Source organism: Xiphias gladius, chromosome 6, assembly GCF_016859285.1.
Source record: "Xiphias gladius isolate SHS-SW01 ecotype Sanya breed wild chromosome 6, ASM1685928v1, whole genome shotgun sequence".
Lineage (NCBI taxonomy): Eukaryota > Metazoa > Chordata > Actinopteri > Istiophoriformes > Xiphiidae > Xiphias > Xiphias gladius.
Window position 1 is genome coordinate 20,700,134 of NC_053405.1, and position 144,179 is coordinate 20,844,312.

A 144,179-nucleotide genomic window follows, 5' to 3' on the forward strand; every position below is an offset into this window, starting at 1 on the left:
GAGGCATAATGTGTTTTTTCCAGAACAGCCATATGTTTACAGGCTATGCTGGATTCAGGAAATATTACTTGCAGTACCAAAAAGGAAGAAAATACAGTTTGTATGTGGCAGTAGGTTTACACCTGGTTCAAAGAAAATTTTAGGGTCTGTAGTTTGAAGGCAAGAGTGTTAAATGCTATTGGCAGTATACAAATGTATCTGTAATCTGTAAATCCTGAGGGCAATGGATTAAAGAAGTCTTATTAGAAATAAGGAGCTGCAGGGGTGGTCTGTAAATGGGCTAGTGCTGGGATGCTATTGTAAAATTACTTACCAATTAAAAGACAAGGTAGCATACTGAATCTGGCACCTGGGAGAGACGGGTGTTTGTTGGTGGGAAGCCAATGAGGGATCGTGCTCTTGTTGCGTCACTAGCAAGTCCTATAAATTGGTCAGGTCTTTGTTTAGTTTAGTTGGAGCCAGCATGGAATAGCTTGAAAGTCACTGTGACTTAAGGTCTGTTTTGTTACTTATTGTGCATAATTACACTTTCAAAGGTGCAAATAATAGCATACAGAAACTGACTTGACACTGTATTGTTCCTGTGCGTCGCCAGTGACAAGCTATTGTATGGTGCTTTTTTGAAAAAAAGTTGCCAAATGGGTTTGAAAAGTCAATAAATCTAGCAACAAAGGTGCTAAGTTAGCAACACTGCCTGTAAACGACCCCCTGATAATACAAAAGAAACCATTTGTGCCAGTTCATTTCAAAGTACAACGGCCAATGGGGACACTCCGACACTTGGCCGGCTCACCAATGGTGTAACTTCATCACTCAGTCACACGTCATTCGGCTGACCAGTAGTGTAAATTTATCACACATTCACTCAATCAGTCAGTTACAGACATTTGCGTTTATGGGGCTAGCCCTGCTGTGGTGGTCCAGCCAAAAAAACATCCAGTACTGCTGTAAGAGTACTGCAGAAGTGACAACCACTAAGTTGCTAGGATGTAACCATATTGTTGAAAGTTTTATTTTTTGACATTTAGATGTTTTTGAGATGGCTAATAGATTTCAGCTTGAATTTGCTATACACCAGCTTCACATCTTGAGACTAAAATTACAATTTGAATTTAGAAAATATTGAGCATTTGTTGAACAGATTAAAATAATTAGTGAGAAATCATTGTCTGCATATTAGCTTTGGTAACATTTTAGTTTCCTGGAAAGAACTTGGTAAAGCAATTTGCTGCTATACATAGGAAGAAATCAGAACTTCACTGATAGAACAGCGCCATTTAAACCCAAGTAAATAATGAACCATTATTCATGAATTATGGGAAACTTATTCCTTTATGTTGATTTGTATGCTTATATGTTGTTTTTGCATGTTCAGCAGACCAGCTGTGCACTGACTTAGACTCTGTTCACACTAGCAATGAATTTGAATGAACTAATTAGGAGTGTACCAAATGAATACTGTCTCCACTTTCCCTATAATTAGTACCAAAATTACGCACTTCTTTCCAGAAAACTTCCCAGGAAATTATTTGGAAAATATTAGAAAATTACAGACCCATAAAAGAACTTTTGAATTTTTAAATAGTTAGAGAGAGCACTTTGTTAAATGTACTCAGTAATGTAAGAACTTTGTTTTGTTACAGTGTGACCTGCTACAACATGAAATAGTGTGTGATGCTGTACAGGATGACACTGTAGTTGTGTCAGCAGCTATGGCCTGAAGAGGCATTTGCAGGCTGACTAACAGAAGGTGCTAGCAGCGCTCAATATGTCATTGTCTCTTGTTTGGCTAATTGCAGCATGGTGCCGGTGTCAGCCCTCTAGCAAGCCAACACATACACAAACACACACACACACACACACACACACACACACACACACACACACACACACACACACACACACACACACTTAAGTGTGCATTCACATGCAGACATCCACATGTACACACACAATTAGACTGATCATTCGGACTGAATGCAGAATCAAAATGCATGTTCTTACATTGATTTGTGTGGGCTATTTCATCAATGGAGATTAAATCACTTCCAGTAACAGTAAAATGTAGTATTATCATTTGCATAGTTTGTGCAAGCTTCAACACAACAATATAACAATTCTGTGTAAGGTTTAGATTTAATTATATGCAAATTCTTGTTAGAAATCTTAGTATAGCAGCATTATCAGTAAGCCCTTCTTTACTGCAATGGATTTTCAGTATTTTCAGTATTTTTATACTTAGTTTTGTTGTGGCTAAGTAGCAGATTTGCCTCTTGTTCATTCTTATTAAACAACTTTTTTCTTCTTGCCACTCTTATTGCACTGACGTCTTGGTGAGTCAAACAAGGTGACAAAAGGGCACAGTGTAGCAGCCTCTTTGGAGCCTCTTTGGAGCTGTTTATAATCAAGCCTCCCCAATCACAGACTGTCAGCGTGGTCCTGTGGCACACAGTTGGATGTTTTTATTTTCTGTTATTACATGTTTGTCTGACTGCTGTACAGTATGCAGTCTACTTCTTGTGAAGTCAGAACTGTCTCTGGGGTCTCTGGGGAAATGATGTCTTTTTATTTATTAGCCTATCTTATTTTATTGTATTAGTCTTTGAATTGGAACATTTATTTTTCCATAGTGTAGCTTAATGAGCTGCCTGGAACTGTGGCTGTGTCCACAAAGGATCCAATTAAATTAAACATGAGGACCATCATTTTTCTCTCCCCTCGCTGATGTGTTTTGTGATTCTCTCACCTCCAGAACGGTAGGACGTGGAGAGGGGAATGGTCTGATGGTCTAATTTTCTGTTCCCAGTTAATTGTGGGGTAAAGTCAGACCAGACCTGTTTGTGCGTGGTGGGAAGTTAGATTACTTACTCTTCCATCGGAACTGAGAACACAACATACACAAATTATTTGTGTGTGTGTGTGTGTGTGGTGGGGGGGGGTTATGTATTTTTTCTTTTTGCTGAGGGCAGGGCAGAATGACTTTCTTGGGAGAACAGAGAAATGTCTTTTTATTTTTTAACACTGAAGGTTTATATTTCAGCATGGTCTTGTGAGATTAATAAACTAAACAACTAGTCATAAATGCTTTCTGTGTGCACAATAGTGAACTTTGAAATTAACCACCTTGCCTAAAATCAGATTTTAAAAAGCTTAAAAAAAAGCATTTCTGAACTGTAACACTAATTTCCCTTCAGGATTAATAAAGTATTTAATCGATTTAGTGCCCTTACTTTGAATTTTTTGTTTTTACTAGGTGCTGTAATAGGTAATAGTTACTAGTACTAGTTTTTAGAGACTGATTATAAACGGATAGTAGCTGTCATGAGGTGGCTGCTGTATGTTATTGCAGCCCAGGACCAAGAGATGTCTCTGGCGCCATTTGCATACTATATAAAGCTGTGACCCTCTCTTGCTTAGGAATCAAATGTATGATGTGGAATGAAATGAGTTTTAGGTGAATACTTTCAGTCCTGGTGTTTATTGCTGTTGTGGTTCATTTCTAATATCTTTTGGCTGCTATATTTTATAGCCAAGCTCCTATCAGACAACTCCTATGCTGCAGAGATGCTGTGGAAATGTTCAGGCTAAGGGACGTGTGTCTGACTGTGTGACTGTGTGTCGGGGTGGGAGGGGGACAACAGGTGTTCATGAATGCCGCTGTTTTGAGTGAAAGATGCGTTCAATGAGAGAGAGACAGTCAGAGAGACACTCAAGGAACTTTATTGGAGTCGATAATTCGGTGATAGATGTTGGTGAATACTGATTTTTTGGTATGGCCATAGTTGACGTATTAGTACCTGCCGACTTCTGTTGGTTGCTAAATGCCCTACCTGTCTCTTCCCTGTCTGGTTGGTGCATTTTAGCGTCCTGTCCGTGTGGCAGAGTGATGCATCAGACAGCTTGTTACATCCCGCAGCTAATTTGCATTGTTTTACCTCGTTTTACCTGCGCAAGGCCTCGACGCTAAACGAATAGGCTAAAAGGAGAAGCTAACTGACTTAGCTAATAGGAAAAGGAAATGCAGCGTGGAAATGGAAAATGCAAAGGAAATTGCCTTCTTAAATGCATAACTAAAATCTGTATTCTTAATTCAATTTGTGAATCCAGTTATTTATTTCTCTTTTTAAACTACATTTTCAAATGAGTTTTTAAATGCCATTATTTATTTATAACGATGTACTTACCGACTGTTATTGTTCTTTTTGTAAACCCCTTTTTAATTTGAACTATTTATTGATGGATTAATTTTTCATTTGTAAATTCTTTTTATAATTCCTCTTTTTATTGTCCATTAAAATATATAATAATTATTTTGTAATTTAGTCTATTAATTCATAGATTAATACATTAATTTGTCAACAAATTAATTGATGCATATTTTTATTGCACATTATTTATTAATTAATGAAATGCTTTATTACTACTCCCATGACAGTTGTGGTCCTCCTTGCTTAACCAGTATAAAGTTTAAATAAGATAATACCACCTTAACCCCCCCCATAGCTCAAAATATAGAGCTATGTAGAGGGGTGTTACAACTTTTTCCTAAGCCAAGGGTAGGGCCCAAATAAAATATTAACTTTCAACGATCTTGCAATTTAAAAAACTGAAACATAAGACTGAATGGCCCTCCCAGCTCTAATAAATTTTTTTTACAGTCCCTTAACTCAGCAGTTCTGCTGTCTGTGATGACAGAAGTACATCTTCTGTTCAGTATTTATTATTATCATTACTTCTCTATTCACTATTCTATTATTTTTTACTAAGATGGGGGAGTTTATGACATCCTCAAATTATTTTTACCATCAGTTAAGTGAGAAAGGTTTTTCATTATTTTGCGGCATTTGCACTAATACATTATTGAAAAAAAAAGACTGGAAATGTATCATAGGTTGTTACATATCACCGGAAGACCATATGAGTAACCGGGAAAACTAAAACTTGAGCTTACAATGAATTCTAAAGAGGATTTTAGTTTTGTGGTGGGAGGCCAGACTTTATCCTACATGGCTTTTACTTACCAAGGGCATTTGAGTTTGACACCCACACGCACTAGTCCGCTGTAGTGGAGAAGGAGAAGCCGCTGGTTTTCATACCGCAGTGCTGAGAGAGAGAGACACACACACACACACGGGGGGAGAGAGAGAGAGAGGGAGAGAGAGGTGGTTGTGGCGGAGCATTTTCTCTTTGTTTTTGTTAATACCTCTTGCTTTTTTGATATAGAGGCTTTTATGCTCGCCGTGTGCGCCCAAGCGCTGCCACCCCGCAACCCCCGTTCCCTCGGTGACTTCCGGAAGTGTACGTTTTCTCCCCGCCAGGTCCACCAACAGTTGAAATTGCACATTAGGGGACAGGGTGTCTTTAGGTTGCCATAGCAACAGGGTGAGTCATTCTGCTGCAGTCGGTTTAATCACACTCGCACTGACTGTATGTTTCCTTCTCTTCCCTTTTTTTTTTTCCAATCTCACTGTCCCTCTGCCTTCCCACCCTCCACGGACACACACACACACACACTCACACACGCGCACGCACACGTACAGTTCTGTCTCTCAGTTATCGTTATTCAAACGCAACGTAAAGAGGGGGTAGGAGCTGATCTAAGGAAGGTGGCGTGTGTATGTGCATTCGTGATGCGTGTGAGCGATGGAGCAGATTGATAATATGGGCGCGCCGAACGTCGCCGCGCTCGCCTTGATTACTTATTTATGGATCAGGCTAATCAGTAAACCCGCAGCTGAGAGGCACACTGTGAAGGGTGGCGTGATAAGAGATGAGGGAGGCAAAGAGAGGAAGGGGGCACCTCATACTCATTTTCTTCCTCAAAACACTTGTTAGCTCTGATTAAAAGAGCACAGTTTGCAGGAAGTTGATTTTTTTTATTTATTTTTTTTTGTTTTGTTTGATCACCATTATGGGAAGTTTTTCCCTGTTTTCTTATAATAAGACTTTGCAAGTGTGTAGCTGCGTCTCCCAACATTAGCGACTCGCCCCGCTTCTGAAATGAATCATCAAAAGCCTCATTGTCTAGTAATACGAAAGTGTCTGAAAACCAAACAAATATGGACGCCTCACATTGGCCAAAGATTGTACTTCAAAGTAATTAAACCCTATTGAATGGATATGGTGTTATACTGTCAATGCACAGTATTTTAATCTTCTCACGACCAACCATGCAATTATACAAAGTTGTTGACGATGTGAATGCGTCACGAAGTTGTTAACACGGGAATCTCTTCCCATCTCTACCATTTATCTCGCTCCCAACTAAGACCCGTGTTTTCATGGTAACAATCAGTGACACCCACTGACCAGGGGAACGGACAAAAGGACGAGATGATGTAATATGTGACTTGCTGACAGTGTTGTAGATTGGGCACTGAGGAGGGAAAGAGTGAGCCGTCGTAAATGTACAGCAGTTTGGACATCCTGCTAAAACCGCCCTTGGTGGGATATGATATGTTAGCAGAGGCACTGAGCCATGCCCAATTAAGAAGCCACAGCCTCTCAGCTCTTCTCTGTCTGAAATGAGTTGAGATTGTATGCAACTGGATTTTTTTTGGTATTGTTAAGGGCTAAATTTATACAGTAAGATGTCCTTGTAACCGTTGAATTTTTCCAGAGGTCTGAGTATTAGTTTGATCTAAGCCATAGACGGAGTCTGTCTTTGTGAAACTGACCCCTGGTGTTTTGAACTGAATGCTAATGTCAGCATGCTAACATGCTGATGTTTAGCAGGTTCAGTGTTTACTATTTTCACCATCTTAGTTTAGCGTGCTAACATGCTAACATTTGCTATTCAGAACTTAACACAAACTACAGCTGAGGCTGATGGGAATGTCATTAGCTTTGCAGGTATTTGATCGTGAACCGAAGTATATGGTGGAGTGAAAATTTGACCTTATAATGGGGTAGATGAAAAGTTAAATGTTTACCAAAGTTAGTACAGTCCACCCTGAGGGGGGCATTCGCCGCAATGCATCCGCTAGTTGTTAAGAAACCAAAGTGCTGGGCTGATTGACCAACTAGCTGCCCTTTGTCCATATCGGCTGCTGTTTGTTTGCTTGTATTTCACGCACATGAACCTGATCTCCAGGTCTATTTGAGCACAGTTCACACCCATGTACAATACTTCTTAAAACAGCTCTCAGGTCTCAGCCATTTCACCATGTTTTTCCTGCGTCTTAGTTGTTAACCTTCTCTGCTTCAGTTTCGGTCTTGCATTGTTTCTATCAGCCCTGCGAGGACCAATGGAATGTACATTAGAGTAGAAAAAAAGTTCATTTCTAGTCATCTGATTTCTTCAGCCACTGTCTCCTTCAGTTCCTAAAGCCCTGCGTGACCTGCACAAGTATTGATATTTTGGTGAGGAGGATAATTTTAGTCATAACCCTCCAGTCACGTCCCTGTGGTAGCGCTGACATCAGTGTTGATGTTTTGGATTGCATATCTCAAGATGCAGTGAGTCACTCTTGTCTTTAATTTACGTCAGCGTTGACCCACATCTCTCCCCAGGTTGTCTTAAGGAGGATTTGAGAGATCAGCGCAGTCACCAGGGCTGGCTAAAAGAAGGCTGGTCGCTCAGGAGTCTGTGTGGTTAACAAGGGGGAGACAGAGAATCTCTCCATCTGCATGATCATAGAAAGGTCTGGAAAAAGGAGTTTCTACCTGTGGTTAATGTGTGCACAGTAACCACGCACTGGACAGGTGAGGAAACCCCCAACAACACATTCATACTGTTTTATACAAATATGTTCACATGTATCACTCCTTAAATATTTTTTCTTGTCATCAACTGGCCGTTAAATGCATTTAACACAAAAATGAAAACTAAATCCTTGAGTATCTAAAAATCTGCATGGGATCTCTCACCAAGCTTTCATAACCACATCACTGCAGTTAAAATGGGGTTTTGTAGGCTGGTTGACAAATAAACAACAACTCTCTGGTGTGTGGAATAATGTCTGCATATGTGTGGGTGTGTTTTTGTCCATCAACCTATCATGAAGCGTAGCCACTGTAACAAATACTCCATGTAATAACAAAGCTAAGCGGTAGAGAGTTCTCCTCCGTCCCCAGAGAGGCGGGAGGGGGGAGGGGGTACACGCACAATGAAGAGCTGGATGACGCAGCTGAGAAAGGCAAGGCAGGGAGGGATGAATGGATAGAGCAGAATCCTGAACAAGGAGAAGAGGAAGAGGTGGAGGAGGAGGAGGAGGTGGAGAGAGGGAGCGTAGGCAGACTGCGTGGGAAGGACATGCTGCATAAGCAGCTTTCTAGGGTTTTCTCCTGCTCTCTTTTTCCTTTTACCTTCTTTTTTTACCATTCATCTCTGTCAGCCCTATATGCCTGTCTTAATCTGTCTTAATTTTCACTCTTCTTTCTTTCTCTCCTTTCTCTATGACTCATTTAGCAGCATAAGTTAAGGTGCTTTAATAGACTCTCCCTTTGCTTGATTTGTTTGGTAAAAGAATGAAAAACCATCTTATCTCTATGGCTATCTGCACTCAAACACTACATGTGTAATAAGGGGGACTGGTGGTATTGTCATCATTGTTTAAATGAAATTGAACTGCCTTTTGCTTCTGTTTTGCACATCAAGAGTAGACAAATACAAAAAAATGACAATATTTTGGCTAATTTTCCTATGCAGTTCACAAAACAACACTGTAGTGGTGAAGCCCTTTTTAGCTTTATGGTTGTCTAATACACAGCCAAGGTCAGCTGAGTCAACATTGTGTCACACTTATCAGCTTTTAGCATCACATTTATTTAGTCCCATATTGCAAGTGAGAAACAGAAGAACTGTCAAATCGTGATCAAAGAGGAACCCAGTGAGTCATCGGCATCTCTCGCAAGTTCGAACGGCACCTCGAGAGAGAGAGAGAGAGGCGAGGGAGGAGGGGAATGCGTGGGTAGAGGGGGATCAGAAGCAGGTGGTGGTGGTGGTGGTGAAGGGAGGAAGGGATGGGGTTTTCCTCTCAGAAACATCTCTGAATACTGAGCACCTCCCTGACAGTCGTCTTATGTTGGAGGCAGAGCAGGGAGGGGAGGTTGAGGAGAGGTGCAGGGGATTGCGGAGGCAAAAATATGTGTTCATTCACGTGTGTAAGGTAGACCTTATATGTGCAATATGTGGGTGGGTGTGTGAAGAAATGGCACAAAACAGGGAACACCATCGCCATCCACTATTTGTGGTATGAGTAACAGTTAAGTTGTGAATGGAGTAGCCTGAATTAGTTAGTGTCTACTTAGTGGAGTGAAGTGACTGTGCCAAACTGTAAAAAAACCATGGAGGCATGGAGAGAACTGAAGTCCTGATGTTGCATCCGGGCAAGCCTCTGTTCCCCTAGCTTTCTCTCTCATTCATTGTTACTTTCATCTGTCTTTCTGAAAAAATATCAAACATGTGCCTAAGATTTACTTTCCATATTGTAAGTGAAACTTTGACTCAACTACAGCATTCAGTATTAGAAGTTGAAACCTTCATCACTTCAACAAAGAAAAAACACTTAATTTGTCAGCATATAAAAAATTACAGCTCTCATGTCATTGCCCCATCTTTGTAGCAGTAATGTCTGCTGTCTGGCACTGCTCTTATTACAGACACGTCTGAACATGCCGCAGTATCTCGACTCCTCCATGGACCTCTTTTGTCAAGCCGTGACATTTAACCCAAAATGTAACCCAACATTAGATTGTTGGTTTTTTTTAAATAAATGACCACATTAATAAAACACAAGAGTATTTAGGAAAATGCAAAATGTAAACAGAATTTGAGACTAGATTTTGACAAAGAGACCCTCTACGGGTCAGGACCAAGATTACGTAATAATGCAGGATCTAGTTGATATTGAACTTTTATGGTGCAAATTCCCAAACAAACTTCCAGTCAATCACATTAACACAAAGCAGCTGACACACTGTGAACCTGGTGCTTTTGGGAGCCCTGGAGGTCTAGCGTTGGTAAGAGCATCTGCAAAATGTAAATGAGACCTTTATCTTCATGTAATATCTCAAAGGATGCGTGGAGGTTTTCATTTGCCTCTACATTGGTATTTTGACAGAGACTTGGACATGGATATGTAAACAGCCTTAAAGGATGTTTTCGCTGGATTTGCCACACTGCACAGACGATGACGTAGCTTCACATACTGCAGGAAACCCCCACTACAGTCTCCCAACTGGCTGTCTGTCGAGGTGTCTGGCTCAGTGATTGGCTGACAGACCATAACGGGTGATAGGGGGTAAGGCTCAGGATGATGCAAAAGAGTGAAACACAGTAGGGAGAGAGGCAGTCTGAAACCGTGGCTTGCCCCCTCTCTATCAGAAAACCTCAGTGTCAGATTCCCCAAAGCCCCCACCTTACACTGAATAAATGTAGCTTGTTCAGACCACATTGTTCACCCTGCTATTCATCAGTATTAAGTGCAAAGCTATGTGTATTAAATCAGTAGACTGACAGTTATCTCATAGAGCATAATACATTTACTATCATGAAAATTGCATTTTTTTCCAAGTGAATAAATGACATGAAATGGCACAGCTTCAGGCAGGCAAACATGCACTGCAACTCTGAAGTCTGTTGAATGTCTCAATTTGTTTTTATATAAGCCTTTTTCTAATCACTTTTCTGGTTAGTTTATTCTTCATTGATTTTAAGGAATATTTAATTATCAATCATTGACTATTCAAATTACTAACTCTTTTTAATCTATAACTACTATAATATTTTGGTCACAAGAATATGATTATAATTCACTTCATGTAGCTCTGACATATTTTCACTTCCGTCTTGTTCGTAACTTTCTTCTCTGCATCAGGAGCAGCAGTCCTTGCCACACACCCTGCAGTCTCATCCATTTCATCCACCAGCACTCTGCAGTTTGCCTCACCTTGACTTTGATGTATCGTTTTGATTGGTGGGTTGGCTTTATCTCTGACTTTGATTAGGCGATCTGTGGCTTCTGATGTGACAAGTCTGTTCCTGTACAGGAAGAGTGAGGTTTTGCATTAATCTTGATTTTTTTTTTTCATCACTTCCTGTCCATCTCACTTAGATCGAGATGTGTTTTAGATTGATGCAAACAAATCTTCTTTTAATGTACACGGTGCTCAAACCCACACAGTTATTCACAGCCATGCCTCCAGTAGTTCTTGCATTAGTTGTTGCACCCTTTGTTAGGTGTAACATCTTGCTGATTAAAAGTCAGAATTAAATTCTTCTTTTTTTCTTGTTGAGAAATGCCCAAGATTTATCTAAAGTAGTTTAACAAGAGTTAAGTCATTATAGGTTGTTGCCCAGAGAGCACTGGCAAGATTTTTGGCTGGGCTGCCACAGCAGGGCTAGCCCTATAAATGTGAATGTCGCTGACTGATTTACTGTCCGACTGAGTTACACTGTTGGTCAGCCGAGTACCATGTGACTAAGTGATGAAGTAACACCATTGGTCAGTTTGCCGAGTGTTGGAGTTTCCCCCTTTGGCCGTTGCTCTTTCAAATTGAATTGGTTCTAACAGTAGCTATTGCATCATCAGGGAGTAATTTACAGGCAGTGTTGCTAACTTAGTACCTTTTGTAGCTAGATTTACCGACTTTTCACATCCATTTAGTGGCTGTTTTTTTTTTTTTTTTTTTTTAAAAAGCACCTACTGACAAATCTAGCAGCTTTTGGGACAAACCTTAGCTACTTTCCTTAGAAGAGAGTCGCCAGTACTGCCCCACAGGCCCAAGGTGGGCTTTCCCTCCACAGGCACACCTCTCTACGCGTCTCATTCAACTAATCGCATGGCAGCTGCATAGACGTAAATGAGCTTCTAACTTTCTCTCTGAATGATCATTTTACAGGTAAATACAGCAGAATTCACACCTTTAACTTATGTGAATGGTGATTTTGTCAGACGACGTCGTGGTTATAAAATCAGGATTTTAGCAGTGCAGAGCCGCAGCTTGGAAATGGCTTGAAAGTAACTGCTGGTTAACATGTGGTCTTAATGGGCTGCGTTTCAGTCACTTCTATAATCATTCCACTGTCTGACAACAGAAACAGAATAACATGTACATGAGAACAGCCTGGGAATTGGGAATTCAGCTGTATTAAATTACTGTATATGTGGGCACAGAGAGTGCCCTTAATGATAACCACACAGTGTTAATCCATTTAACTTTCTAGTTCCAATAGTTGTAAGGAATTTATGTCCCCCACTATGATTAATGTCAAAACAAGAATCTAGACGGCTAAAGTAGTGACGGGGTATGGTTGTATTTCCGTGTTGGCTGTTTTCTAAACTTTGACCCTCCCGTTTAAGGTGTAGACCATGGGAATAGATTATCAAGTGTGAAGAGGAAGGCAGACATTTGAGATGTTCCCTTTCTGGATCAAGGGCTGGATTTGGCTTTTCTCGCCAATTAATTTGGAGGTTGTGATAAGGGGAGGCAAGAAATCAATATGAGCCTAAGCAACAGAGAAAAAAATGAAATGAGATTCATGAGAGGGAACCTTACCTGCACTCCGTTCCCACGCCTTGATTAACAACCATTCCTTTGGAATAAGGCAAATTAGAACCATTTTTTGCTTCATTCATTTATTCACAGATTGAAAAACAACCCTAAAATAACACTTTTTTAAGATTTGGTCCCTCAAGGCTCTATAGATTTGGATCAACAAAAGCAAAGTTGTTAAGAAAGCTCGTCTTTTTTTCTTTGAGAAATTAAGCTGTTTACTAACAGTAAGTAAGGAATACAGAAATACTTCTACTTTCAAAGAGATAAATCTCACAAAATCTCATCAGTTAAAGCATCCCATGACTCTTAAAAGTGGATTCCATAAAATACAAAATCTCTAGTCAAACAAATGGGCGTTTACTATGGACTTGATAATTTTGTACTGTAAGTCTGAGGAAACATGAAGCTTTGTACTAAAATCTTAACTTTCATGCAGACCTACAAACAGCTATTCATCAATGCATTTGACAGGCTACTGGTTAGTATACAAACACCATTTACCACAGTGTCCCCAGTTATACAGTATCCGTCTAAACCTAATAAAGGACATCGATTTAGTCTAGCTCCTGTGACGTTGTGCTTTTATACACAGCAAAGTTTAATCTTTGTACAAATGTACCGATTGATAATCAATCTTCTTGGCCTTTTTCTTTGAATTGTTTTGGTTTCTGTACTGTTGTCATCTCTTACTGACTAAAACACGAGACATTTTGCCTTTTGATCCATGGGAAATGCAGCTGTCTTCCTTGTTTCCCAGAACTGTCAGAATCTGCTGAGTAATTATCAAGGAAGCATCAATGCCATCATGACTGAGAGGGGAATTACTGATTTATTATTTCCTTCCTGCTGATTAGCACCATCATAAAAAATAATCTGATTGCAAAAAATTGTGTCAGTGTACATTGTGTTTGTTCATGGTGACAAAATGCTTCAGTATGTGTCTGATGGGGACTATAAGAGAGAATAGAGAGGGCAAAAAAAAAAAAAAACCCCAAAAAACAAACTGTCTTCTTCACTCCTCATTTCAGTTCACCTCTTTTCATCTCAATCATTGTTCCCCTAACGAGTCATGCAGCTTCTGCCTCAGAGTCTACTCAGCCACAAGAGGAAACTACTGCCACACAGCAGAGAAAGATCTAATCTGGGCAGGCTGGAAAGGAGCATCACCATCGCATCCAAACAAAAAGAGGAGGATAATCTTTTTTTACCCCTTGATTTTCTATTCACTCACACTTTCATTTTACTGCAGGGTAACAGCCTCAAAGAACGAGGAAAGAGAGACGTGATGAATAGACTTCCCTTCTGTTGTTGCATTTAGTAATTCAACATCATCTTCTGCAGTGGCTCCCTGCATTGCACAAGGGAGAGATGGAAAAGCCTGACAGCCCTCTGAGAATAAGATTTCATGAGCGAAACTGGGTTACAGTCAACCTCCTGCCGCTGCTGAGGATGTTCTTCCCCCCACTGGACATCTGCTGATGTGGTTGCATTTGAATGGCAGTACCGGTTTGTCTTAATTGCACAGAGGAAGCTAAAGAAGAGAAGAAATAAAGTGGACTTAGCAACAAATCATGTCTTTGTTCGGTTAGGTTTCATAAGCTGACAGGAAGTGAAGTCCTCTGCACCCAGGGGAGGCATCTACTGCACAGTCAGCTTTCTCAGGAGAAGAGAGGAAGAGGAGGGAAAAACAAGAATGTCAGATGTGGACAAATAAAGCCTGTTCTGGGGGCCCCATGCACTAGAAAGCATGCCTTTCTTATAAATTAAATAAACAGCAGAGGTTTCTGAGGGCAGCTATCCTGTCTAATAGCTTTAATGTAACTACCCACCCCATGGCTGTAGACTCGGACTGAGCTTGTTCTAGTGATAGTGATGCAGAGAGCTACTCTTAGAGTATGAGTACTCTAAGAGTAGCTTATGGAGATGTAGATTATTGTCATATCTGTGACTGATAAAGAGTCATCATACCAGAGTGTTACTGGCTCTCCGGCTTGCCGGTTCTGTCTGTTGGCAAAGAAACCTGTACTTTGCAAACCTGCCACACTGCCAGTTTTCATTGTGATTCAAGCAATGCAGACGTACCAAAATACATAACAACTCATTAAACAAACTCATAAAAAATAAACAGGACATTTGTCACATAGCTGAGAAGCAGAGTCAGTCAAAAACAACAATCATCATGACCAGTCACACACACACAAGTAAGGAGATCGAAAGATATCTTCGATTTCAAAATAAGGGATTCTGGGAGAAACTTTTCTGCCTTCCCTTATTCTTGTCCACATAGCTAGATACCTAGCTACATCCATGAAAAATTGTGACAGAAAAATGGCCAAAAATAGGCAACAATCATGGATGACACTAATGTAGCAGTAAAGCTAAACAGAAATAACAATCTTCTATTGACATATTTCATCAATTAATGCAAAAAAAGTTAACTGCTCCTAGCAACCGCTACAGTAGCTTCCATGTTGATTGAAAATAACGTTGACGGGACAGGTATGTCACTTACTCCTGATCAGTTAAGACTGAACCAAACAAAATTTAAAAAAAAATTATTTTCTGTCAAAGAAATACATAATAAATAATTATTTTTCTGTCTTATTCCTTTAATCAAAGACAAATCTTTGCGACACTCCAGGTCTTTCCTGCGACCCCTTGGGGGTTTCCGACCCACAGGTTTGGAACCACTGAACTAAATAACCAGTCTGAACAACTCTATGTAAGTAACCTCTTCTATATTTGGGAATTTAGCCTCAGTCACACATTTGAAGAAGGTCGAGATAATCCCGGAAAAGGTCTACATCAAGGGAAAGTATGCCTCATTTGGCTTTGATTAACTATGATACTCTAACTAATCTTTTGGCTCATAAGTATGATAAAACTACTTCTTTTCCATTTTTTAACATATGATCACAGGACTGGCAGGTACCAGTTGTGTCCAGATCTGTAGCTTTCTTCATGTCTAATAGCACCTGGTTTCACAGTGGATCAGCAAGTACAAAGTACTGTCCGGTACAGGCCAAACCGGCCATCAGCTCCACTTACTCTTACTAGAGATCAGAGACAGGTATGACAGCAGTAAAGACATGAAAACACAGACTAAATAGACTACAGACAGAAAAAAAAACAATGGACAAACAGTTATTACTAAAACCATTATTTTTGATACCTTAGCTCTGTTAATCTTATTTTGATTTATATCATTGCTGTTAAATGAACTGTAAAATGGCAACATTGAACAGTTTTGTAATGCTAACAGGCATAAAGAGAGACTGGATGCATTCCTAACGGATTAACTATCTAACATTGTCTGAGAATAAGTGTGTGATTATGGACTGATTTAAAGCATACTTTCCATCGTTTCTTTATGGGTCTGGATCACACCATTCAAGCTGTATACAGAGAGACATTTAAACTGAGGCAAGACAAATAAAAAGAAAAGTGTGTATCAGCAGGAGTGAGGCTGACAAGGAGGACGACTGGAGCCCTGCTACACTGGGCTGTGGTCTGGAGAAGCGTGTGTGACCGTCACTGTCACACGCTCAGTGGCTGTGTCCCTTGTCCTGCGAAGGCCCATGTACAGCCTCTCATCCAGGTTAGCAGTCAGTTTGTCAGTGAGCTCTGCTGTGATGGTTTGCGGGCCGTAGCCTGAGGAGTTGGGCAACTGAGGGGGCAAGTGCTCGTCTGGAGGCTCGGGGGGGAGGCCTGTCTGTTTGCTGTCCTCCTGACGGTCAGGGTGCTCACTCAGCCCTTCATCTTTCTCTGACATGGGGGGCTGAGAAGGTGGAGGAGAAGAGGCGGTGTGGTTCTCAGTGTCTCTGACAGTGATTCCCTGCTCCCTGTCCTTGCCACCATCCTCAATAGTCGCAGACTCTAGCTTTGGAGTGTCAGGAGTGCTGCCGGTCCCATCGCTGGTCTCCTCGTCAGGAGCACTGACAATGCGGGGCAAGGTGCTGTGGTAGCTTGTGTCCAGTGGGTAGTTTACACTGTCACCCCTCCGTAGCGGGGTCCGCTGTCTATCAAATGAGGACTGGAAGTGTCTGACACCAGGGTCGCTCCACTGCTTGTGCCGCTGCCACTGCTTGCGGAGGTGGATACGGGACCGGTGTTTCCTTAGCGGCGACTCCTGCTGATCAAACTGAGGGTCATGGCGGAGAAACTCGTGGAATAGTGCGTCTGTCTTTTCATCAATGCTGTAGTCTCGTCGGTGCAGGGTTGGTGGTTGAGGTGAGGGTTGCGCAGCCTCTCGAGGTGTGAGCATCTGACCATATGGGAACCAGCTAAGTGAGCCAGCACCTGTTTCTATGGCAACTCCTCCACTGGCACCCAGCAATAACTCGTCTTCTGGTTCCTCCTCAAAGAGATGAGACTCAAAGCTGTCACCAATAGTGCCAGTGCGCCCTGCGTTGGTGAAGTGGTACCTTTTCTCATGGGCTGTCCTGTCCTTAGGGCTGCCACTGATGCTGCTGCTCCCAAACAGTCGTAGGTCTTCTGGACCTCGAGATGGAGCCTCTATTGATGCATAGCCGCTGTCCATCTGCAGCAGTTTACGAGTCCCTGTTTCTCCGTCGCTGCCCCCTCGCTCTGATTCTGTGCTTTCCTGTTTCCTCTTTCTTCCCTCCTTCATCCCCAAACTCTCCTCCGTGAACATCAAAAAGCACTTGTCTTCCTCTCCACCCTCTGCCTCATCCCCTAAATCCTGCGACGGGTAGCTGGGGAGCCCTCCCCTTTCTGTCTCTGTGCGTCCGCTCAGCGAACACACACTGTCAGCATCACTGCAGACGGAGTTCCTGTCATTGTTGCTGCTCTGATCAGAGGCGGCGTACTGTTCCAGTGTTGCACGAAGGGTCCAGATGTCTTTGTAAAGTGACTGGGGGTCCTGAGGATCTAGGGGGTCCATGGGGTCAGCACATTCCCTTCTTGCCAGGTTCAGTGCTTCATCTTGGGTATCAGGGGATAGGCCAATCACCCCTGGTCCTCCATGGCTGCAGTGGGGCTCCACCATCACCTCTACCTCTACCCTGTAGTGTGCACACAGGGATGGATGGACGAGATAAAATGAAAGAAATAAGGAGAGAACGAAGGGGGGAAACAGAGACATGCAAAACAAGTGTCATTTTACCTAAATAACACAAATATCTGAGACATGGCTGTGTTCACAGGGCACAGAATGATTTTCATGACTGGCAATGGCTGCTGTTGCATGTCCTTAAACTGAACTCAGCTGAATAGTGAAACCAGGTGTGTTTAAATATGCCCTGCTTTAACTTGGGACAGCAAATTTAAAGAATGTTTACTGCATGGAACATCACTGGAGAGAGATCAGTAGCAATAAACTGTGAATAAGCGCAAGCTTATTGCTTTTCTTTTCAACAACAAATATCTGCAAACATGCACAGGAAGTACTGATTTTATGTAAATTTAATATATTCAGAGAAAAAAAAAGTTATATAAGATAGTTATATAAGGGAAGTTATTTTTGTTGCTTAACCTAATATTCTGCAAATTCTGAATTACTATGATTGCAAACTCAAAATAATGAAATCACAGTGACCTTTGTACTTATGCGGACATCATGACATTATCGGACGATGTCAGCGATGGAATGGTTTCCTATGCCAGATATAAACTCTGTGTCCCAATTCTCCACTCCACTCTCCTAAAAAAAAGTGCACTCTGGGAATCCCCTATATCTGGCTTCGTATCATGAAATTGCTTTTGAAAGAACTCTTGTTTATAGGAATTTTGTTACATACAAATATGGTTGTCGTTAAATGGTATTTACAGCTAGTCAACATTGGGTGTTTTAATCTAATTAAATATAGAAAAACAGTTACTCTAAAAACAATGAGGATTGTTTTCAAACATAATTTTTTAGATTTTTCACTGACATTTCTCATTTGAATGACCTGTATCCCTGCTCAGCTGGCATGGTAAAACAATCACTTTTTTGCAATGCAGTTTCACCCAGGTTATAAAAGCACACTTTTATGTATAGGCAACACAGTGGAGAATTGTATCCTACTTGTATATCATTATTATATGTTTTCTAGCTGTAAAGGAATGAGTGCAAGGCAGCAAAGCAGTGGACAGGATGAATGGCAAGGGAATTAAAGATACCTGCCGAGGGAGGGGGGAGGTGTAGAAGGAGGTGAGAGGAGGCGTGTAGTGGGCTGGCTGGGACAGTAGGTGATGTCCTGGGTGCGGGCAATGTACTGGATAAGGTCTATGTGGTGTGCGTCATTGTCATCGTGGTCCATGCTCTCACTGGCAGCTCGCTGGCGCTGGAACTGTCTCCTCTTTGGAGAGCCTGGCTCGCACAAAAACATGGTGAGAGCAGTGAGTTATACAGGTTGTGTAACAGCAGGCAGGAGTGAAGTGACACTTAATTCAGGGGAAAGCTTCCATCAACTGTTGAGGTCTCTGAGGGGGATTTTGTGATCTCTTTTTGGTCCGTTTGCATGATAGAAGACTTGAGCCTGGGGAAGAGCAGGGAAAAATGTGTGTATATAGGATGAAGGGGATCGGCAGGGAGGATTCATTCAGGGGCTCAAATTGACTTGGAAAGACAAATCTTTGCGTCACTGAGCCATCTGCCTTGTACGTGTGTGTGTATATCCAACTCTTTGCAGCCAAGAGGCATCTCACAGTTGGTTGCTGGATCCCTCTGCTTAACCATTGTCTATTTACCACGAAACAATATTGCCAAAAATACTAAACACACAAAAAAATTGAAAAAATACACCTAAGAAAGAAATTCCAAAAAATATAACTTTATTTTCCCAATTGTCATTATGACAAAGAACCACAAAGAATTGTCTCACTTCTTTGCTCCATTGCCACAGATTGTTTCTAAAAATAATACAACAGAAATATACAACACCATCAAGGATCCATTACCTCTGGTGTCCAGACTCGAGGCCCTCTGGCTGCTATCCAGCTTCCATTTCTTGATCTTGAAGTAGGGACTGGCCCCCTCCAAACTAGCGTGGCGCCGCAGTTTAGTGAAGAACTGCAGCACGGGTCCCTGGCATACTGCACCGCTGCCAGCAGGAGGGGCACTGCTGCACACCGCAGCCCCTTCTCCAACACTGACACTGCTGCCTGTGCCCCGGGGCCCAGCTCCCATCATCTCGATCTGAGCAGAGAGAGAAACATGGTCATGTTTGTAACCCTCTCTGACAGTGATTTTCCACACGGGCTTCCTTGTTTAACCATCAGCCATCACTCTTGTTGGTCCTCCCTCTAGCTCCGAGATCCTCTTATCTCCATGTGGATGGCTCACTGATTGGCTGCCTGGTTGGTGTACTGACTGACTGACTTAAGAAAATGTATCATTTTACAAATGATTCATTCCACAAACTTCATATTGACCTAGATACTACTCTTGTGCACTAGAACCTAGGTCAACATGAAGCTCTTACAGGTCATTTGTATGCACTCTCACTACTTGTGAGGTATTAGCACTCATGTTTTTTTTAATTTGCAGCTTTTTAGCAAGAAGATCATGGTGTAACATGCCAGAATTTCTTCACCATGATCGTGAAAATTTGTTATTACCTGATGTGACACAGTGTTTATTTTACAGTAACTGGAGGCAACTTACAGAGCTGGAGCTAGGCTCGTTAGTGCTGAGTGCTATAGTGTTCTCGCTGAAGCTGGTGTCCACCACAGAGTTGAGAGCATCTCCAGGGAGGGCACAGCTGGGATTGACACTCAGGCTGGTCAACGCTGTTTGTGGAAGGGGGCACAGCATTGGCTGTAGGAAAGAACACACAAAGATACAGTTTTACCTCTTTTGAATCATTTTTGATCAAGCATGTTTTCTGCAAAGCCCTGTTAATAAATCTAGTTATGTACAATCATGCAACCACAGTCTACTGTACTGCAACTAAGTTTCTACACTTGCTACACGAAAGTATGTTTTCATATTTAGGTAAAGTATGATGGTAATTTTTCCAGTCCAGATTCCTTTCCAAGCTGACAGCCCAGTACCAGTGATTGAACAGCCTCACCTAAATGGGAAATCAATGTGCAGGGCCTGTTGAAATGAGCAGGCAAACAGATCCCTGTGATCGCTGTGCTTAGGTACATTAGGCAGATACATTTTCTTTCCCTGACCCGAGTGATTGATGTTGTGATTGGCCCCGGTCAAAACTAATGATGCATCAAGACTAATAGCAGGTCACGGCTGTCACCTGGAAGATGGAAAGTGCTGACTTAGCGACAGGGCGTGTTGTCATGGTGATGGTGTTCTCAGCCGAGTCGCACTCGTGGATGGTGACTATCTTGAGGGCCGGGGGTGGAATGTGGAGGTGTGTGAGGCGGGCGTTCTTCAGGTGGTGAAAGTCACCCTCGGTCAGAGTGTACCTGGATTGCAAAACACAAAATCCAATAAAAAGCTATAAAATCTGTGCAAGATGAGACATAGGTTGCATACACTCTTGATAGCTTATCCTTGCACAAGAGTCAAAAAACGCCAAAGGGAAATGTCCCACTTCAAACCCATCAAAGCTACTCTGGATTCTGCATTTAGCCCTATAGAATAATTACTTTTGAAGAATTTTGATATCAGTCATATACACCCTTTGATCTCAGAAAGCAGAAAAGTTGGAGTGTATGGACATTAATGAGAGTGGAACACTGAATAAAAAACAAAGATTTGTAAATGTGGGCTTCTGGGTATGAGTTGGCTTTCTGACCTGCGGCCCTTCTCCTGAGCCTTCTTGCCATGATCAAAGAGTGCAGCCTCATTGAAGGAGACACGACGGCCTGTGGTGCCCGTGGAGAGGAAGCGCTCCGTCTCTTGGTCGTGAGAGCTGGCCATTGATAGGCAGTCTGACTCATCCACCCTGATTGTGATTTCTACCCAGAGAAACAACGGGAAAAAAAACAGAAGAGATGAACAATTAAGTTGATGGATGAAAGAAGAGCAAGAGGTGATGGCAAAGAAAGATTGAAGCGCACAGTTAATTTGTTGTTCACTGGTAATAATTAATTCAAAGTAAGTCAGTGTGTTCAGAGTGTTTAGCTAAGCTAACTCCAAGCTCTAGGGATGTCAAAATTAGTCTGTGGGTTGGTTTGTCTTGAAATGTCTCAACAACATTCATAGTCCCCAGAGGATGAATCCTACTGACTTTGTTGATGTTTTTTAACAAGCGTCACCAGTAGGTCAAAATTCTCACTTATCCAAGGTTGAGGTGAAATATCTCAACATCTACATATGTAGTTCCCAGATGATGAATCCTACTGATTTTGGTGGTCCCCTGACTTTTTTTCTTCCACGAATGAGGTTGCCATTTGTGGTTTTGCGTGAAATATCTCAAAAACTATTAGATGGATTAACTTTGGCAATACACATTCATGTTCTCCTTGGAATTAAATGTAATAACTTTGGTGATCTTCTGACTTCTTTTATTTTATCTCGCAAGTACTTTGGTTTTTGACCAAATATCCACAAAACTAATGAAATTCCAATCAGCCTCAGCTTTACTTTTTGTTTAGCATTAATTAACCAGTTACCATACTAACATGCTTAAGTAAGGTGGTGAACATGGTTATCATAATAGCTGCTAAACGTTAGCATGTTAGTATTGTCACTTTGAGTGGGGTAGCATGCTAATGTTAGCATTTAGCTCAAAGTCCCACTAAACTTAAGTACAGAGCTGTTGTGTTTCATCTAATATATTACAGGATTATTATAGCTCTGGCAGAGGTCTGTCATAAGTGGGAGTGCCCCGGTGACCTAGGGGCTCAGGGTACTATCCCCAGCTCAAGTCTGCCCGGGACCTTAATGGCATATCACTCCCTGTCTCTTTCCATTCATTTCCTGTAATCTTTCAACTGTCAAATGTGTACTAAAGACATAGAATACCCAAAAAATATTTTTCAGAAATGTCTGTTTGAAGTCAAGTCTGCTATACCCTATAACTGAAGTCAAACGTCCAAAATTCAGACACCTTTGTGGAGGATGAGTATGGCAATATGGTAAACTGCTGACTGGAAATTTTAAAACAAAAAGTCTTACTAAAGTAGTTGGATGCCAAACTGAACTGATATTTTTCATTGGGGACAGAGTGCATTCACTGGTCCCAAAGTGTCAAAATGTGTTCCAGGAATTAATCAAGAGTCGAGATCACAATATTTTAATGGAATGGACATTACACATTTGTGCTGATGCTTTAAAAATATCACTGCGTCCATCAATCCAATCCCTCTACCTCCCAGCCTTCTTGTCTCCATTACTCCCCCCCAGCTGAGTTACTGGCCTCTTTATCTGTTCCTCTATCCATACATCTCTTTCTATTTGTCCATTTTTCTCTTACCATGGGTGGGCTGAGACTCCTCCATGTAGGTGGTGTTGGTTTTCTCAGCATCATCGCTGGGCCTGGGGCACACAGAAACATTCAGATCAATGCAGTGACATGATAACCCCTGAAGTCTGTCTTTCATCTGTCAGATCCAGCTGATGTGGGCAGCCACACAGGCAACCATGTGGCTGCACTATTGTTTGACCTTTCTGTTGGATGGGAGTTTACATACACATACAGGTCAACAGTTTCAAATTAAAGCTACTGGACAACTAAAAAGAGAAGGCCATACGACTGAATGTTCACTATGCTGTTTGTCTAAATAGTTGCCTGCCTGGCTGTATAATCAGTGAGGCCCTAAATCATTGCCAGTAATCTGATAACCTTCAGGGTCAGGGGATCTTTTGAACTGATAAAGCATGGTGCTTTATTGGATTGAATGTTTCCACTCATCTTCAAGGGCGCAGAAAAAATACAACAATAAAGGTCATATTGTTTAGGGGATACAGTGTATATTATTCTTTTAGTATATATTTTCTGTAAACCCTTCTGTTTTAACATGTTTAATAACTTTTGAGCCTCCACAGTTATTCTTAAATCCCATGCCCAGGATTTACTTGATGAAGCAGAAAAAGAAACTGAAAGCTCTTTCCAGTCATTTTTCTTCATCTGATTTCTCTCTGCAGAGATATGAGTTTTATGTGTGTGTGCGTGTGTGTGTGTGTGTGTTGGTTTGAAGTGACTTGAGGGATTTCTCCGAGATCTTTGATTCTTCTTGTCTTTTATTTCCTCTGTGGCTCTCGCTTCCCCATACCTTGTATTTGAGTTTCAGTGTGTTTGTGTGTGTGTGTGTGTGTGTGTGTGTGTATTCGCCGTGAGCACACAGGGCTGGGTTGAGACGCGAGATTAATCACCGCCGATGGCTGCTATGAAATCTCATTACACTCATCATTTGTACCAGTCTGCCCAATTCTCCTCCTGCTCTCCCCTGGCAGGCCTCGCCTTTTCACGGCTCAGCCTCTGTGCTCTCTGTTTATCTGTATCTATGGTGCGCTCTCATACATTCAAGTGTATTTGCTGATCGGGCTGCTGTAGAGAGGGACAAAGCGACTTGAGGGTAGCCATGTTACTGCTGAATGAAAGAGATGAATCACAAATAAATGAGCATGAATACTGAATGTGCTTCCACCAAGATGTTTTCATAACAGCCCCACAAGGGGTCCTGACACTCACACTGAATGAATGCACTGTGGTGTGCTGCTTTGACATGCTAACACGAGTAGGGTATAATTTTTTTTTTCAAACATTTAGTGCAATACAGCTTTCTTTCATTTTAAAGATGCTTTAATTTGATTAATGGATCACTGGTTTGTCTAGCAGTGAAATCATACTGAGGATTGGTTTGGGGTTCACTTGGGTGGAGTAAACAGGAAATAGCTTAATTTGCAATTGCAATGAGCCTTATCAATTATGTAAGTATACACATTCAATATCAGTAACGGTCTGTCTTTAAATAGCAGTTGCAAGTGAGCTCAGAAAGCGTAGTCTCTGTCTGTCAACAAACTTTGTGTGTATGTGCACACTTTCATGCAACAAATGTGCACTTAGGAGTGGTGTTAATTTAAGTTTGTGGGAATTTTCAAGGATGTAGAGGGATTTTTTTATTGTGTTGGACTGCATCATTGGAGGTATGGGGAGATTAAATAACAGGCTCACCAGGCAATATAATGCAGCATGCTATGATGAAAAACAATACAACATCGCCATATTCTATATCCTCAAAATTACCAAAGAGTTGAATGAACAACTCTGTGGCACAGTGACAGCAAATCCTGAACATTACAAATTTCCTAAAGTTAGAATTTATTACAGGGCTCTCGTTATTAAACCGTACAACCCTTATATTGGTCCTAACAGTTGGTTCCTTATAGTGTTTTGGAGTTTATGCACTGCTGGGCTCTTTATAAGTCACTCTGGAAGAAGGTGTCAGGTGAAGTGCTAAACCGCTAAATGTAGTACATAATTTCTTTATCGCACCTGTCACAGCATTGCCCTCCTCGACAGCAGCGACGGCAGGCGATGAGGAGGACAGAAATGAAGATCAGCGTTCCTACCAGGAAGATGGAGAGGATCACCAGGAGGAGCACATAGCCATCTTGCTGCTCCTTGGCCTCGAATGGGATCTCCTGATGTAAAAAAGCGGGAAAAATAAATCATAAATTAGATAGATAGATAGATAGATAGATAGATAGGTGGATAGATAGATAGATAGATAGATTATACTTCTAAATTTGTGAGTAGGCAGTGAGGGTAAGTAAAGGAGATAACGGAGAGAGGCTGAGTTTGGTCAATACTTAGGCTGGTTTAAGAGTGAGAGAGCACAAAAAAATATGCTTCCCACACAAACATCAAAGCACTGAAACCTCTCACTGATGGTTAATGCAGCACCTGCCTGAGCTCACTGATAGTCAACATATTTTCGCATGTTACTCTTCTTCTTGCCACAAGTGAGGTATGAAATATGGAAGGTTTTATATAAGTTTAGAACCAGAGGTAAAAATTTTGTAATAACAGTGACATACCATCACTACACCTTTCACATAAAACATAAATTGTGGTGAAAACTGCACCAAAAATGCAACATTGTACAGAAGAGTGCACTTTGCACGGTCAGTGCAAGTGTTCCACAGACATTTGGTTGGCAAAATGAAATGCTGGACACCTCAACAGTAAACTGGATTTGTTGCTGTTTTACCTTCCCAGTAACAGCAAGCATCTTAAAAGACTGCTTCAGCCCCACTGGTTGGTTGACTTGTCTGAAATGAATCTATAAATGCAATACTGCAATTAATCAACAAGCACCAGGGGTGTTAACCTGTCTACAGTGTACCTTAAGCTATGGGAAAGCTCTCACAGGGGAGGACTGCAGCTGAGTGAATTAACCACAAACATTAGTCATTTATGTCTAAATTTGCAGTGTTTTGAGTCCACAATTATTCCTTAAAACAAATAACAGTCCAGTAGTCACACTTAGCAGTTAGCTAGGAATGTGGGTAGTAGCTAAGAATCTCATTTTACTGTGGAAAAACAAACTTGATTTTTTTAGGAAATAAAATCAGTGAATGACTAAATAAATGACTATTAAAATGGTCAAATCAATTCATAAATTATGCTTATATATAGGTATGTAATAAAATGGGGTGATATACTGTATGTATTTTAGTTTCTACTGTCACCAATTAATTTTATTATTTTAGTTAGCAATATTTATGTTTAGCAGGATTTATTTATGTTGAAGTCAACACATTTATTTTCTCCTTGGAGTATAAATATGTGGAATTAATTCATCACCTCAGATTATTATTGCTTTGTTTATTTTATAGATTGAAATTGATAAAATATCTTGAATTGTGTGTTAAATCGTGTTTTAACTTTTCCATTGACAAACAGTTGAATTATGCTTATTACTCCATTTTTCATGGCAAAATAGTATTTTCCAAGTAGGTTTGAAATTGTATCAATAAAAAGATAGATGGCAACATGAGTTGGGAGAATAGAGAAGGTTATGTAAAGATAACAGACTTTGGATATCAGAATGATGATCTTACAGGTGGAGTGTTATACTGAACTCTATGAGGAAGGACGCACATCAAGTGTTAATGAGTGCTGGACTCTGACGTCAGAGTAATTTTTCTGCAAGGGGAAATTAAAGCTGAGATTAGATCAGAGATTTAATTATTTCAGGTCCAGGTCAGGATGTTCTCTATTAGCCAGTCAATCGGCTGGAAGAGAATTTCAGGCGAAGTATGGTTCTGGTGGTGAGCTGAATACAACAAACACACGCACACACAGGAAGTTTGAGAATGAGCCAGTGGTGAAAGCAGACTCACTGTGGAGTTTTCTGGTAGGATGTTCCAGACGGTAGACTCATTGCTCATGGTCCAGGCCAGCTAAAGAGTCCCCCTGAGAGATAACACATGCACACACACAAACACACAGAGGAAATGACTGTTACTGGAGCTGTTCATCAAATCACAAAGTCCGCCACCAAAGATGCAGTTGATCTGCCTTAAAAAATCCTGACACACTGTGCACGTAAAGATAGAACAAAACTTCTCTGAATACAGAGTATAATGAATGTTAATGCCGTCCACTATTACAGACTGATGTCTGCTAACATAGCAAATTGAGATTTGTATCACTCGCTCTATAATGTGAAAGAAAATGCCCATTGCAGCAGAAAAATCTTGTTGCATCTTAAACAGCCATGAAAGACTTGCAAGAAGAAGCAGAAACCAAATGTATGTGTGTACGGCGCGTGCTTGTACACATGCGCTGAATCACACAGAAGACGCAAATGTTAGCATCTTGCCTGTAAATCATCACCCATTATTCCTTATCAGCCCAAAGACTCTCCATCTACCTCCCACACACACAAGGTACACACACACACACACACAAAAGAAACAAACACCAGCTCTTACTAAACACTGGCTCCAGCAGCAGAGTTCCACCACTGCTGCTGGTGTGATGCTTTCGTTCTTACAGATCATAGCCATTAATACTGATGCTGCTGCACCAAACGCCTACACACACACACACACACACACACACCCTTGATAGATCTACTCACCCAGCAGGAGAGAAGCAACATGCCAGCAGAACTCAGCACTGCTTGCTCGCCTGCCAGCCACTGCAGGACTCAACTTCGGCACCACAACCTGTAAGCTATAGCCAAGCTCTTTGCTGCCAGCCTGTCTAATTCCCTGCTTCTAGCATCCAAGCCTGAAAACTGTTACAGGAAACACATCGGGCTGTGACCAGAATGCTTTCCTTTGCAACTCTGTACCCACATCCTGGTTTCTTCCAGCCCAGTAGTCTTACCCTGATGGAGGGCAGTGCGCAGCAGCAGCTCTGGATGTGTGTGTCAGCCTGTGGCTCGGGAGTCTCCTCCTCAGCTCCCGTGCTGCATCCTCAGCACCTTAGCCCACCGAGCCGACTGAGCCTTAGCAGCAGCAGTGTTCCCCCTTCAGGGCTGGCCCACTGGCCTTGGAGCAACAGGAAGGCAGTGATGCATGGCTAATAAACATGCACACAGAAGAATGATTGTTTAATTAATCGGTCGTTTGTGTGTTTTACATTACATTAGTGCCTACATTCACCAAATGCCCATCAAAGACAGGCTTCCGTATACAGTTTCAGTTTCAGTAGTGATGAGCAAAAATGCTAACACAGTTTCACATGGAATGAGACCAAACTTCAGAACATAATCTTTATTGAATCATTAAACACATTAAAGAAAACTAGATCTGCCTCACTATATTCATTAAATGAAATAACACGCTTTAAATGACAGGTTACCTTATAACACATGGCTGTCTTTGTTAAGCACAAAGAAATAGAAGAATTAAAAAAAAAAAAACAACAAAAAAACATTGTGTAAACATTCTCCACTGCTGTGCTGTTGCAACCCCTGACGATTGCTGTATTGATTAGTTGGCTGGGCAGATGGTGAGACATGGGTGTCCCAGCAATGCCATATCCCGTCATGCTTAATCAAATTTCGGTTTAAACCAGCTGCATTACTGGTATCATACAGTGTATCGTTGTCTATTCCAGTAGCCGTTTTGAGCTTCGCTTTGCCCCAAACAATAATTACCTCAATAACCCCCCCCCACACACACACACACACACACCATAATAGAAGCGTAAAGCTTCATTTTGGACCTTGTAATAACTTGTTTATATTGAGAAATGGTTGCACACAAGAAAGCAGCCAGCTTCCACCGCCGGTACACAATAATGAGCATCGGCTCTGCTACTGGCAGCTGTTTCCTTAAGGAGGTTTAGCTGATAAAAAATCTTGAGAATGTAAAATCACATCACATTACGTGACGGCATGGATCCGACTGCGAACTTAAAAACTGCATGAAAAGCAGCTGCGCTCCGATCAGCGCGGCGAGGTTAGTAGATACCTAGGTCTTGATATTTCACAGGCGCTTGTGATTTTCATCAGTCCGGTGACACCGACGGAGAGGGTAGCTCACGCTTTGAATTGGCTGTACCGACAGACGGGCAAGGCATGCAGCGAAGGAAGCACTCACCTACTCAACTAGCCTGGTCCATGCAGGGGTGGAGGGGCGAAGCCGATAACATCAAACTCTTCCGCGAACACTTTAATGTGGATTTTAAAGCTAAAAGTATTTATGAATGAAACCCCGCTGTTTAAGACACGCCCACCACCCAGTCAGAGGCGCACACACGTGACGCAGAGAGCGAGGCAGAGCTGAGTGACTGAAGGGTTTCTCAGGGCGACCCTGCTGCCGTAAGCCCTCGCGGTGTCCTCGCAGTGCCAGTGCAAGTGAACGTGTCTCCGTGTATGTAAACTATAATGTGTCACTCGTTTCGAATACATTTCAGCAAGTGTAGCGCTTTTCCTTGGTGCCCTCTACTTGATTTATTCTGCAGTCATCCTCTCGCTGGTGTGGGGAAACAGTGAAGCGGCGCAGGCTCAGAGGTCTGTTTGTCAGTAGGCGGGGGTTCTATAGCGCAATACAAGTGGCATACAAAAGAGCAACAAAAACTTGGTCCCAGACTAGACTGGTGAGTCCCTACCTGCTGTGGTCTATGTAACATATGAATTTGGCGCCATCTAGTGGCGGCGTGTGCTCAATGGCCTCCTACTCGAACAAACCGTAAATGTGTGCAGGAAACCTTTCGTTAAATGGGCTACCCGTTCCTTAATGTTATTCTTTAACTGTTTTTCTGATGTAAACCTAGCAAGAATGAGAATTGAAAGTTGTTTCCAACTCAACGGACACAGTTTCAGCTGCTACAAAATTCTGATACTTACTTGGGTTCAATATGTTGCTAACGAGATGAGAAATTACCGCCTAAATTCACAATTAATACACCATATACAATAATGGACCTCAGCCTCGCTGTATTGTTGACTGCACGACTCTTTTGCTCAAAAGACTACACTACTCAGCATCCTTTGCGTCACCGTAAAGCCTTATGGGTAGGTTACCAACGTCCTTGTCCTACCAAGCGCACACCGACTGCCTTCACGCAAGGGTTTGGGGATCTCTGCTATTCACTTGTACTTGAATAAAAACTGATTTCCCAGACATGATGGCAGCTAGATTTCTCCGCCGTGCTCTCCCCGCGCTCAGACAAGCTCGCTCCTACGCCGAGGCCGCCTCCAGTGCCCCGCAGATGTCCTTCACTTTCGCCTCCCCAACACAGGTAGCTAGCAAACGTTAACGTTACTGGCGGGGCTTCTCGGGCCCAGCTAGCTATTCCGCTAACTGAGTTTTTTTTTTCTGCCTCCTGGGTCATTTAGCAGTTTTGTACTAATGTGTGATTTTGCTATCAATGCTACACATACTATTGTAGGTAACACACGTATGCAGTTTGACATAGTCAGAGCTTGCGGTGTCAGTAAGGAGGTTAGCTTAGCTAGCTAACGGTAGCCAACCTAGCTGTCATTCACTGTCTTTGACCAGTAGTGTGTCAGTGTGTACTTTGCGAAAACAGCACCATTAAAGCAGTGCTGTTTTTTTTTTAGGTCAGTAAAAATATATATATATATTTATATGTATAATATATCTCCACATCAAACAATGTTAAAAATGTGCGCTATTGTGAAACCGTCACTGAGCAAGAGTGTGTTTAATGCAGAGCTCTCTAACCTTGAGGTTCATGTCAGTGACTATATCTCGTCCCACTAACGGGTTTTAGTAAATTCAGTTCAGTGGTTCTATCATATTGGTAACTCTACGTTCTAATCCTAGTTTTACTGTTAACAGTTCGGCAGCTGTATCTTTGACCAGTCATCATTTGCCAATGAATGTATATCCCCAATCCGTGTCTCCGCTCTCCAGGTGTTTTTCAAAGAGGCCAGCGTGAAACAGGTTGATGTGCCCACACTTACTGGTGCATTCGGTATCCTCCCTGCCCACGTACCCACCTTGCAGGTGCTCAGGCCGGGCGTCGTCACAGTCTTCAATGACGATGGCTCCTCTGTCAAATACTTCGGTAAGATTTTGCTTAACAAAAACAAGTGAATGACTGTGGACAAGCCTTCTCAAAAGGACCTTGACATCATCTTCATGCTGATCAAATTGATAATAAAATAGTAAGCATTTACTCTAATACCACTTAACATTGGCATCGGTGTGTAGGCAAATAATAGCTTGTAATTAAAATGTTACATATTATTAATATGTATCAGATCACCACGTATTAATTGCCACAGGGAAATAATATAGAATTGGGGTCTTCTTGGTTTAATGTTTCTTTTTCCAAACTGCCTATTAGCTCAAAGTATTCAAATCAGTATCTGCTCCGATAAGCCATACATAATAGCAGTGGTGTCAGTCTAAGTCTAAAGGAGTTTGTGCACAGCTTGCTCACTAAATTCCTCCCCCACTGTCAGTGTAGCCCTGACATTTATTCTAATAAAGATTTTTATAATTAATCTTTCTGAAAAGTTGTAACACTATTGCTGGATTATTCTGTCCATGTAAGGTATTTGCTGCAAACTCAGCTGGTAAATGGAAGCTGTTGCTAACAAAATATTAATATTTATCTGTTCTAATATATGGAGGTCGTTAATTTTGTCTAGCAAATACAATGGTAGAGCCCCACAGTATTAAGCTTAGAATACCAGGGTGTCATGTTTCAGCTGAAAGAAATCCTCATTGTGAAAATACACTGTGGAACAGAATGCAGTAAAGATGACTTTATGTTGGTATGTTTAGTTACACTGTGTGTGTGTGTGTGTGTGTGTGTGTGTGTGTGTGTGTGTGTGTGTGTGTGTGTGTACACAGTGAGCAGTGGGTCAGTAACAGTCAATGCTGATTCTTCAGTGCAACTGCTAGCTGAGGAGGCTGTTCCCTTGGACCAGCTGGACATTGCAGTGAGTATAACAGCTTCCTCACGTCACTCACAGACATACCAGAGCTGCATCTGCACTAATATTTGCCAGTATGAGCGTTCATACCATGAGATAATACGAATTTTGTCAGAGATATTACGATACAGTTTAAATCAACATAGTTATCCCTTTCGTAACTCAATTGCAATTTTGCAAATCAGTGAGCCGAACTGCAGAACTTGGTGATACTGGATTCACAGGATTGTTGCATCACTGTAACGAAATCCTTAATTTATGAGGTCTTTTTTTTTTTTTGTTCCTCTGTCCTTTTTCTAATCTATAAGCACTTTCTCAATTTAATTTCTAGGTATTGATTTTACCAAGATAAATGTATAAATTGTAATTTCTATATATAAGTCCATATGCTGAGATAGTTTTTTTTTTTTTTTTTTTTAAATGCCATTCAAAATGTTGTTCTGGATTTTATTCTGGATTCTGCAAGTTTCAATTTGCATCTAAAGGAACTGCAATATCACGATGTACCAGGAACAACACTGCAATGAAAAATTAAAGGCTACTTTTAAAAGGTCAAATGTTTAATTTGAAATCAGTACAGTATGTAAGTAAGGGGATGGCCACAACAACATGAACGCCTGTAAAATATGACGCAATTTTTTTTTTTTTTTACAGCTCTTAAAAATTCATTGAACTATGAAGTTAATGCTACTTTTATAAAGCTGCATTAACTTCAGTCTCGCTTTTAGATGTTTTATAGGAAAAATTTGTATTGATCACACTGTAAAAAAAATTACAGAACGAAACCAATATGGAACCAATGACCACTAATGCAAACTGTGCAGCCCAGTCATAATTTATCAGAGCATACCAAGCTAGTGTGTCGCGATGTGTTGTGTGGGCTAATGAGGCGTCTCCTCTCATCAAAGAAATAGCTACCTCTAGAAGTAGTATGTTAAAACTGTTTCTCTTAATGCTACTTCCCTCTCATATGGGTAAGTGCAAATTCAATGAGATCTGGTTTGAGAACAACAAATTTAGTGCGTTATTGAAGCCTGTTGAAAATAAAACAAATCTGACACATCCTGTGCAAGAAAACGCTCAAATTAGGAACTTTGGGTATAAAGGGATTAGAGTCGCAGTGGAGGACCGAAAACATAAAGCCACTAGCAAACACACACACACACACACACTTGCGTACACATAGTTCTTTGTAGTTATGTTCAGTTGATTTGTTCATGTTGAATGTGAATAAATTCATTTACATTGCAAGTAATTCTGGGACTCCTGAGATTTTCCTTCATATCCTTTGTACTTTTTTGTCAATATGGATGTGAAATAGGTCTTAAATTCATAATGGTCTTAAAAAGTCTTAAATTTAACTTGTTGAAACCTGCAGAAATCTGTATTTTTAACGAGGCATAAACGCTAGAGGTCAGTGTTTGTGGCATCTAATGAATCTGCCTGAACAGGTTCATTAGATGCCTTTGAACTTGACAGCTGAGATTTAGAATATTACAACACAAGGGATCTTGCTGTCAAAAAACTAATTTAAAGCAAAACACTAGGGTGAATAGGGTAAGAACTGTAACTAATAGATATCACCTTCCCCAGTTGATTGCTTATTTTAAGACAATTATTTTTTTGTATCATAAGTTCTCCGGAATTTTATGTTTAAATATGCAAATTATGCATAATCTTATTAAATATGCACCCGTTTAAATACATTTCCAGAACAGAAATCTGATGATTGGATAAAGCCAGGTTCACGATTCTTGTTTCTTTTTGTTGAAATATTAGAGCCAAAGGTTTTTACAGAGGGGGTTTTGGCTATCTCTTTTTATCACTCCTAGAAAACGCCTATTAAGGATATGTATTGTAAAATTCCATACATTTTGATGAAAAGAAGAAACCATGTCAGAATTCTAACTTTTGGTGAATTTAGGAGAAATCTACAGATGCAAATATACAAAGTGTTGCAAAATAAACACCTAAATTTGTATAATGGATGTTTTCTTTACATTTGCCTGAGAGAATTTGTAATGGAAGCAAAATAGCCCAAAATCTCAAAATTGACCAGTGCATGAAAAAAAAACAATGTTTTTGCCTGTTGTGTCTCTAAAGCACTTTAAGAAGTTGTGTTCAATCAGAAGCTGGTTGTTTTTGTCATCTGTTCTTTATTAAAAACAAACTCTGAATTGTTCTTAGATTTACATTTTGCTTTCTGAGGCCATGCAGCAATTACCTTTGTGTACCTGAGGTTACCTTAAATGTTTAAAATCCCGAACAGCTCTGTAGCCCTACAGTTTTGAATTTTCTGTGGAGGCGGGCAAACAAAGATGAATTTCTCCTTTGATGTTATTATGATTGCACCTGTGTATCAAGTTTCAAGGCTGATGTCATTCTTTTATCACTTCAAAAAGAGTCTGTATCTTCCCTTCAATGTACATGTGAAGCACGTTTTTGTCACAAACTTAACAGAGAGGAGAATTTTTACATTCTTACCGGTCAGGTCAGAGTGTCTTTTGTTTTCACACACACTTAAGGTCAGATTCCTACATCTTTTTGTTATTGTGTCTGAAATCAGACACATGCTTTTCCGTGCTTGGAACATATCAAATTATTGGAGCGGTCATCTTTTAGTTTTAACCCTTGAACATCTAGCGTGGACAGCTCAGTGTTAAATAAATTATATCCTAGAAATGTCAGTCTAGTGTGGGTTAGTCGATTCTTTATGATCCTTTATGTTTTAATGAGATTTGTGTGATGGGTGTCCACATCCAATTTGTTGAGGCATGCATAATTACTGATTGTTCACCCTGGCTTGTCTCCCAGCAGGGACATGGTCTTTGACAGCAGAGACGATTCTTTGAACCTACACTGGATTTCTTCCTCTCATTTTGATCTGCTGTGCTGATGAGCACCTCCTAGCTGATGATTATCCGTCTGATCAGTGTTGCAGTTGGATCTCAACGTTGAGTCTTTGTTTAAATGTCACTCTTGTTAATGCTAGGCTGTGTTATTATGCACACGCCGCGGAGGTGTCTGTCTTTGACCTTGGGCAGTGCCAGAGTCACTGTCAAGTACACTTCATAGCAGTAAATTAGTTTTTTTTTCTTTTTTCTTTTTTCCTCCTGTCGTCTTCTACTCTGCAGTAACAATGCACACAGGCCCACGCTGTTAATAAGGAGGGAAAGGTCAGTCACTGTTGAGTTACAGCAGATGTGTCAAATCCCTACTGGGAGACCTTTAACTTCCAGCTATGTTTGGCATTTCTCGTTTCTAATCACTACTGTGACAAATGGAGCTTTCACAGTAAAGAGGCAGAGGGGATTTTCTCTGCTCATCTGTCTGCCCACTTTTTACTCATTCTTGTTCAGCCTTGTTATTCTATATTTTTGGGATGATTGGAGTTAGTTAAGATCTTTTCATCAACCTGTTTAGAGACTTCGTTTTGTCGTTGGTTAACAAATGATGATATTTTTAATGTTGTGCTTCATCACATCTCAGGTTGCTCATGGCCTCAGCTTCAACACTGGTTTAGTAATTTGGTTCAGGAGGAAACAGTCAACACTATCAAAAGTGTGATCCACAACTAAGATTGCTTAGCTGGCACAAAGTCTTTATCAGTCGCTTCCCTGTACTGTCTCTCATTGTTATACATTCTATTTTCTGTTTTTTTTTTAATTTATTTTAGGCTGCCAAGGCCAACCTGGAGAAGGCCCAGTCTGAATTGGCCGGCACACCTGATGAGGCAGCAAGAGCAGAAGCTCAGATCAGCATAGAGGCCAATGAGGCCATCGTCAAGGCTCTGGAGTAGACCTGTGGTATGACACCTCAGCTTCTGTACCATGATCGAATTATCAGTCCTTTTAATTTGTTTAATCCAAATCAGAATAATGACGCTGGATTCTCCCCTCCCTCTAGGTAATCTTTTTTCTTTTTTTGATGGAAATCAGTGGTCCATCTATGTTTCCAACTCAGTCACGTCAGTGTCCAGAAGATTCCATGCTTGCTTTGTACAGTGGATGAAATTAAAAATAAATTTATTTGGAATTACCTGATGGTTAAGTTTGTTGTGTTTTTCGTTAAATCTGGCCCACTGCCGATAGGATTCCTAAAATCAGTATAGTCCAATTGATTCCAATAGATTTTATAACTGGTGTTTATGGTAAAGGGAGACAGCTTGAGAGCTTACAGGAGTCACTTGTATCTTCACAAAATGCATTTTTCATCAAGAAGACTTGCCATTTTGTGTGGAAAAAGCAACACAAATAACGAGAAACTTCCATGTCAGTTTGTTTGCTGTGTAGTGTGTTTTTGCCACTGGGGGGCAGCATATATCAGCTATATTTTGTACCGGAGCGCTTCAGATACTCAGATTTTTATTTGACTTCTCATCAAGCCACATTCTTAGGGAAGGACTTGTCATAATATTTGTCACATAACTTCTGTGGAAGTCATTCCCTTCGAGACAACTGCTTCGAAGAAGGATCCTCTTTCTGAATTACATGCTTAGTCACGTTTACTGTTACAACATTGAAGTCATTTGGAATTCTCAAGTCTCTGCCTTGATTTTTGTGTTACCAGTGTTTGTTTGTTGTGAGTGATGACCTCAGGCTTGTGTGAGCAAGCCAGGAAAAGTCCTCTGCTGCCCATCCTGTGGAAAACCGGGCCTCTCTCTCGTTTCATAACCACAGGTTTCAGCTCAGACTCGCTCAAGGAGGCACTGACCTCATTCACGTGCTGATTTGAGGCTTTCAGAGCAGAAACCGAAACCGGTTTATTTTGAATGTCAAAACTCGTGAGGGCCATTAACAAGTGGAAGTGCCAGTGTTTACAGAGAAACGCTCTCATGGCTGTGCTAATGTACATGGGGAAACTGCTGTTCATATGTTCTTAAACCAATATCATCTGCACTAAGGGCTGACTTTTCTCATCAAAACAGGAAAGATAATATATTTCCATCATCACAGAGAGAATACACCTCTATAATAAGTGAACACAAATAACACCACGCTATACTTATGTCAGATGTGTTGAAATATATTTTTTTTTCTTTTTTTTTTTTCCACTGATTAAGCACATGCTGTGTAGACTTGCAGACTGACTTTGGTCAGTATCCATTAATAAAAAAACGTTCTCAACACCTCACACACATCCTGCTCTCTGTTCTCCTTTCCAATCTGTCTCTTTGATCAAAACCCTCTCATCCCTGTTACGCGCACACTCACACTCACACTCACTTGTGGAAGAATACACACACATTCACTCATCAGTCAGCCTCAGGGCCTGGAGACATGTGCGTGAGTAACACTTCAGACAGACGAGATGAAACGGTCATGTCAAAACCACCACTTCTTTAATCCAGATTTATGACAGGGGATGTTGAAACTGAACTCGATTCCATACTCTTTTCTGCTCCACGCTAAGATGACACTCGTCGAAAGGCAAAGCAGAAAATGACCGTGTGCTTTCCATGTAAACGCTCTTGTTTTCTCAGTGTGTGTGCAGTCATGCAGGAAAAAACCGGAGAGTGCAGGACATTCCATCTTTCCTGGAAAAGGAGATACTATAATTGAGGAAATAGTCTTTTTGATCTGTAACATGTCCAGCTTTAGTTTTTGAACTGGCACTGTGTGTGTTTTGTAGTGACCAAGAATGACTCTTGAGTCGAAGTCACTACATTCATCTCTTCCTCTGCCACACAGCCTAATGAAGTCAAGGTCTCATAAACAAACTGTCTGATCCAAGTGCTGAAGTGTTGTACATTGATATAGAAGCGGTGAGGTTCTGTGCATTGATAAAGGACGATGAGTATCCAGTGAGAGCCCTTAGTCAGGGCTGTATTTCAGGGCTGATGAGGCCTGTGATAATAAGTCACTGTCTATATTATCTCCCATGGATGGCCATGCGCTGTAATTAAAAGATTGCACTGTCTGCACCTGGGAGAGAATAACATGATACACACCATGACAATACTGGTGTCATCTTTGAGTGGTACTCTTAACACAAAGCAGCACCCAGCTTTGTGAGGACTCATTGGTCTATACAGTTTTTACTGACTCAACAAAGGCAGGAATAATGGAGACCAGCCCACGTGAATCATCATATTTAAAATGATGCCAGGTCTAAAATGATAGTAGAACAGTGTATTCTTTTGTGAGATTTAAGCTTTAAAAGAGGCCACAGCCATGATTGCCTTTGTTGTCACCGACAGCTAATCAATTTTAAGATTAAAAGCTCTAGTATGGAAACAATTCCTCCATCAATATAGAAATAAATCATCAGCAATTATGAAATACTATTTAATGTTCAAGCCATTTATCAAGGAAAAAATAGGAGAATTTGCTGCTTTTCACTGTTTCAAGTCTGTCAAATTATTATCTTTGGGTTTTAGGGTGTTGGTCAGACAATCTCTAGGGCTGTAACTAACAATTTCTGTCATCGATTATTTTAAATGTATTTTTCGCGTAGTCAAGAGACCATGAGTCACAAGCCCAAAGATACTTGCAGAGAAAAGCAGTATTAGCTTGAAACAGCTAATGTTGTCTACACGTGTAATGTTATGGATTTAGCCAGACTACCTGCAAAACTGATTCCCATCCCATTCCCATCAGCCTCAGCTGTACTATGTGTTTAGCGCAAATTAGCAAATGATAGCATGATAAACATGTTGAGCTTTGCCGGCTGTACATCGGCATGTTAGCATTTAGCTCAAAGCACAGCCTCCCAGCGTGGTTTATTTCTTCATAAATTACTTCAACAATTCATTGATTATTAACTCAACAGACATGAAGATGTCTTATTGTGCTGTAATATATACTATGTGACACTGTTTGATATCACATATACTGACATATCCTAAATGTTGAATTGTGATCAGAAAAAAAGAGCCCAAAAGTAGTGCATAAGACACAAAATGAAATACAATAGAAATTAAATAATGGAACTAGATTTGAGCTTGGACCTTCATAAAGCATCTGTCGATGTGATGCTGTTAGCTCACAGCCAAGTAGTGGGCAATAAAATGAATCATGAAGTCAGTGGAGAGAATTGAGGGACAAGACTTTGTTTATGCTCTGGCAGAGGATCCAACATGACACACACTGGCTGTGAGACAGCGTGATATTTTCCTGTATCCCTTCAGAACGTCTTGATACAGGCTTAGTCACCGGCTATATGGATCGGGATATGGAGTGGCTTTAACCTCATCAGACTTGAAACATAGACGAGAGTCTCTCAGTGGCTACTCAAACCAAAACCCTCTTCATCTCTTTAATATCTATGCTCTTGTTAGCCTCATGAAATCATGGGACACACTTCACATGCACCCCCATTGACATTTCACTCCTCATGATAATGATAATTCGTGCAGCTGACAGCATTGGGAGACCTGTTAATTTATCAGGCGCGAATATGAAAAAAAATAACAGTTTAATAGGAGAATAATAAGGGAGTTCTGCATAAAACGGGCAAGTGACAGATGACACATTATGAGAGAGCAATCTGATTTTTAGTCATAAGTGCTATGACTCAGCAGAAACACATCAAGATACACATACCTTTGATTTAAACAAAAGACATTCACAAGGATGACTCATTTACCGGAAGTAATGTAATGTTTTAATTGGCTAACTCATGAGGAAAAATACTCAGTGGGCCCAAACGTATCTGTCCTGTCTTTTTTTTTTTTTTTTTTTGTGCTGTACATATACCAACCCAGTCCTGCCATGCTAAACAATATTTGAGTTGCAGTTTTCGATCTTCTGCAGGGAATATATTTTCCAGTGGCAGGTGGTAGGCTACAGGATATTGAGAGTGCCTCCTGTGTTAAGGCAAATTAGAGACCTGAGGAGGAACTGAGAGGAAATTAAAGGTCTGGAAAATTTAAACATTTCGAGTGATGAGCCAGCTATGACTTTGGGGATGGCAATTTTCCACTCCCCAAAGTGCAACAAAGACGCATTTTGGGGCTGCTTTCTTGTGTGAAAACTACATTTCCCCCCGTGAGATAGGGTCACGCATAGCTAAGTGTGCATCAAGGGGGCGAATGGAGGCTCTGCATCGGTAAGAGAGAAAGAGAGGCATCCAGCGAGCAGAGCTGATTGAAGTACTGACCTTTTGGTGGGACTGTGTAAAGAGGGGGCCTGCAGACTCTCAGTCAGCTGTCAGATACTGCATCCAGCCTGGTAGTGGGAGTAGGGCCCTGACACCAGCCTCCCACCACTCTGCCCTGTTTGTGTCATCCATCCCTCCATTCTTACAGCCTTCCATTCCACACGAACACCCACCCACCCATCAAACACACACACACACACACACGCAGCGAGGTACCGCCGCAAACACTTAACCAGACACAAACATCCACACAAACACAAACATATTTCAGCCTGTGCCAGGTAGGTAATATTTCTACAAATAGCAGTGTGGGCATTTGGGAGAAAATCGCAAAGCCACGCAAACGGCCTGCTGTAGGGGTGAGATAATCAGCTTTGTGGTAAGAGCAAATGGCCCCTGAGTGGCAAGGCAGGTAATCATCGCAGTGTTTTTGTGGGAGATGGGAAGAGTGCTTTTCTGTCCTTATGTGTGTCTATGCATATTCACACAGAAATGAGCAGTCCATTCAAGTTCATGCAGGTATAAAAAAAACCACTCTAGGCACCTATAGCCGCACATCTACCACCTACACTGTCTACGTCAAAATAAGAATTCAAAAATCAACTAGAAATAAATATACATTTATGAAGCCATGAAACCTGAAGCTTGTTTGTGACATATATTCATGTGAACCTGGGGATTACCAGCACAACACTAAAGACATCCAAAAAGGTCTCTGTTGTGTTCAGAGTTGCTGCTCCACTTCCTAGACACAGCACAGGTGGGGCACATTTACATAAGTGGCAAAAAAAAACATGCTGCAGATTTATTTAAATCGTGCTTGGAGTAATTCCATATTCCTGGTCTGTTTCCAGTTTTGCAGTGCTTTGATGATCGCCACATTACTAAAGAAAAACATCCACTCTTCCTTTGTATTGTAAATTCAACGCCCTAATTAGCAGATCTAAGTGGTTTCGTGCACATTTTTACAGCTATGCGCATAAATGAAAACTAAAGGATGCAATAGCTGTCGACAAAAGGTGATGCAAGCTGAATTACATCTTCCCTTGAAGAACGATTGAATAAAGAAAATGTGTAAAGGCTGTGCATATGTCTGCATGTGTTTGTGAGAGAATTTGAGGATGATGCAGGGCTTACTTTGGCCGGGACAGATGTGTAATATATCCAGCTATCCCTGTAGCTGCTGACAATGGGGTTTGAGGCTGTGTGGCATTCCAACCCGAGGCGTCACATGCTACAGGGTTCAAATGAGTGCATCAGCAGGGTGGGACCCAAATAGTCTGTGCAGTACAACATAAGCAGGCGTGTGTGCCTGTGCGAGGGTGCAACTAAGGTTTTAGAGACAAAGACGGTGCTGACAGAGAGTGGAGATTTGAAAAGGAGTGACAATTGTGTAAGGTAAGACAACGTCATGCCATACATACATGCTGGTGCTGTTCAGGGAAGTGCGATGAGGTCAGCACCAGCTTTCATGCCACCGCTGACAGTATGCACATATATATATATATATATATATATACATATATGAGGCCAATGAGGACGCTCACCTCAGTCTGTCTTTAGGTTTCTCATGGCTTTTTCTGTAGGGAGTTTCTGCCTAAGTAACCAACGAAATAGAGAAAACACCACATGAGCCTCAATAATCTGTTGCTCAACATCAGTGATTTCCAACCATGGCTGCTTGTACGCCGGGGGGGACAAACAGATCAAATAGTTAGCAGAAAGTATTGGATAAATAGTTAAAATAGCTAAAACTAATGAATAAACAGTCATTTGATTGCCATGGCAGACCGGTGGTAAACTTGCCACCTATGTAATAATTCATGTTAGAGTCATGATATGGGGGGGTCCACCTGAGCTGACAGCTGAGAACCAAAGCTAACAGTAGTACCAGCTGAATGTCACCAATCCTGGCGCAGACACTTCACTTATCCCAAACAAGGGACCAAACACTGGTCCCTCAGTGCAGATGACGTCGGATTTGCTCCGATATCCTTTTGCGGTATTAGTCATCTCTTGGATGATTGCAATTTCTCTGTCCTAGCGATCGCACACTCTTTCCCCATCTCGTCTGCTCAGATCAGTCAGTCCCATGTGATCTGTCCATCAGGCCTAGGGTGTGTTTCTCTGCCTCCTGGGATTTTTTCACACACATTTTCCTGTAGCCTGTCTTTAGCTGGGTTAAGCTGCTCTGCCCCCTGTTTCCAAAACAACTACTGGATCTGCCTGGGCAAATTAGGACGCATTCAGCCTTGAGAGCAAATGAACACGCACAGTCATCATGAAAGTGTAGCTGTTTTTTTTGTTGCCCTTTTAATTGTATGTTTCGCACAGGTGAGGGCTCTGTTGTATGCCTGTGTGTGTGTGTGTGTGTGTGTGTGTGTGTGTGTGTGTGTGTGTGTGCATGTGAGAGTTTGTGTGGGTGTGTGTCTGCCTAACCATTACATGCCTAAAGAGGAATTGAGGCAGAGTGTAAATAGCACTGCCAGGAGCACCTCTGGGTGGCCTTTCCTTCCTCTTGAGCTATGTTGAAACCTTCATGTCATTGTTTCTGTTCTGCCACCTGTGCTGTTTTGAAACTTTCCAACTGACACTGGATTTCTTCAAATGTAAGTGACAGTCTCACGTTTCCTGACAAATGGTGTATTAAGAAAATAATTGCATTCATTATGACGTCTCTTTAGCAAGAGGTAATTGACTTCATTCAATGATAACATTGTCCGATGTTACCAAGCTCGTGGCATATGAAGAAGGGTGCTCTGCTGAGTCATATACAAATTAGGCTATAAAGGAAACATGGAATGGGTAAAGTCTGAGTTTTTAGTACTTGTCTTTGTACATATACAGATTTGTTTGCATATTTGTTGCAACATAACTAAATAAATTTTGTGGTTTGTACAGTGAGAAATTCACCGCTACCCAGACTGAATGTGAGAAAAACAACTTCCTCAGAAATGTCCATTCTAGGTCTTTCCTCACAGTAAACATGAAGCCTATAACATTTTGTCAAATGATGTGACCAACTCCTGTGCTTTGTTATTACTGCATTATATTTACTGTCACACAAAAGAAGAAAATTGGGAAGTAAAACATATCACCCTCAAACACCGTTCAAACGGTTCATGTCGCAGTAAACTTTAAATTAGAGAAACGAGGGCGAATCCAAGAAATGAAACAACACGTGACACACTTTGCACTATGACTTGTGTAAATGTGCTCCCGTTTAACCTTCACCAGTCCAGCTAATCCCTCTGTGCTGGCTGACGCTCACTTCTGTCCCCAGAGTGACTGACAACTCATTGTGGCTTCATGGTCACAAGACTCTTCAATGAGGCACTGTAGGAAAATTTGCCAACAAGCTAGTTTCCACCGGGGATCCCTAAAGCAGGCAGAAATAACTCCCTCAACATGCGTAGACCAGTTGCGGCCTGGAGTCCAGGTCTGGGGCCTCATGATGGTGGCCCTCAGCAGCACCTATGGGTGTGGTAGGATCCTACAAAGGAACTTATATTGGTCAATGAATGGTGTTGGTGTACAAACAATATACTTGGGTGGCATATTTCTTCCGAAGGCACATCTGTCATTTTTGACATATAATTATATATATATATTATATATCTGTGTGTATATGTATATACATATATTTATTTATATCTGTGTGTATGTATATAAAACAGATAATACGCTGCAATATGCTGTTGTACTCTCTAAGAAGAAATGCCCATGAAGATTCCTGCTGAACACCTGCAAGATTCCTCTTTTGGCTCCACCCTCCTCCCTTCCCCCTTGAACCCTCCATCTCTTCCACCTTGGATTTTCCAGTCTCACAGCATCTGGGGTAGAACGGTGATGACACTGACCGCAAATCATTATGTACAGGGGCCTTTAACACTGCAGAGGATCAATACTCAGCTTAGCTCCATTTCACCACAAACCTGTGTAACCCTGCTTTTGACTGCTGTGTTGTAACATGCAGCCCATTTTTCCAAATAGCTTCTATTGCATGAGCGTGTGTTTTGCGTGAGTTCAGCCCACGCCAGACATCCTCTGAACGCAGCTACTGACTAATTCCCCTCCACACGTGCAGGCTTGAGAGGTGGGGTTGTTCCATGACTCCAAATAGAAAGCCAAAGTACTTTTTTACTGTCTCTGAAAAGGTCAGATGGTTGGATTCCAGCACAGAAGCACTTCTACATACAGTAACTACTTTGTTTAATCAGCATGCAGCGTTCAGATATTAAGCAAATATTCAAAAATTTAATATTTATCTGAAGACATTTCATATTAAGTATAAGGCTTTAGCCAGCAGCTGATTATTTTAGCTTAGCATAAAAACAGAGGGAAACAGCTAGCCTGGCTCTGTCCATAGGTAACAAAATTCACCCACCAGCACCTCTCAACCTGGCTCATTTGCACATTACATCTCATTTATTCAATCTGTACAAAGACTAATGTGTAAAACCACCATGTTGGGGTTTTTCGGGGGTAGTCACTGCACCCGACCAAGAAATAGTTCGGCCCTAACACGCTGTAAAACCAAAGCAGGTCGTCTTCACACTTAAATCTTCATACAGATTAAATGAATGAAACATATTGTGTTAATTAGTAAACTTCAGAGGTGCTGGTAGGTTAGACAGGGTAGCTGGTTCTTTGAGCTAATGTAATCTAATGTAAGATAGCTGCCAGTTACTGCAACAAAGCACTCACGTGCATCTTTCAAAGAAATTACTGTAGCCACTGACTGAGCAATGTATGAATTGTTGTAATAAAATAAAAATGTCACTGAACCAAATGCCCGGAAATATTAATAAATAGCATGCCTGAAAACAGGTTACGCCCTACACTGGGTTGATGTAAAAGTATCGGCCTTACCATCTAGTTATTTATAAGTCTGCTGTCTGCCAACAATTCGGGGATCAAGAATCATATTTACTGTTGAGGACATGACACACGGTGAACAATAAAAGTGTCAGGGAGGTGGAAGGAAGCGAGCCACAAAATGTGCTGATACTCTCAGTGGCAAAGAGTCAAACTCTTGGGAAATGTGAATGATCTTAGTCATAAAGGTCCTTTTCAAAAAGCCCGTGATGATATTGCTTATCATACATTGATTGAGACAGACTTGATTTAGAATTTTTTCCAGCTTTGATGATCAGACTTAACAGCTTAAGTGTGGAAAAATCCTTCAATACTGCACATGAACTGTAGTACATGACATTTTCACATCGTCAAAGATTACAGACTGAATTGACCTGATCTGATGATGATATTGCCTGACAAAACATTTTAAATTATGGTGACACGCTAGTATGTAGCAGTGAATTACTGCCTCCACACCCATTTGTAGTCTAAAAATTACCCTTTAAACTGCTTCTGAACTTGGCACATCAAAGCCAACCCACAAAGAAATCTGCCTGATTTTATACATTTTTTCATCCTCAGTCTTGACTTTGTGCAACAAACACTGGTGAATGCTTGATAAACACATCCTTATCAAGCAGTCAACACCAGAAACATCAGCTGGTATAAATAGACACAACTGACTAATTAACTCTGAACTCGTAGTAGGGCAACTGGCTGTATAAAGTCACATCAAACAGAAAGAATAGACAAGACTAAAAACAGACAAGGCCAGAGCCTGGTGGAGCAAGCGAGGCGAGGTTAGTTATCATCTGGTTTATACTTCAGCGCTTCAGGCATGTTGATGAGAGGTAAGACCAGTAGGATGGTGAGAGACAGGACCAGGATGACACGAACAACTGCAGTCAGTTGAATATAAGCTGATGAGATCTGTCTGTTGTTGTGATTATTCTGGTTCTGAATGACAATTTTTAAACGCCTCTGGTTCCTGACATGCCCCAGTGTTAGACAACCAATACAGAGGGAAGCACGAATAAAGCAAATAAAGGAGTGATGATGATCTAGTGTCTTGTTTTACTTAATCCTCCTTTGACACTTTGTTTCTACCAGTAATATGATTATTTTATAGGCCTAATATTTGGATTGTATCACTCTATTACACTCCCATTTCTAGAGCCATGTCGCCAGCATGTCCAAAAACAAAAAATATATGCACAAATTTAAGAAGAGCATAGCTGTATAGGAAGGTAAAGTGTAAAGTGCAATGTGTAAATGTGGTATGTGTATTAGGAATATGTGTGTTACTGAGTATTTCTCTGCTTGTTTATCATGTTTATTGCAGTTGGAATCAATGATTATGAATAATTTTGAAGTTTTTAACTGGCCTATATTTGAGAAGAATAACCCCCCACACACACACACAAAAACAGTTGTATCAAAAATATTTTATCATGAGTCGTGTGGTTAAAAGCCATGTCTGTATAACTGCTGAAACATGAATTTATACGTCTGAATGGAACAGTCACAAGCCATGGGTTGTCAAGGCTTTTGGGATCACTTCCTGGTTTTCATGCATTCTGTATGACAATGATGTGTTGAAGTGCAACAGAATACCCGCTGCGCGGCCAGTGGAGCTGTCACAGCAGAGAAAAGGCTGCCTCGCTTGTGGACAGGGTTAAATTGAAGCCTCGCCTTTGATCATTAGTTATATAGATACAGAGGGTCAGTACAACCTTCCCTGTGTGACTCACTCGTGCTCCTAGTTTTTCCGCCCATACACAGTAAATATTTAACTACACGTCTCTGTCGGTATTCTGTTTTCAGTATCCAAATGCACCTCTTCCCCGAAATGACGTTGGCATTTCATTGATTTCAACAATGACTTTCTTTACAAGTGCTTGCAAATGGCAGGCTGGGGAGGGCTGCAATCATTTGCATGCTATTGTGATAAATTCTCAGAAGAAACCATGAATGGAGGTTTCCCTGATTGAAACTGTTACGGAACTAGAGATAGCCGTCTGCTTGAGAGCAATCAGCATAAAGTACAGCGAACTCTCTTTTATGGAATTATGGCTGTTATTGTGAAACACAAACAGAGAGATGGCAAAGAGGACGAAAAAGGGGGGGCCGTAAAGCCTGGAAAGTTAGAAGGGGAGGAGGTGGAAAAAAGAGAGCTGGAGGGGGGGGGGGGGGCTGGATGACGTCGTCAGTGGGGACGGAGGTCTATTTTAAGAATATGATAGGGACAAGGCCGCTAAGCACTCCTCTGGACCGACGTCACAGATGAGATCAACTCTCTGCTCGGCCTACCAGCCCGATCATGTGACCCGTAATGACCTTCGCTATCAGTGATTAGATTACTGCACGTCAACTGCAGAGCAAAGAGCTGCTGTAGGGAGCAGATATATGGCTGCAAAGAAAACGACAGGAGAGAGAAAAAGAAAGCAAAAAAATAGAAGAATCGAGACTCCTGTTTAGAAGAGAAGTGCAAGGGTAAAAGCAGAAGGAGAGATAGAAAAAAAACTAATTAAGCAAGAGTATGAGTGCAAGAACCAAGGGCGGAGAACAGAAAGACAACAGGAGAGATATAAAACAGATGAGCACCAGCCAAGATTGAATTAGCCCCCAGCTTCGGCTACCCCTAAGAGGAGGTTTAGTGGGCAGGGATTCTGGAGTGTGTGTGGGTGTGTGTGGAAGTATTCAACCATGTGGGAGGAGAGCAGGGAGATTTGGCAAGTTCTGAACTTGCTTGCACCAACAAAGGAAATGCCTGCATCTGGTATTCATCACTGTGTACTGTACACTCACACCCACACACACACACATTCACTACCATTATCTCCTATCTGTTTTCTTCAGTGCAGAAGTGCTGGGAGTACTGCTGCACATCATAACATGTTGCTCTTAAACTGATTTGGTGTCCCCTCAACACACACTGACCTCAAAGAGCAATTTTTTTTTTTACAACTGATACTACTGAATGGGTAGAGCCCTTGCAAAAGTCATATCTTTGTTTCACCAGAAGTAATACGCAAGAAGTCCATTCTGCATTGCCAAAACCACCTACCCAGCCACCCACACTTCCTGCCCTGAGTCTCTCTCTCCTCCACTTGCTCTCACTCCAATTTTCTCCAGTCTCTCTCTCTCTCTCTATCACTTGTTCTGCTCTGTTCTATTTTATACACCCCACGCTGACACCTAACCTTTGTCGGACCACCAGTCCCTCTGGCGCTATGCCGTGGGCTGTCAAACAGACAAATAAACAAACAGATAGTGCTAACACTCTCCCAGCCTGGCCGAGTTTCACAGTTAGAAAGGTTCTTATCGTGCCCGGCTTGTGTCCTGTGGGTGGATTTCATTAGCTTATTTAGCACATTCAGCCCAGTTCCAGGCGGAGACCTATTGTGGGCCTTTTAGTGTGAGCAGACCGGCTCTGTAAAAGGCAGCAATTATCAGGTCCACTTTGTGGGGGTGTCGAATTTACACCATTTGGATTAGGCTGTGCAGTAAGTGGTTGACAGGCCTGGGTCTGGGGTTTGGGAGTAGCATGCAGCCCCACTGGTTTCCTATGAGTCGTGCAGCGTCGCCACACAAGAGAGCCTGTTAACAAGACAAAAGGGATTGCTTCACATGGACAGAATATGGAACGCAATGTGAACTATCCTGTTAGAAATGTGATAGGCTAAGCCATAACAGTACATTGCATTCTCACAGGATCTATGTGGAGGCTCAAATCTCAGTGGTGTGATCCACATTACTATGCTACTGTAAGCCAATGGTTTTAATTATAAATGTTGCATTGAGGAATTTCTTGCCAAGAGTTAGATTAGAACATAACGCTCACATGTCTGTATGCTAAATATGAAGCTACAGCAGGAGAATGTTAGCTTAGCTTAGCACAGCACTCTCCAAAAGGTAAATTAAAAAGAAAAAAAAAACAGCAACTAGCAATTCTGAAGCTTACTGCTTAACACCACGACAAAACTCCAAGAAATCACTGCACCCAGCCAAGAAATAGTCCAGCACACAAAACCACAACTTATTGCTTACTATTAAACAAACAAGATATAAAGTGTCAGTGATCTTTGGATTTAGACAGGCTAGCTGTTTCCTCCTGTTTCCAGTCTTTGTGCTCGGCCAAGCTAACCAAATCCTGGCTGTAGCTTCATGTTTAGCATACAGGCATGAGGGTGGTGTCAATCTTCTCGTCAAGTATTCCTTTAACCAAAGAAACAAGTCAGTGAATAAACTCCATAATCAGAACGCAACTATGCCACTGCAAAGAAGTTATTACATAATGCCGTCCCTGTTTCCAACAGGTGATAAAGTTGATAGAATTCCATTGACCAACACAGTATAGTATCAGAACACTCCAAGATATGCCAAGATATGAGAATGGCATTCTGATCGCACACTTGGTACACAGAGTACATCTAATCAACTTCCTATCACTTGGGAATGTGTTGACTAAGGATGGAATAACTGTGATATAGAAAAAAAACCCCACACAAACAGTACATAACGTACTCATCATTTGTCACTCACACACACATACAGTGCACACTCAGCCATATAATGACTGTGCCATCTGTAGAGAATGAATACAGCGAGCTTCGATTATGAAATGGTTGGACTGTATCCAGTGTGCCTCTGGGTACCGTTCAGTCTATAGAGGTTGTTGTGATTAGTCATCACTCACTCGCTCAGCGGAAACTGAAATACATAAACTTTACAGTACGTACCCAAGTCGATGCTGATGTGATTCATTTATCAGTTGTTAAATCTACATTTGGAATCTGCAAGATGAAGTATCCGCTTCCTGGAAAGTTTCATTAAAAAGTTTTCAGGACAAAAGTCAAGGGAATGTCATGACTCGTGATACTGGCCATGAGGGTCTAGTCGAAATGTTCCTGGCTTGGATGATCAGAAGTTACTGTAAACTGTGACTGAGACTAAATCATAGTCTGAAGCGACACTTTCTTTTCTTGTCCCGTAGTTGCACGTTTTGCACATTTTCTCCCTTTCTTTCTCAAGCCGGGGCTCTGACACTGTCTCTGGCAAGTTGTCTGATTTAGTGTGTAAAGCTGTAGAGCTCAAGATGTGTCATCAGTCGTCTGTGCTGTGAGCCGGGAGGGCGAGCGAGCAGGCACTTCAAACAGGGCTCCTTCTGCAGGTGCGGGATCAGAGGCCTGTCCACACTGAAATCCTTCCCACTCCCACTCAACTCATCACCCCTCTAGTCTCTGATGACTCTTTTTTTTGACCCTACACTGTATCTTTGGTGCGTTTGAACTCCATCCCAACATTTAACACTTATCCCACTCCACATTTGCGACCACTATGACCAGGTTTCTTCAAGCATTATAGCAAAATCCCTAAGAAATAAGTCATATCTGTAGATATATCTGTAGATATCGAAGAAATGTGTATTTCTGGGAAATATTGACAAACATATTTTGTTTTAATTGCTGCAGAAAATGAAATTTCTGCTCACTAAACGATTTTTTTTGGCATAAAACAACATTATATGCAACACCAGTTTCAAGGTTACATAATTTCTCAATTGTGTATGTGCTTGATATTTTTTAAAATCTATCATGTGATAACATTATCTATGCATTTGTCATATTGCATGCATTCACATACTGACTTGCACATGGGAAGATCTTGCCTGTGATTTCACATCTTTATGCATTTGAATACATTAAATTTATGGCAGTAACTGACGTAAAGCTGTGCGTACGTGAATTTCACTGAGGGTATCCTATTCTACACATCCTACATGCAATGTGTCATCATCATATGTGATCTGCGTCAATCAGATCCGAAGCAACAGTCCGTCACTTAACTGTCTCTGCCCTGTTTGCTGACTCACAAGAGATTTTGTGATTAAAAGTGACATGAAATAAAACAGTCATTTGGAAAAAACAGAATTGTGAAATAAGGACAGGCTTCAGAAAAAGGACATTTTGAAATACAAATGGGTATATTAAAGGATTAGCAATAAATTTTGTTATGGTGAAATATTGTATCAATTATTGCGCTGAGTGTTCATAGTTATAAATTTAGTCTGTATTCATTCATATAGTTCTGCATTTCATAATGTGTCATTTTTTTTAAATAATGAACACTTTGGGTCATAGTCCTACTTTTTCCTTATTTCTCTGAATCTAAAATAATGTCTTTTAGCTTGAACAATCTACATTTACGAGTCACTCTCACCCACCAATCTGCCCGTTCACATCATTCAAAGGGTTGCGCGTCCAAATAGTCCAAAAACTTTATCCACTTACTGAAACAGTCACTTAGGCTGTAGTCAATACCGTCTCAAAGATAACATGTAAATAAAATTAGACACATAAAGATCAGGACCACATGTAGTTAAGACCAAGAACAGAGCAGGGTTATAGCAGGTCAGTCCGTATCAGTGCCAAAATGTCTGCATCATTTTCTTTGAATTTACACCAGAATTTCAATGGTACAAAAACTGGTTTGAGTCCAAGCTATTTAAACACTAAGCAAACAAAACATATGGAAACTTATTGTTCTGTTTCTGAACGGCCATGTGTCAAATATGTGGCATTGATGGTCAAATAATCTCACTGTTTTTTAGTTGGACATGGGAATAAGGGCAAAAAGTGATGCTGTACCTTAAGTCAAATAAGTGGGATGTTGACTGAACCTGCGTCTCACACACTTTTCCTTTGTTTGCTGTATGTTTGTGTCCATGCATGTAAGTCCGGTATGTGTGCCCAATTAATTTAGAGCCACCCTTGCATCTGTCAGAGAGCTAGAGTATGTCCTTGTATGATTAGTTTTACAAGTATGAATTCACACTGTATCTACTGGTATTTGAGGTATGCAAGCATCTTTAAGTGTCACCTTCCGGTGGTAATGTTGTAGACATGGCGTTGCGATGGCTGGCGAGGCGTGTCTGTCTCACTCACAGCCACGCGGGGTGAATCAGGAGGAAATGGTGGCAGGAGAACAACAGCAGCAGGATGAGTGGTGTCGGGCATGGTTCATTTTTCTCCCGAGGCAGAGGGCGGCCCACTGGTGACTTTGATGGATAGGAATGCTGCTCACCCACACACGCCCACACATGTCCCACACACTCAGGCTCTCACACAACAACTCACGCGTTGTTGCTCGTACATGGACACGCATACACAAACTTGTAGAAGGGTACACGCACGATCACACACAGGCTGCTCTGTCCAACCAGATCTGATATCCTATGTGAAATGTTTACGACCCACCCACACGGCCTTCCTCCCTTGTCAATAAACTCATCCCAGAAGTATGTGTGATGCATTATCATGTAGATGGCTGCATAGGGGGGTTGCTCTTGCATCCTCCATCACAGGCTTATCCATGTGCACCCTACTGCACCATGCGGCACATAGTGAAAAACATTTGGCTTTTAAGCTGCGTAATGATAAATTTGTGCATCAACACAATTCTTTGGCTTAATCACATTGTGATTTGTCACATTAGCACAGATAGAATGAGGGGACACACTGTACCAGCTACCGGGGATTAAAATAAATGACATACTGAAAAACTATCTCGAGTGAAAAATACTAAACAACATCTCCTCTGCTTTACGGTAGAATGAGAGACTGCCATTTACAAGACAATTTTGTGATCAGGATTATATGTCGTGAGAGTTGCACCTTTGTCACCAAACATATCAGATTGTCAGCTCAACTACAGAGTCTAATTCGGGCATACGGGCCCAGAGTGTTCTGCATGACCTCAGCTGTGCTGACATCCAGAACTGCTGACGAGCACAGCCAAGCCATCTCATGGCTGAAAGAAGAACTTGACTCTCAAGCGGCCAGAGTGACAAACATCAGTGTACATTCGCTTCCTCTCTGCACAAAAACCTTGTACCCACAGATCCCCGTAATGTGCTCCTGCCAGCATGACAAGCGTCAAAACAGGCTATGGAGCGAGCTATTGCAAAGCGCAGCGTTTGACTCGAACAAAGGGTTGTGTTTCAAGTAGCGGAGGGAGTTTAACCAACTCCTTTCACTTTGTTCCACTGAATCAGCATCTCCCAGAGAGACATAAAGAGATGTAGACAGATAAAGTGCAAGAAAGGAGGCTGTTGGGGCTGGGCAAAGACAGACACCTTTGTCTGATCATGGAGTCTGGGAGATAATGCCAATGTTTCTTTAGAACACACACTGCTTTCTCCCTCTCCCTAACACACACACACACACACACACACACACATGCACACACACAAGGATGATTCAGTTCTCAGACAATGTCATAATATGCTGGTGGGGCACAACGTCACATGCACAGCGGGGAGGAGTGTGTCCCGGTAATCAGATAGACAGTCTGTGCTGGTCCTGAGGCTGGAGGGAAGGACAATTCTGGGCCGGTGAATGTTAGCTGACGCTGAGGCAGAGTCAGGTCTTAATGAACCTTAGTGTGATGATTATCACATAGGTGAGACACAAACAGCAATGGCCTGCTTTAACCTACAGTATGTTTAAAATCAGTGGTGGAAAGTACAGAAAGAAGTTATGTAGTTAAGTAAGAATTTAGGGTACTTGTGCTTGAGTAGTTCCATTTTGTGCTATTTCATATACTTCTACTTGACTGCACTTCAGCGGGAAATATTGTCATTTTAATAACACTGCATCTATTTGACAGCTATACTTACTACATACTTTGCCGATTAGGATTTCACAATATGATAAACTTAGCATTATAAAAGTGGACGTTCTGCATAATAAGTTATTTTACTTTTGATGCTTTAAGCCCATTTAACTGGCAAGGTTTAGTAATTATTTGAGTGGATACTTTTACTTGTATATTTTATATTGTTATATTTCTACTTTGACTTAAGAATCTAAATACTTATCCCGCTACTGTCAAATCAAGTCGAGCAGTACTTCTGTGAATATTTCAAAAGCAGGGCTGGTCTTGCTCGCAAAAGCAATCGTTTAATATCCATGACATTCCCCAGCGCAAATGCATGTTGTCACACACAGACGTGGATTGGTGACAATAAAGCTTCTGTTTATCGGCGTACGTGCCCTCGTATCCCGCCGGGGGCCTGTTTACCTGCTCTGTTGCCCGGTGACATTTTTCTCTGCGTCGTCAAAGCCTGACAACAACCGCGATATCGCCGAAGCACCATTTCATTGAGTTTTTGTTAAGGTGGCAAGCCGCAGGCTGACGGCGTTTCGTTTCTATTTAGATACTCGCTTCCATTAAAAGCCCCCCCCCTTTTTTTTCTCTCTCTCTCTCTTCCGCCCAGAGAGCCACGGCATTGACACAGTTGGTTATCTTTATCTGTTGCCGCTTTGCGTAGGCACATTCTTTCCCACCGACGGGGACTCGTTGGACGGAGGCGGTCACAGCGAAGCAAGGCCACCTTAAATCGCATGCTGACATAACAAGAACACTACTCTCCACCCATGAACCGAGAAGAGTCAGCAAAGAGGTGTCTCACCTTCCCGGCCGGGCGCTTATTATTAAGAAAGACGCTGCACGCACGAGCAGCTTAGGGCAGAACTGCAGCTCCTTATTGGCCAGCGGTCCCGAGGTCCGGTGCGTAACGTCTCGCGCTGGACACGCACGGGCCTGCCAGAGAAGTTGCTGAGAGAAAATTCCTTGGATATCCAGGTGCTGGGATTTATTTATCCAACGGTTTCATCACGGCCCGGGCTTATTTTTACATGCCAAAGCTGGGGGAACCGACTGGAACACAACAAACTTCAGCGCGAAGCTTCACAGTGTTCGCCACAATAATTGGTGAGTACACTTTAATATCACGTCCAACTGGTAACTCTGTTATTCGGTTTTTTTTTTTTTTAGCTTGTTAATGATGCTAAGCGCCCTCGCAAAAAGTTAGACAGAGGCCATATTGTGCTGGTGGTTAAGAAATTGATTGGAGACAAGTGGTCAATCGCGGATCGATAAAAACACGCTGTCGAGCGATTGGGTGAGCCACCTTCCATGTAAATTCCGTGGGCATTATTAACTCAGTGAGGCCGGTATTGATGACAGGAAAATGCCACCGTTACTGTAAATTATAATTAGAAGCTGACAGTAAGTCGTTGCCGATATTGTCTGCTTGGAAGCACAGTAGCAACCTTGTTAAAGGATCCTGGGTCCGGTGACAGCGATGCTAAGAGTATAACACGCTCATTTTATGACTGACCCCGAGGCATAAACGAGCGAGTTCGTGTTATTCTGACGGACGAAGGCTTTCTATAAAGTCCGAACTGAATTATCTCCCATTGTTAGACACAAGCCAACTACGAATCACTCGCAAGTTTTGATTGTGGACGTTCCCTCCTTGGCCTCTGGGTGGCGACAGAGTATCTCCTTTGAAGCGTTACGGAGCCTACCGGTGTTGGAGGAATCTGTAGAGGAGCACTCGGTGTGTTGGCTTTGGGCGCCTGTACATTCTCAATATGTTCCTCTTTGTGTGTAAGTTTTTTTCTGGTTAGTTCTGTTGGGGGATTTTGACCACGACGTTTATTTTATTTTTATTTTTTATTTTTTTGGAGAACGTGATCTTGTGCAGCACCGGTCCCACTTGCAACTTCTGGCACGTAATGAAAACACCGAATCGCTCCTAGCATTCGGCTTTACATGCGGCACTCTCTCTATCTTCTACTGCCACGTGTACGTACTGTATACACCGTGCGTTATCCGGCATATTTCTTCCTGAGGAAAATACCCCTGCCAGGGCAACAATCTGCACACGATCACTTGAATGGCCATTGCATGTTGCTGAGGTCAGGGGAAAGAGGATGGCGTCAGCACTATTGGTGTCATGGCAGTTCGTGCGATAACTCAGATTTACCAGTGAAGAGTCTAACCGCTGCTCTTTTTGACCAGGTCTGTTTATATCCAGTCAACATCCGCACTAGTGCCGTGGATTCGCAGCCTCCTCAGTCACGGCAGAGACAGCGAAACCCGATCAAAACACTGATACTCTCTTTGATATGGTTTAATGTTTACTGTCAGTAACACAGAAGTCGGATCAAAACATTTATTAATCATTGCAATTCCCTTCTTTGAATCACTAATCCGAGCTCAGTCTGCATCTCTTCAGACAAAGACATTCTTTTGTATTTGTGTAATTGTTTTTTTTCTTTTCTTTTCTTTTTAAATAATGATGCTATTTTGAGTCCGCTGCACAGTTTCCCAAGCAAGACGACCCTCAAATAAACATAGTTTTTCGAGATGTGACCTGGTACAGATCGCGACTCTCCCTCCGAGTGAGGCGAGACCAGCCTCGGCTTTGAAATGAAAGAAACAGGCCACCTGGACAGTTAGTTTCCTTATCAACAGCTTGGTTAAAATAAGTTATAAATAAGGAGTACGTAATTAATGGCAACCATTTTATCGGGTCCTCCGTAGACCATCCAGAGACCTCTGAAGCGACCTCGGCTCGGGAATCGCGGCTCTGGACCACTGTGACGACGACACTTATTTTGTTCTGTGCTGTAATTTATTATGAATGGCCCAAGCTCGCCTGCCCTCCACGTGGGTGTGGATCTCGTCTTCATATTGGCCGAGAGCGGCGGCGTCCTGGGGCAGCTCTCCCGTTATTGGTCGGGCTGCCTCGGGGCTGTGGGCGTATTCTATCGATGGTGGAAGTGGGATACTTTGTGACAATGTTCGCTGCCGATATTTCAGCGGAGCTGCCGTGGGTATGAGTGCGCAGCGGAGAGCCTCTCACTCCTAGCCGCGTGAGGCTTTGCAGCGTACGGACCGTTTGTCGCCCCCCCCCCTCGAGCTCGTGAAAAGCTTCCAAAAACACAAAGAGGAATTTATATCATTTTTATTAGACCTCGCAGTCTTTCTGTCAAGGGTAACCGCTTGCGTAAATGAGCGTCCGTGGCATTTTTTTTTTTTTTTGCTGACAACACATCGGCGTCCCTGCCTGGCATTTGCACATCTATGTAGCATTTGAGACTTTTGCTGGCTCGCTGCAAAGGGCAACAAAGGGAAAGATCAAACGAGGAGGAAAGGGAGCTTTATGTAGTTTGCTTTCCCTGGGGAATATTCTCATGGTATCGACCGGAGAGAAGACGGACTGGGTTTGACTCTGATTCTCGGAGAGCGAGAGAAAGGAGGCACCAAGAGCTAGAGAGCGAGAGCGAGAGAGAGAGAGAGAGAGAGAGAGGGAGGGAGAGAGAAAGAGAGAAAGCTCTCTGAATGCTGCCTTTGATTTACAAGCAGAACAAGGGACGGTAGCCGAAGCGACGGATCTGCCTCGCCATCCTCCTCACCCTCTTCATCCCCGGCTCTGCTCGTCTTGTCTCCCCCTTCTCTGACCACAGGTTATCGGATGGACCAGCATCCCAGTGCCCGGAGCTGCACCAGTCGCGGGGCTTCGTCCTGCGAGGCCGTCCCGACTGAGCCCTCCATGAATCTGTACATCCACTCCACCACCGGCACACGCTTCGAGCTCTCCCTGCCCCTGGAGGAGACCGTGGAGGGACTGAAGAGGAGGCTGTCGCAAAGACTCAAAGTACCAAAAGAGAGACTCGCTCTGCTGCACAAAGAAACGTGAGTAGACCTGATACAAGCGCGACTGAAATTTGTTTACTGAAAGTGTTGTATCCTTTCTATAAACGGGAACGAATTGTACGAACCTTCGTTTATGCTCTTGTCTTAAAAGGCCAGCCTGTGTTTGAGACTCTGTACCGTAAACGGACACCGTAAGCAATGATGTTCAGGCTGTTGTGCAGTTCAAAAACGCAAATCAACCGAGCGCAGTGATATGTTTTTATCTGCCCTTTGTATTTATTCGCGCTTGAGCTCTCGGGAGCTGCAGACACAACCTTGGCTGCTTTGGCCATCAATACATTCAAGGAGACTACTGACCACGGTATTGGAATTACGCGTAGGGGACGCACCGGTCACTGGAACGATATTGACAAGGCGATCTGCAGCCTTGCATCGATTCATCCCTTCTTCATAATAAATACCGAAGCCTGACTGAATTTCTAATGCTGTGTGAATCACACACGTTAAACATTGAGGAGTACAGTCAGAAAGACTCGGTAGCCTGTAATTTATTTACTGTGCTACTGGAAGGTGAATACATGCTGTGCTTGGACTGGGATGTAAGTGTCTAGATACCCAGTATCTTTGGAAGCAGAATAACTCCTTAATGGTCTCAGCGGAAATCTGGGTGTGAGGCATCGGCCGGGCAGTTTTCCGGAGCGCACTCAAAAATGCTCCTGTAATAGCACATTAGAACAGAGCTGCACAAGCGAGGGAATAGTTAAAACCTTTATTATTTAACACTAACCAAAGCCTACAGGCCCAGGTTGAATGAGCTAACAATAGTGCAGGTGGTGCTATGCCAAAAAAGTGAGGGGGGCTTTACTATATGCAAACAGTCAGCATTGTTTTTTAGCCACATCCCCTCCATTGTAATCACCAAATAAATCACATCATCCTTTAAAACCTGAAACCCCCTTTTTAATCCCTTCCTGCTCCTCAAACTGTACACCTACAGCAAGTCACTGCTGAGGGCCTTTGTTCGGCTGCATGGGGTGAGATTTGGGTCATGCTTGTACAGCAGGTTGTTCTAAACATTCTCCCCAAGACTAGAGGAGGAAAAGAGTCACTACACCTGGATGTGAGTGGTTTTAGTGCATTGTGGCCTGCAAGATAAAAGCTTTTCCTCATTGTGGAACAGATACTCCTGCTCTGCACCAAACATTAAATAGTGAAGTCCTGTAAATGTATTTTATATCATTATATCATCTAATCTTTCTTTAGAATTGCAGAAACAGCTGTCACAGTGTTCTACTTTTTAACTAGGAACAATGAATTTGCAATGTCGATAAACAGTTAGTTTCGTTACTGTTTATCTTTTCTCATAATTACTAAAAGGACTATGGTTTTGGTTTCTGCTTGGAATTTCTGCTCCTCATTCATACAACTCAAAATGCCAAAAGAAAATACTTACCTCCACTTAGGCAAGTGGCAGTGCTGCCAAATATCTACTGCGAGCAATTGTCAAGCTCCACTATACTCGAAATTGAAATATGACAGCCCAATCAATACTTCTCTTTCATGGGGCTTTTCACCCACGGCTCTTTTCGAAACTAGTTTTGAAGTCTGTCTGCCCCCCCTGGCTGAAGGGTGTTTGAAGAGAGAAGATATTGTCAGCACAGTCTAATTATCTTGTTCTCTCTAACCCTGCAGGCGACTAAGTTCAGGCAAACTCCAGGATCTAGGCATCTCTGATGGGAGCAAGTTAACACTTGTACCAACAGTTGAAGCAGGATTAATGGTAAGGCTCAACTGACTGTGATTTTATTTTAGTTTTGAGTCCAAATATTACTTACAAATAGTGTTTATTATCATTTCTAATATTTTTGTTTTGATAGACATTACTTTACATAATTGGCATTTGCTTCCTTTAGTCCATTAAAACTGATTATTTAATATCCTTTTTTCTTTCTGCGCAGTCTCAAGCATCAAGACCAGAACAGTCAGTAATGCAAGCCTTGGAGAGCTTAACAGAAACTCAGGTAAGAGACTGTTTCTCTGTGTTGACCCTGAAAAAAAATGGATGTAGCAAAGTTAGTATTCTACAACGGATGCAATCTAAACTGGGCTTTGGACCTTTTGTGTGTGTGTTTGCGTGGGGGATATGAGAAGTTGTAGCTTTGGTTAAGTACAGAGCAACACCCAGATATGACGGAGACAGAGAAAGAGATGAGATGAGATGAGCAGGCTGCACAAGCACAAGCCTCTTTGCTTGTCTAATCTCAGCCTCTTAAGCAAGCCAAGCCAAGCTAGACATCCAGTGTGAGCTCTTAGGATATAATAAGCAGCAACACCCTCCTGTATCCTAGTAACATCTGTGACTGTGTGTGCGTGCGTGCACGACACTGCAGGAAGCCAGGGCGAACACCACACAAGAAAGGCTTTGTTTGTGAGATGCTGAGAGGACGAGCATGTAACACTCACTTCCATCTTTCTGTTTATACCTTTATCTGTAATCTCTCTCCACTCCCTCTGTGCTTCATGCTCTGACAGACAAACACACACACATGCACAGGCAAGTTTCCAGGAAGTGTGCTGTGGCTGCATGGAGATTGAGTGTAGTCTCACTACCTCATAAACAAGAGTGCTGGATCATCAGATGACGGCCCTCTCACTCAGTATTAGCATAGGGTTCCTGGAAGCCTAGCACGCATAATCTGAGTGGGGCCTACACCCTGACTTACAGTGAAACAGCTCTGAGGCCTAGTGAAATACAGTATGCGTTTGAGTCGGTTCTGGAATGACTCATCAAAATGATCAATAGTGAGAGTAAAGCAAAAAAAAGAAAAAAGTTCTCCGGAGAGGGAGTGCTGGCGAGAAGAGAGGCGATAAGGCTGAATGCACACAGACAACAGTGTGACGTATGAAACACTCTGCAGCTGACTGACTGACTCAGATACACTTCCTTTTGTAGCGTTCGGTAACACTGTGATGTACGTAACTGCATCAATGATGAGCAGCTGACTGATGTCAAAACAGTACTAGATGGTGAAATTGGATACTGATGTAAGAAGTTACGTGTGTCAGCAATGCAGCCGTTATGTCCAGATGAATATGTCAATAGAACGATACTCTACATTTAGTGCAGTTTTCATCAGAGGATGTGAGCTGCTCTGAGATAGTGGACTGTGGTTTGGTATGGCTTCATTCCCTTCTGATAATTTCATGGTGAAATCCTGGCCCTGTGTGTGTGTGTGTGTGTGTGCGTGTGTGCGTGCGTGTGTGTGTGTGTGTGAACTCAGCATGCATCTTGTAGCACTGACAGCAGATGACTGCATGTGTGTAGGTGTGTTCAAGTGGACATGTGCGTGTCTTTTACTGGATGCGTGTGTGTGTGTGTGTGTGTATGTCAGAGTAGTGGTGGGCTGGAAGGAAGCCTTGCCCATCATGTGGTACGCCTTTGCTGCGCAGCCATGAGTGACTGTCATTTTCACAGGAGGCAGACGATAATTCAACTGCTGATCCAGAAGAGCAGATTTCTCACTCTGCCTTTCTTCCTGTGTCTCTCTCTCTCTGGCCGCATAACGCTATAACTCTTAGGTTCATTATGAGTCATATGCTTGTGTTTTTCTTGAGAATAGCTCACCGTATATTATTGTTTCGTGCGTACTGTATCTATTACGATGTTAATGGTAATGCTGCAGTGGGGATAGAAAGAATAAAGTGCACAGGGTAAAGGGTTAAAATAAAGGCATAAAGCTGCTTTAGTGTGTTTTTTATCCAGAGAAATTGATTCCACTTTATAATTCATGAAGCGGAAGGGAATGATATAGATTGTGGAGAGATTACGGATCTGAGTAAGATTAGAAAATAGGAACACAAAAGCTTTCCCTCATTTCCTCTCTCCCCCCTAACTCTGGGGCTATCAAAAATCAATCAATGCACTTAGCTCTTAAAAGTGTCTGACACGATAACTGATATGCCCATACATCCAAAAATAGCCTAGGGGAGATGTAGGCTGGTTGTTGGCTGTGGCAGCCTTCGAAGAAGTGGGTACGAACACCTGGACTTCTTATTACTCCTCACCCCTCCATATATTTTTGTCATGTGAGGTCCGATTTCCCGATGGGGGGGTTGTCCCAGGAAGTGTGTGTATTCATGGAGGACTGGGCTGAGTGGATTGCCTAGTGGTTATGTCCTTAATCAGAATTCTGGAGGAGTCTGCAGCTAACAGCTAGCTAGCCACCAAGCCAGGCAGAACATGACAGCTTACAGGGCTTTTTCTGGCTTTTGTGGCACAAGTTAGATAGAAAATGTTTATGGAAATTGAGCCCCAGCAATTATCGAAATGGGATTTCTCCCCCTTTCCCTTCTTCTCCCTCTCTCGTTTCTGCTTAACAGCTCTCCCAGGGCCCTATAATTTAAATGTGCTGTGGTTTGCAAGTCCGGCTAGCTGCCTCAGCTTGACCGTGATGGCTGGCTTCTTGAGCAAGGACAATCCTGGCTGCCTTAATTCTTCCTCTGGCATCTCACTAGACTTTCTGCATGACATCTAAGCTGTATTAAGCCACTGCCTCCTGACAGCCCATCAAAATACAGTTGCCTGCGCCACTCTCTTCTCATTCTGTCTGCTAAATAGAGGTTGTGTGTACAGCTTACTTATGTAGTCATGCACAGGCACATACGCACACACCAGAACTGAAAGGATATATTTAAGAGGATTTCTGATCCTGCTCAGTGAATGAGAAAATGTCTGATCCTAGTAGTAAAATGAATGTATATTTACAAGAGAAGCAGTGAAAGGGAAATGAAAGCAATATTCACTATTTTGGGGCATATGTAGGCAGTGACATCAGCCCTTCATCTATTGATCTTGGTATTTGACAGAAAGAGAAGGATTATATGTCCCTCTCAGCACACAGGGACTATTTGCTCATTGATGCACATTGATGTTAGAATAAAAGCCAACCAGGCAGGCAGGCATCACCCTTACCATCCCCCCATTGCCCTTCCCCCCCGCAGCCACCTCTTTGTTCCTGTCTTAAAGCATGAGTACCAAACCTGCCCAGCTGACAAACCCTCAAACACACAAGAGGGGTCACCCTTAAGTTTGGCTCTCCCCCACGATCCCCTTTTATCTGCCATACACCCATAGGCGTCATCTATACCCAATGGAGTGCAGCTACAGTGGTGCATACCGCTTTCAAAATCAATGCACGGCCCAGCTGGAGCGAGGCTCAGTGGGCTGCAGATTGACAAATTTTGCCTTGAACACTAACATAGATCGCTCTGGGAGGAGCATGCGTGTTGCCATTCCGCATGTCCCCGCGGAATACACTGTTACACATCTGCTCTACTTTTCTCTCTCCCGCCGACAAGCACCTCCTGTCCTCATCCACTCCCCTCTTCCTCCTCCTCCTCATCTTCCTCCAGGAATGACAGGCTTGGATATGGCACAGTTTTGTCATTGTGTCTAGAAGCAGACAGATGCAAACTAGTAGGATCTAACAATCTGTGGGGAGTCACCTCTGGGTCACCCTCACCTCATTTCCTCCACTCTGCCTCCCTCAGGGGGTGCCAGAGTGGACCAGACAGGTGGAGGAGAAAAGAAAGGGAGAGCTTTGCACAAGTCATTCTGTAACATGTCAAGTCGATGTGTGTGTGCAAGTTCTGTATGCTGGAGATAATGGAGAGGATGAGTACACATGCTTGGGTAACTCACAGATGCAGAAATACGGGGGGGAGTCTAATGGAAGGGAGGAAGTCAAAACAAAAGACAACGAAGGCTTTGGCTCATTACTAGAGAAGACAGATTTTGGAGAATAGTGTGCATATATGGATAATCAGCTGTGCGTCTGTGCACATCTGTGTGCCTTTACATGACTGTGTATAAAACAGCTCCGTGCAGGTCGTCACTGTGTTTCTTTTTCTAGTCTGCACACTGTACACCACCTTGTCTAAATGCTAGTCAATCAGCAGGATTGACATGACTGGAAATCATTGGGGAGTAATGGTATTGGGGATTTTGGAGTGCAAGCAATTGAAAAATGACGGAGTCAGTCTGTTGGTCAACAGGAGAGGATTCTCCCCTTTTTATAGCATGCAGCCCTCTCTGTCCTTCCCACTGCCATTGAAATGAAGGCTTTTTACATGCATGCAGCTTAAGAGAGGGAGTCCTTGCTCTTTAGAATGGTAATTTGTTTTTTTTGTCACTTAAATGAAAGCTACAGAAATTAATTTGTTGTTGAATGTCTAAATCAAATTGTGTATGGAATAAAAGACAATGCTGCTCTAAAGGCCTATTCAGTCCCTGCTCATGTAAATCCTGGCCTTGAAAATTGCATTAATAAGCTGATCACGCATTATTTTTTTGCACCTGTGTAATCCCCTTTGTGATGCTTAAACGCACAGTGGGAGGGGGATGCTGGGATGGGTGGAGGGAATCAAGGTGTGTTGCGGGGCAATCAAGGGAGAGATGGATTTGAAAGGGGATTTCATTCTCCTGTTGTGTGTCTGCATCTGCTTGCATATGTGTATGTGTGTGCGTGTGTGTGTGTGTGTGTTTGCGTGCGAGCATGTGCCAACATCCATTTCTGATGTCTGTGTCTTTGTGTGTTCCCTCGTTCAGTGGCCAGGGGAGTCTTATTTCTCCATATTTGAGTCGTGACCGTCATTGTTTTCCATTCTCTGGCGACACTGAGCCTTAGTGATTGAAGAAGCAGGCATCGTGACTAGTGGGGCTACTGTGTGGGAGGACGGAGGCCAGGAATATCACATCTGATAGCCACCACCAAGTCTAATGAAGTCAATTAGGGCGAATTCTACTGTTGAAACAGAGAGGCCCAGGTCAATCTATTAAGTCATATAAAAACATACTGAAGAAAGAGGAAGTTTTCTAAAGAAAGACAGCATCTTTTGCACCTTCACACCAGTCATTTTTTTATTGCCACTTTTCTTGTCATCTTGCCTACATCGGTCACACAGACCCCAATCCTCTCTCGCCTTCTCTCCATTTACCTGCACCCACTTACTTTATATCAAACAGATGACATGCTAATTCCTCAGTTTTCTTTAGTTGCTGCAGATGATGTTTATACAAGAATGGCTGGGTACAGAAACTGCTCATCGTTAAGTGATGTTCTCCTCCACCAGCACACAATCCTCATTAAAGAGTATTAATCGGCAGGTATAAAAGGCATTCAGTGGAGTGAGAGGGGTGTTAGCAGTAGGGCGAAGAGTAAGAGTGAGAATTTTTGTGGCTGTTGCTCGCATTGAATGAGATCTACTGCATGAGGGCTGGGGGTTGAGATGCTTGTATGTGCATGTGAATCGGCTCAATGAGGCTGACCAGTTGTTGGCACATTTGGAGTGCGAGGGGTGGTTTTAGCAGGAACCTGATCATCCTGAATTTTGCCATTCTGATCTCTCTTTTCACTCAGCCGATCAAATTCAGTGATGGCCAGCTGGTCCTCTCTTGCTCCTTTCAGCCCCTTCTGTTTCTTATCAGGCAATATTACAGAAGCCTATCTTTCTAATGGGGGCTTTGAAGAGCCCCCCGGCTGCTTTTAGGATTTGCGGCATGATGCAAGTCATTGATTTTTTTCCCTTCTCTCTTTTGAGAGCCTGTTATTGCATCTTTAGCCCGTGTGTGTCTGCACAGAGACTATCAATAGTGTCCTGGTGCGATCAAAACATCTAGGTCGATAGGCGGGTTAATAAGCAGCTTTTTGAACCATACCTTTCACCTAGCCGTTCGACAGGTGAGCAGCATTGGAACCAAAGTATGGCTGTAAGGAGACAGCTTCCTCCTCTCACGGCTTCCCTCTCTCCACCCTCCTGTCCCACCCTCCAGTCCCCTAGCCTCTTTTCTCCGGCACAAAGCTGCTCAGTTGTTCATGAATGTCAGCTCAGTGCTGCCAGCACGCTCTATCTTTCCCTCCCGGTCCCTCTCACCCTCCCTCAGTCTCTCAGCCTCTCTCTTCCTCTCTCACTCCTTATCTCCCTCCCTAGGTTTGCTTAGTGTGCAAAGGAAGAACGACTGCAAATGAGTTCCTTGAACCACAGGGACCCCAATAAATAAAACTGTCAGCCAGAGATGTCGAAAGAAAAAAAAGAAGCAAGGAGCCAGAGGCACACTCTCACTGAATATTTCATCACCCACCATCACCACCACCACTCTGACACCCTACCCCCATCGCCCACATCCCCCATCCCCCCTCACCATCCTTGCTCCCTCCCTCTCTGATGCCATCCTCCCCCCTTTTCCTCCGTCTTTTCTCCAGCCCCTCCTCCCTTGGCTGCCCCTTATCATATTCTCCCCCATCACTGCATAGCAACCAAAGCCTCCTGCTAAACAAAATACCACCTCCTGGACCCTGACATCTAAAACAAAATGGTTGATGGCGCTGGCTGTGGGGTCAGTTGTTAAAGAGGGGCGGCGAATGCAATTAATTGCTAGAGCTCTTTATCAACACCTGTATGTCCCTGAATAGACTCTGTAATAACATTATGCCCATGCAGTTTCTGTTAAGTATAATCACATATGTACACTGATCAGCCACAACATTAAAACCAGTTACCAGTTTTAATGTTGTTCCAGATCAGTGTATTTTTGACTTAGTCAAGCCATCAGGCCATGGAAAATAATTGACAATGAGTTTTAAAATTAACTCTTTCAAAACAGGCGATGGATATACACCGATCAGCTGCAAAATTAAAAACAGTTACCTCTTTTGATATTGTGGCTAATGTATGGTGTTTTCAGCAAACACACACCTTGTTCTTCAGGCATGAACTCCTCTTTGCATACCACTGCTGCTGCATCAGAAAGAGAACAATGAAGGGCTCGTTTCTCTCTGTCTGCCTTAACACAACAAAAGTGGGGCCCTCCACTCTCCTTCTCTTGCGTCTCTCATAACAAACCACTACAGACGGCCATAAGTTGCTTTTGTAAAGGCTTGGAATTTGTCAAGTGCTTTGCGAGGAGCAAGGTGGAAAAACTGGAGGAAGAGGAGGAGGGTTGCAGACTTAAAGACAAGCCTAGAAGCTCTCTTTTGTTTGCCTGTGATGTTCCAGAAAGCTCTATCTGGTGTTTGTCCTGACGTCAGTGTTAGCCAGCCACATTGGCTGTCTTGGCTGTGCTCCTGAGAGCAGACAGGCATGTTTGGACTGGAGCTGAGCTGCTAGCCGAGACCTCTGGGAATCATTTGCTAGCCAGCTCTCCAGCACTAGAGAACCCCTTCCCCCCTACACACACATACACGCACTCTCTAACACACTCCCTCCCCTTGTTTCTCTCACAGTCTCTGTCTGGAAGAGGCTTGTTGTTACATGATCACTCTCGCCAATCTAGCCTCTGGCAGGCAGGCAGGCAGGCAGGCCTCACTGTATCACCCTCCGCCTCCTCCCCTCCCTCAGGAAACGGGCCCTATTTCAGGTGTTCCACTCCACAGCTCCCGGCTCCCAGATACACAAGCTGTTCGCTCTCCTCTTCTTGGTGTTCAGGAGCGTCAGGGAAATAGCATGCCAGTCGAAAATGATGTAGGTTTTCATTTGGAGGAGTGGAATTCCACACCTGAAGGTTTACTTTGGCTCCTATTGTTTATCTTCTGAGGGAAAAGAAAGTGACCAATTAGATTATAGTAGTTGAGATGTCCCCTGTCATTTTCCCTGCAAATTAGATGTCTGTGTTAATGTGGGTTTGTGGCCTTTTAATTTCATGCCTAAAGATGAAGTTGTGGTGGGTGGTGTGTGTATGTACGGAGACCCCATATGAGTCACACACATAGTTAAAGAGGAGGAGATCTCCACACATTTTTAGCTCTCACGTATGTTAGACTAAGCGGGGCCTGTTAAAGCAACGTCTAAATTAACTTTATGAGTCAACGACTGAGACTCCGAGACCAGGAGTTACAAAAATCGACTGGAGCAGTAAAAATAAGAAACAAAAAAGAAGTGTGAGGGAGAAAGCTTGCTTCTCATACAGGCTTATTTGAAGCCTGCCATGTGATGTTGGTAGCTCAGTAGGAGTACATGAATGTCATCTTGGTGGTTTTGAATAATCCACACTAGTCATTATAAGGGTAATCAAGCCTCCTCTCTGTTTCTCGTGTTGCCACTCACTGTTGGCCTTTTTTTCTCTCTTTCTCTTGCACACACACAGAAAAACAGTGTTTAAGCAAAGGCCCTGTCCAGACTTGACATTAAATAGCATCTTGGAGGATCCCTTCACAGGAAAGGGATATAAACAGAGCTCTCAAAAAGCACCCTCTTTGGGATTGTACATATGTAGCACAGTGTGAACAAAAAATGTGTCCCTGACCACATTTAGGGACTGTGCACATAATAACGGGGTCAGTGGTGGCCTAAAATTTAAGGGAGCAAGCTTGTGATTGGAGGGACGCCAGTTCAATCCCCTGGCAGGATTACAACTGGGTGAGAAAATTGAAAAAGCAGAATTTATCCATCCCTCATCAAGCACCACTGTGGTACCCTTGAACAATACCCTTAACGCCAACTGCTCCGGTGGAGCTGCTCAGTGGCCAGCAGATCAGACTGTGGTTGTACTGGCAGAGTCCAGGTTTGAATGTGGTCAGGGAGTTCCCGTAAAAAAGGGGTTGCCTCACAGTGAAACTACACTGAATAAATGAAGGTTAAATAAAAAATCAACGGTATATTCTCAAACGATTATTACAAGGTGTAGAAGTACTGTATAGCCGCTACAATCTAACTGTATGTCTGAGCACATTTTTCTGCTTAGCAGCAGTTGCAGCTTCTTAACAGATAAAATCAAATGTGTGCAGGGAAGCTAAATCCGATCACAAGCAGTCACTTGAGACAGATTCTGATGCCAGGTGTGAACTGTAACCCAGCTCAGCTTGACGTTGACACAGTCTGGACATGTGTGGATGCAGGATAGGAGGTCTGAACTGTAGAGTAGACAAACAGATACTCACTTCTTACGGCTGTTTTCCCTCATCTTCCTCCCTCCCTCTAACTAAACACTGGGTTGATGGTCTCATTCAGGGCATCTCACTTTTGTATGCATGTCCATTTGTGTGTCTGTGTGGTGGGTTGGCGAACTGTCAACTCATTCTCTTGACAGCTGTCAGTCACAGGCACAGTCAACGTTTCTTCACCCCCCTTTTCTCTTTTCTCTTTCTCACTCCCTCCACCCACTTTGAGACTCTGCTTCCCTACCGAAGCCTCACAGACACACACACACACACACACACGCACACATACGCGCACACACACACACGCGCACACACACACACACACACACACACACACAACTTGTCTATCAAGTGACCTTTTGTTTGTGAAGTTTCCTAGAGCAATCTCATGTAACACCCTGCCCCTGTTCCCCTCCTCGCTTCACACCCTGCCTTGGGCTTGCTGAGTTTATTGTCTAACCACGACAGGGTAATCATGGCGGGTGTGGACTGTATCAACAACCCATTAGTGACTGAGTTCACACTTTGAAAAGGCTGAGTTTCTGTTTATCCTGCAGCCGCCTGTATTCTGACTTTTTGCTGCCTTAGCTGTTGATTATTTACATGTTGAAATGTAGCCATCAAATCATCCCAACCCCCTTGTCCTTTCACCTGCCTCTCTTCTCCCTCCATCCTCTTTTCCACACCATGTCAATACCAACGTGCAAAGGTCACCCTGGCAACAGAGAGGCAGCGGTCGATAGAGAAATAAATAAGCAGAAGAAAAGGGAGAGAAGTGATGGAGGGCAGAGCCTGGTGATTCATAGGGTTAACTACAGGCCAACATCTCAGAAGCACACTCCAAAAGCTGCAGGGTTTGCAGGGAGTGAGGCCTCTGCTCTCTTTTTCTGTCTTTGCATGTGTGTCTCTATTATATGTTTTCTCTGCTTTGCCATTAGTCTTTCTCCCCCTCTCCCATCCTCTTTGTGCTCTCTCTTCCCCTGATGTAGCTTTTCGGTGCTCCTTCTGTCTTCCTGTTTCCCCCTCCCTCCCTCCCTCTTTCTCTGCCTCTCTGGGGACTGAAAGCACACAGGCAGCAGGGGTTGTTGAAACCTTTTTGGACAGAGACGTCACTTCGTATTTGCCAGCGCTGTTTGTTTCTGTTTGCTTCTATTTGCAGAGAACCTGAGACATCATTACTGCTTAGTCTTCATGGCCCAAAGAAGCTTTCTGACCCTCGAATGACTCTCACAAGAAAATACACACACACACACACACACACACACACACACACACACACACACACACACACACACACACACACACAATCACACACACACACACACACACACACACACTAGCCTACACACATGCACAGACTTAAGCAGTGAATGGCAATACACAGCAAGAGAGCCACAGGCTTGCAGGAGAGGGACAAGAGAACTTTTGTTGTTTAGTGTGAATCCTCCAGCCAAGTCCTGACAACTCCGCTATCCTGTGTGTATCTGTGTGTGTCCATCCGGGCCATGGGTGGGTCAGTGGAGGCCTCCACACTTAGCTCCTGTCAGCCATTGCCAGAGCTCCAAAAATGGGCAGCCCTTCCAGATCCGCCGCAGACCCACGGACAATCGGCCATTCTGTGTTTGAGAGGCGGGCGGGGTGTATTTCCTGGACGTGGGACTGATTTTTCAGGCCCTGGGCCAGACAGAAGGGTGGCCTTTGTCTCTGCGCTAAATGACACTGCTCACTAAGAATGGACTGGGGGGCAGTGGGAAGCAAGCAAAGTGGGCTCTATTTGTGTGTGTGTTTTCCAATAGGTCTCCTCATCCACTGCTCCCCAGCAGATGTAAATAGGGCAGTGTTACAGAATAGTGATTGATTGCATGATGGGCTAATGTAGTGTGTCCGTGTCTCTATGAGAGGGGGAGCTGAAAGCACTGTTGTGTATATTTTTAACTGGCATCCATGGTGCAGACTGTTCATTTACAAAGGAGGAAGTCAATATGCTAGGGGGAGTATTTCTCTTTTTTTTCCTCTGTTCTCTTTTTTTGAAAGAGTTTGGCTTTCAGGATATAATCTTGATTCTTATTTTAGTGATGTTGTCATTCGGCAAAACTGTGTTGGTGACTTTTCTGTAAAATTATATGAACAACCTTGTTTCTTTTTTCTGCCTGTAGGTCAGTGACTTCCTGTCTGGCCGCTCCCCCCTCACCCTGGCACTGCGTGTAGGTGATCACATGATGTTCGTCCAGCTCCAGTTGGCGGCACAGCAGTCCGGTGGTCCCCAGCTCCAGCATAGACACCTCATCACCCGGGGCAACGCAGAGACCGCAATGGGACAGCCCACAGGGCAGCCCCGTGTTCCCCAGCCTCACCCGCTCTCCCACCACCACCCCCATCATCCACACAGCCACCCCAGCCCCCACTTGTCCCAGCCTCACCCGGTCCCTTCCTCCCCCTCTTCCCCGGGCTCCCCTTCCTTCCCCCTGCCCTCCACGCACCACCAGCCGCTCCCTCCAATGTACCACCAGTCGCCCTCCTCCGCTCATTGTGCCCCCCCTACTCCTCCTCCACCACCCCACTCCCCTCGCCCATCCCACATCCCTGGAAGTCTTTTCCGCTCTCCAGCTCATCAACATCATCACCATCACCACTACCACCAGCCTTCCTCAGGCCAACCCAGCCAACACATTGGCCAGGCCAGCCCTGTAGCCCCAGTCCTCTGCCCTGAGGTAAGCCTCAAAAATATTGTTGGTAATTCATATTATTTATGTTTTGTGCTCCACTGTCACACCTTTGTCATCAGTCCTAGCTAACTTTTACATAAGTAACTGATGTCATCATAGCCCTCTCATGAACGAAAAATGTAGGGGATGAGTTGTGACTGTTTGTGAGCGCTGCATGAGTGCAAACCCGTGGTGTAGTCAGGTATGGAGAAGATTTGCACGTGATGTGTGTGTTTGCTTCCAAAGTGCGCAGTGAAATTAGTCATCACTGGATTGCAGTGTGCTTCCCAAATGCATATAAACAGGCCAACACAAACAATTAGCCAAGAGGCCACGACATTCATATGTACTCATCCTAGCTAGTGAGATGTATGGGGTTAAGAGGGGAAGATAAAGATCATGAGAAAAAGAGTCAGAGAGGCAGGTTTGATGAATCAAAGTTGGTTTTTCAAGTGAAGACTGATCATTAACCTCACTGTTTTCAGGCATTTATCATTAACCTTTACAACCATTTATTTAACTTTGGTTAACTCTAAGAACAGCTGCACACACATGCACAAACACACTTACACGTCTCCACCAGCCAAATTTGCTGTTTATACTTTGTCTACCTCCCCGAGCTCCAGCCTATGGAAAGAGAATAAGAACCAGATGTCAGTGGACTATGCGGGAGAGATGGCTCACAACAAGAAAAACGTAAAGACAGGCCAGTTTAGTAGTGAGATAACAGAAATGGCTATTCCTCATCAGGCTTTCACATGCGTGATACGCACAAAGACAGACTAACGCACAAAAAGAGAGACCTTTGCATTGGTTTTCGATTTCACTGTCAGATGTCAGTTGAGTGGTACAATTAAAGCTAAAGTGAAGTAGCAGGGCTGCAAAGTTCTCTCCGATCTCAGGTTTGAGGTAACAAGATATCCTGGGTCTTCTGGGCCATCTGTTGGCAGAAAGCTCAGGTTTCCTGCTTCCTGTGGTTTTTCTTATAACATCACCCTTTACTGCATAGGTTACTTACATAGTGCAAATAGTAGTTATAACACCCTGAAGTAAAGGTCACTTACAGAACTCACGAAGGTATCCTCAGGACAGAGCTTACATGATTTCAACACATCACAGCATGCTAGACATGAATATCACCGATCAGCCACAACATTAAAGCTGGTAAATGGTTTTAATGTTGTGGCTGATCAGTGATATTCATGTCTTAGTCAAGCCATGACGCCATGGAAAATAATTGAAACTACAAAATAAATTTTAAATCGCATTACTGATGGTTCAGAATGAAGTCTTTCAAAGTATGCCACAGATATACAGCCATCTGCCAGTTACCTGTTTTAATGTTGTGGTTGATCAGTGTATGTTCGCTGTACGATTACTTTTGATCGCTGTACACAGTGCGGGATGTGAAGACTTTTTCACATACTGATTGAGTCCAGAAGTTGTGTTCTCTTAAAACAGCCTTTCTTGTCAATTTTTTCCTGCAGGCTAACTGCAGCACCAACAGCCCTAACAGTGGCACCAGTCCCTCGCCACGCTCCCGTAAGCCTGGCGCCATCATTGAGAGCTTCGTCAACCATGCTCCCGGAGTCTTCTCAGGGACCTTTTCAGGTGAGGGGACACTGAGCTGCCACTAAGATTTATTGCTGCTTTAAGCAATAACCATTTGCATAGTGAGATCCACTTGAAAGCCTCTTTTATGAGAAATTGGGTGCTTCACAAAAAATTCCCAGAAAATTAAAACATAGGCTAGTCCCAGAATCTATTTTGGGCATTTGAGTCTATGAAAAACTTTAAGTGCTTTAGACTTTTTCTGCTTTTAATTAAAAACTAAAGAGAAATCTGTCATAATACTTTTTTCATCTTTCTTGCTCCCCCTCTCAGGCACTTTGCACCCTAACTGCCAGGACAGCAATGGGCGTCCCAGACGAGATATTGGTACCATCCTGCAGATCCTCAATGACCTCCTGAGCGCCACACGCCACTACCAGGGCATGCCCCCCTCCCTCACCCAGCTTCGCTACCAGACCCAGTGTGGTTCGCCCACTTCCCCATCCCCCTCCCCGCCTCCTTCGCCCCCAGTTGCTGGCATGACGGGCCTCTCTGCCAAAGCTACCTCTGTGCCTGCCGGCAGCCCTAGCAGCCCTCCACCGAGTCTTCATCCGCTGGTGCAGTGCCAGAGTCAGATCCGCATGTGCAAACCCCCTGGTTAGTGACTCTACTCCACACTCCTGCTCACACAAGCATGCCACGAACACAAACACACTCTCATGCACACATTAAGTCATTGTGCATCCCTTGAAGCCCTTGTAAAGCAGATGTTCCTGTAGCCGCCACAGCTTTGGAGGAGTGTGTGCGCCTGTGTGTGTGTGTGTGTGTGTGTGTGTGTGTGTGTGTGTGTGTGTGTGTGTGTGTGTGTGTGTGTGTGTGTGTGTGTGTGAAATGATGGCAGTCTACAGCCTGTCATTCTACTGAGCTCAGCTCTTCCATTGCAACCTACTAAAGAATTCATTGTCATCTTTGTCTTTCTGTTTCTATTCTCATAGCACATCTTTGTTAGCTATCAGTTCTATTGGGGATGCTTTTGCATCATTCTCTTGTTGTCTTATTTTCATCTTTAAAATTCTGACAAAGCAAGAATAGAAAAGTCAGATTAAAGAACCATAACAGTCATGCACATATCTCTCTTGGGTTTTGAGGCAGAGGAGAAGAGGAAGAGATGGGAGGAGGGGGGTCTCCTTAGTAATGCAATACAAGCTTCTTCAGACCTGTTCAGTCAGGCTTCACTTGTCAGGCAGCAGAGTTATCTTTGTTTTTGTGTGCCAAGGAGATAGGTTTACCCCTTCAAGCCTGGGCTGGGCTATGTTTAGATTAGATTAGGCTTTGGGTGGTTTAACCTACCTCTTAAAGTAGGGCTGCAGCTGGGGCATGTATTGGCTGGGGCTCTTTGGGGCTGGACAAACCTTGACATACCAGTGCCTAAGGGCTGGGCCAGGGCAGGTGCTGGAGTTCAGATGATACCATTTAGAGACTGGGTTTGGGTGTTTTAAAACCTCCTTTCCCTTGCAGAGACACAGGATGTTGAGTGTCAGACAGATGTCCAGAACCGATAACATTCAGTCAATGTTGTAAGGTTAAACTGGCTGTGCTGAGAGAAACAGCATTGTCCTCTGCTGTCTCCTTATCTTCTGTTGAGGAAATCGAGCCAGTCTCTGGTGAGCTGCTGGTAAGTTTTGTTGAATAGTCTGGCGGGTAGGGTCCTGGAATACAGTGATTAATGTTTAATGTTTTCTTCTTTTTGAAAAAGCAAGTGCTTACATTTCTATTGTCATACTTCGGCTCTGTCCACCACTTTATGACCCTCTGTTGTGAGCAGAATGGCGTCCTTTAGCTGTAGCAACTGAACAAAGATTGACCAGGATTGTCCAGTATCCCTCTGCATCACCCTGGGTGCCCTTACAAGTGCTCAGTTAACAGATGGAATAACACAGGCTTATTTTCCTAACTCAGGGAAGACCTTTCCTTCACTGCCCCCTCCTACATACTCCCCCTGCTCTTCCCCTCTTCTCTCATGCTTGTCATCTCTCTTCATCTGTACTCAACAGCCCACACCACTGTTTCCCCCATTTGCTGTCCAAAAAGAGCCTTGTCTGTAAAATCCATCTCTCTCTCTGAGAGTTGCCTAATCACCCCCCCTCTCTTTCCATGTCTGTGTTGTGCATCAATACATTGTCAGTGTTCATTTGGCCTTTAAATAGATACATTTATTTCGAAATGCAGCTCTGAAAAGAATTTGCTTTAGGAGAGGGCAGTAAGAGGAGGAGGATATGGAAGAAGGAGGCTGTTAAAACCACAATACTAAGCCTCCATTCATCATATGGGTGTTTGTATCCTATCCATCGGTCTCCTAACTGCCCACTGATTAACCAAGGGCGAAGTAAAAAAAAAAATAATTGGTGAAAGAATAGCCTTTCTAATGCCCTTTTCCGACTTAACTGCCCCTGTCCAACTTCCTGTTCACAATATACACTTCCAGAAAGTTGTGTGAATGGGTAACCTGCCCAACCAAGCACATTTTAGCGCACTGAGATAGTGAATGTGTTGGTGTGTTTGTGTGGACAGAGGCTGCGTGCCTGTTTGTATCCTGTTCCACATGGTGTCCTAAGGAAGCTGATGACTAAGCGCTCTCAGGCACTCTTATCAGCCGACACCTGATGGAAGACTTACTGGACTTAACACCGCAGCTTAACTCTGCTTCACAGAAACCTGCTTTCATTCAGCTACAGGAATAACCTAAGCTTCCCATCTGCTGAATGTGTGTGTGCAGTCAAACTTAGGTTGAGACAGCCTCTTGAAAATGTCACATAGCTTGGCTGTCTCCTGAGAGCCTTTACCCTTTCCACTGCAAGTTCATGTGTGAGGGGAAGAAGACAAGCGTAAATAAAAAGTTTGAACATATACACATGCTCATATGCGCGCGCGCACACACACACACACACACACACACACACACACACACACACACACACACACACACACACACACACACACACACCAACACCCACACACGCACATTCGGCCTTAAATGCTTGGTTAAAGGCTTGGGTGACTAGCTTGGTTTTATGGCTTTGCTGTATAGTATTGCTGAGTGTGGGGATTTGTCAGCCCAGGACTCGTGTTGGATTTGAACAGAAGGGCTTTAGGATGGCCTGGCAGGGTGATTGTTAGCTAAATTCCTTTACTGAGTAGGATGGACCTCCCGAGCACCCCCCTCCAGCCCGCTAGCCCCCTGCCCAGCCAGACCCATTGTGCAGGGGCCAGGGACAGGGGCTACATACAGGGCACCAGGCTGAGCCATTGTGGGGTAGATGAGGGGAGGGCTATGGGATTATAGGGCTGCCTTTTAGTCCTACACCCACTGCAGCTGCCTTAGTTCAACACAGGCACACAGAGAGGGGCAAAACAGGGGCAAAGTTAGCTCTGAAAGCTTCTCCTGCACCCCCTTCTTCTCTTGTGTCTCTTCCGCATCCCTTCACCCCCTCCTGTCCCCTTTCGATTTGTCAGGTCATGTTAGCTTCGTGCTGGCTTGGACTGGGCAAGCCAAAGGAGGAGGGAGGGCGAGGGAGACAGGGAGAGAGACACAGACAAAGATCCTATACACTTAACCTCACTGAGTCCTGTATTTAAGTCCTGACCTGCTCGGCTGAGACACTGCACATTATCCACTGGTAGGCCTTACTCATCTCTTGTCTCACACTCGGAGGTTTGGTGTGACACACGTGCACCGTAACTCAACAAATGCCCCAGCGACGCAGCACAGCGCAATGCTGTCTAGCAAACCCAGCCAGGCACATCAGGTGCCCTTTCATTGTCGACAAGGAGAGTGAGATGGAGAGAGAGAGAATGCAAATGAAGTTTAAAAGTCATTGAAGAGCCTGTGTCCCTGCAGGGCTGTCAATGCCCTTTCACTGGCTGTCAAATGCGCATACTGGCTCTGATTTCATTGTTTACTTTAGTTTGTATTTGATAAGTTGGTAGATGTGTGTTTTGGGGTTGGACTGGAGAGCTTTTTTGTTTTTCCAAATATGTCAGGTTTCCTAGTTTTTTAGCCAAACTGTATTCCGGAGTGCTTCCTCATGGAGCTGTTGACCGCTGGACACTGTGCCACCGGTCCCTAAATACTTGTCTTTGATGGGTCAGATGGATATGGAGCTTCTGGTCTATTTTGATGGAGTTATATCCATCCATTTTAGCCACCAACCAGCCAATGAAAGAAATAATTTTCACATGCTTAATGTGCAGTGATCACTTGGTGGCAATTTGTAAAATGTCAAAATGCTATGGGAAAATTTTGAGCCTGTCCACTGACTCACTTCTGTGGCCACAAATTCATATTTTGTCACCTGATTTTGAATACTACAGTAGTTATTGTCACGTTTTAACTTTGCCCATATTATTTCAACCTAGAATGGAGACAGAGGCTTCAAAAAGAACAGACAGTAATACTTGAGGAAACCAGGCCTGACTTTGCTGCAATGTGATTTTCTTTCCTCCTCTTCTTCTCTTTCTCTCTCTCTCTCTCTCTGTCCACCCCTCCTTCTTTCCCCTGGTTCCCTGGGTGCTGAGCAAACACAATGTTCTCTCTGCAAGATCACAAGACTTATCAAGGCAAACAAACAAACAACAGCACTAAGACAACTGCAAATGAAGGCCAATCTTTATACAATCAATAACAGGAGAAGCGCCCTTAATCTCCCCCTGTGTCCTGCACACTGCAGCCCTCCTCCCTTCTTCTCTACCTCCATCCTCTGCCTCTCCTCCTCCAACCACCCACTCCTGGTGCACTCCCTATCTCAGTCCTTGCTGTGTTGCTGGGCTGAGCTCAAAGGCAAGGAAAACTGACTTACGCATCGATTATTCATAGATCACCCCTTCTCTCTCTCTCTCTCTCTCTCTCTGTTTTTCTCTGGCATTCTCTGCAGTACTCGGTGTATTTACAGGGCCTGTGTCAAAGTCTTCAGAGAGGAGAGTTTGGAAATGGAAAAATGTGCTGATCATGATTGAGTGTTGGTCTGACAAGCAGGCAGGGGATTGGTTAAAAGAGAGGGAAGGAAAAGACTGGCATTTCCTTCCTCTCTGTGTCCTTGAACTGTCTTCTGTTCGATATCTTCCACTGCACGTTTCTAAGAAAAGATCCGTTGCTGCTTAATCATCTGTCTTTATATGTCAAGCAGGGTTGTATATGAGCATGGTTGCTCTCCCTCTCTCTCTCTCATTCATTCCCTATGTCTCTTACCCGCCTTTCTCTGGGTCCTCCAAGGTTATTGTGCTCACGTCAAACCGTAGTCTCTGTAGCCAGGCTCTGGGCCAGTCTGTGTGTCTCTCTATGTGTGTGTGTGTGTGCATGTGTTGTGTGTATAGTCTGTCCTTCTTAGCCAGCCCTAATAATAGCCCTACTGTCATAAACATAGTCTGGAGATCCCTGTGGCCAGCTGTGTCCGGCCCAGTCGCCCAGGGCTCCGGTAGTGACGCTGATGAATGGCCACACACACACACACACACACACACACACACACACACACACACACACACACACACACACCAAGTTTGGGGTAGCTCCAAGCACATTCCCAGACAAGCAAAGGCCAAGACCTCCTACAGCACCACCAAACTGCCCTTTATGCTTTGCGTGTCTGCATTTATTCTTATCTATATATGAGGTGTCTTAGTAAATTTTGATACACTGATGAAATAAAGAAAGAATTTAAACTGAGACTCTCTAAAGACAAATTGTACCAGACCAAACAGATTTTGTATGTAGACATGTATTGGCTTTGTGCCATTTCATTGTGTACAGCCATATTTCGACACAGCCGAGAGGTGGTTTCGCTTTTGGCTAGCCAGAGCAGGGGAGTAGGGGGAAGAGAGAGGAGCGGAGAGGGACCAAAGCCTTATGGCAGCGTATATGGATGTCACATGGAGCTGAGGCCGTGGAACAATGGCTCTAATGTAGGAGCAACCCCCCTCTGATATACCCCCTGTTTTCTGGAGAAGACATGCTGCCCTCACACACAGCACACATAGCATCTGGATGCACACACGTACATTTGTATCAGGACAGAGCATATTGGCAGGAAGTGGAAAAAACCCAGTCTGTCTATGTGGACAGACTGGGTTTCTTTTCAGCTAACTCTGTGTCACTATTCACACCCTTTCTGTTCTCAAAAAGCAGCAACGAGGCTGCTTCATGGCAGTTTAGTTCTTTAGTATTCACTGCCAAACAGTGGTGAATATATATAGTGGGAGAAAAGGCTCTGCACTGCTCGATACGATAAGCAAATGAAGGAAAGAGGTAAATTAAGCCCACACAGAGTCCGGAATTCATTCCGATGGGGGGGGGGGCACGATCGATTCGGAAAACCGCCACCTACGGCTGATCCTTTACCCTCCACCCTCTTCTTCCCTCCTTTTTTCTATCCCCCCTCACCCCTGGGTGAGGAATTCCTTAACCCCCGCACCACCACCACCACCCCCCTCTTCCCTCCTGATTCCCCTTCTTCACACTGCCCCACCTAGCTGTCTCTGGGGAGACATGGGGCAAGAACTAGAGAAGGGAAGAGGAGGAGGGTCCTCTGTGTGCGTGTGTGTGTTGTGGGGGGGGGCGTGTTGGGTCAATGAGCTGAGAGTTGGAAGCTACAGACACAATAAAGGAAAAAAAAATAGAAGAAAAAACCCAATCTCTCCCCGTCTCTCTCTCCGCTTACAATTTCCATTCGCTTGCATTTTCTATTGAAAGCCAATAGCGTTGTCCTGGGCCCGAGATGGATGGCTGCACTAGAGCTAAGGTTTAATCAATAGGTCTTTTTAATTTGCCATCGATCCACGTTAAAAGCTACTGCGGTTGTTGCTGCTGCTACCGTGTGTGTGCGTGCTTGCACCTGTGAGTGCGTGCTTGTGTGCAGCTGTGTGTTTGTGTGCGCGTACACGTGCATGGATGCACACATTGTGTACGTGTTTTTGTGTGAACACATGATGTACTCGAATGTGGATTTGAGTGTGTGTGTGTGTGTGTGTGTGTGTGTGTGTGTGTGTGTGTGTGTGTGTGTGTGTGTGTTTTGGTGTGCAGCAGAGGCAGAGATGGCCGCTGTGCTTCGGTTTATTGACATTCTAGCCCATTATTTAATTATTTAATTCCCAGACAGATACTAATGGAACTGGCTAATAGATTGCGGTTGCTTTCCCTCCCTTCCAAGCTCCTGAATATACGTACAAATGGAATTAGGCTTGACTTGGTCACTGTAGGGAAGCATTCAGAGTGCGATGCAAGGCCTCTCCCTCGAGCCTGGATTCTCCTATAGGCACATCAACAGCTAAAAATGCACTTAGTAGCACACCCAGTCACCGAGGCATGTCATCTGCAATTATATGTGCAGATGCCACAGGCAGCTATCACAGAGTGTCGTTGGGCCGTGTTTGTATGTTTTTGGCCTTGCTATTGGTTCTCAAGGAGATTCAGGTTGAAGGAGGTCTCTCCACTCAGCGATAAGGGGATGAAATACCACTGAGGGGGCTAATGATGCTCATTGGGGGAGGTTAAGCACCAGATTCCAGGGTTACATTGTGTGTATTGTGTGTGTGTGTGTGTGTGTGTGTGTGTGTGTGTGTGTGTGTGTGTGTGTGTGTGTGTGTGTGTGTGTGTGTGTGTGTGTGTGTGTGTGTGCGTGAGCCAAGGGAATGATCCTAGTATGTCTTAGAATTATCATCAAGTCTGTGGGGCTTTATCTGCTGCCTGCTGAACACACGCGCACAGATATTGACATCCTTCTCAAGCCTGTCAGTGTAAATTCTGTTAACTGCAAGTAAACTAGTCCTCATGCAAACAGAAATGCCTGACTGACCATCTCTCCCCTCCCTTGTCCTTTGTCCAGGTGACCGTATGCGTCAGACCGAGAACCGTGCAACTCGCTGTAAGGTGGAACGCCTGCAGCTATTGATGCAGCAGAAGCGTCTGCGCAGGAAGGCGAGGAGGGACCAGCGCGGTCCTTACCAGTGGCTGCCCAACCGCAAGGCCGGACGCAGCAACAGCAACAGCAGCATGTCCAGCGAGGGCTCCTTGGACCTGGACTTTGACGATTCAGTGTGGAAACCCGACGTCAAGGCCGACTTGAAGTCTGAGTTTGTCATGGCCTGAACCGTGTGATCCCTCTTGCAGGGGGATAGACTCAAAGATGTGGAAAGCATTGATTGGGATTTACTTAAAGATATATTTTGAGGGAGTTGATTGGCAGGAGGGGACACAGAACTGTGCAAGGATATCTTGTGCAAAGAGGAAATCAAAGTTGTCCTTGAAAAAAAAGGCTCCCTGCAGACTTCAATCCCATTCTGTCCTTCACAGTTGACCTTGTGAAAAACAGCAACAGAACTTCTTGTCATGCTTGGATTTGGACAGGCAACAACCATACTGAACGGTGTACAAGACTTTTTAGGGTATGATCACAGAGACCATACCTGAACACGAGCATAGCAGAATTCAGTGGGTGGTGGTGGTGGTGGTATTTTCACTTTTTTTTTTTTTTTTTCTAAGATTTGTTTTTTAAAGCGCACTCTGGACAGCAATGAAGAGATCCACACTGGACTTATTAACAGGACAGGAGCACCAGAGGCCTCAGTGTTTCCTAATCACAAGAAAGGCAGACTGCCGAACTATTGGATTATTCCAACGGGCATTCTTATCGATCTCAAAACTCACCAACCAGAGTCCAGTTTTTACCTGTTACGGGGTGGTTAAACTTTTTTCTTTTTTCCATTTTGAAACATATTATATTTTATAAACAAAAAATATGTAGCATTGTTCACAAAGCATTCAGGTTTTCATATAACAGTTCAAAGTAGTTGTTGATTTGCACATTTTCTTGATTTATAACAGCTGGTCAAAGTGTGCAAGAAGAAGGAGGTGGGGCCTGAAATAGAATAAAAAATGAAAATGGAAGTATTGATATCAACCTCAGTGACATAGGGTATCGATAGGAATGATTAATGAATAAACAAAAAGAATTAATATTAACAGAAAGTGCTTTAGAGGATTTTAAAATCTTTAAAATGTATATGGAAAAAAAATCTATTTTTATTTCTCTTCCTATCTGCTGTTTTCAAAAAACAGCAGCCCTCTGTGGCTTTAGTCAAGTTGTTGACTACCAACAAATACATCCATTCAATCATTCATTAGCTCATTCATGAATTATAGTCGTCTAGCCACAACAAATGATACGGAAAGAATTTTCATCCAGCCCACCTCATGTCTCACAGGCCTGAATGGACTTGAGGGTTTGTATTAGTTTGTGTACATAAATGTGACAATTGGCAAAGGCTTATGAGGGTGTGTGTATGTTTGACTTTAGCGTAAACTGATTTAGAATATCCCATGTTTTTGTCCGAGTTGTGTTCTCCCATTTGGCCCCATAGTTTCTCAAAATCAACAAGGTCAGCTGCAGTGAATTTATGGGTCACTACTTTGTATCATCACAGGATAAAACTTCAAATTTAAAGTTAGTTCCCAGTTCAAGGCCCATTTGATGTCTACCTTTACCACATGTCCTCATAATAATGACTATTTTTTTATTGGCAAAGGGGACAAGACGTGGGATCTGTATCCAGCATCATTATCTAGTGCCTCCACCAGTACATCCATTGACATATCAGGTTAGGCCTTTCACAATTTTGCTGCTACATATGGGGACTTCAAATGAAAAAAAAAAAAAAAAAAGCGGGAGGGAAAATGAATTTTCTTTGCATGCGGAAGTGTGAAATTACACTGATCTTTTTTCTATTGATGGAAGAAAAAAAAAGAAACTGGTGCTGTGGGAATGAAGGTTAACAACATGCATGAATTTGTGAAGAAAATAAACAATGCTGCTTTTGTTGGTTAGGTTTTCGTAACTTTTATTTTTCAATGTTAGAACAACAGTGTCCTGCTAAAGTATTATGACGCAAAACCAAAACAGATGAAGTTAAGTGTGGACTCACGTCTTGCTCAGCACTGAACATTCCTGTTGTGTGACAATGAAGATGATGATGAGCAAAGAGCAGCTGACTCTCTCTCTACTCCCTGAACACTGGTTTTACCCCCCATGACTCTCAAGGACCCAGACAGCCTACAAACTGTTGAGACACCTCCCCTCCAGGCGCCAGCCTGAACACCAACTGAGGCTCGCGTGGACGTGTTTTCCCAGGGAAACAATAGGCCAGCGGATTTACAGTACTGTCCGTCAAACCTACTCGAGAGAAGCATCTGTCTGGCGTCTGTCTCTTTATCTGTCTCTATGTCTGTCTGATCGATCGACCACCCTACCACAATTGCACTCCCAGAGATTGCAGTGAGAGATTACCTTTTTGGTGAACCTCATCTTTTTTTTAAGTGGCCTTACCTTTCACTAAAAAATGAGACACTTGGGGACAATGGGGGCGGGAATGTTTTTTTTTGTTTGTTTTTTAAACTTTATGTGTGTATCGTTATCGGACTTGTCATCAAGGCGCCATTTTTGTCACTGAGGACACTGGGCATCTGTTGTTTAGTGCTTTTAGCTGGTGGAGTCTCTATTATGTCAAGGCTTATGTGCCTTAAAAATGTTGCCCTTGCAGTGTCAGTGTCAGATTTAAGCTTGTTTTCATTGGTTGATACACACGACTGTAGTATTCGCAGCAATGAGAGTCGTAGATTTTAGGGATAAAGCTTGTTTGAGTGAATCAAATACTATTCAACAAGTCGCTGTTGTTCCTCAAATACTGTCTTTGTCCCATTTCTTCATCGTATTGCCATGCTTGTTGGTCTCCTTTGTCCGCACCTCACATCCCTCTTAACTCAGTCCTCCCACCAACAAGCTGCAAAAAGCTACAAATCTGTGTAACTTATGTTAACCAAGGAAGTTTACACCAGAGTACTTAGATGGCAACAAACAGCCCTAATTCAGAATAAGAAAGGTCCTCTGAGGACTCCAGACTACATGCACTTCCTGTTTCCTTGGAATCAACATAAATAAAGGACAGTTTATCCCCTGCCCCTCCCAAATTTAATTTAATTTTTTTTTTTTGTATATGTATGAAATATACTCTGTGTGTGCCTCACTTCTGTGTGAAACTCAAAAAGATGAAACAAAACAAAAAAGATGACAAAAGCATTACAGAGAGGGTAAAAAACAGTATGCTGGTGGAACTCTGATCACGTCATTTAAGTTGCCTGTTCTTTCTTGTAGCCAACTATTGAAAATAACAGGATTCAAGAATACAATTTACAATGTTCTAGCTCTAGACCGGTGTAGCACATGTGTGACTGTATTAATTTATGAAACCAAAATGGTAACTGTGAATTATGTATTTCTTTGTGCATTTTTTTTTAAAAAGCGGGGGTGAAGGTTGTCGGGACATGGCAGCAGCTGATGTCCGAAAAAAACTTTTTGTTTTTGGTGGAATATAATGGAAACAACAATATGTTTCCAAAAAAGAGAAAAAAAGGAAAAAAAAAAAAAAAAGGAAAAAACGGAAAAAAAATGAAAAAATATATGAATATATTTTTTTTCTTAAGCAATACATTTCAGTGTGACTTGTGATAGAACATTTTTCTTTTTTTAGGTAATAAAGAAAAAAAACAAAATGAGTACATCAGGTTGTCTCTGTGAGTATTCATTACTGACCCATTCAGTAACATTGCATGGAAGCTGATATTCAGTCTAATATTTCATGTGAGAATCTATGTCATGAGGTAACATGGTATGAGAAGCATGTAAAAAAGTGCTTTGGAATTGTATTGATAAGACATTACCTTACCCTATATCAAAAGCTAATGTAATTGATGATTGGACTGAACCATCTCAGCTGGCTGAGGGATGGACATGGATGGATTAGTGAAACAGCCCACCAAGCACAGGTCCAGAGGCACAAGGGGTCAGTGGGCCCCTAAGCCAGAGCCTCTGTATTTACATTTTTCATTGAAAAGTCAAAGAGCTCAGTCTAAATAGTCATCGTATTTTCTTGCTCCTATTCTGGATACAAGTCCGTTAATAATAAACAGCCCAAATAAACTCAGATCAGATATATATTTTTAGTACCTATTATATCTTTGCAGAATACTGAAGTTCGGGTGCAGTTTTCAACCAACTGCTAAAGATTAGACTTTTTGTTAACCTGCAAAATGTTGCTGAAAGGACCCAGGGTCCAAGGGTGTGTGTGTGTGTGTGTGTGTGTCTGTGGGCGGAGAGAGGTTTGAAGGAGGGCGGGCAGTTCAGAGAGAGAGCCAACAGAAATATTCTCCACATCTGTGAGTGCAGCCCGGCTCAAGATGAGACAGAATATGAAAGTGGAGTGACAGATTGGAGAAGGAGAAGGAGCCGTGCCTCATGTGAAGCCTGCTTCCTGACACATGTGATTAGTGCAAAAGGTGTTTTGAAGCAGCACTTGTAGCTCCCTGGTCTTAGTTCCAGCGAGGCTGAGAACAGAGCTTGACTCGGAGCATCAGGAAATAACTGAAATAGGATCGAACATGAAAGGACAAAGCTACAGAATGTGGCTGTCAAAGCATTGCTTAGATAGCGCTCCATAACACAGCATACATACTTAGAGAGGCTGCAACATAGCATGATGCATGATGACAGACATCTGCTTCTGTGCTTTAGTTTGAGTTGCTGTAGTGACGATGAGTAAACATTAGGCTTGTTTAAAAATTAAATTGAATTAACTCTTATTTACACAAAAACTGACATATTACACATCTCTTAACAAGGCAAAAAATTACTTTAGCTAAAAGCCTTGGACTTGTATCTCTTGATATTTACCACACGAATTGTCAGTGATTCCAGATTAAAAAGCCATGTCTCCCAGCCAAAGAGGCCAGGCACCTTCTGTTGTTTACACCTTAAGACTTATAATGGCCAAGGACTAGAAATGTGTCCTTTGGTCTTTTCTTATGCCTGGCCTCCCTTCCTCTTTCTGCAGAGACAATTCCGGTAACGAAAGCCTCCCACTCAGTGACCTTCTGTACATAAGCAAACACTTCTCTCTGTCTGTGGCCTGTGGTGAACGCAGGGCAGCAATGTTTGATAAGAGAAGGCTGATGAAAGGAGAATATCGATGAGAGCTCATTCATGGATTAGCTCATCAATAGCCGATGGTCATGCATTTCCCTGAAACCGCAGGGATAGATAGAGGGAAATTCTAAATATAGGGCTATTTTATCAGCTTCCATCCTGATAAGGTAAACCCAAACTCTCTAAGGTTAATTTAACATCTGTCACTTTGCTATTCAACCTGGTTCAGTATTGGGTAGCAGCTTCTGTCCAAAGCCATAAAAGAATATTTTTAACATTGAAAGCTTTTTTGGCATTGAGCTACACACAAGGATATCTGATTTTGAATCCCAACACAGATATGGACTGAAATGCGGAGTTAAATATAAATAATCTAAAATAAGACAAATAGAACAGCTATGCTAATTTCATTCTGAAACAGAAAACTTCACATTCCACTTCATCTTATATTTGTTTATGTTTTACTTATAATCATGTTTTTAATAGGGACAACCTGCACCACCCAACCCAATTTTACAAGGCTGGTGATATTCTCAATTGTCTAATTTTCAGTAAATGAAATGTAAACATAAGAATGAACAGTGCATTACACTGTATCTCAGTACTTCTGACTTTCCTACCCTATCTGTTGCTCTCATACCCAAGCTCAGTTGTTCCTACTAAGGATGTTAATCTTAAACAAAGGGTCAAATATATAGTTTCCTGTTCAAAAGGGGTCAGTAATTTCCTAAAAACCGTTGGGCACTTTTAGTTTTCAGCAAACATTACTCAAACAGAAGTGATAAGTGCATTTTTTGGGGACTACTTTCAACTGTGGATTAATACACATTTGTTGCTCTAATAAGTTTTTACAGCGGCAGGACGATGTATGTTGAATTGACTCAAATTATATCACGACCACTAACAATTCTCGATTCTGATTGGCTGAAAGACTGTGGATTAACTGGACATTATAATCAGACACCTTTTAATGTACGTGTCGGTTCTAAATTAATGCACCAATATTAAACTATAGGTGAAGACAGCAAAACTCAGAATTAGCGGCAGAGCTTGGAGCTATGTTTATTTGTGTAACCACCACCACCAAAATTAACAACAAACAACAACAAAACGATAGAGCTTTGTCTTGCGTGGTTCTTAGCCTGCACGACGCTCATCTGAAGGAACCGGTTGGTGCAATAGTGTGGTTCATTAACGTGTTTTTAACAGTTTTTGGACAACAACAGAGCTCTATGACACAGAGAAAAAAAATATACACAGGCAATTCTTGTAAGTAGGATGAATTCATTGTTGTTTGTGGTCTTTTCACGGGATTTACTGACAATAAGAAAAGTACAGAATACCAAATGCCATTGTGTGGAAGTGGGGATGTTTTTTTGTTTTTTTGAAAAACTTTTTTCTTGAATCATGAAATTTGAAAACCTAAGACAAAATATGGCAAAAAAAATAGAGAAAGAACCAAACTTTAAAATGCCAGTATGCTACTTTGATGAGAAGGTTACTACCTCTATTAGTCAGTTAGGTAAGACTCAAACAAAACAAACTCCAAGGGAGAATGCTGATACATATTCACAATGAACATTGCAAGTATAACAGACTCATCTTGTACTGATTCGGATTCTGCTCTTTTTGACTGTTTACTGTTTTCAGATTTACATTTTACTGGATATAACATGAGCAGCAAACTTATAACTTCTCACACCTTCCAGTCATACTGCAACTATCAAGAGCCCCTTCTGAGAAGTCACTGCCTATTTCTGACTGCATCTGACTGTCAGTCTCAGCCTCCACACTTATCTGCTGCTTTCTGCAAGCTTGCTGTATGTGGATGTAACTGACTTTAGAGACAGTAAAGAACAGACAGAGAGAGAGAGCGAGAGAGAGACAGAGGCAGACAGAGAGAGAGAGAGAAGAGGGAGCGAGAGGCTCAGCTGCCACCGCAAACTGAAACCCTGTGGCTCTGGGATTGAGAGGAGTTCCGCTAGGTTGGGGTTTCACACGTCGTTGTGTGATCTAAGATAAGACACGCTCAGCTGTATCCTCCCTTCACTTAAACACACACACACAAACACACACACACACACACACACACACACACACACACACGAGCGTAACGGAAAATATTCCAGGATGTCACGCTGTAAGAACGCAAGTATCGTATACCCTCTTATCATAATGAAAGTTCATAGCATATACGGTGTGTGTAATTATTTGTTTGTTTGTGTGTGTATGGGCTGCATGTATTTTGTGCATCTTGTGAGCACTGTTTCAAAACCACTGAAAGATGGATCTATTTATTGTAATGCAAAAAATTGTGTGTTTTCCCTGTGTATTTCAGAACCAAAGCCCCACAGATTGCAGAGACAGATTACCTTTTAAAGGAACCCTCTGTTTTTCCCGTGGTTTTACCCTGGACACTTGAGGATATTAAAGAAATAGTTTGTTATTTTGGGAAATACCTTCATTAACTTTCCTCCCAGGAGTTACATTAGAAAATTTATACCACTGTCCGGTATGGCTGTACAGTAAATAAGAAGCTACATGCAGGAGACTGTCTGAAGTTAACTAAATCCGACTACCAGTAGCTCTACAGTTCACCAATTAATTTTACATCTCGTTTCTTTAAACCATACAAAAACTTTGCTGTAAAAACTAAGCTACCTGGCTGCTGGCTGTAGGCTAGCTTCATATTTACACAGCTATTATCGGTGTAAATTTTAAGGCTAAAAATGACTTTTTAATTTTCAAAGCATGTGTTCCTCAAAAACTTCCATTTCCACTCTTTTAATATTTTGGGTTTTTTTTTTTTTTTTTTTGCATTTTGATCTCTTGTTTAAATAGATGCTTTTGTCACTTCACAAAAGGACAACAAAGAGCAAATGTTAACCAAGGAACAAAACAAAACCTCTTTTCTCTGACGAAATCCCCATCTGCACAACACAGTTATGAAACAAACTCACTGAAGATGCATTTTCTTCAGGTCCGGGCATACACATCAGATTTCAGCCTTACAGTCTCCTCCTCTTCAAGACCCAGGGCTGTTCACATGGTCAGCAGGGACCTTGTTGTCTTTTGTCTATTCTTGTTTGTTCCCTGCACAGTTGAAAGAGAAAAATGGCTTTTTGATTGAAACATTACCTGATGGATATTTATGCAGCTGTGAGGCTGTGAAGAGAACCTTTGATATCTTTTTCAGGCTCCACACACACACACACACACACACACACACACACACACACACACACACACACACACACACACACACACACACACACACAAAGTTCATCTGTAAAACCCTGAACAACCCATCGACGGGCCATTGCAGGACAAGTGAACACACACATGCATATATTACACTCTAAAGGGTTCAGCTGTCTATCTCCATCAGTGTGGAGCCGACCTCGGAGCCTGACCTTGTGACCTGAGGGGTAATGGCACAGGGGTCATGGTTAAAATAAACTCTGGAAACTGAGGTAAACAGGATGTGTACACCCACCCAGACATATGGCACTCACTAATCAAAAACCACTAAGCTGGGGGAAAAACAAGTGGAAATCATCTCTGTGGAAGCTACAGGCACAAGATATTAGTACAAACCTACTGTACTGTAATATGAATGGATCACGCTGCTTAGCAACGAAATCAGCTCCTAGAGCTCGGAGTGTTCTCTCATCAAATGTACTGTAATTTATTTTAAGACTGAGACAAATACTTGTGAGAGGGAATTATAAATGTCAAGGTATTACATACAGAGAGTGGAGTTCCCTGTCACAGACAGCCATGATGATAATGACACAGTTCAAGTAGATCTGTTGGTTTCTTATCTGGCATATACCTAGCATTACGGCCTCCACTTATCTTACGAAGACCAGCATGTCTGTACTTTTCCAATATTACAATTAAGAGTGAACACATTGCAGTTTTTGTGCTTCAAACCGTTCGTGCGCCAATCTTGAATTTTTTTGTTTTCAGTCCTGGAAACTGGCAGATAACATGTATCAATGTATTATATTGTCAGTAGACGTGAACGCTGTGGTAGCGGTTGCTACGAGCAGTTAACATTTTTCACAAAAATAAAAATAAGAACAAAAAAAGCAGAGAGGTGTTATTTTTGTGAGTCAACTGACATCAGCTTGTTCAGCCATATCTCGTCCACGTTTGACACATTTTCTGTCGCTCTTCCACCTACTAAGCTTTGATTGCCCGACTGTTTCTCCAACCAGGGAAAGTATCTGTTAATGGGCAGAACACCAGAGTGTTTGAATTGCTGAACAAATCGGAGATGTGGGCAGCGATTCAGATGTCTGGCACCAGGCTACATGAAAGTTTGCAATTATTTTTGGTGTACGGTTTCAGTTTTTACTCTCCTTATCATTACTGCAAAAAATTTTGAGATTGAGCTTCAAAGTTCATTCTTGACTATAGAAACGGTAGTCGACAGAATACTGTCGCCTCAGGGTCCATTTAGCAGGTGTTCTGGGGCTTTTGATCATATGTCATGATATTCACCAGCAGATGGAGATTGCCCAGTTTTCATAGAATTAGAGATCTTCAAATTTCCACTCTTTGAGCACTTCAGTAGCTTCTAGTAAATAACTTTAAGTGAAATTTGAACATCTGCACTTTCATGAAGACTCCATCTGCTATGGAAGATCACATGAAATGATAAAAAGCTCCAGAACAGCTGGACCTTGAAGTTAGACCTTTGTCAATATTCACGTTTTTTGTGTAACTGAAATTTATTTTGGTCTGTAAGTAATTATACAAATAATTTTGGATACAATAACGTAGCAGGTTACTCTCATTTTTATTTTACTGCTCATGATTAAAATGTGGATCGCTGCATCTTTTGTGATATTGCAGTGGTGCCCTCAAACTTTCTACTTCATTGTTTCCTTTTGTGGCTGTCTCTGTGTGTGGACATCCGCATGCTGTGCGTGTGAGTGTTACTGTTGCTTACAGTTTTAGCACTTGGGAGGTTTCTTGCAACTGTCGTATGTCAAATGCTCTCTCTGTCGGTGTCCTCCATCTCTCTCTTTCATCTGAGAAGAAAATCAGGTACCTTTCAACAGTTGCTCCAGTGACCTTTGGCAGCTGTGGGGGTGAAATCGGCTGAGCTTCCTTCACCTCCTCCTAGCTCTCTTGCTCTTTCTTAGCACATGACACAAGAGCATTTCACAGCATATCTCAGCACAAAAGGGCCCTGACAGTACAAACATCAACCCTGTTTAATATATAATTATACACTGCAGCCTGGTGTGGCAGTAAACAGCAACCCAGGGATATTAATGTTGAACTGGCCTTCACAGTCCAGTATTAACAAAGTACAAACCTGGTCTCAGTTGGGAGCCTTACCTACAGTAGATACTCAGGCTTGTTGCCTAATTAGGCCTGTGTCTGAGTTAATTATGAGAGGAGTACTGTTGCTGCTCCGCGCTGACCGTGCTTCCTGTACAAACGATCTGATTTCTCATGCTAAGCACTCAATGAAAAGGGCAGGCCAGCGGTTTGGATGCTCTCCAACAGGCACTCACAGCAGCCAGAGCTGGTAGGGCACGAGGGCAGAAGGGAGGGAGAGATAGAAGGAGTCAGAGAGCGAGGCAGATAGATGTACATTTTTGCATCCTCCTGCCCGCCATCTACACTCACCTCCTTGACCCCTCACGCCCCACTTATTCAGCCACCTTGCCATCCTTCCACCCTTGGCCCCCATTAGTGAATGTGGTGCTATGAGTTATGGAATGGTTTTACAGTGTGCTGAAACAGCTGAGGTCATGGATACAGACAGAGTGTATGCAGACCTGTGTGCTGAATGTAAATGAGTTTGGACTTTCTCCAGCCGGGAGCTGAGCTGAGCTGTGCATGGTCTTGTCTGCCCCTCCCTCCGAGACTCCAGGCATGGCAGGGATCCTGCTAATCAGCCCAAAGTATGTGGGACAGTAGTCAGCTTTTAGAAAAGGACATAGATCCTTCCCTCTTCAACACAAATTAAGGATGCTTTTTGGCAGCTATCTCTCAGTCAGTCCCCCCCCCTTTTTTGTTGCCTTGCAGAGCATATAGCGAGGAAACACCGTTTCTATGTGTGGGTTTAACATAGTTTCCACTGAGAAAAGGTGAATTTCAAACCTCCTACAAAGAGAGACAAGCTCAACTGCAGGAGGGACAGAAAAAATGGCAAGTGAAGGAGCAGAGCTCTAAAAAGGCTTGTTTATGTGGCGCGATCTTGTTAGCAACAGAAAAATAGATTGCTCTCATGCTGTGTGGAACAGTGTAATGCCGTGTAGCCCCAGCGTAATTAACATTAAGATCAAATAACAGGCTCCAACCTACCTTTCACTGCTTTATATTTTATCCTTTGCTCCACAGTCCCTTGAAATCCCGTGTCAAGTAGCATACACATTTACATTCCATTTAACTGTAATTGGAGATAATTGTGTGCAAATGGCTGCAGTTTTGTATGCCTGAAAGGGAGCATTGCACAGGGCTATGTGTTTGTGTGAACAGTGTGCATGCGTGTGTGTACCGACTGCGTGTATGTGTGTGTGGATACCGTTAATGGTATTTATTTGACTTTGGGGGAAGCCCTGTGCCCATTGTTCATAAAACCCCATATATGGTAATGTAAACACAGTGCTTCGTAACTCCTCTGGGGTGTGCACACAAAAATGAATGAACACAGGAAGACCCACTCTGGCAGGAAGTGGCAACTGCTGCCATGGTAACAAACTGAAACCCGAAGCAGCGAGGGAGAGAGCCTCGCCTTTCTCACTGTCTTGACGTCATTTCTAGTACACTACGAGTAAAAGGCAGCAGCTGCAGAGCACACGCAGGCAAACAAAAAAAAAAAAAATACTGGGAACTTTTGAACACTTACAGAAAAATGACGAGAGACCTGACAAATGTTTTGCCAGCATTGTTCTCTCAAAAAAAATCACTGGACTGGAATATACCCATATGTTCACCACTATCACACAATGATTTAAAAGCAGCACAGACAGCATTAAGAGTAATAACAGCACATTATCAAAAGTGTGACTGATGAATATGCAAATGTTCTCTGCGAAAACGGGAGAAATGGAGGAAGAGTGGCATGCATTAGGGATGGAGCAAAAAAAAAAAGTCACGTTGTCAGATTTTTAGGTCATGGCTCAAATAGAGTATGTCATAGCCCTTGCTGCCTTGGGCTGAAACATTTAATTTATTAATTTAACAATCTCTGCAGGAAAACATTTTTTTGAAATTATTTATAGCAGTAACCACCAAGAAAGTAGCCTTTCTTCTATGTTTTGCTTCTCTTATTCACTCTGCTGACCCATTTAGGTTGTACAGTCATTGTCGCTACAAATATAAATAGAATTCGATAAAGAAAGTCTACAAAACAGAGCCACCGACTATCCAAGCAGATGATTTGTTGCCAGTCAAAGAGTAAAGCGTCCTGGGCCAAGGAAACGACTCCCTCACGGCCTGGCTGATCTTTCCCGCACCTTTCTCCCCCTTGCCATCTAATTAAAAACTCTGCCTCGGTACAGATTTATCCAGCTCCGTCTCTACAACAGTCCCTCACTCATTAGCTGCAGCCTTATCCTTTTTAATTAGCTCTTGCTTCTTAAAGCTGTTGCTATATATTAGAATTGAGATTTAAAAAAAGGTGGGGGTCAGATTTCATTTGGCCCTAAAGACTAAATCCATAGACAACAAACCTCTTTTAAATGGGCGAAGGAGAGGGGATACAAGTGTGTGTGTATGTGTGTGTTGGTGAGGGGGCTTATAGAGGATAAGGCACGTGCAAGAGGATAGGGGGGCTCGGAGGAGGTTCGTATGCATGCACATAGGGGAGGTTGGGGTAAACCCTGAGCCAAGCCAACCCTGAGCCAAGCCAACCCTGAGCCAAGCCACCCCCCCCCCCCCCCCACCACCCCCCCACCCCCCCACATCGTCCCTCTTTTTCCAACAGCACTCTGAAAGGCGAGGGACAGGTGCTAGTGCCTCATGGGTTTTAAGCTCCTCAGAAATTGTCTTCCACTTATTAGCCCCTTGCACAGCCCCCCCACACACACACACACACAGTGATGGATTGTTATTCTGTGTCTGTCAGTGGTTATGATTTATGATGGTAAATCTCTCAGAAGAGCCATACGTTGAAACATCTGTGTGTGTTGCAGTCTGTAGGATTCTGAGGTGTCAGCAGTTGTGTTGCCAAATTGTGCTTTTGTTGGAGCCATTTTACCTAATCTGTTGGGTCACTGGTAGTCAAAGGACAGTACTATATAAGTTTGGAACATTTGCAGTAGGTTTAAATGTTAGGGTCAGTGAACCAAAGGTCACGTACTCAATATTATTGCTAGCGATCTGGGGGATTTTAACAACCTAAGAATGATCTGTACAGCAATTACATACAAAGAACCCATGAAATTTTCTTTTTTTTTTAAGCATGATTCTTCAAACATGATTGTTGTTAGCCAGGACCAACTAAATAAAGGGTTATATTTCTACCAGTGTATTTAATTTTAGACATGTCATTAAGAGCACCACATATAGAGAGATAGACACTATCACCAAACAGTTAAATGAATAAATATAACAAGAAAATATATATAATTTGCGGATTTTATTTGTATCAAGCACTTCTTTGAAGAGTGGTGTTAAGAAGCCCACTGAACAGCTAGATAGAACAAACTCAAGGACAAGCGAATCAGATATCTGATTCAGTGTATCAGCAGCCATGTCTCCTACAAAATATGATTATGTGCTGCTCATTTCCTTTGCTAAAATATGCTTTAGAGGAAATGTAATTGCTACCTTGATTATGTTCAATGGCAACCGTTTTTTTTCCCCGTCCAGGAAGTACTTAATGAAGCACAGAGGTATCGAGAAGAAGATTGGCATACAACTTGTTTTTTCTTTTCAATATTAAATCTGTGTAAAAATGTCAATGATTATTTCTTCAGTATTTAATGCAAATTGGGGACTTTCCCTAACTGTAAAAAAAAGTTTTATTGTGGCTCAAACGTCAGTCACTGATTTCAAAATCCAGTGCTTTGAAAGTGGCATTGGTATTTAAAAAAAAAAGTATGAAAACAGGGGTTGGCAAGGCTATAAGAGTTTTAAAATCTGGTGTTCAGGTAAAGTACAGAACTTGTCATTTTTTATTTCTCTATTAATGATGTCATTTATGTGTCAAGGTTGTCCAGAAACAAAGTAGCCATGAGTGACACATCACCAGCCCTCCAACAGATACCACTGAGTGTGATCCAATTGTCCATGGTGGGATCAGTGGATCATCCAGGCCCCTCCTGCTATGCTGCTCTCCCTCCCTCCTCCCCCAAAACAGTGTGGGGCCACTGGTACAACAGGGGGAGATGATCAATAGGGATTTTGTGTGTTTGATTGTCTGTGTGCGTATATGTTTGTCTGCGATGGTCGTTTGGTGTCTGTGTGCGTATGTGTGTGTTTCCATCTGTGTGTGTGTTTAAGTAATTTGGGGAGGGGTTGGAGGGGGAGAGGTGTCCTTTAGCTCAGTGCTATGGTTGTGACTGATAGGGTAGCAGGCCCCAGTGTGTGGGGGCTCAGGGGAATGGCTCTGTATTGGCGGACTCTGTAGAGAGGCTTTCTGTTCCCCCATCGATCCCAACATGTCAATTAGACAGACTCAAATAAATGTGCCCTCAGCCTCAGCAGGCCGGCTCTATGCAGAGCCTCCCATGTAAACGACACCCACACATCAGCCCCCGTGTCACCGGAGCCGGAGCGATACCAAAGGGCCTTCTGAGTTAGAATTGACCGAGAGCTTTTCCGCTGCACAGATTGTTTTTCAATTTGACCCCGGCCTTTGCTCATGAGCAGTCAGACAATGTGAGTGACACTGCAGACACAAATTACCCTTAATGTCTTAGACTTTCTCTTTGGTTTCTCTGAAAACCAGCTGCAGTTTACAAAAACGAAAACAGAGGAGCAGTGTGCCCGATGCTTGTTTTTGTTTTGAGAAAAAATTGATAATTTGCTGAATAATTGCATGAAACCAAGGTTATTTACTCTTGTGAAAAAGACTTTCGATAACATTTCAGAGGAAAGTGCACAGAGGTGTTTTGCTGCAAAATCTCAGGTTATTTCAACCGCTGTGAGTGTAAATTACACAGTACTGCAAAAGATAAAAGGCTTTTATTGGAGTAGTTTTTCATGCTTGATTAGCTGAACATTTAGAAGAGTTCAAATAGATTTGTATGCTAATATTGGTAACATCATCACAGAGCAAAATAGATCACAGACGTTTACTTTCAAAGAACAAGTCTGATATTTTGGAAAATAAGCTTATTTGGTTTTTGGCAGAGTTACATGAGAAGACTGATACCACTCACAGGCCTGTATGGTCAGTGTGTATCTAGTGCCAGCAGACGGTTAGCTTAGCTTAGCATAAAGACTGGAAACAGGAGGAAACAGCTAGCCTGGATCTGACTGAAGGTAACAAAATCCACCTACCAGCACCTCTAAAACTTCTGAATTATACACATTTTATTTATTTTTTGTTCAGTATGTCCAAAAATCAAAGTTTAAAAACCACAATTTGCTGTTTTACTCAGGATTATATGACGCAGTACTTTTTAGCTGGGAGCAGCTGCAGGAAACCAGCTGCCAAGAAATAGTTTAACAAATGAGACATAACATGTCAATCAGAGCTTTAGTTTGCTAGTAGGTGGATTTTGTTAGGCTACCAATTGACAGAGCCAGTTTAGCTGTTTCCCCGTTTCCAGTCTTTGTGCTCAGCTAAGCTAACCAGCTGCTGACTGTAGCTTCATATTTAATCCTCTCATCTAACTTTCCACGAGAGAGCGAATAAGTGTATATAATGATTTGCCTTGAAGCCAATTTTGAAACACACAGGCATGAACATACAGAGACACACACTGACACAAATAGACATTTGAAGAACCTGGATGAGACCATTAAATTGGCTGTGTCCAAACAAGCCCACCATTATAGAGACAGATTGGGGTTGAAGCCTCTTGAAGATAATGACAGGGAGAAGTGAGTGACCCTCTGACTGGAGGTGATAAACGATACTACCTCCGTCTCTTCCCCTCTCTCCATCACCCCTCCTGCTCCATGTTCACTCCTCTCCATCATCCCTCTAAACTCATCTCTTCACGCCTTCTTCCCCTGAGCAGACAACCCTGTGAGAGGACACCCCACCCTCCTCCCACCCCCTACTCTCTACCCCGTCGTACTGATCAGTAGGATTTACTGTGCACTCATCCACAGTTCTCAGCCAGTCACAAACTCCCTCTGGATCGATCCAGGTCGAATTCAATTTGTAAGATATTATGTATTGATCCATGTGCTCCATCCTGCCCCCCACCAACATCCTCTGTGAAGCCCTGGCAGGTGCTCATTGACCCACATGCACAAGTCCTTGGATCATCATCATCACACAAGTGTGGCAGCCTGAACTAGTATTACAGTTGGTGGCCTTAGGCCTATAGAGGTGACCCTCCATTACATCTGCTGCCCAAGATCTTCTACACAAAACGTGTAACATTGTAAAATAGAAATCAGCTTCTGATGAAGGTGGTGCTTTGGTTGAAAAACAAAAAAAAACAAAAGACCCAGAATCTGTTGTGACAGCTTTGTCAATGTTCAAGAGCCCTGTTTTATGAGGGCCTCGTTATTTTATGAGGGCCCCGTTATTTTTCAGCCTTTGGTAAAGGCTGAGAAATAACCTAAATGGAAAACAGATTCGTTTTGCGTCATTTTTGCAAATTTATCTTGCACGTTTTTTATGGAGAAGAGATAACCAGTCCCCCCAATGCTTCCACTAAAAATCATGTGCTGTCATTTAGCTTAGCCAACAGGCTCTAAATCTTTCAGATCAATAGCTGTTCCCTAGTATCTCCATCAAACCCACAAGTAAATAATTCAGATGAGATAGTTAAGCCCCTTAGAATATAAATTATGGGGGGAAAAAATCCTCATTGTGATTTGGACTTGGGATTTACGGGCATAACAGTAAATGTGGTGAACCAGGGGGAAACAGGAATCAATGGTTAAATCAGCGCAGGTTAAATCAATGACTGCTTTGACTGGATAAATTGAGATCTGAAAAGCTTTTATGACTTTCCTATCACATTAACATCAAATATACAAGAGGCCCAACAACTTTCCCATTAGGCAGATTGCGGTGTTACAGTGTTGTCAAAACAAAACGGCAGCCATACATTCAACCCAGTGCCTAAACATACACATGTCAGTGGTGGAAAAAACTCTGATTCTACCAAATGTATTATGGTGCACCACAAATGAATGACACGTAAACAGAGGGGCACATGGCTGCCACAGATAAGAGAAATAAGGTCACATGCTAACTGGGGAGAAAGCGCTATGCCAAGGTGAGCAATGGTTATGACATTTCACAAACTAGGCTAATTCCCCAGAAATTTTAGAAGGGGCATGTTGCACATTATTGCATCACGATGGTGATCATGTTCAAAACATATCAGTCACTCTTTTTTTCCTTTGTAGCTCTGTTTTTTTCTTGTCCTTTTTCAAAGAGGCATAAGCCGTCGCAACAAGCACATACCGAAATTACCGCGCTTCATTCTCCACATTCTCAAACAAAGCTCGAAAAGTGGACAGCCGCTGAAGTTACTGAATGGAAAAAGCAGAAATCAAACGCAAAAAGCAGAAAAAAAGCAAAAATCAAACGCGATTTAAATTCTTATCTCTTCAAGACTCTGCCCAGGAATCCTTTGTATCAAACGGAGGACATGAGGGACCCTGTGCACGCATGTGTCTACTTGAGTGGGTAGCAATGCATCAACGCGTGTGCTGTATGTGTGTATATGGGCTTGAGAGAGAGAGAAAGAGGCAATCACAAGAGTCCCTGTGGGGTGAGTGTAGGACGGCACTGTGGAGTTTCCTCGTCAGCATGTGGGATTCCCTCTGTTTACCCCTCCACTTCCTGTCCCAGCAAGGAAGCATGAAACACTCTCCGTCTCCCCTGGCAGGAAACACGATCCCATTCTGCTTTGTGACTCACAACATGACCTTCAGCCAAACCCTCCTCACATGACAGTTTTAGAAGAGCCCAGGGGGAAATTTAAATGCTCTAACAATACAAACATGCATGCCAACAGTATATTTATATGTCTCTTTTAGTGTAGTGTATGTCTTTTGCCAAGGCCCTTTAACAATTGCACATTGCTCTGGGATAAATTTAGCCACTGCAGAAAAAAAAATCACAAACACTGATCTCACAGTCACTTGTTCATTTCAAAAACACAAGCTTGCATGGGCTAAAGATAGCAGTGGCTCTTGGTTTGAAAACGTCTCCAGAACGATGCAGCGCTCTTGTAAACTTACTGGTTGGCATAAAAGTGCTGCATTTACACTGTGCCGAGTGTGGATCTTAGTGAAATCTGATGACAACAGTGGCAACTTTTCTTTTATGCAATTAGATTTCTCACCTCCTCTGTTCTAAACAGGTAATATGCAAGATTGCTCTGAAGTACGAAAGCTCACCTCTGAGCTTGTTACTTAAGAAAAAATGGCTCATTCAAGCTGTGAGCATATTGAAAAAATGAGTATATGCCAATCAGAATTTATCAGTGTCCTATTTAGAGATCCCTACGATAACTATAACTTATGATTCAGCAGGGTCTAAAATGTTGCATTCAGATTGATAATTGCAATAGATTTGATTTTACTGTAATCTTACCCACAAACCCTCACTATGTGATGACAGGATGATGATCAAATTTATCACGAGGAACGTTATTATTGACCCCTGTGTTCATCCTAGCCATTGTTTATGGCCTTGATGGGACTGGAGCTCCTTCAACCCCTGATAACTGGCCAGCCTTGAACGGCTCCACATTTCTCAGTAAACAGCGTATAGTGTAATAGGCAGGCGGAGAAGCCAGTTGTACAGTACAGTAAGTCTGCAAAAGCCCTTTGTACTTTAAAAAATACCTTAGATAGAACACACTTGATGAGAAACTCAAGTTGGAATGAAACACATTTGGGTCCACTTCAAACATCATCCACTACATCCACGATTCAGCTACAGACTGAACACCTGGACACATAAAGAAATGTGGATTTAACTATCAGTGAGCACGGAAACCTGAAATTAATCTTCTATAAGCTAGAAAAACAGTTCCAGAAGCAGTTTGAATTTCTCAAAATTGTGAAGAGAGTTCAATTGTAACGCACTGAACACAGTGATAGCGAGGGCACTGACTCATAAAGCTTACTGTTACAAGCAACCCAGATGTATGCAGCTCATTAAGGACCTAATGAAAAAGTCTCTGTACAGCATCAGTATTTGTAGATTCCTAAGCTACTGGAAAGCCTTAAAACATAAATTATTACAAAGTCCTTGTTAATCACATAAAAATACATTTTATTACTCCTAGGGAGTGGTACTTTGTTAAACTTCGTGTAACATAAAGCCCCCGATTGTGGCAATTGGCAAACTGGGATAAGATGAGTAAATCAAAGCAGTGACAATAGATCTACCCAAAGGTAGCTTTTCTGTAAGATCTGAAGGTTGCCAGCATAGTGCAAAAAAGTTTTTTAAGTACTCAGACTCATTTTGATACTCGAAGGGGGTTATTAAAAAATGATTCACCATTATTTAGATGGTAATATTTCACATGAGACATTGTTGCAATAAAAGTAAGCAGTAAGTTGATCAATAAGGCTGAGTTACTCCAGCTTAGATAAAGCACCAATGAAGAAACAGTGAAAAGTCAGGGGATGACCAAACTTATTAAAATCCATCCTGTGGGGAACATAAAAGTTAATACAAAATTTCATCATAGCCCATCCAGTAGTTTTTGAGGTATTTCATTGAAAAGCACAAAGGTGAACCTCATGGTGGTGCTAGAGGAAAAGTCAGAGGATCACCAAATCATTAAGGTTCATCCTCTGGGGACCATTAATGTCTGTGCCATATTTCAGTGCTATCCACCAAATAGTTATAGGATCAGAGTGTTGAACTGATGAACACACTGCCATTACCATATCTAGATCAACGATTAAAACGCAAGATTTTAGAAAACTCTGTGTTTCCTTTGAATTGGAGGAATCATTTCTCTTTTTGGAAAGAGCCTATGCACCAAATTTTAGTATCATTTCATCGTTATTCTGCTTTCCATCTGTGGAATCCACTGAAATCAACTCCGCAAAATCCCTGAACTACGTATGTCACAATGTATAAGCACTGACTGAGTGATGACTGGCTGTTGTTTTTCTTTGAGTTGACTGTCTTGGAAGTGTGCTTCCTTCCTCCCCTTCAGATTTCAGCTCTGTCTGAGTTTGGTGTCATGGGCCTACAGTCAGAGAAAGGGCCGGAGGTGAGCCTGGACTACATCAAACACACACCAGACGCTGCATCCGGAAGACAGGCAGGAACCGCGAAGCTCTGCTCGACTCTGTCACTGTCTATCATCAAAAAAAACAGACCTAGAATGAGCAGTGCTGTGTAGACGTGGTGGTGGGGAGGGGGGTCAGGCAGGTGGGAAGGGATATAAGCCAACATTCAGCCTGCTTTTTATCAGTGTGTTCTTCTGTTCAGCCTTGTCTGAACTTTATGTTCAAGGGGAGAGAAAATGCGAATATCTGATTTTATGTCAAGTGGCAACAGTATCCTCATTCATCTGCAACCCTTTCTCTTGGTGCAGGGCAATTACAAGATACAGTACATGCCATTTTTCTGAGGGAAAAGGTTATTTTCAGAGGATGAAGATAGACTTTCCACTTGACCTGTGTACAATCAAAAAGCATAAAAATGACACCAGGTTCTCTCTGTGGTTTCCCCCCTGCAGCTTTGTGACATTTAGCTGAGTTGTCTTTTGACTGGATGACTTGTGAATGAAGGGAGAAGGTAATGTGTATGATTGTTGTAGCATTCATGGGATCATTGAAACCACCTATCATTTTGTTGCTGATTTCTACATTTAGAACAGACACAAGTAGAATAAATGAACAGATTTTGTCCAAAAATAAAACGTATTTGAAGAAAAAAAAAAAACTAGAGAAGAATGAAAAGCGTACCTCAGATCCTAGAATATGTGCTTTCAAAGTAGGTATTTGAAGGACAGTCAGTTATTTTTGAAATATTGATTGGTGGATTGGAAAATGCACTTGCTCACAAACTGTACAACATTTCTGACTGAAATCCAAACATGTCAGACCTGAATGATACCAGACTTAATTTAAACCAAACCAAGCTAAACTAAGCTGATCCAAGACCTGAGAAAACTAGCACAAACTAGACCGGATCAGATCAGCTGTCAGATGTCCGTCAGTCTGCGCAGATTGTCTCAGCCAGTCTGGGAAGTATTGATCTCTCTGATTGATCTATGGCTCTGTCCATCTGCCTGATCCAAACCGTAATGCCAGAGAGTAGTAGGAAGAGGTGGGGAGGGTAGGAAGGGATAGCAAAGGGAAAATGAAACAGATAAAAACACAGTCAGGATAGTATATCAGGATCTGTAGAGGAAGAGTAGGAGGGGATAGAGAGAGTCTAGCCAGTCTAGTCTGAACCACTAGTCTGAACAGCTGGTGTTGATAACTAATCTGCCCATTGCTGGCGCTTTTTGTAAAACATGAAACCCAGCAACCTGATAGCATGAATTAATAAATGAACAATATCTCCTACAACGGGGGCCCCCTGTTCCATCAGGGTTTCTTTACATAGACACAATAGACACTTAGACGGGCCCAGGGGTGTTCATTCCCTCAAGTACTAACTACACAGACCACTGGATGACTGAGAACCACTTATATGACACCAAGAGCTGATATCCTCGCTCATGTAGCTGTCGGAGTAAGGCACAGTGTGGGATCTGTGAATAGCATTTGGGAGGGAACCGACTGCCGCTTCTCTGTTTCTTTTCTTGATTATTTAGAGCAGGCCTAATAAGCAGTGTGGGTGGTGAATGAAGAACCATTAGCTCAATAGCTGAATGAAGCAGCCTCCTCGTGCTTATTTGCTATTCACCCACCGGCAATGGGAACACCTGCACAGAGAGATGGGCACGGTGGGAGGGGCAGAGGAAAAAGACTGCCAGGGTTAAGAGGTGGAAAGTATTAAAAAGAAAGAAACAAACAAACAAAGGAAAGAAATGTGCTTTCTTGCCAAGAGTAAGATATCACCCTTGTGTTTGTCCATTAAATATAAGGCTACAGTAAGCAGTTGGTTATCTTAACAGTTTAGCTTACTTTATTTTATCTGTTCTAAAAACTTGAATGCAAAAATGACAATCTATGTTTTAATGGGATTATGTGTCGGACTTTTTATATCTGTGCCTACACGTAATCCCCTGTAAAATTGCAACCAGATATTTTTATACTTTTTTTTTGTACAAATTGATTAAACAAGTTATAACGTGTTAATCAGTTAGCTTTAGAAGTGCTGGTACACTACACTAAACTAACTGGCTACTGGCTGTAGCCTTCAGGTGTGTTCATACAGCCATTCACGCAAAGTTGACCGGTGGACTGACACCACCCCAAACAGCCGATGTACCAACTGAATAAAGATTAGTTGTAAGCTAGCTAGCAGCAGACACAACAAACATGTCTGTAGGAGTGTGCCTGTGTGTTTGTGTTCAGCTCAGCCTCTAAATGATCTCAGAACTCAACAGAATATCCAGCAACATACAGTCTTTCTGTTTTCCTCTCCTCTCTCTAAGTCTATGAAGCAAATTCATAAAGCCCTTGGATAATTGCTCAACATTCTCAAACAATTTCAACTAGCATGAATGTGTTTTTCGTCAATTCTAAGGGGGAAACATTTAGCCTGGCTCTTGCCAAAGAAAAATGAAAAAGTCTGCCTACAACTAATTCAAAAACTAATTAACACGTTAAATGTTTTTTATTAAACCATTCAAAAATGTAGTTTATGGTGGTTACGTGTTGGACTATTTGTTGGCCGGGTGCAGTCACTTGCTGAAATCTTGTCGTTCCCAGATTCTCAGTCAACCAGCATAGACTCCAGGAACACTTTGGTTTTTGTAAGGATTAAACCAATGAGATATGATTTTTTAACTAGTCATCTTAGGAGGTGCTAGTAGGTAGATTTTGTTACTGTTGAACAGAGCTAGGCTAGTTGTTTCCTCCTGTTTCCAGTCTTTATGCTAAGCTAAGCTAAAATGTACTATTTCTTTATTTGCACACCACTTGTTTGTTTTTACCTCACGCAAACAACGCTAGACATATTGCAACTGACAGCTGCAACTGATGAAACTGATGTCGAAAGGTGAAAAGAACGAGACCAAGGCATTGTGGGTTCTGAGTGAGGCTGTCAGAGGGGCTGATGTATGGCAGGGCAGATGAAGCGCTGGGGGGCTGGGGGGTGAGGGTGTGGGTGGTTATAGGCTTGGCCGAGGTAAGCTGGCAGGCAGGGCACAGAGGAAAGGGGAAAGAACAGAGAGAGAGAGAGAGAGAGAGAAAAGGAGCAGGCATGCAAACTATGTGATGATTATCACAAAACACAGGGGCTGTCTGTTTTCTACCCTGCCTGGGCTCGGAGGCACAGGGCTGGGTCCCTGAGCAGGTGTGCAGAGAGGGGAAACACATGAAAAAAAAGGAGGAGGGACAGGGAGACAGTTAGGGAAAGTTAGGGAAATTGAAACTACTGTAGGAATGAAAAGAAGAAGAAAAGACAAGTTAAAGACAGACAAAGGTGAGTATTAAAAAAATGACTGAAAGACAGACACAAGCTCTTGATGACATCATGGCCACGAGCAATCGTACGCCACTGAGATCAGAACAGAGGTCAACTCTGGTGGAAGAAAACGGCACGCAGGCTTGCTGGAAGCTATCCTGGTCATTAGTGTCTTTCGCATGGCTTAATAAAGAGCTCAGACACTGGACGTCTGTATGCCTTCCAGCATTCGTCTGTATGGTTAGATGTCAATATAGAAACAGCAGTGTTTCAGAGAAATCAGAGGGATCAATGGAGGGGAGAGGTGAGCGTAACTGGATCACTGTGACCCTGAGCTGACCCTTCATCACCGTGACACACACTATGTCACCTGTCCCCCAGATGCACACTTGCTCATCTCTCAGATACACATGCACACACACAAATGACCTCTCACCTCCTCGGTTTATTGTCACACTCGTATTTCTCTCATGTTTCTTTCTTTCTCCTTTTCATATTTCTTTCCTTCAGTTAGGTTATTGCGCTGATGTGCACGCAGTATAGGAGGAAGAGAAAAATATGCTTTTACACTTTAAAATTCAAAGCTTTACGGGTAATTAGTGGAAGCTGGTATTTTAGACCCACTCTTGAGCAGAATTGCACATTTTTTGGCATTAATACCTGTAACTAGGACTGTTCTACATTTGTACCCCATGAGTCATACTTATAAAATAAAAACTATGATTGAAAAGGTACACTTGCGCTATCACAAGGGCCCAAAATGTACCTGCGATAACACATCTGTGTACTTTAGCTGTGCTAAAAATATGCCTCTCTTGTACTTCTCTTTCTAAGTATGTTTTAAAGCTTTGAAATGGCAAATAATTGGCTGGTGACTCTGCAGAGCCACATAATTAAGTACAGATAAATCAGTGGAGACCAGCGTGGGCCCTGCCTGTGTATGTACACACACACACACACACACACACACACACACACATACACACACACACACACACACACACACGGCCGCTGTTACCTTGTAAGCTGCTGCTGCTGCTGCTTCTTGTAAAGAGCGCAGGCTGTGGGAGTGCAGAGACATTTCTTGCTAAGGGAAGTGGTGGGCTTTTGTGGTCTCGTTTTAGCCCTGTGTGTTGAGAAATGGCCGAATGCCGCTTTCATTTTGAGCCGAGAGGCTAGCAATTACACTGGGCGGGTCATGTGACTGAGATGCATGGCTTTTTACTGCACCACCGAGGCCCTCCAAGGCTGATATGCCAGGAATGAAAAATAAAGAGTCGATCCCCCCATTCTGACCCTACCCTTACACACACTCAAATAAACAGACATGCGCACACATGCACACAGTCAGTATCTTGCCCTCTGAACAGCTTCCAGGCCCATATGTGCATGCAGCTCATCTTTGAATTTATCAGTCTCACAGTATAATGAATACGTTGCACTTGAATGAATGGATTCACCAATAACACTCCAAATGTTCTTGGTCTAAGATGGCCCCAGCCCATAATGCTCTTATTTTTCTCTGTTGTATTTGCTCCACTGAAATATAGATCAATATCCAGAGACAATAGATTGGCATAAACCGGCAGCATCATATGAAAACGGCAAACACTCATTTAATTGGTAGGGAGTTGTCATTAATCTACACCAGTGTGTTTGTTTCTTTTGCATGTGTGTGTGTTTTCTATTGTCTGTACGTCCTCTTACTTTGTTTAGTCAGAGGGCTAGATTTTTTTTCTCCCTCTCCCGATGACAGGCAGCGCATCTTTTTCTGGACACTGAAGACGTTGATGAATTGCTGCAAGGCGAGCTGGAGAGGCGCAATTAAGATTCCATCAGGATAAAGGTAAAGGTAAATTATTTACATTAACAAGAAGACTCGGCTCTCCAAAACATTCCTCCATAAATGGAGAAAAAAAAAAAATGCCCCAACCTCCGGAAGCTGGAGGAGCTGGCTTCTGTAAATTGTTTGTGCTTTTAATTAATGAGCAAGGCAAATGTTTGTGTGTGTGTGTGTGTGTGTGTGTGTGTGTGTGTGTGTGTGTGTGTGTGTGTGTGTGTGTGTGTGTGTGTGTGTGTGTGTGTGTGTTAAGATCGGGAGTACTGATTTGGAGGAAAAGAGCGGTGGGTGGTAGAAGAAGGGGTTTGCTCATTAACACCACAGTTCTCTTTTTTTTTATCTGTTAGACTTTATTCCTCAGCTTGTGTTGGAACATTTCCGCTTCAGGATACTCCGTTTCCTCTCAATAATGAAATGACAATTTCCAAAATAGCATGTTAGCTTTGAAGATAAAAAGAATAAGTTCACAAATCCTTATTTCAATTAACAAATGGTTTAGGTGGTTAAAGTAAAACTAAAAGTATAACTGACCTTTAAGGTGATATGGCAAACATGTTGGCAAACAGTTCCCTATTAACATCCAGAAGATAAAGAGCAACAGTCTCATTGATTTGGAGTCATGTTTGTGTTCATCTGGTGAATTATGTCCAATATTCACCCAACTTTTAGCTCTGTTTCGCTGTACACTAACGCCTGAGGGAAATATGTAACTTTTTAGCTGCTAGCTGGTCCACTAGATTCACTAGCTACTCGCTAATTTTGTCTGTGCAATGTTTGATGCTAGGCAGGTAATGTTTTAAGAGCTTTTCCAAAGCTGCCTGCTGCGGTCGAGAATTTTCCTGATGAGAGCAGTGAGAAGACCCAACATAGTAAAGTTGTGGGCCGTTAAACCAAAACAATGAACAATGAAAGATGCTAAAAGGGGATAATTATTTGTGAATTCAAAGCTTTGAGTGACCCTTTTCACATACAATTGGTCAGGTGATCCATTGTTAGTATAAAAATATTATGGCCGCTTTATAGCTGTGAGTCACTGTGAATGTTAAGGAAAGTGTTATTGTAAGTTTTCCATCTTATGCAGCCACAAAAATAATAAAACTCCTTACACTTATAAGAGACAGGGGCACGAGAGAAACTAATATGGAAGGAATCAGAAACATAAACACATCTTTAATAAAAAAAATCGCAGTGGAAAACTATCGGGCTATGAAAAGCTGTTTTTGGACTGTATTTTTTGACAAGTTTTAAAAACAAACATTTCCTTCATGTGACATTCAGATAACATTTCTGAGTTCACAGCCCGGTTTACAATTAGGTTTGTTTCGAATGTATACGTGCAAATATTTATGAGCCCCCTAACACTCTCTTTTCAGATAGGGGACAATGCACATCAAGAAATTCAGTTTGATAGCATGTATTAGCTCATGCAGCTCAGAAAATATGTACAGTCACTCTCTCTGCTGTTTGCCTAATGTTGTGGAACAAGCAAATTTAAACGTTTTGATTCCCAAACAATGACTTAATGAGCAGATAATCTACATTTAAGTATCTGCATTACAGGGTTGAAAAGTAACTAAGAACATTTACTTAAGTATTGTACTTGAACAGTAGTATAATTTTCAAGTACTTTACTTTACTGCTATTTTATACTTCTACTTCGCTACATTTCAAAAAGAAATATTGTACTTTTTTAACTCAACCTAATTCACTTACAGCCAGTTACTTTTCAAATCACGATTTTACATAAAAATATAAACTCAACTAGTTGCCCCCAACCTTTCTGGATTGCAGCTCCTTACTTGGGGCCCCTTGTCGCACATTTCAGAAGTCTATGAGTTGTTAGCAGTTCCACCTAAAGGAGATTTCCGCTCTAAACATCTCATTTCATATAGTTGCTCAAGGCTCGAAGAGGTAAAATTAGCCAGTATTTCACAAAAACAAAGATTAGAGAAAAAGATATACACACATTTCCTCTGAAATTAATCTCTGTTAAACATCTCACTACCTTTCAGATTTATATTATGACCCTTTGGAGTGGGCCAGACCCCTAGGTTAGGAACCACTAGATTAAATTTCCTAAAACTCATCCCACCTTGTTGGAGTTGGATTTTTTATCCTCTCATCCTTCATCACCGATACATGATTTGCTACCAGAATGATGCTGAATGCCACATGAGTCTTCATAGGCAGTTGCCCTTGGCTTGATGGGCACAATCAAACAACATGCCTCAGAGTTTAAGTCCTGTGTGTTTGTGTGTGTATATGCGTGTGCTTGCCTCTAAGTGTGTGCTTGTATATTTGCACAGCTGTGTATGTTCATACCCACCAATGCATGTGTGTGCCCACGCATGTTCAACATGGAAGTTTGTGTGTGTGTGTGAAAGAGAGAGAGAGAGAGAGAGAGCAAGAGAGGGAGAGAGCTTTTGCTTCTGCATGTGAGTTTGTGAGAGAGCCAGGGGGAGAGGGAGAGAGTGTGTGGGTGGGATACGTTTTGACAAAGTTCCCCATTTTTCAGAAATAATCACTTGTTCCTGTTACAGAGATTGAGTCGTGTAACTCCAGGGCTGCTGAGGAGGCAAAGCCAGAAAAAACTCTCTCTCTCTCTCCCTCTCTCGCTCCTGGAGCATCCGACCCTTGTCCTTGTGGCTGCTAACGAGGGGGTGTGGTTGTCACTGGAGGCGTTGGGGCTAAATTACCATATTAATTAGCTCATCCTTTGACCGACAAACACAGAACTGAAATGTCACCACACTCACATTGTCCATAGGAAACACAATTAGTGGAAGTCATTATTGTTTTAGCAATGCCCTGTGTTTCTCACTCCATTTCCTGCATCCTCCATTCCTCCCACAACTCAGCTCCCTCTACTCCCTCACTCCTGTCTTTGTTGTTTGACCCGTGCAAGCCTTCCTGCTCGTTTGCATTGCAAAGCTCACATAGGAACTATGTAGGATGGAGTTAGTCATATTCTGGAAGTGTTCATGTCTGTCGTGCATCTGCTGCTCAGCCCATCATGATCAGCTGCAGTAGTAGCCTTCACTCACAAGACCCGAGAACAGCAGTGAGGTTTCACTTCCACATACTAATGATGTCACGCTGAGCAAAACTTCAGGGATTTCTGTTTTGACAGGCATGGTTTGCTGCCGGGTGACAGGCAGTGTGATTTTATCGTGACCTCTCTCTGAGCATCCACACTGCTACACTGCATTCATACAGTGCATGCACATTTTTAGAGCATGCCATTTTTCCTACCTAGGCACTAATTGCACTTGGATATTATTGCTGTTACTATTGCATTTCCATAGTTTCAAGGCAGCAAGATGCTCATAATGTACTTTTTTTCTAGCAGTGAATATTGAATTGATAATAGATACAGAAAAATGACACCAGCCATGGTAACTTGTAACCCTGAAAGTAAAAGGAGAAAGTCTGCACTCAGAAAAACATGTTTAATCTGTCATAAATGCACAGCAGCATTTACTTGAATGAGCACATTTCATTTTTACAGTGTTAACCCTTCCATGCTGCTTCACAGGCAGTTATTACTATAGTTATTACTATAACTACTAGCTAGTTTTAAACTATTCATTTACTAGATCGAGTGGCATTTAAGGAATATCTAAAAGTGAGTTCAGACGGAAAGCAAAGCATATTTTTGCCTTGCGTCATTTTATGCCATCCCAGGCCAGTTCGTATCTAAACCTGCCTTCCCACTGATTTTTCAATCAAAGAATTACCTCTCGTCCATCTGTAAACATACTTAGCTATATGTTATATTGTTTGCCAGGAAATGTTTATGTAAACATAAACATTACATAATTATGTAGATGATGTAAACAGATAACTGCAGCATCAAAAGCTTAACATAACTGCCAAAAATAGCAGTTCAAAGGGGCCAAGTGATATATTTAACTTAACTATGTACCAATCCTTTGTAAGAATGAATGTAGATATGACTTTGTTTTATTTGGTGCTTACATTGAGAAATATGTGTTTCAGGATAAAAAAATTGGAAACATTTGGAAACATTTTTGAAAAATTTTGATTAAGCCTACTTAAAAGAAGCCATTTAGTCATTTAGTCTGATGTGTTTAGGTATTGAGGTATATTGTATAATTTTTGTGAAATGAAAATTTAAAATCTTCCCAATTTACTTTGTTTGCTATGCAAGATATTTCAACCATATTCCATTTTATCTCGTTTACTCTTCACTCTAAATGGGTCATATATTATCAAGCAAACTGAGTTTTCTCAGTTACTTCAGCTAGCTATGCAACAGTTAGACTTCGCAGTTTGGTTCGGCACCGTCACGTCTGCTGTCCAGAATAGACGTCTCCACTTGATTCAGGAGGTAGATTCAAATTTAATTTTTGTACATCAATATTGAAATTGCTTAAAAAAATATCTAAAAACAAAATGGGAGATCTGATGCTGTCTGTATGCTAATGAGCCAGAATAACTTGTGGCAGACACTACCATGTGTATGCCATATGTATATTTCTTTTGATCCATAAATCTGCATTGTACTGCAGCCCATGTCCTCCCAACACCATTCCTCTTTTGAATCTCTGTCTTTGTGTATCCTTAGTGAAGGCATCTGATGAATAAGTTAAACCAGAGGGGACTGCAAGGCTCACATATCCTGTGTAGATCTGACCCTGGACTGCTGCCCTCGTGTTCTTGTATGCTCTCAGAATGCACACATCATTTTGACATCAAAGATCCTGTCCAGATATCAGTCCGTATGCATGATAGCTAGAGGCAACCTTGGAGCTTCCAATGAATGCCTGCAGGTCAGGGTACACGTGCGTATGCATTTGTGTGATGCGCCACCATGTCTTTGTTCTTTGTATAGGAGTAGGACATGTGATAGACCAGATGAATACTGCAGTCTAATGCTGGACAGGAAGTAGTTTGTCTCCTGTTCTGTCCTAATCTCACACACCCAGACCTCTGTCTCATTAAGGTAATGGATGTGTAGAGTAATTCAAACACAAAAGGCGGTTAGATAAAGGTGGAGACACAGTGGGCTTTCATATAATTCAACTACTCAGTGGAGAATTTGTATATACTAACAGGTGCTATTTTCAGAGATGGGTGACTTCTCTCTCTCTGGGTGAGCTAAGAATTTAAAAATCTCATTATTATCCATTTTTTAACAAGATTTTCTCCACTCCTCTATGAAGGTCCAGCTTTCTGGGACTAGTCCTGTCTCGTCTTCTGTTGTCCCCTACTGTACTGTGTTATCCTAGTTCACTGAGCTGAGTTTTCTTCCTTCAGCATCTCAGAAACCACAGCAGGTGAAATAAACTCTTTCAGATGCATTTTTCTCACCTTTATCTCATTGTATACTTGCAGGCACGACTCAAATTTCATTTGAATTTTGACCTACCTGTTCAAACACGGGAAAAAAAATTGAATATTGACTCTTTAATGACCCTTTGCATACATTGTTGTCTCACCAGTAAACTAAACTGTTGCTGCCCTTTTGGCTAACCCCAGTTGGAGAAAACTAGCAAGCTGTGCTGAATTGATAATCATGACACCAAACCATCCAAGAATAAATGAGAGGAAACATTTTTGAATTTATAACCACAGACAGAAAAAATCATGGATAAAGGAAAGGTTTTTCTTGGCTTTTTGAAATACAACTGCCTTACGTCAGCTTACTTGTTCATGCTAATTAGGCTCCAGAGGCACCACATTAGTTAGGATTAGGCTATTTGAATGAATTATCTGTTCGCTTTCATTTGTTCTTACTTAAAGTTTTGAAAAACTGACAGCCTCAGTGAGGGCGAAAATACAGCAAGTACATTAATTCAGAGATGAACCAGGAATTGCTCTGTAAACTGTGATGGATATTATTTATTTATTTATTTCAGCACTGTTGTGTGTGTTCCCAGAACTCAGGAATTCACTGCAAATGAAAATAAGACCCAGGTTGTACTAAACTAGAATTATTAGGTACAAATAATGACGTTATAATCATCAGCGTATGTAATCGTATGTATGCACGCATGCATAATGCGATATGTTTATGTCAGTTTGTTTACGTGTGTGTGTACACTCTCGCTCTCCTGGGGGCCTTCACGTGGGCCCACCAAGTGTAAGAAGTGGGTCACTCCCTCTGCATTGAGCGGTGAGAGTTCTATGAGAAGCAGAGAGACAGAGGAGCAGCAAAAAAGCCCCTGTGAATCAGAGGCTGTACTGCGCGTAGAAGTCAAGGCATCCGCTAGAAATATACAGTGTGTGCGCAGCATATACGCTGCATGCTGTGTACGTGGGTGGATTGTGCACCAAGCTAATCACATGTGTTATTTGTATGGGGTTCAAGCGAGGCCTCTCATGTAATCTGTGAGAAATCTGTCTTTGACCTTGAATCTCACTTTCATGCTGCTGCACTTGATAACTTGTCACATGTGGTCTGATTTAGATGTGTTTTGAAGGACAAGCCAGGGGGTTAAGGGGGGATGAACCTTTCAAAAAAACAGACAGTGATGTATCAAAAGGAGGAATATTATATGAAGCAATAAAAGATGATTGTTTGGCTCCTTTGCTAATTAATATTGAATCTATTTAGAGTTTTAAGCAACCCCCCCACACACAGTCAAAGGCTAATATTATAGCCCCTGATGATTTACTGTATTGTAAAGTGTGTGAATTTTTTTTAAGATTAAAAAAAATCTTAAAAAACTAATTCAGAATGAGTTTCATATACAATAAATACTGAACAAATCTGATACCATAGTGCTGTTAAGTTGTGAGCTTTGGTTCTTGCTTTGATTTTGTTTGCACACTGGGGGTGTTCTTCTGTTCTTCTCTTCTTTCTTCTCCATCCCTAATAGAAGATGCCGTTAGAAGTCTTATCCCTGGGGAAGAATGCGACAGATCCCACATTGTTCATTGTTTTTTGTCTCTCCTTGGGAAAAAATAAGGCAAAAAAAATAAATAAATAAAAAATTCTTCACAATGGTGTGGGCCGGGATTGGGAAAAAATGGAATTACAAAGATCATATTTTCGTTCTCTTTGATCTGATGTGTTAAGAGAGGGTTTTGGTGAGTTGGTGTATGCATGTGGGGTGGTGACAATGTTCGCATGAGTGTGGAATGACAGGGAGTGGGGGGAAGAAAGAAAAGCATGTGAGAGAAAGGGGCAGTGAAAAGGAGAACTATGGTGGGGGGTGCAGTGATGTGGAGCTTTCCTTGAGGGTTTGGAGATGCATAAAGGGAGGAGTTGCTCCATGCAGGGAGAGTGGGCTGTTTATTTACTGCAAAGAAGCTGTCTCCCTCAAGGGTTTTCTAGGGGAGCTTGTCCCCATCACTACCTCAGCTCCTGCACCTACCCTCTGGCTAAACACCCCAGTTAAGCTCCTCCCAGCCAGGGAAGACAGCGGAGGGAGAGAAAAAGAGAGACAGAGACTAACTCTCCTCCCATAGCCCTTGGCTGTGTTCTCTCCTGCCCCCGTCTGTAGCTGAAAATGGGGGAAACCATGCAGCGCCTCTGCCGCGGCACCAAGGAAAACAAGCAGACTCCAAATGCCAAAGAAGTGCTTATTAAATCCTAGGCAGCCTTGCAATTGTACTGTGCAGCCAGTCAAAATAAGAAATTGTTTGTTGTTGGTTTATTCACCCTGCCTCCCTCTTATTCCAAATGCTTTCTTAACCTCCTCTGAATCAGCCTGGACTCCCCCCCTCCCCATCTGACTGTTTATGAGAAATGATGTGTGGCTGAGGCAAAATACAGGGGAAATGACAGCCAAGCAGCAAAAACATGCAGATGTGACAATATGAGAGGGCCACTGGAGGGCAAAAAGAAAGAGGAGTATTAGGGAGAGAAAATGACAGGCACAAACAGAAAATCTGATGGAACTGAGATGAGACATTGCGAAAAAAAAATATTGTGCAGGAGGGAAAGAGAGAGAGCCCGAGGGATGAAATATTTGAAATAGTGAAGGAGATTGTTAGTGTGGAGAGAGAGGGAGAGAGAGAGAGAGAGGGTTGGGGTACACTGTGAACAGCAGATTGTGGGGGCGCATGTTGCTGAGGTGGCCCAGGTCCCTGGTGCCCTCCTGTTTCATGGCTCTCACAGCCTGTCAGTGAAAACAGCCCAGCCATGTAGACAGCTGTGCTCAGGAGACTGCGGGGGCGATAGGAGAGGAGAGGAGAGGAGAGGAGAGGAGAGGAGAGGAGAGGAGACGAGAGGAGAGGAGCTGGCTGTATATCCATACCACCCAAATTTCTGGCCTCTGCCATGTTTGTTCTATTCATCTGTGAAAGTTCCACAAAAGAAACAAAAGCCATGGTAACCATTCAACAGCCTGTTTGTTTAGTGCGTGTTTGTTTCTGCCGTTGTCTGTCAAGTCAAAGCATGTAGACTAAAATATCCTCCTTCTTTGTCTCTGCCCCAAATTAACCCAATCCCTTGAGGCTACAGTGCATTTTGGAGAAATGGATGTGTGTGTTTATGTTGACATATTAGAGAGGAAGAAATCAGAGTCAGAAGAATAGATGGGCAGAACTACCAGGCTGCCATTTCCACTCGCTTGAAATCAATCACAGGTTTGCTTGAGTGATTTTTATTGGCCCTAAAAAGTCCCAGCCACAGGCTAATGGGATAGATTCATCTTCACTCCCACAACCAATACATCTCCCAATGTAGGGACTTAAAAGAATATGACAACTTATCAGACATAGCGTCTCTATGTGTTACTCCCTTTTTGTGTTCACGTCCTCTAGATCAGAGGGATCACACAGATCAGTGCTCTCTTCTCTTTCCTTTGAAGGGACAAGTGCTGTCCCTGAGGTGGCCCCCCTCCATACCCTCTCCGTACCTCATGAAAGCCTTTGCTTACCTCCCTGTCTCCTTCCACCTCCTCGCCGGCTCCCTCAGCCCTTCCTGCCATCACAGCCTTGTTTACGAGCCTCTCCCCTGGAAAGGATAGGTTAATAAAGGACCGGGCTCAGCTCAGGCCCGCCTGGTTTCCATTCGCTCCCTAATAAGACATTTCATCTCCCGCCTTACTGTCTGCTCACCAGCGGCAAAGCTCTCCCCAAAAAATAGCGAGGCCAGTATGTGTGTGTGTTTACTTTGGTCTCAGCTTTATGGTGGCCTTGAGGTGCAAAACACAACCACATGTAAAAGTGCTGAAGCTGATCGTGGCAGTCAAGGCTTCCAGATTCTCTATATAACTTAAACAAGCTACCAGAACTTGAAACAGAAAAACAATGTAGGGAGACAGATTGCTCAGGAAATTAACTATTTTGTTGTGTACAGTGGTAACGGAAGTTAACATCTGCCCAATCATGACCCTGGTTTATGTTAAATGTGTTTTTACGTTCAGTGCCAACAATTTAAAAGTTCTCATTGTTCAACATCTATGCATACCAACTACGGTATGATTATGGTTAAGGTTAGGGGAAGGTTAAACGACTGAAACACTTGGGCATGGTTAGGGGAAAATCAGGGTTAGTATTGGTAAAAAGGAAAATGTTAATTGCAGGATGCAAACTCCTGCACTTGCTACTAACCCACCCACCACCTTGGCCTTTGCAGGCTTAGCTTTTTACCACAATACCTCAATACTTAAAGGACAATGCTACTTCCCACATTGCAATGCACGTAAATCAGAATTAAGAGTACATACCTCTTCTAGTTTTTGTCTTTTGGTGTGTGTATGTTCATGTGTTTTCTGACATGTTGTTTTATTTTCTTTATTGTCCATGTGTTTCCTGAAATGTTGTGTTTTGCACTTCAGAGCCACCATACTACAGCACACAATTAAAGACAGAGGAAGAAAACCAATGAAAGTAGCTCCGAACACACACGGTTACCCCTGTAAATCAGCTCCCAAGGACACAATAACAACCCAATGAAAACGCTGAAACACAAGGACTGTGATCTTTTTACTGGGGGATGAATGAAAGACAGGAACTGGAGAAATGGGGAGCTAGGCCTGGTCCGTAATGCTGGGGCTTTAGGTGGTTTAAATCACCTTGACTGGCTGAGCTCTAAAAGCAAGCCAACTCTCTCCCGTCCGGAGGGAGACCAGGGAGACTCTGTGTCCAGTAAACAATGTCCGCCTCACCCTCTGGAACCCTACTAGGGAGAGGAAATGGCATGTCCTTGGGGCTTCAACTTTGACCCCCCCTCCCTGATGAAATATGGGCTCTGCCCTGTGGTGTAGACTTGTTTGAACTTGAGTCCCTAATGGGCAAGGGTGTGTGTACGTTTTTCATCTTGCCTTTGTGTGCATTTCTGTGCATTTGCAACACTGAGGAGTCATGGAGTACAGTTATGTGATTGCAAATAACTTGAAAATAATGACTCCCTGGCTTACTGAATAATATGTTTGGAGAGACCTTGACATGGTTTAGGTTACAAACTCTTTCTGTGGATGAAAACAAATTGTTAACTTCCCAGTGTATTGATTTTGCAACCGAAGCAATCAAATTAAAAATTACTGAAATACAGAGAACTCATTTGACTTTTGTTCTCTGTTGTGTTCATTATGAATCTTTGTATTTACGAGTCTGCTAGAAGAGATTACCTGTTTTATTATTACTTGTACTTTTTTTGTAATCTTACAATCTGTGCCTTTTTGCAGAATCAATGAGTAAGAAGTCGAGGGTGTGAGGAGTTACATGAAAAGTTTACACAGGCGTAACTGATACTTTAATAAATGTGGAAGGAAATGACCTCTGTGTCATACCAGTTATACTGTTCGTTCATATTTAATATGACACAAGAAGGTTGATGGAACATGTATGGTAAATGACCTTTACCATACAGACGAGCAGCTTTCCACATTGAGTTTCAGATTAGGGAGGATTTTTGCCCTCTGAAACACCTGTGTATGGAGTTGAACTGTGACATTGTGTGTGGATTTAAGAGACTAACTTGCCCCACAAAAGTGGATGTAATTATAAGATAGTCTTTATTTCCCCCCATTTCATCTATTTCTGTGGGTGCTGTAAAAGAATTTGCCACGTTGTGCAAAAGCATGGATACATGAATCTTTATGTTTTTACCTTGGTAAAAAGTTGCTTATCGAGGCAACTGTTTCTTCATTTAATAGAAAACGCATATACATAACTGGTACTAAGGTATTATTAAATTTCGTGTGGCCAATTCTGACAGCAGGTCAGAATTGGCATTCATATTCAGTATAAATAACAGATACACATGAGCACACAAGCAGGATTTGAGATTTTCCACTTCCCTTCAATTCCTCCTGCTGTGGCCGTTAGTTGAGGTAATTTAGAGTCGTCCCTGTTTCCACGGTACATCTGAAATACAAGCCGTCTTTGTACAAATTGATCTGTAGGATGTCCTTCATACTGTGCCTGGTGTTCCCCTAATTGACAATGCATGTGTTTCCATATCTGCTCGTTTAAATTTCAAATGATGGATGAAAAAGAAGGCTGCCTTTTTGAGAATGCAAAAAGCACCTTCAGACTGTGGATGACGGCCACAAGTGTCGTAACCTAGCAACCAGGGAGTCGCTGTGTGAGAGAGCACACACACACACAGAAAGAGAGAAGGGGCTTCCTCTTGAAAAAAAACCCTCACGCTCATTCTAGTTTATTCATTCCTTTGTTTGACCAGCTATTTTAGGACCTTTGAGCATTTCTCTCTCACCAGAGGACTCATTTATTTTTAGCCTCATCTCAAGCTTCCTGCCTTTTCTTTCTGCCTGCTTCATGGGTGAACACTGCTTAACCCTCTCCTGTTTCTGCTGTCCTGCCTGCATCTGCTCCTCAGAACCACTTGGGAGGATGGATTTGTGGGGAAAAGGGGAAAGGGAGGATGGTAGTGTTGTGTGCGTGCGCGTGTGCGTGCTTTTGTGTGTGTGTGTGTGTATGTGTGTTTGTGTCTATGTGAGGGCTTAGGAAGAGGGGAGGAGAGACGGGAGGAAAGAGGATGAGGGAGGAGAAGAGACTGAGGGAGTGTTTTCCATCTGTTTTTTTGGCTGAATGTATTCTTTTTGTCTGAGGCCATCATGCTGGGCAACATGTTTTGTTTTTGAGTACGGTTGTTTCACCATCTGGACTAATACCTATGACAGAATATTGCCTTTGTCCTTGTTTTCACTACATTTGTGCGAGCTGTGCACACACTTATGTTCGACTTAACATCACTCTTAAGTGCATCGTTTTCTGTTGTTCATACCAATGCTGCAGAAAGACAGACTACTTTTCAGTGTCAGTGCATTCATTTTCCTTACTTCACTTATACTGAGGAAAACCAAAATTTCAGTTTTTCAGAAGCTAAGAAAAACAGTTTTAAATGATATAGCTTTCAATATTCTATATTTTTTTATTACTATCAACAATCCCATGACAACATGTTTGAGACTTTCGCAGTTTTTTCTGTGGGACTAAGCCATTAGCCCATTATTTCCTACTTAGGAGATAAGTAGAAAAAAAGGGGTTCTCCATCAGTTTATCATTTGCACTGCTGTAACATTGTCACACTCATGACTGACATAAAAAAAAATCAAAATCAATACAGCAAAACCAGAGATATCGTCTTTTTAATTCCACGCATTCCTCCTCCTTGTCAAAACCTGGTGCCTACATTACCCACAACGCAACTCACTCCCTGACAGTTTTGTCAGAGATCCAGGTGGGTTTTGCTAGAAGCGGTTAATGTGGCCTCGAGCTGCTATCCTCAAGCAGAGATGAGGACCAGGCTACAGAGGTCTTGTAAGCGCTCTTCTTTCTAACTCCACAACCCCAGATTTTTTTTATTTTCAAACTTTTAGCCTTCGGCCCCCAGCTGACGCTGCCTCAGGTGATGTCACGTGAGGCAATTTATCAGACTTCATGCAGCTTCCTCTAGAGCCACAAAATGTTTTAAACAACTTTTTCCCCCACATATCTAGTAGTACTTTCCAAGACCTGTAAACAGACTTAGATGAGTAAAACCTTCACATTTACCCCTTTAAAAACAGGTCAAGTTCACAAATAACAGCTCACAAATATATACTTCAGTTTAAAAAAATACTAAAAATACTAAAAAAATTTACTAAAAAATCAGCACACTGTGTTTTATAGCAAATTTTGTGAAACTGCATGATAGGTATTAGCGTGTATTTGTTGGGGACTGTTTTCAGCAGTGGATTTGGTGTGATAGCAAATATTTTTACAGCACCAGAACAGTTTATGTGGGACTGACTCAAAATGTGCAGTGCCAATATTCTACTGTAAAGAAGACACAATTGACCCAGTGCAACGGTATGGCCCATTGATGTGTTTTTATTTATTCTTTTATTATTTTTTGGACAACAGTGGAAGTCTAAGGCACAGAGATATAAGATATATTAGGCTTTGGTTACACAGGTATACACAGGTTTTGATCTTTTTATGAGATATGGTGACATTAAGAAAAATATGGAATATCCCCAGGCTTAATTTTTAATCTTGTCTGCAATATGTTTCGTTTAAATATATCCAAATCAAACAATCAAAGAATTGAGGATCACATAATCCATCAATTAAGGTTTTTGTGTGACACCAATGATATATCTGCATGTGTTTGAATAATTAATTGTCACGTGTCCCTCCCTGTTGTATATAAAGCATCAGCATATGCATTGATGATCTGTGAAATTGAATATGAATTGATGCCTTCTCTTAATCACCCACGTCTTTTGACTGCACCATATTCTCTCTGTCCCTGAATTTCCATACTCAGAGCTGTGATCATTTACATGATGGCATAGGTACAGTTCATTTCAGTCTGAAGCACTGCACGATAGGGAAAAAATGTATGAGGAAATCATATAGGGCTGCTCAGTAGCGGATGTGTAGCTCTGTAGTGGCAATGGGGTTTGACTGTCATTGGCTGGAGAAAGGTCAAAGCAAAGGCACATTGAAATGGGGGAATAAATAGGCAAGCATAAAGGGCATAGGGAGAGTGTGCCTGCCAATGCAGTCCCAATCTATTCCCCTCATGCTCCCTGTTCACTCCCATTACAGACCTCATCAGCATCAAATCCCCACTAGCAGCAGCAGGCCCTCCCTCACATATACAGTATGGCCCTGCTTTCTCACGCATGCAGACACACACACACAGACACACACACACAAACACAGCTCATTTGCAGGCCTTGCAAACAGGAGGCTATTTGTTTAAATCATCTGGGCACTCTGTGTGAGTATATACGCTGTATAAGCATTTGTGTGTGCATGTTGACTATTGTCCCTAACTCTAACCTACAAATAACAACAGCCATTCAGATTGTCACCCCAGATTCCATGGTGGTCATTACCTGTGAGCTCTAACCAACAATCTGAGTTCACAAAAAGGCTTCATTCTCCAAACTACCACCCTCTTTAGCTTGACATAAATCTTTTTAATGTAAATTTTTAGCATAAACCAATATGACTAGTTTCAAACAGATGGCATTTTTAGGATAGATGCTTTTTTAAAGGATAGGATAGGAAGAAAAACATAATGCCTCTATGAAAATGTAATTGTTGGTTATTTGCCTCGTGATGATGACTAGCTAGAGGTCATAGTTTATATTAACCACTGCATCACTGCCCTCTCTGCCCCGTCCGCCTGTCCTCTCTGCCTGATTCCTCTCCTCCTACATACACCTCCTCGTTCCTCCGTGTGAGGCAGTGGACCAATACCTTTGCTACATCCAGACAGGCACACCACCACCACCACCAACACCTCCTCTACCTCACAGTCCTACACTCCTCTCTGTCCACCTCAGCTCAGCTCAGCTAACATGACAGGCCGTGCAGATGATGATAAATGCAGAGGAGGAAAAGCAATTACTGGATCAGTTAGGTGCAGTAGGGAGCGCTCAGGGCACTCATTACTAGCAGACTGTAGAGTTCAGGATGCACACACTCACACACTCGCTCTCACAAGCACACACGGGCATCTCTACAGGATTAGATGCATCAAAAACCAGCGTTACTCTCAGAGTTACATGTAGCAAAGTGTTGATCTGTTTCTTTGTTTCGTTTTATACTTTCATTCATCTAAGTGTTTTGACCAATTGAAGCTATCATTATCCATTTAATGCTGCACATACAAACATACAGAACGTGTTCTTATGATAACAAAAATAAGATCGAAAGTGGCAAGCAGGTGACAAGAACACTGTTACACATGCACATCATGTATTGGTTAATATCAGTGCTGCAGTAATGTGGCATGCATTTGTTGATGAGGGCTATACAGTTGTGTGATGTGCCATCTGTACACCTGTCAAAGCCCAGGGAGCCGCATGTATAGAATATAAGCCAAGGAGGATAAGGCGGTTTTGGTGATTGACAGCAACCCTGAGGTTGTCATAGGGACAGCTTTAGTCCTCACTGTCTCCTGAGGAGGATTTAGAAACACTAATAATAAGGGAGAGCCATATACACAGAGAGAGGGAAAGAGAGCGATTGAGGAAAAACGAAGGGATGATTTGTATTTACCCTGTGCACGCACTCTCACACACACACACACACACACACACACACACACACACACACACACACACACACACACACACACACACACACACATACACACATACACACAAGCGCACACTCAGAGGCAGTTACCCAGGCTGTGTGTGTGCGTGTATGTGAGTGGTGGGCGGTGAGATCACAGGTCAGGCCCACGCAGTCCCCATTCAGCCGTACAGTGTGCAGCAAACACTATCTACATGGGGGCCAGAATGGCAGACGGAACAAAGAGGAGCTCATGCATGCACACAGAACAGAAACACACAAACGCATATTTACACATGCAGGCACATGCGTGTGCACACGCACACACACACACACACACACACACACACACACACACACACACACACACACACACACACACACACAAAACAAGGCTTCTCACCGTGCCAAGAATCCACCCCGGTGCCCGCTTCGCCTCTGCATTGCTGCCCCCTCTCAGTCAAAGACGTGATCATTATTGCTTCATCAAGAAATCGTCTGAATGTAAAGAGTGTACACGTTATCCTAGTTACAGTCAATAAAAACGCAGAACAGGATGATGTGCATGAAGTAGGTTTTAATTCACCCTGCAACATTTTCACAAAGTTTTTGTGGAGCTATAATTTGAGCATAGAGCAATAGAAAAAAGGAACAAAAGAAAGAATGTAACTTTATGATAAGTAGTGTTTAAGCACATGCTCTTTTTTTGCCTAAAAAAACTGTCATTTTCTCCAACAGAATGTCCAGCCACAATTACATAAGAGTCCATGGGTCTTAACTGTGGGTTTCCTTTACCACTACACACAGTAAACATGTGATTACAATAACAGCTTGATTCTGTTGGACATCTAATCACTGGTTGCATTGCGGTTCACCCTGATATCACTTTCCTTAACCTTAACTGTCAGAGGAGGTGTGTGTTTGACTTTGATAATGGGTATGTTTGGTTTTTTGGCTTGCAGCGGAATTTTTTGCACGTCTGACCACATTTGGACTGGACCGGATGTTCCAAACAAGTTCATGCTTGAGTGCTGCTGGGAGAGGATGATGTAGTGGCACTGTAGGTGGCAGGGATACACAAAGTCTCAAAGTGTGTTTGCCTGTGTTTATATGTGTGTTTGTGTGTGCGCTTGTGTGTGTGCGTCAGCGCCAGAGTGAATGTTTGTGTATATGGGCGAGTGGGGGTGGCTGGGCTATAATCTGCTCCAAACTGCTTGCGGGCAGAGGCGAGGTGGGCGAGACAGTGATACAGAAAGAGAGCAAGGGAAGGAGAGAGTGAGGAGGGGGGCAGGGGGATGAGGACAAGCAAGGAAGAAATGAGTTGGCAAGAGAGAAGAAATACAGAAAGAAATGAAAACAGGGAGCGAGGGAGGGAGAAGTAGAGGTGAGTTGAGAGCAGCTTAGATCCATACAGCTTACGGATGCTCTACAGCTACTCTACCCACTGTCCTCACTCCTCTCCCACCAATTGTCATGCCGGGCTCCATGGGTGCCGGCAAGGCAACTAATTCCTCTGACACTTACGCTTTCTCAGCCCTCCAGTGACGCAAGCCTGGCTGCAGCCACTGTCAGCACCCACAATGGCCTCAGGTGGATGAGAGATGGCGGATGGTACAGACGATGGACTGCTCATAGACCCTAACTGGGACCTATCCAATGAAGAGGCCCTTAGAAACACTCTGTGAGCCAAGGTCCTGCATATTGTGTTATATTATACAGTATGTCTTGAATAAAATAGGATTAGTGTGGGTGGAAGAACACGAGAAGAAAACAGTGTGGAGGACAAGAGTGAAAGAAACTGAAGGAGAGGAAGAGGAGAGGGAAGGAATAAATGGGAAACTGATAGTGTGAGGAATTTACAAATTTTTCACTCTTCAGTGCCAAACTATGCACATGGGAAGAACAAATTTCATGAATTTAGCTATCAACATCAAGAAATACTTTCAAAAAGACTACAGCAACTTTTTAGGAGTTTGGCATGTTCTTCACCTTACCTGACATCACTACGCATCCCAAAATCCCTTGCTACTATGTAACCTCCACACTGCATTGCATCACTTTCAGTAGTCTGCTTTTAAAGAACTACAGAATTGATTATCGATGGTCTATAGTATGTTATCAAGTACAAATAAAATGCAATACTTTTCATCCTGCTTGTGGTGAATTAGCAAATAATTAGTTTGCTCGATTTTGATCTTGTACCTCGAACTCACTGCTAATGTTACAAACAGATATTTTAGAATTTAAAAGCATGCCTTAAAACAACAGTGAAAACTATTAGCTATTGCTGCCAGTGTGTGGAATTGGCCTTGTGTTGAGGGCACTGTGAGAACAGCTTGGCAAAATGACAGCGACAGAGTGTGAATAAAGGTGTAGGGAATTGTAGCACTTTGACTGATCATCTTAAAGTTGGTTTTCTTAAAGAAAAATTATTATAACAGTTGTTATGGGCTTAGTAGTGTCTATTTAAAAAAACACATATGCAGTACAAGAGTAAACAAAAATGAAAAATTTATCCAAGTAGATACAGATAGCAAAGACAAAATGTATCACAGTAATGAGACCTTGTCTAATCTAGACGAAAACACCTAGACTCTATTAAATCATAAATAAATTCTCAAATTGGATGTAGAGATGCTGGCTTGATGACTTGTTCACAGTCAGCAGTTGCCTCCTTTGACAGCTGAAGGTAGTCTTTGCGAAGGTGGTAGTTATTCAGACTCAAGCACTAGTCTGAAATTGCTTATGACACACACTTTGGGAAAAAAAAATAACATTAATGTTCTAGTTCTGTCCAACCTCCACAATCTGCATGTTTATGTGTTGTGGGGTAGCTAATTCAATGAATTACTTGCTAGCTTATTACTGAAATCATCACTTTTACTGTAAGCAGGAGACATTCATCATTTAATATAAATCGCAAACACATGATACTATGAAAGGGAAATTTCGATTTCGGCCAGGAAGCGTAGAATTCAACCAGCAAGAGAGCAGAAGGGTGGCAGCTCACCATCTGTAGGCAGATTGCTTGGTCATTAGCAGGCCCCCGGTCGGCCCTTCGTTGGCACGCCACTCAGAAAGTGATTGAAACACTATGATTTATAGGAGTTTTATGAAAGTAAAATTTATTTCATGGAGCAAAGTTTGTGGCTTTTTTAAGTTTACTGCTGAAGTGACTTAGAAAAGACATCTTGCGGTCTGTTAAAAATGAAAAAAATGTAGTTCAAAATCTTAAGTATTGCAGTTTAACCTTTACTTTAATGGCATATGATATCTTTCAGCAAGTAACCGGTTCTACTAGATCTTCTGGACAGATTTCTTGGCAAAAGCACTTACAATTGAAATACCTTACATACATTTTAGTGTTATATATGGGTTTACTGGTGAGGCGCCACAGCAGTTATGGCACCTTGTTTACTTGTGCCTGCAACCCAGATTTGTCCATTTAGAGCACCTGACTGCGGACTAAGCTTACACAATGATCAGTATATTATGATTAATTTCTTATCTATATAATTTTGATGGACTTGCATTGAAGTCACCTCAGTAACTACACTCGTTTGTAAAGAAAAAAAAAAGATTAACAACATTATTTTAGGCAAATTTGATGTGTATTTTAGAGGATGTTGCGTGAGTGGACTATACTTTGCAACTGTGACACCAAAATACATTCAGACTGCACACTGTATGTGCTGGTCCTGTTGGAAATGTGCTAAACACATTTGTATGTTACATGGGTGTGTATTCCAGAGTAGCTGTGAACTCACCACATGCAGCATGAGCATGTTAACTTGCAGACAGTGCGCTTTGACAGGATGTACACACCAAGTGCCAGTTCTGTTCTTACTGAAACTAATGCCAACTAATGCAGTATATCTGTAGACATGAAGTTCACCTTTGCAAATCCATGTAAATGCTTTGCCTTTTGTTGTAGTAACATTATTACTGAGTACCTTTTTCTTTTTCTATTTTTAGAGCCAGACTCCAGGGTATAGAGCCTGCAGCTTTTAGGTGTCAATACATAAACAGTGTCATCATCTGTCTTCCTCTCAAATGTGGGAAGAAGTAATTGGCAGGTAGATGGTGTAACTGCATTTCTGTTGGAAATAACAGCGTGCACTCTCAGAGTCATATGACACACAGAATCCTGTCTCTTTATGGAGCAGCCTGGGGGCTCGTACTGTTCGCTTTTTCAACGGAATCTCATCTTAACCTCCATTCTCCCCACCGTCTCTTCCCTCCCATCCCTCCTTGTACTCTGCGGGACGCACTGATAAGTATAATTGTCAGGGCACTCACATAGCCCGAGGGAAAAAACTAACACATGCGTATACACACACACACACACACACACACACACACACACACACACACACACACACACACACACACACACACACACACACACTCATTACTACCTTACATAACTCACAAACATGTACTTTAAGTTAGAAAAAATGGAATGCACAATCATTGGCATTCTGACACCAAACACGACATGTGAATCGCTCAGTCTAATGATGAGATGGCCTCGAAAAAATCCAGAACATGTTTTTTTTGACAATGGACAGGAGGCATCCCTCTTCACAGCAGACACTCTTGTCATTCCTGAATTGCCTTTGCAAATGACTGTAAAGTAAATGCAAATATATCTTTGTGGTTTTCAACGATCAGAGTTTAAGCATGCAAATAAGAGATAGGATCCATTCTCTTGCGGAGGGTTGCTTTGTTGACTGTTGTCTGTACACTGACTTTTCTCTCTCTGTATTTTTTGTGATTTCTCATAGTTTTTGTAGGAGTCTGGGATCACATGCTCCATCTTCTGTCGACCCGTGTCTCTCTCTGTTCATTCTGGCCAGCCTTGAACTCACAGCCATTGTTGGGCACTTAACTCAAAACCTGTGATTTATTACTCACTATTGTTTTAAAAAAGTAATTTTATTACTTTACTTATTACTCCCTGTCTACAGTAATTCGTTACCCTGCTCATTATTACTTTTCTGTTACACCTCACAAAATTGGTCATTGCGTCCTTTCTCCTCAATATTCAGACTTTGCATGTGCGCTCCTAAGAACAAAAGTAAGGCTGTGTACTGAGTCATTTTCTGGGGGTAAATGTAATATTATTACTGACATTTTATTCGTAATTCATTACACTACTTGTCACTAGGGAAAATAATAATATTACTGCAATGCGTTACTAGTAACTAGTTACTGGCCATCACTGCTCACAGCCTAAGAAGATAAATGTTAGTGTGGCCATGGTGACTGATCATTTTGAATAAAAATATTTTTTTCTCTTCTCTGATGTCATATCTTTGTTTCTGCAAAGGCGTGGGTTCAAACATAGTTCATGGTTGGAATGGAAAAGATCTGGAGGGATGTTATCTTGGGTGGGATGATAGGAGTGGCACTGACATGAGATCAAATGGTGAGATGTAAGATTGATTTGACGATCCCTTAGTCATGTCAGTGATGACAACTGCTTTCAGAGAACCTGAAAATGAAAAATAAATTCATTAAGATAAGTTTGTCACAATACTTCCTAACCATAAAAAGTACTTCAAGCACCAAAAATGCATAACAAATTTGTCACTAAAAGAAATCGGTGGGTTTTGTTTTATATTCGAATCAAATTAAAGATCAATTTTGTGTCTAATGCTTTCTATCTGCCTGCTCTCTCTCCATCACCACCCCCCACATACATACTGTGCATACACATAAATACATACACACATAATGGATGGATACAGACGTGGCCTCAGCATCAAAGAAGTGAAGATTGAAGACAAAGTCATTATGACTGAGCTGCAATCTGTGACCCCCCTCTACACAGCCTCCAGTGCTCACCCGGACAGATCTAAATGATATTGACAGTTGAATAAATTTTCTGCATGAAATCATGTCAGCTCGAGCATGCTGCCCCCCACTCCAGCCCCCCCTCCACAAAGCCCACTGGAGTGCTAAATAATTACATTAGTTTCCAGAGGCTAATTTGACTGAGAGCAATAATTCTGGTCCCTTCCCATACATTTCAGATATTTAATATTTGTATTGCTAAATGAAAATGAACCATAGGTTACTACCGTACCAATACTGTGTGTGTTGTAGGGTGATAATAAAGAATTTGGACTGTGGTGTTGCTGCAGGGTTAATGACGCTATGGATGATGTCTGTCATCATCGGATATCAGAAATAACTTAGTATTTCACAGGAAGAACTGTCACAGCAGCCACATCGATCAGTAATTTGCACGCCCTCAAAAAAGCCGCCAGTGTTGTATAAACAAGTAAACATGGAAAAAGACTCTGTGGGGCCAATGCAGGAGTTGGAAATTAAAACTATTTGATTAATATACCTCCATCTGGGCAATGTGCTTATCATGTCATCAACAAGAGCAAGTGCAGATGGGAAATGCAGTTCAAGATTGTAGTTTCCCAGGTCCAAATATATAGGAAACTTTACAATGCAACATTAAAAAATTAAAACAAAATGAAAACTGAGGACAAATCAATACATTAAGCAATTGAGAAAGCAATAGAAAAAACACATTAGAGGTAATAAATGTAAACACAAAGCCATTTGCAAAACCAGTAAACATGCATTGTAATACTTTGTTCCTGAGAGTGCTGGTTCTATGCTTTGTTCATGCATAATGTCTTATCTGACTCAGACAGACTTCTAATAGATCCATTCATCATGATCTGTCTGCAAACAATGTGACTTATGATGCTTATACAGCTTTTATGCCTGTTTAATGCCATGTTGTGAGCCTCTAATACTCACTGATTATTCCTTAAGACCTGTTACCCATAGAGCTACTGTAATTTATGGCTTCATCAGATCTTTTATGTGTTTTTAATGACATTACAATTATAGAAATAACACAGTATTAACATGCTGTATAATCATGCGTGTTTATTATTGATGAACGCTTTGACCTTACCATGTCTGCAGACTACAGTACAATGGGACTGTTTGGCTACAGTTTCCCAAGATGGGTTTCTGGGTTTATGTGTTTTGGTGGAAGACTCACTGCTGTCTGCGAGCGATATTGTGTAACTGTGTTGGGTCTGACTGGTCTTTCCACTGCTGGAGTTTCTGCCCTCTGGTATTTGGAACAGAGAACGTCTGACTCCTGTGACTGCAAGACTGCATTCCTTTTATTGTGTGTGTGTGTGTGTGTGTGTGTGTGTGTGTGTGTGTGTGTGTGTGTGTGTGTGTGTGTGTGTGTGTGTGTGTGTGTGTGTGTGTGTGTGTGTGTGTGCCCTTGTTTTACTATATTCGTAGGGTCTAAAAACTATACTTGTGGGGTCCGGCAGCTTTGTGGGGACCAAAATGCTGCCCAAAAGTTTAAATGCCTGTTTGAGGGTTAAGACTTGATTTTAGGGTTAGGGTTAGAATTAGGTTTAGGTTACGGTTAGGGTAAGGAACTAGGGAATGCATTATGTCAATGACGGGTCCCCACGAATATAGCAAACCAAGGGTTGGTGTGTGTGTGTGCTGAGGGGCATGATCTAACAGCATAATAAATAGCAGTTACATCATCTAAGAAAAAGACAGAATCCTCTGTCTTTGCCTGCAGCTTTTCAGTCAAAACAAGGCACTATTGGACCACGCTGTCTGTGTATCAGAATTCATGTGAGACTCAATGTGTTTCCCATTAAAGAGTGGCTGCATGTGTTTTCACTGTCAGGTCATTGTCACATAAAAAATGAAAATCTATTCCAAGTTTTTTCTGGTAAATTGTCATATCTTCTGGGAAGAGTTGTGTCGTGTGAGACAGGAAGTACGGGGATTGGAGAACAGACAAAGGTCGTTGGCTGCAGGGTTAAGGCAACATGGGTTAAGTAGCGTTAAAGCTTCCTCTCACAGAAACGCCCTTTAATCCTGATGAGGAAAAAGAACTCGGTCACACACACACACACACACACACACACACACACACACACACACACACACAGTAACACCCTCACACACACTCACAAAAACACAGTTTGCTGATGAGAGAGCCAGGGGTCACCCTGAAGGATAAATGCTGATAATGATAAAAACAGTCCTTCCTCAACACAACTCTAGATAAACACAAACACAGAAAAATGTGCACCACACATTTAAATAAAGTCTTCATCTGCACAGCACATAAGTTGTGGTCATTGTGTTTTTAGGAACCAAAATCATGTTCTGAGAGACAAATGTGTTTCCCAGTTTGAAACCTAGACACACGTTTCCACTTCCCCATTGCTGCTCATCATCATTCCATCTTGCTGTCATTACCCCTGACCCTGACGCTCAAAGTAGTTTTACCCAAATTTCTCTTTCTCCCTCATCTCATCTCCGCTCCCTTGGCAGCTGTGTCAACACCCACAGGACTCTAGACTTAAACAAACCTTCCACACAGCCATTGTAAACCATGCCACTCCCCTCACGCAGCTACAGGAAGGCTGCACTGACAACTCCATAAATGCTGGCAGTCAGTCCCTGAACAACATTGATTTTGTTCAAATCAATCCAGAGAGATTGCAACGCATGGTAAATGACACAGCCTGTGTGCCATAGCATACATTTCAGCATTAATTGTTGCTGGGCAGACTCAACCGGCCAAATGGTGGGTTGGTCCCATAAGAGTTACGACAGCGGGAAACATCAGTGTGCTGTCTGTTCGCTGAAGCTCTGTGGGAGGCCCAGCCGTCACCCATATCTCAACTCCGACTGGACAAACTTGATCCCCGTCCAACAAAAATGGCCTTCACCATTATTCCAAACACCGCATGTAGCAGTAATTCACTACTAAACATTGAAAATGCTTAAAGTTTTACTTAACTTAGGTGATAATGGTAAATGACAAGGCAGATTTAACTGTATTTATCTTATTACTTTCTGTTTAATTTAAAGAAATAGCTAGGCATTTTGTGAAATCCATTTATTCGCTTTCTTGCTGAAATGAGATAAGATTATTGACAACATTCTCGTATCTGTCCATTAAAGCTAAAAGGTACAACCTGAGAAGCTACAACCAGGAGATGGTTCATTTAGCTAACAAAGTTAACATTAAGATTGGAGAGAGGGGCAAATAGCTAGCCTAGATCTGTCCAAAGTTAACAAAATCCACCTACTAGCACCTCTTAAGATCACTAATTAAAATATCTAATGTATGTTAAATTCATACAACAACAGAAGAGTAAAGAAGAAGTTCACTGGGCTAGCTGACTGGAAACAGTTTCCCACTGTTTCCATTCTTTGTGCTATGCTAAGCTAACTGCCTCTTGGCCATTGTTTAAACTTTAACAGGCAGATTTGAGAGTTATATAGATCTTTTCATCTAATCTCAGCAAGATAGGTAATAACCATATCTCCCAAAACGTCAGTCTATTCCTTTAATCATTATTTTGGTCATTTTTCAGGAAACACCATTTCCGTCTCCACCTAAGAGCTTTTGATTGCTAACATAAATTGATATTGCAGGCTTTTGCTGAAGGCGCGTATGCTCGGTCAAGGAACTGCTGTGGCTGTTATTCTAGCTGTCAGGCTTTGTTTACCTTTCATTTGAACATTTTCCTGTCTCTCATTCCTAAGTTTTGTATGTTTTCTCTTCACCCCGCCTGTTGTTTTGTGTCATAACAAAGTGAGTTATAGTCCGTCCTCCAATACTTTTCTCATCCTCTCTCCTTATGGTTGAATTTGCTGTTTATGTTTCCACTCCATCATTCTTCTCCCGTCGGACAGAGTAGAGATGGGACAAGGCCTGCTGTTCTACTCTGTGTGATGTGGGTTTAGGCATGTTTGTGTGTGTGATATGGGTTTGCAACAGGACATGTTTCAGAAAATATGTCAGGAGACGTGTGAACTAGCTGTGTGATGTCAGTGACACATCTCTGCCAATGCAGGTCTGCGAGTTTGCATCTTACACGAGCTGCATCACGCTGCATTTTATCTGCCGTCATCTTTATAGACACAGATTGTAATGGGGGGGGCTGTGCTGACAGCCAGCCTGCTGCCTTCTGACTGTAGAAAAATATTAATGTACCAGAGAGCAGGAACACTGCCAGCGCTCTCTTTCTCTCTGTGTCAGCCCATGTCTGATTGCTGGGAAAGACTTCTAGAGTTTTATGAGTTTTGCTGCCGGACCTGCCGCGGGCTTGGCCTAAGGCCCTGACAGGGATCAGAGTGGCATAGCAGCACTCACACTGGGGCACATACACACAAGCACCATTGGACACGGACACACAAACACACACAAACACACACACACACACACACACACACACACACACACACACACACACACACACACACACACACACACACACACACACACACACACACACACACACACACACACACACACACACACACACACACACACACACACAGTGAGTAAATGTGCTTGGTAAGAAATAAGAATCGTGTTTTACAGTATGTCCTCCCTTTCCCTCACTGGGAATTCTCAGTGATTGAGGCGGTGATGTGCAGTGCCATTGGCTAGACAGGAGGCTTATGGAAACCTGTCAAAACATGATGCAAACACACACACACACACACACACACACACACACACACACACACACACACACACACACACACACACACACACACACACACACACACACACGCACATTAAGACCAAGTAGAGACAACCTGCAGAACCTGCAGACAACCTGAACGTCCTTGGGCCAACAGACTGGGGACCATGCCACAGATGAGCGGCTGCCTGGTGAGGCAAAGGGCACTGAGAGTGGTTGTGACGTACTATTAAGAATCCAGTACGTAATCACATACGACAGAGGAGCTGGCCAGTGATAATAAAAAATAAACATCTGCTCTTCGGGTTATTTCCAGAGCCTTGCGCTAAATTTGGACTGGTGACAGCCACTCAGTGTCTCACCCAACCCGATCAACCTGTGGCTCAGGGCCATTTCCTATTGGCTCTGACCTTTTCTCCCGCTCTTTCTTTCTCTCTCTCTCTCTAGCTATCTATCTTTAACAGATATTTCATTCTACAGTATACAGACTTTATGCTGACACATACCAAGAGAAAAGACAGAGAGAGCAAGACTCTATACCTTACCAATAAGTGCATATGAATGAGTAGAAAGTCTAAAGTAGAAAAGATTAAGAGTGGAAACATCAACAGAAAGGAATGAGAGTAGACCTGAACAAGGCTCATTTGAGGAGACACTTGTGTTGTAACAGCAGCAGGGCAGAAAGAGAAGAGAGGTACTGTCCCTGCTGGTAAAGAGCGATCACTGCCCCTTTGTGTTTGGTAAAGTAACTGCTGACCACATCAACCACAGACCTTTAACTCACAGCGCAAGCACTTTCTGCATGACCTTCACATTAAAGCGTCTTAAAACTGATGTCTGGAGTTCAGTAAAGAAAGAAGTGGAAAAGAAAAAGGTCGACTAGAGTTGTACCATTCAGAGTACAAAAGCTTGACACTGGGGCAGTACCATATTAAAGCACAATTCAGTACCCTTTCTTGTAGAGTTGTGTTTCTACCCCTTCCATTTGTGCTTTCAAAAGGACAATTACTGTATGTACCTCATATGACTAAAAAAGGGGAGCAAGAGTATCTTATTTCACTATGGACTAAGCTAACAGGTTAATTTCCAACACTCACAGACTATACCCACCTGTCTTTGAGAAAAACTAGATGTCATACAGTACTGATTGATCCCGCACTGGCTTCCCGCCATCCAAATTTGCAGATTTTCTTCGATAGGACTAAGCCAGAAGTAATGTGGCCACTACCTAAAGGGAATAGTTTGACATTTTCGGAAATATGCTTATTCACTTTATTGCTGAGTATTAGATGAGAAAATCAATACCACTCTCACGAAATTACAGTAAGTATGTATGTAGCATAAAGACTGGAAACAGGTGGAAACACCTAGCCACCAGTGGTGACACCCAACAACATGCTGATGTTCCAACCCATGAGTGCCCAGTAGTCATTCTTACATTATTATATGAGTAGCCTACTCAGTAGTCAGCACTATGTTATTATGCGAGTACTCAATACTCATGGGTTGGACCACACCCATCATCACACTTGGCCTTCATTTTGATCTCAACTACCCACCTGTAAAGATTTGACAAAATCTTTCCACAGATAGACAGATATAAAAACGACAGCCAAAGTACTCAAAAACGCCCCTGTGATAGTTCCCGCTAGAGTAGGTGCCTCCAGATTTTCCACATTTTGTGATGATGACACACACACACACACACACACACACACACACACACACACACACACACACACACACACACACACACACACACACACACACACACTCATGAGGTGAAAACAATACCAGCCATGCTGTCACAGCTGGTAAAAGATCCGCCTTTACACTTTGGTTTCTGTGCACATTAAACAAAATTGATGTAATGTGTTAATTGGTGAGTTTCAGAGGTGCTGGTAGGGAGATTTTTTATTATATTGATTTTATAATAAAATATATGATATGATATTTTTACTTGCCAGACTAGCTCTTTCCCCATGTTTACAGTCTTTTTGCCTTGTCAAGCTAGCTAAATTCACCATCTCTGGCTTTAGCTCTATAGCTGCACTTTAGTTATTCTACAGGTTTAATGAAAATATATAACATGTTAATCAGTGGGCTTTAGACGTGCTGGTAGGTGGATTTTGTGACATTTGGACAGATCCAGGGTAGCTGTCCCCACTGTTTCCAGTCTTTATTCTAAGCTAAACTAAGTGGCTGCTGGCTTTAGCTTCATATATGCCATTCAGAAATGAGAGCAGTATCAAGCTTCACACTCTAGGCAACAAAGTGAATAAGCGTATTTCCCAAGATGTTGAACTATTCCTTTAACAGAAGTACTTACAGTACCTAAACATGATGTCACAGAACAAGTCCGAAACCTAAACATCAAAAACATCTTATGCAGGTCCATTTTGTGCCTATTATGGTTATTCAGTTAAAAGTATACTTTTGACTGCCTCTTAATTTGAGAGTGTGCACAAAAAGTAATTCATTGCTGCTCATCTGTCTTTTGTGTTGACTTAGGTTCTTCAGTCCTGGAGATTTAGAAAGAGGTCATATATTCACCTCCACAGACTGATAAATTGTGATTGATTACACAAAAGTAAAGCACTTGTTTTCGTTCTCTCTAGGGGCAAACCATAAACCAAAGGTCTTTCAATTCACTAATGCGGTGAAAATTGATACTTTTAAATCACTCAGTGAAATCGCTTTAAGATTGGAACTAATTTTTATCACCTCACACTGTGACAAATACACTTTACGTACGAATTTGATAAAAATAAATCTTTAATGATCCCCTCATTCGGTAATTAGGGCAGTAATAAATAAAAACATAAAAACAAGTCTGCCGTAGTAATCTAAATTTAGAAAAAGGCCAACGTAAATTAGTCTTGCTCTGATTGCAGTAGTTCACATTAGAATATTTCAGGTCTGTCTGGTCTCTCCTGCACTGCGTCGTGTCTTTTCTGTGGAGTTTTAACACACTGCTGGTTTTGACAGGGCTGCCTCTTCTCACCTCTGACTGTGTGCATTTACTAAACACTGGCCTGGGTATGATTACGTCCCCTCCCTCCACTCTGGCTGTCTCTGTGTATGTCTGCTGATGTTGTTTAGAGGAGTACAGACCACTTCAAATTGTCCTCAGCCTGCATTGAAGTGCTGTAGCGCATTCTTACATGTCACTTTTTAGCAAAACACACAAGCAGAGTGCTTATTCTCTGTCTCTACATGGAGTTTGCAGTGTGGGCAGAGGGTGATGAATACAATGGAGAGAAAATAGAGGAGAGGAGAGAGGGGGAGTGGGGATGAAGGAGAGTGCGTGGGTGAGCAGATAGGACTGGCGATAAGGGGGGTTTGGGGGGGGGGGCAGGTTAAGTTGGTGCCTACACAGGGCTCTATCCCACAGGCTCTCTCCTGTCTCCCACGCCTGGCCCCTCTAACCTGGCCTAGCTTCTGTTTAATGTCTGGCTCTGTCACACCTCAGCCCACTCCCTAGAGATCTGCATGTCTGTCGAGTAAAGTACATTTCAAACTAGTTCTCCAAAGGAAAAAAAACACACTAGATAAGACTTCAGTGTGGATTTTTTGGGCCTTTCATCTTTTGAGCAGCTTCTGCTTGGCTACATCTTTGGCTCTGTTTCTCTTTTGCCTCTTTTTCTTTAGGACATGCATTTGATGCTATCATTTTAGCTCAGCTCATTTAATTTAACCTCTCGCATGTTCAAAATATTCACAAATAGTCACAATATCATTCTTTTAATTGACTTTGATTAGCTTTAATTGAATGTAAATGGGTGTAAAGTTACATTTATGGTGATGGGAAAGTTTACCTCGTTATATTATTGAATATGAGTTTATTCTGCGCATTAGATATATTTATGTTTTTTGTTCACCGTAATTGAGAGTGTTGATAATGGTGAGCAGAAGGTTTGCACTGGATATGGTTTTGCTAGATGTATGATGGTTAAAAGCAACAGATCTCTACACTATTTTTCACTTGTTGTCTGAACAATCTCTACAGAAACATATGGGAGAAAACACAAGCAATCTAAGCTGACCAGGCACGGTTCTTGTTGTCTCCATGTGGTATCTCTGTGGCAGCCGTAGCTCCGACATGCTATGGCATAGCATAAAACATTTTATTACATGTTTATATACTGTATATACATGCTAAATACAGGGGTTTAAACAGAAGTGTTACTCCGAAAAGTGTCAGGTTATAATTGCTGCATTGTATAGCTGGTTGATTATGATTGGAAATTACTGGTTAGCTGGTACCCAGGCAGCTAATGAATGAGGCAATGAGTATAAAGCGTGAATGATGGAAATAAATATCAGCTAGTGTAAGTGCAACTTCTATTAAATAATGTTTTGCTCCATTTAAGATTAAGCCAAAAGTGAAGCTTTTACATGTTACCCAGGTTCCCCAGTAACCACTGTTGTTTGATGGTAGAGTTCATGTCCAGACGACTTATATAAAGTATAAGCAAAGAAGATATAGAAAACAGAGGAAGTAAATTTACACAGCACATTCCTTTTAGTTGTAGCATGACAGCAGTTTCTTCATTGCTAGCCTAATCTTTTTACTTTTTCACTAATGCTAGCTACAACCTTCATGCAAGTAAGGTCACTTGGTTAAGGTGTTTGCATTGCAGCTCCAATAATCATGGTCAACTCTGGTTCTAAAATCTATTATCTTTCACGTAAACCCATTCAATTTCTCATATTTGAATACTTGCACAAGAGCCTGAACGTGATTTTCAGTCGGAATTGTGGTTTCCATCCTTGCTGCTCATCATTTGCCTGTGTTGGCCAGGAAACAGGTAATACTTCATACATCAACTGCTGGTCTACATAATCACTGAGATATTCAGATCCACATGAGGGCTGGATGAGCAGATTAATAGTATTGACAAATCCTAATTAGCGTCATGCTGAATCAAATGATTAATGTGAACAGTTGTTAAAGAGACAGTGTGTGTCTAAATAGACCCAGAGGCTAGATAATACAGTAATAGCCTATGACTCACACTAGACAGAAGAAGACAGAGAGGAAAAGAATGAGAGAATGACAGAAAAGTAAGAAAAGGGGGAAAAAGAAAGAAAGCGAGTGAAATGACAGAGTATTTTGTATTGCTCTACTGCCTGTCTGCCTGCCTTCCTGCCTGGCTCCCCCCAGTGTTTTTACACCTTGAGTTTTAAGCGGCGATGGGATTAGTTTGTAGGATTGTTGGCTTGCATTGTGTGCTGAGAGGATAGGCAGTGAAATCCCTTTTTCAGCCACCACTACTTATCCTTGTCCCTGTGTTGTCTCTTTCAAACAGAAGCGCCTCGCTCTACATGCATGTAATCTAGGTGACAAGAAAGAATGAAAAGAGAATTGAATGTGTATGAAGGGAGAGAAAATGGGACAGCTGACAGGAGGAAGAATGCAGAGAGGTTAGAGGAATAGAGTTGGGAGGAAAAGAGGGTGGGAGTGAGGCTTAATGTGAGATGACTTTCTGGTATACAGGTAGCCCCCTCTTCTTTGGTTCATTTAAAAGTGGGGTACAGACCAATAACATGAGCACAGTGCCTTTATGTCTGACATCAGCATGTGAATAATTCATCCTCAACTTTATGCCTGAATTATTGATGTCTTAAAGAATACAGAAACAGACCGCAGAAAACAGCAGTCAAGAGGAACGGAGCATGATGCAAGCTGGAGAAAAGAATTATGATTTCATCATTATTTACAGTTTAATTCCAAAGTAAGTTATTCGCCAAATGAAAAATGTGAAATTTGATCCGATAAAAATGCTAGGTGGCATGAAAATAAACTTGTGGTTTATTGAATTTAGTAATTAACTAATTTTGTAATCTTATTTACAAAACAATAACATTTAAAACGATGTAACCGTGCAAAACAACTCTATAAAAAAAATATGTGGCTCACACTGGAGAAGCTTGAGTTTCTGAGAGAGCAGAAAGAAATGGTGGCCCGGGTACAGCAGACACAAGCTGTGTTCATACTAAATACTGCATACTAATAGTATGCAATGTATATTCAATCTACCTATTGGATAGATGGCTATGAAATTTTGCAGAGATATTCATGGCGCCCAGAGGATGAATCCTACAGACCGTGGTGATCCCCTGAGCCCTCCTTGGTGCCACCAAGGGCTCGCCATTTGTGGTTTTGAGTGATATGTTTGACAGCTGCAGGATGGTTTCCCTTAAAATTTGCTGCAGAGATCAATGGATGGTTAACCTACCAGTTAACCATTATATTGAGAAATGGATGACTGGGATCTACTAAAATAAAAACAGTAATTCTTATTATAGAATGGAAGAAAGCGAACACCCATTTCTCTCTCTATGTCTTTTGTTGACTTTGTTATTGCCCTTCTGCAGCACCCAGAATGAAATGCGTATGTGCTTACGAACCTCTTTCTGTGGGTGTAACTGCACGTATGTGTGTGTGTATATGTGGTGGCTGTGCTGCCTGCTCAGGGAGGCACGGGGCCCAGACACTTGGAATCATTTAGTGAGAATTTCGAGTGTGGGAGGAGAGGAATGTGTGCCCAGATAAAAGAAAGAAAAGTGAAAGAAAAACAGAGCAAAGAGAGGGGGTGGAGAGTGCAAGAGATAGACAGATATAGTCAGAGAGAGGGCAGGCCGGGAGAGTTTGGCAGGTGAGGAAGAGGTGGAGGGAAGATGGGGGGCACCTGAGAGAAACATTTGGAGTGGAGGAAGACAAGCTCAAGTCGAGGACGAGGGTGACAACGAGGACGCGGAGAGGGAAACAAAAAACAGAGAAAGGGAGGCAGAGCGCGAAAGACAGAGATCTGGAGCAAATGACAGACAGTGGGAGCAGCAGAGAAAGAATAGAAGGAAAAGGCTCAGAAAAAAAGTACACGCTGCCCACTCCTTACCTACTGTTCTCCATTAAGCTTATTTTTTCAAATGGCTCTTGCTGGTCTCGCTTAGGGGGAACATCTATTCCTATCACAATGCTGCCTACACACACCTCGCAGTGACAGGCAGTGCGGGGGGGGGCACACAAGTATAAATCAACGATAATTTAAAAAAAAGAAAGAGTAGAAAAGGAAAGGAAGGGGGATGTCCAGAGCAGTATATGTGACTGCAGGTACAGGTTGAAAGTACAACATGTTATATCGCTTTTATTACTGGCAATACAGAAATAAATATACAGACAGGTTACAATTTAAGGAAAAATCTGAATAAATTAATGGAGAAACATAACGAATGTAGATGCTTCCACACAGGTGCATTTCATGGTAGAATTACGCAATTAACAATCATGTGCCCAATCATGCTATGTGGTCTGTATAAAAATGCTGGGCATCCCCAGTCAATTCTGATTTTGCATCAAGATGAAAAGATCTAAGTGACTGAAAGAGGGTTCATTGTTGGGGCATGAATGACTACACAGCTAACTACTGTTTCTGTAGGAACAGTGCCTAAAGTGATATCTGCACTTAGATCTATGGGAAAGACCTCAGCAAATGGGGGCAAAAAGCTGTGGTCGACAGCACACATTTGATGACCATGATGGTTGTGCATTAGTTCGATATGTAAGAAAAAACAGAAAAGCAGCTCTTCCTCAGGTTTCTGAGGATGCCAATGCAGGAGGTGATCAGACTGTCTCAGCAAGAAAAGTCTGTCAAAAATTACATAGAGAGGTATTATAGTAGGGTTGCAGTGCATAAACCCCTCATTACAAAGATGAATGTACATTTGAGATTTCAGTGGTGCAAAAACCATAGCCACTGAGATGAGTCATCCTCCACCGTATTCTGGGAACGGCCTCAATGCCTGACCCCCCTGATCCCCTACAGTTAGGGGATCCGGAGGCTTTGTTATGTTGTGGTGGGCATTTTACTGGCATGTTTTGGGTCCATTTGTCCCCTTAGAGAGAAGGGTCACTGCAAGTCAATAAAAAGTTGTTCAAGTCATCACCTTTATTCTATGATGAAACATTTCAATCCTGATTGGAGTGGTCTCTTCCAGGATGACAATGCTCCCATACATAGGGCACAAGGGGTCACTGACTAGTTTGATGAATATGAAAATGATGTGAATCAAATGCTATGGCCTTCGCTGTCACCAGATCTCAACCCAGTTCAACACCTACTGGAAATTTGGATAAACAGTGTTCTCCACCACCATCATCAAAACACCAAAAAGAGGGAATATCTTTTGGAAGAATGGTGTTCATCCGTCAAGTAGAGCATTGAACCTGTGCTGGCAGCTTGTGATGGCCCAGCACCTTACTAAGACACTTCACTATGTAGTGATGAAACAATTACCATAAAAATTTGCCCCTTTTGGTTTCCATTCTCTTCCCAAATCAGTGGCACAGTGTTCTTTTTGACTATCCATGTCTACAAACTGTTGTAACCTCTTATCCTCTTTTCTGTATATCTGTATTTTATTTTTTCACTTTTCACAAATATACCCTCCCACATTGCCTCCTCGTGCTTCCGGTCTCTCTTCCCTTCCCTGGTCTGTGCCAAAGCTAACAGCCGTGTGTGAATATTCTTCACTGCTGTGTGTGTGTGTGTGTGTGTGTGTGTGTGTGTGTGTGTGTGTGTGTGTGTGTGTGTGTGTGTCTGTGTGTGTGTGTGTGTGTGTGTGTGTGTGTGTGTGAGAGAGAGAGAGTCTATGTGTGTCTGTAGGTGTGTGTTTGGGTGTGTACGCATGTATGTCTGCAGGATAGTCAGTCAATTCTCATGGAATACAAATGACTTTCCAGCTTTTCTGAGGGAGTTTGGACTGCTTGTGACTGCCTGGAGGATGGATTTCAAAATGTAGCTTTAAATCAACAGCCGATCAGAATTATAGAACCTGTAAGCCTCCAACTAAAACTAAATTTTGAAATCAGACTTGCTAAAATAATTTTCTGCCATAATCATTTATCGTTTTCATTTGCTGCCAAGACAAGAGAAAATGCCAGGTCAATAGAAGAGGAATTTCTTTTAGCTCTGTCTTCATGCACGTTGAAAAGGCAAAGGATTTGATGAAAAGTGTCTATCCATGCAAATCTGCAATTGGCCTCCTGACCCAGCTGATGAGCTATGTAGTTTAGTTGGAAGGAGTTTACACTGAAAACAACACCAAATCAGCAACCATTGTTCACTATCGACAAGGACCAATCCCTCGCTAGCCCCCTGCCTGCGGGTCAAGATGATTGCCATCCAAAATCAATCCCAGGGAGTAACATGTGCATCTGTATAACCATTCCTCTATCTTCAAGGGAATTATATGTGCAGCTTACGAATTAAAAAATTTAATGACAAATCAGAGTTCAGTTGATGGACGTGAGGCGCTATTGACCAGCTGAGGTCACAGAATGAACTGGGCCGAGCTGACCTTCATGGCTCCTGGCAACAAGGCGGGCACATTCAATCTCACTTGACCACTCAGCTTTGACCCTTGACCCCTGGCAATGTTGCCCTCATGTGAACTCTCACCTCCAGGGATCAATAGCTCTTGACCATCGCCTCAGGTCTTTGGCCAGAGCGCTGAGGGCCACTGACCAAAGATGATGTGGGAGATTTATATTGAAGTTGGATCTGATGAGGAGAGAGTAACATTGGAATGTAAATGGGTATTTAAATTCAGAATACATCAAAGCAAAGCAATTTAATCCTTCTCTGAAAATCACCTCTAAATATTCAAACAATAATGGTAAAATTTAGACTACAGACTTCAAAAACTCCAACTAGACTGAACTCAGTGAGAGGAATCCTTTCAAGCTCTCCCAATCTATTTATGTCATACATGGATACCTCTCCCTTTACTTCAAACTAGGTTTCCACATTTTGAGCCTTAGTTATTGTGGTTTTGTTGTGTAGTTTAACAAGTCAGATCACTAATCCTCTTATGCCAGAATGGTGTAGCAGCGCGGCATCTGAAAGTTGAGCTGCCCTGCATTCTAATCAGCAAGGTAAAGTTCTTTGATCTCGAGTTGGAAAAGCTTCCTCAGTTTCTGCTTTAGAGATGATACTGTGCATGGTAGCGGCTTTATGGTCGAAAATCCCTCTAGTGTTTGCTTCGCTGTTGCCACAGACTCTGGTATTAGGCTACTTACAAAAACAGCCATTTCAATCCTTATTCCTGTGACAATTTCCAGCCTCATTTTAATGTCAGGGTTGAACCTCTGGATTTCAATACAAGTAGGATCACGCTAGCAAAACGCACACACTAACAAATACATAGTGGGTCTCAATGGTTGTCGGAGTAATATGCTGAGGGTGTTACAGTATAACAGCACTGAGTCATCAGCAACATAACACAACAAAACATCTCTGAATACTGTATCTATGTAAGTGTGCTACACAATACAAGAACTATTAAAACAAACTACAGGTGACAAACGGTACACTTAAAGTGAGACTATGTAGCTTTTAAAAGAACATATATACATGAAGGCTGTTACAAATGAAAAGTTAGATAAACAAGGTAACATAGGTAAATATGTTTTTTAATTTGTTTGTCTATTTATTTCTTTGCTATGTTTATTATGCTCTCTGAGATAGGTGTTTATTGAGCTCTCTCAGTCACCATACTCTTTTCTTCTTTTTCTGCTATGTTTTAGCATTTATAATTATGCTGTAAAGGAAAGGTTTCACACTATTGCTTTATTGTAATTGTAAGAAAAAATTATAAAAATGATGTGTATTTAAAAAGATCTGATGGAGACCATGTAATCACACTCACAACTGATCATTAGTTGTGGAAAGTAAACTTAACTTCACACAGTTCTTATAAAACTCGTGTCCCACAAAGCCACAGTCACTTTGCAGCAACAGCCAACAATCATTGTTAGAGACAGGTGTTCCAGTCTGGCTCTAAGCATATTCATCCCAGAATGTTCCTGGTACACGAATATAGCCCTCTGTGTGTGTGTGTGTGTGTGTGTGTGTGTGTGTGTGTGTGTGTGTGTGTGTGTGTGTGTGTGTGTGTGTGTGTGTGTGTGTTTACTTGTGAGCGTTTGTGCAAGTGAGCATGTGTGTCAGTTTGTTCTCTCATTTCCCATTTCCCATATCTCATGTCTGTGGCTTCATAGACAGCAGGGCCCATCTCACAAGAGCTGAGGCATGACTCAGACCTACGCAGACTTGTGGCTGGCGGCTGTTATTCAGAAAGGAAGGGAAAAAGAGGGGAGGGCAGAGGGAAAGGGAAGGGAGTTGAGTGGTTTGCAGTAGCAGAGACAAGGGGAGGGTGTCAGAGATGGGATGTCTTCTCCCCACTCACCCAGGGTTGCACAGATGAGCAGCTGGCCATGAATACATGAGTGGCACCATCACTCAGCAAGCACAGTGCACACACATTCCACTGATACACACATGCAGACACACAGGAGCAGCTGAAAATAGCAAAACAGAGGCCTTCCACAACATCTGCTAATTATCTGGCAGAAAGCAGGCCAGGGCCCAGGATCAGAGTGGTCCCAGCTGTGGGCATGGACTCGAGGATGGCACAGATAGAAATAGAGAGTGAGAGTAGAAAGAGAAAGAATGCTGAGAAAAATTGTCAATAATAGACAAAGAACTTTACAACAAGCAAACTGGCTCCCATTGCGACAGGCGCATAGATCAGTCTGTCATAAACACATAGATTTATTTTATCCATATGTGCCGCAGAGAAACGAGCACGGCCCCAGCCTTCTAACAGCATTGGCAGGAATCACACTATCCTTGACAGTCAGTCAGTTTGCCCACCTTCCCTCCATCCCCATCCCTCTCTCACTCCCTTTGGTCTCCTCTGCACTCAGAAAAAGAAAGACAAACTCATTTCCATACAAATGGAGTGAGAGCCTGCAGCCCAGGGACCCAGTGGAATTGCAAATATTTCATCTTTGCCTAGGAGCCTCGCGCTATTACTCCTTGGCCATTATCCCCTCTCTTTCATTCTTTCTATTCTTTTACTGTTTTTCTCTTCTTTGCTCTCATACCTGCTCACCTCTGCTATCCACCCCCCATACCTCCATCTATCATTTGGTCTTCTAAATCACCCATCTAACAGAAAAGCATCCTCCAACATTTTTTTTTTTTACAGAATTACAGCCATTCGCTACTCCTTCTGTTCAGCCAAAAATAACTAAACTACAAAGCTAGGCTCAATTTAAGTTTCACATCCAGTGTTTGCATTGGAGTTAGTATTTTTTAAGCAACTTTTGAGGTGAACACTGTCTTGACTTTCAAGTACTGCAGCTCAGCCAGAAAACAACTGCTGCCTTTCTGTTTGAACTTCTACTTCTGTCTTTCTTTTC

The 144,179-nt window shown here is 42.3% G+C and overlaps 3 protein-coding genes across 7 annotated transcripts; 2 read left to right on the top strand and 1 right to left on the bottom strand.

Annotated features, from left to right (window-relative positions):
• Window positions 1-13,459: 13,459 nt before the first annotated feature.
• Window positions 13,460-29,713, bottom strand: cbarpb (CACN subunit beta associated regulatory protein b). Of its 5 annotated transcripts, XM_040128718.1 has the most exons (12): window positions 29,668-29,713; window positions 28,919-28,931; window positions 27,699-27,893; window positions 26,705-26,777; window positions 24,852-25,000; window positions 22,830-22,891; window positions 21,207-21,369; window positions 20,703-20,874; window positions 20,111-20,263; window positions 19,405-19,642; window positions 18,625-18,814; window positions 13,460-17,525 (listed from the first exon to the last, which is right to left on the bottom strand). In XM_040128718.1, exons 4-12 carry the CDS (start codon window positions 26,750-26,752, stop codon window positions 15,995-15,997), a joined length of 2,706 nt encoding a protein of 901 aa, XP_039984652.1. In that variant the 5' UTR covers window positions 26,753-26,777; window positions 27,699-27,893; window positions 28,919-28,931; window positions 29,668-29,713; the 3' UTR covers window positions 13,460-15,994. The 5 variants fall into 5 exon arrangements, with proteins under 5 accessions (XP_039984652.1, XP_039984651.1, XP_039984650.1 ...); XM_040128717.1 differs by lacking the exon at window positions 29,668-29,713 and having other exon boundaries at window positions 28,923-29,047; XM_040128716.1 differs by lacking the exon at window positions 29,668-29,713 and having other exon boundaries at window positions 28,919-29,047.
• Window positions 29,714-29,816: 103 nt separating this feature from the next.
• atp5f1d (ATP synthase F1 subunit delta) lies at window positions 29,817-35,769 on the top strand. Its single transcript, XM_040128721.1, has 5 exons — window positions 29,817-30,062; window positions 30,701-30,854; window positions 31,649-31,737; window positions 35,408-35,537; window positions 35,638-35,769. The coding sequence occupies exons 1-4, from the start codon at window positions 29,946-29,948 to the stop codon at window positions 35,528-35,530; spliced, it is 483 nt and encodes a 160-aa protein (XP_039984655.1). The 5' UTR covers window positions 29,817-29,945; the 3' UTR covers window positions 35,531-35,537; window positions 35,638-35,769.
• An 18,297-nt stretch (window positions 35,770-54,066) lies between these two features.
• midn (midnolin) lies at window positions 54,067-83,868 on the top strand. The gene is made up of 8 exons (XM_040128682.1): window positions 54,067-54,468; window positions 57,015-57,243; window positions 58,897-58,984; window positions 59,163-59,225; window positions 70,295-70,849; window positions 72,331-72,454; window positions 72,728-73,051; window positions 80,272-83,868. The coding sequence occupies exons 1-8, from the start codon at window positions 54,393-54,395 to the stop codon at window positions 80,532-80,534; spliced, it is 1,722 nt and encodes a 573-aa protein (XP_039984616.1). The 5' UTR covers window positions 54,067-54,392; the 3' UTR covers window positions 80,535-83,868.
• Window positions 83,869-144,179: the final 60,311 nt, after the last annotated feature.

Excerpts from the sequence above, each read along its gene's own strand:
- atp5f1d (XM_040128721.1), top strand. The coding sequence starts at position 29,946 with ATGATGGCAGCTAGATTTCTCCGCCGTGCTCTCCCCGCGCTCAGACAA. Across the intron at positions 30,855-31,648 it reads CTCCTCTGTCAAATACTTCG|TGAGCAGTGGGTCAGTAACA; the intron begins GTAAGATTTTGC and ends GTGTGTACACAG. Across the intron at positions 31,738-35,407 it reads TGGACCAGCTGGACATTGCA|GCTGCCAAGGCCAACCTGGA; the intron begins GTGAGTATAACA and ends AATTTATTTTAG.
- cbarpb (XM_040128718.1), bottom strand. The coding sequence starts at position 26,752 with ATGAGCAATGAGTCTACCGTCTGGAACATCCTACCAGAAAACTCCACA. Across the intron at positions 22,892-24,851 it reads GGAGGGCAATGCTGTGACAG|GCCCAGCGATGATGCTGAGA; the intron begins GTGCGATAAAGA and ends TGTGTGCCCCAG. Across the intron at positions 21,370-22,829 it reads GGAGTCTCAGCCCACCCATG|AAATCACAATCAGGGTGGAT; the intron begins GTAAGAGAAAAA and ends TTCTCTGGGTAG.
- midn (XM_040128682.1), top strand. The coding sequence starts at position 54,393 with ATGCCAAAGCTGGGGGAACCGACTGGAACACAACAAACTTCAGCGCGA. Across the intron at positions 57,244-58,896 it reads GCTCTGCTGCACAAAGAAAC|GCGACTAAGTTCAGGCAAAC; the intron begins GTGAGTAGACCT and ends CTAACCCTGCAG. Across the intron at positions 58,985-59,162 it reads CAGTTGAAGCAGGATTAATG|TCTCAAGCATCAAGACCAGA; the intron begins GTAAGGCTCAAC and ends CTTTCTGCGCAG.